Genomic DNA, 121,896 nt, shown 5'->3' with positions numbered 1-121,896 from the left:
CCGCCGCGCGGGCGCAGGCGTCGGCAGGAGGGTGCGCGCGCACGGCGCCTAACGGGCGACGGGGAGGGGCGGGGTCCGGCGGCCGGGGGCGCGCCGCCCGCGCTGACGTCAGGGTGAGCCGAGGGGCGCGGAGGGGCGTGGGGAGGCGGCCCGGCGCCCTTCACCCGGGCATGCGCGGTGGGACTGCGCGCGCCGGCCCTCCCACCGCGGGCCGGGCCGGGCGCGGCCGGGCGGGGCGGGCGGGGCGGGGGCGGGGCGGGGCGGCGCGGCTGGCGGCCGGCACCTGAGGGCGCAGAGCGCCGCGGCCCTGCCCGAGGAGGGGACAGCGCCGGCCTGCGCCCGTCCCGGCGGTGAGTGTGGCGGGGGCGGGCGCGGGGAGGGCGCCGGCAGGGCGCTCCCCCCTTCCTCTCACGCTGGGCCGCTCTGCTGGGGGTCTCCTTGCCGGCGGCGAGGCGGGGGGGGGGGGGGGAGAGAGGGCTGCGGGGGGGGGGCGGGGATGGGGTCGCCGCTCGGGAGGGGGGGGGATTGCGGTATGGCGGGCCGCGGGAGGCTGGGGGAGGGCGGCGGAGGGCCGGGCGGGCGGGCGGGGCGGGCCGGTCAGCCTCCTGCGTGTCCCTGCCCGGGCGCAGCCTTCGCCTTTGGGGCGGCCTGAATGTCAGCTGAGGCTCCCGCGGTGCGGCTGGCTGCGAGCCGTGCCACAGGTGCGGCCGTCCCCGGCTGGCGGGGCGCTGGCAGCGCTGCCGGCTTGGCCGGCGGTGTCCGGGGCTTGCCCTCGGCTTGGTCCGCCGCGCCGCTCCCCCAGGCGAAGGGCGATCTGGCGCGGCAGGCCTGCCGCTGCCTTCCTCCGTCGGCTCCTGCTTTGCGGTGGTTTATGCGTCTTCTCGCTCTCTGCTGGTTGAGACGTACCGGCAGGTATATCGGGAAACAGCTGCTGAGGGCCCTGGTCGCAAAGATCCCTTTGTAGCCCCCAAAAGGGGAAGAAGCAAAAGCACCCAGTATGTGGTTGTTCAAAAACAACAGTTAAAAAAAAAAAAAAAAAAAAAAAAAAGGTGGAATATCTGCTTTGTCTATAATCTGTTCAGATTTTGCTTATAACAACAAGGGAATGTTATGTACGTTATGGTGATTTCGCGTTAATGACACTAAGAGTTTGCTTTCATCATCCAGAGCCCGCTGTTAACATCGTGTTCTGTCAAATGTACTTTGACACACAATGAAACGTAGGCAGCTTCAGCCTTTAACTTTGAGTTGGAGGAAGTCGAGCTGTTTATCTTCAGTTAAAGAAAGCAAAACCGAATGGGAACTTTATGCTGTAGCAGAGCATTAGTGTCCAGGCCAGACAACAAATTAAGGTAAGGATTGTAGATCTGGGACTCCATCTGGTACGTTGTATAAAGATGTCTACCACTTTTCAGGGGAATTAGTTCAACTGGTAGGATTGGTGCTTCATCTTCGTAGCAGGTTTGTTCCTGGTGTTTGTGGACTTTGAGCCTCAATTTGATGCAGAACAGAATTTTTCGTTACAAAGGTATTAAAATGGAAATGGAGTTGGATCTAAGGTCTCATATTGTTATGTTCTTACAGTTGAGAACCACTTTAAATATTCTCTGAAACCTTAAAAATATGTCTTCTGGAGTAGTCGAAAATACAAAACTCTTCATCATATTAGTGGGAGGCAGTAAATATTTACATTTTTTTGGTGATACTGGATGACATTTGGCAGATATTTTCTCATGCATATAATGATCGCATAACTCTAAATTCTGTGGGCCTATTTTGAATTTAATGCCTCCAAGCTGAAGAGGTGCATGCCTAACAAATGGAACTTTAGTAATAACAGCTATCTAAATGTTAACCAAGGATCTACGTGAATGTACAAATTGCAGTAGAAAAAATGTTTTTAAGGTCAAAGTTTAATCTTTGCTCACAGTTAGTACTTTTCATTACAGAAATATCAATGTACGAACTCCCAAGAACGGCTGAGTATCATCTTCTAATTGTAAAGCTATTTAAACAGTAGAAATGTTTCAGGTTTAGAAGATTTCTGTATTTGATATTTTTGACCACTATAACACCTTGTGGTTTTGAACTGAAGTAATAATATATATGAATATAGAAAAAAGGAATAGTAATGATCTCAATTAACATAATGATCACATTTAATGTATTGTCATGCTAATGAGTAATCCCATTTAATAGAACTGTTCATGTAAAAGCTCCGTGGAGTAAAACCTATTTCTTTTGGACCTGATCATCCTTTAAGAGGGATTGATTATTTGGAATAAACCAGTGACAAATAAGTGTTGGCACTGGCTCTCTAGATAAAAAGCCATCATGCCACCAGTCTTCAGGTGAACGTTGCTTGCCTAAAATTGTTAGAAAGTGCAGATCTCTGAAAACAGAAGAGAGACGAAGGAATAAAAGGTAGCCAGTTGCAGCAGTGGTTGTGGTGGTCTGTTTTAGCCACTGTTTGGAAGTTTAAACAGCAGCACTGTCATCTTAATTAGAAGCTTTCAGGCAGGGTCAAATTCCGTGCCAACAGCGATACTAAGAAGATCAAAATACTAATGGTGCTTTTGATAATTAGGTTTAAAATCCTGTATTGTGTTTCAATTGGAGCGATAAAAAAGCTTATGTAAATCTCTGGATACCCGAACACGTATGTTACAATAAAATCCCAACAGCGTTAAAATAATTATTCCAAAGTTGAAGTTTAGCTAGTCAGTGTAGGTCTCTGCATTTCTTCGTACCTCTGGGACACACACTCCAGCTTGCTCTTAAACTTCAATCAGATAGGTGCATTTTGGGAGACATTCTGAGAATATTGTTTCTTCCTTGATCAAAAGTATCTTGATTTGCAGAGATCTGGACTTTGCTCACTGGCTATTCTCTGTTCTAAAGGGAGGATTCAGCTGGAGCAGTTCTAATAATATTCTATAGTAAGTGAAGCAAGAAAGTCCTAGGGTGGGGGATGCTTATCCCTGGTCACATGGGGAACTGGTGTCACAAGTTCTCAGTAAAATGACTTTTTCAATACAGATTATTGGGATTTTTGTGAGCACTTAGTCTGTGATGAGTTGAGGTAGTCTTCTGCAGAGTGCATTTTAATGGCTTTGATTGAAGCAGAAGTATCGTTAATGTTGGCAAGGTTCTCACTGCAAGGAGGCTTGGCTTCTTAGCCAGAGGAAAATGGCTGATAAGGTTTTACTTTTATGTGGTGGTGTTGAACAAGTTATAGATCTGGAATAACCCTTAAATTGCAAACAATTTCTGAATTTGTTCCCTGAAGCAAAAGAACTCCTATGCTTTTAGCCTAATTAGCCCAGGTGGCTTGTGACACACACAGCGCAAGTGAAGCGAAGTGTCAAGGGAGGGCTGAATATCCTGGGTTCTCTTGACTCAAAAATACCATGTGTACTTTGAGCTGGAGATTCAAGAATGTTTTCTAGATAGATACAGAGATGCTCACTACTCTTCTAGATAGACACAGAGATTCTCACTACCATCTGAATTTGTATGATACTTCAACTCATGTTCTTTTCATGAATCATATTAAAGATAGGTTTTACCTAAATGCATTTTTTTCTCGTCTTATATGAGGAAATTATTACATAGGTCTGTTGATCAGTATTTTTGATTATTTGGGGGAAGCTATGACTTTTAACTAACCTTCATCTCAGTATGGCAAACTTGCATAGGTGGAAACTTGGCAATGCCAAAGCTACTGCTGATAGCAGGAGACTTGAGGAAAGGAGCAGAATCTTTCATCCTGTATAGCCTTGTCCATCAGTAAACAGAGTTTAAAAAAAAAACCACCAAACCTAATCCCTGTCTGTGTAAATCTTTTCAGACACGAAAGCTCTCTGAAATGATAGTTTATAAAAATAACACTTGACCATGACTAAATTTGAGATCTTGATTAAACAAAACAAATTATATGTATCAGCTTCCTTTCAGTTCAAGTAAAATATAAGCATAGATGACTATCTCTGTGTAACTCCGTAAGCTAACCTGGGAGAAACTGATCCTGTGGACAGACTGTCACTAGTAAGTGAAGTTACACACATCAGTTTCTTTGAGAATCTTTTTTTCTTTTTTTTTTTTTTTTTTTTTTACAATTGCAAATGTATGAGGATATAACAAGTGTTTTCTATGTTGTAGAAAACTGACCTTGATGGGTACATTTGGATATAACTGTGTTTGTTTATCAGAAAATCAGTATGAAAATACAAAACACACTTTAAAATACTTACAGAGGGCTGCCAGTCTGTGGTTAAAAACATGTTCATATTTGTTATGCTGTGGCAAACTTGCAAAGTTGCTTGGTACTGGAATACTTTTAGAGAGTTTGGGAACTGATTAATAGCAATCAGTTATTGTAGACAGAACTGTAGACAGAAGCTGTAGGTGTCCAGCACTAATGAAATGAAATTCAATAGCAAGGAAGTGATACTTTGAAGATGTGATTCAAAAATAAGTAAGTTTTGACTGAAAGCTATAATATGCCAGTATGTGACTGCAGTATTTTTGGTTAAGGGTGGATGTTGAAGAGAAGTCAAACTTCACTTCAAAGAATACAAGTGATCCAGTATCTTCTTGAAAGCACATAGATATGAAACAAACTGATCGATATAACTGTTATGTTTGGTAGCAAGGAGAGCAGAAATCAGTGGCCAGTTCTTGCAATGAAGGGAGTTTACAAGTAGTTCTCCTCAGGAATCTGTGTAAGGCACTGAAATAACCTTTTAAAGTATTATTAGTAGGGCTCTGGAACTCCTTGCTTAAGGCAGTCATGGATGGAAAAAGTTTAGGGACTCAAGGACAGGTTGGACAGGATTGTGGAGGGTTCCTAAACAAACTACATCAAATTCAAGAAATCTTATGAATTGGAAGTAGTTGAAAGTTGAGAAAGTCACATTATATGCTTGCCCTGTTCATTCTCTTCCCAGTGCATTTTCTTAAGGCTACCGCAGGAGACAGTGTGACTTTTTATTCATTGCCTTTAAAATAAGATTGACTGCTGGAACTCTACAGCTGAGCTGGAGAATTGAATCTGGACATTGAATTGCCATGTTCCAAACCCAAACAAATATTATGATTTATATAATATTTCAAGCTTATCCAGGGTTCACTTGCTCTCTTTCATGACAGAAGTTTTAAAGGTTTTCTTTGTCAGTCCTTTTTCTAGTTTTTTTTGGGTTTTTTTGTTTTTTTTAATTCAGCAGTGGCTGACTTAACAGTATGATTTTTTAAAAATTCTGTAGCAATGGTTTGACATGTTCTTGTCTCAAGGTCTTGATCTTCTGAAAAAAACCTAAACTATGTTGAAATAGCATTGGCAATATGTAGAAAAGAAATTCCTAAAACTATTTTGTTCTATCATCCTTCTGCTTCATCTTGTCTAGTCTTGCTCAATTATCACCTGTGAACCTCTTCAGGCTTACTGAAGATATCTCAGTACCAGCGAGTCTATGAATTACGTGCAGTCTCCTTCAATTATCTCTGCATGTCATTCAGCTTAACCTATAGCTAGAATTCTTAGGCAGCAGTAGAAAGAATGAGCATGTGCATCTGGAGGGAAAAAAAAAGATCTTATGTATTGGTGGTAAGCAGATCCTCACTGCAGATTTAAACTAATGGGAATTAATCTTAAGATACCTACATAGATAAACTGTTCAGTAGTGGTTCAGATGGGTTTCTGTCATTAGTTATTATATAATCAGTACAAAAATATATTGAACAATATCTGTTTGTACCCCTGTAAGAGGGTTTTAGCTCAAGACAGCTCAGTGTTCTTACATGGAGAAGATGCATCAGTTGAATAAACAAACTAGAGGAGTAGGATGGACAAGGTGGCAGTCTAAAAAGGGATATCTCCATTTATAATCAGTTGTATTCAAAGTTTCACTTGGCTTCCAGCCTGCCTGTTCTTATCAGCAAGAAAATCCTGCTCCAGGTAGCATGTATTACTAAATAAGTAGCAGAAAACGGTAACTGGAAGCTGACTCTCTAGTTCATTACTGAATTAATGGTGAAGTAAGTCTTTCCTAGTAGAGTTAGAGATGGGAGTGGTGTGTTTGAATCATTTGGTGACAGTGGGTAGTTCTGAGGGAAAAGGGAGGCTCCTCTATTTTTAAGTGAAATATTTGCCAGACAACAGCAGGTAATTCCTACTTGTTCGCAGAATGACATTGCTTTTATGTCTGAACTCGGAGACAGATTAATCTGTCTTGTAAGAGTAAATTCAGAAAGATTGAAATTACCAACATGAAATGCTGTTGCTGAAGGAATAATACCATCAGCAAAAGCAGTGGCCTGTTTCTGCTATCAGTTGCTTTGATGCTGACATAATCACAAAATTTTTGAAAGGAGACTGAGATCCACCATTTCGCTTCTAGAAAGCTTGGATTCTAGACTGCAGTTGATGTTTGGCATTATTCAGTCAATATTAACTACAGCATAAAATTTAATTTGCCTTTATGATCTAGACAGTGATGTCAGCTTTAAAACTTTTCTGAAAGGCAGCTATCATCATCAAATGGGAAAGATCAGAGTCTTTCAAATATGTATGTACGCATGCACATACATACACACAATTACGGGTATCTTCCAGGATAGAAATCTTGCCAAATACAAGCAAGCGTTAAGACAGCATGGGAGGGTAACCTAGATATAGATGCGCTTTATAGTCACAGTACTTCTGTGTGGTGTGTGTGTGTGAATAACGCTCGAGTAATATGATGGTTTAGTTCTTTTCTTCTCTGTAGTGTACAACTTTGTCTTTAGGTTGCAGAGCGTTAGATCTGTAAGGCAGACAGACAGTGTCTTTTCTTAGTTTGGTTTTCCCCTTTCTGTTTATTATCCTTGCAAATTTGGTAATAATTTAAACTGAATAATGTCATCAAAGAATTGAAGCAAATAAAGGCTCTTTATCTCTTCACCAACAAAGATTTTGAGAACAGTACATCTTCTGCAGTTTAAGAGCTGTTAAGCTACCCTACTGAAGAAGCTTGGTCTACATGACTTGCTAAGGTTGAATCTGTTGCAATGGTTCTGTTCACAGAAGGCTGTTTGCTGTGTAACATAACAAAATGAAGTAATCCACATAATTTAATTCCTTGTAGCAGGAGTGTTTCTGCATCAGAGCTAGGTGTATCAGTCATGATTATGTCAGTTGTTTCTGCTTCTGATTTATTACAATGTATCCCATCCGCCTCTCGCAATGCTTGCAAAGCTGTTCTTGGGGTCAGCAAGCTTAATGTAGTGTTTTTATCAGCTGCGCTTTATGTTCTTTGGATTTCCAGTGAAAGCCTTACTATGTTCTGTATCTTGTGTTCTGAAGGAAGTGTATGGTGTTTATATCTGCAGGTACAGAGTTGACATCGCTAGTTCAGATCTAACAAGCTATGGCTCTGCTACATTTGGATGGGTGATTGGGAGAGTGCGCAAAAGCCAACTTAAGGAAAACCCAATGTCCAATAGTGTCTGAGCCACCTTTACTTCTTACTGAAGGCATTTTCCAGAATTTTGACCAAGTCAGAGTAGACCTATGTTTTGCCTCTGCTGTGGCAAGAAGAGTAGATCTTTTTGAAGAAGGGAACTGATGGTTTCCTCCAAGAGGATTCATCAGATGATTGGCGGCTTCAGAGAGGAGTTGTGCCTCTGCAATGCTTTATTCCCATTGCTAGCTGACTTCTGTCCCTGAGAACAGTTAGGCTGTCAGGACTAATGCAGAAAAGAGTAAGTGTTGTTGCATTTCATGTCTCATTTATGAATGAACTATAATAACCTGTATTAACATTTAAGAGGAGTGTGAAAGTGCACTGTTTCAAGTCTATTTCTTCCTTTTTGCAGGCCCTGAGATTCTCTTTTATTGGGAGTAATATATCCCTACCCCCAAGTATCTTCTTCCATCTTCTTTTCTTTGTCCTGAAGCTGCTCCCTTGCTGCAGCTGGATAAGCACCTGGACCTTGACTGCCTTCTGTCTTATCAGTCGTGTAAGAATGCCAAAAATCAGGGCAAATTTACCTATTTCAGAAGCCTTAGCAAAGATCTTACTTGTAGTTAATATTTGCATGACTTTTTTTCTCAATATAATCTTAAGGGTTTTATGATAACTCAAATCCTGTTTTGTTTTAACCTTTTGGTAAGGTTTGATGTAAAAATTTGGGGTTTAAAATGTACAGTCTCTATTTTACTAATATGTAGAGCACAAGTGGGCAAACTATGACAAAGCTTACATTTCTGGGCAAGATAGCACTTAGCCCTTTTTTTCTTCCTTGAGATGCCTGATACTCGGTGTAAATAGCATTAATGGGAGAGTGAATTGAGAGTGTGGCCCTAAGCGATGTGAATGGAGTTTTTGATTCTGGAAGTATTCTAGTAGCTTTGTTCTACAAAATAGAGCTGCATTTCCCTATTTCTTTTTCTCCAGTAAGTGCGTGTGTCCTGTAGCCTTACAAAGCATTAAGAAACCATATTCTGATGAATAACAACAATGCTTTTAAAGATTGCAAGGAACGTCACATCTTTTTGTTGTATTGACTAAAGATACTGTTCAATATTAGAAATACAGAAGCCCTAATCTCTTCATGATGTCTTTCTTGTTCTCTCCTCCCTTTATCATGCTTTGCTTATATTCCTTGACCTAGTGCTTTCTGACCAGCAGTAAATGAAATTCAGCGCAACAGCAGCTTGGATAACTGGTTTGCTTAATGTTTGATAGATCAAACTTTACAAATGGGTAGGACATCAGCATACCAAAATGTGGGGGAGGAAGAATAGAGAAGGACTTACCTCTAAGCTTTCTGAGATCTGGGAACAGAATCTCACAACTTTGAACACAGAAGAACAAAATTATTTCAGAGAAACAGAAAAATAAGCATTAAGTGTCTTGGAATTTCTTACCATACTTTATGGCTATGGTACCTTCAAAAGGCAGACTGTCAAGGATGCTAGTATTAATCACTGTGCAGTTTGGACATAGGAAAGGGAGAGACACTTAAATTCATGGATGCCTTCATAAAGCATGGGAATTGATTCAAGAACAGAGGTGTTTTGGAGACACTGAAGACAGGAGAAGGAAGGCAGGCAGGCTTGGAGGATTTTACTGCAGAGCTGATAAATCTTACTGGATCTTGGAGTTGAGAGAAGGTGGCTTTTTTCACTGAACTGTAGCCAGTCTGTGCAGGGCAAATAACACAAGAGAATATGAGACAGTTGTGAATACTCAGAAGTTCAATCTTGGAGCCGTCAGAATTTCTAGTTGTATTCTGATTCAATTTCATTTATACAACATGTGGAATTTCCTCAGTATTCATCATCCTCAGTTCCTCAGGGCTTGTCCTGCTCAGAGCAGGTGTTTGCTAGCTACATCTCCTGCCAGTTTCTTTGATTCTGTTAAGCTCTCATGGTCCTCTTAAAGCTGAAAATTGACTTGCAGTCATGCTACCCATCTTGCAGTGTTCCGAAGTATTTCTAAAGAAGACTTTTTCTGCATCTGTTGCAGGGCCCTCCCTGATTTTTCCCTTATGTCATTCAGTATGTCCATATGCTGGTGGAAATAAGATATTTTCACATAACTGTCCTAATGCATTTTTTTAAATTACATTTTTAAGAAAAATAGTTCTTAATGCTTAAGTTTCACCACAAATCAGTGGTGAAAAGATCTGTATTCTATGTGTCCTGAATAGAAAAATAAATAAAGAAATAGAAGTTGTGGTGTTAAAACGCAGAGGTATACAGAGGTGGTTTTTGTAAGCCATGCACAGTGGACAGATTTGAAATACTACATGTGCACTTGAATTCACAAAGGCCATGAGGTGTATCTAGATTCAGCAGATTATAATTAGAAGTAAACTACAATCTTTTTTCAGGTTGGCAAATTTGTATCTTTTTTCTGTGTGGAGGGCATCTTGGTTATCATGAAAGCCCATGGGAAGTTAGGAGCAGCTATCTTGAAGCATGTCCATAGCACCTTGAAGAGCTGGTCTTGTGTCTCAGATTTCAGCAGGGCCCTCCTGTTAGAAGTGTGGTGCAGAAAACAGGATGTAATTGTTACTTAAGGTAGTAGATTGTGCCTGCCTCAAGCCATCCACTCGTGGCCTGCCATTTGCTCTTCAGTTCCCAAGGGCAGGCTTCACTCATTTTCTGCACTGGTTGGACAGTAGTTAACAGTTGTTTTCTCTACCCTAATGTAATGCTGTGGCCAAGTAAGCTTTTCACTAGAGGAGATAATTTAGTTTACCATTGGACGAATGTTGTCACTTTCCTGTCCATGCTTTTTATATACTAGAAACATGCTTTTGTTTTCTAGGAAAAAGAATTAAGGTCCCTGGAAATTCTAGCACTGTAGAGTTGGCAAGATAAATATGCATGAATATTGGTAAACTGCTGCTTCAGATCACCTGTCACTGAGCCAAACAAGTAGAATTAGATAGTATCTTAATTCTTAGGCCTTCTGCGGAAGGCAAATAATAGGAGTATAAGGTCTGGCTTGGCAAATGTGGTCATTAAACTTCATTGGCTTCAGTAATATCCGGCACATGATGGCAGAAATATGAATAATTTATTTATTCACAGGCTTCATAGCAGTTGTTCTGTCAGTCTGCCCACACCAAATACCAAAAAAAATGACTGATTAATAATTGGTGTTTGCTGATATATGGACACTGACGGACATAATGTTTCTGGATAGGTAAGGAAGCTTGTGTACCACTGTAGCTGCGAGCTTCTTGCAGACCTACAGGAAAGTATCATTTTTGTTACCCAGAAGCAGCAAGGAGGTGTTGACTATCTTGATTTTCCAGCACAATCCTGTTACACAAACTTATGTTTGTCTGCCTCAAAGAAATTCTTCACACTGGGAGGAAGTTGCTCTAAGAAATGGAACTTTAGTTAGCTACACAGTATTTCTGTTTAGGTGGTCTTAAAATTGCTAAGAATAATGAAACGTACATCTGAAACTGTTGGCATAGCAATAGTTCTGCAGAATTGCTCTTGACTGTCACCAGTCTGTCAGGTACGTTTCATCTGCGAGCTGTTTATTCCACACTGCTACGGCAATAGGAGGGGAATTTGGTCCCACTCATAGTAATCTCTTTGGAACTTGAAAATGCTGTTAGCTCTCTAGCATGGATCATAGGGATTGCGATATTTTAAGGTGCCCAAATATTGAAATGTATTAACCTTAAGCTGTCTTCTGCTGTAATAATCATTCCACAACACGTAGGGCGGAGTCTCAGATGCAAAACTAAACTTTGCCGAGAAGTTAATATATAGGAAAGGGCCTCCCTGATGTTGCTGAGACAGACTGTGAATGAAGTAAAAGTGAATGTTGTGTTTGCTAGTTGAAACTAACATTGGAGGATCTTGTCGAGGTGTAAATAATCCTATACAGAAAGCACAAAAGAGAGCGAGAATGAATATCCTTTTGCTTATCACCAGGATCTTGAATATCCTTGAAGGTAAGGGTATAGCAGCTTTTCAGTTAATTCAGATTGTACTTCAGAGAGGGTCTGTGAGTTTTAATTCCTTTTCCCTGGATCATTATAAAAGACTAGGCTCTTTATAATTAGCTAATTCCCGATTAGGCTTGTGTGCACTAGATAATCTATTTCCCAAGGCAAAGCATATAAGACTTGTTTGCTCAAATGTCTTTTTTAAAAAAATCCATAAATTGCTGATGTCTAAAAATACTTTGAATTTCTTTATAATACAGCAGAAAGCGACTTAAATTTTATTGAACCTCAGTTTTGTGGGATGCAGAAATCATACTGTAATTTGCAGGTACTGTGCTTCTTGATAAGGGAATTTCATTGTTAGGGTAGTGTAATTTCTAGTAGTAAATGTATGTCAAGATTGAGGATGTTTAAGGGAACTTAAGAAAATGTCCCATTTTCTGGGAAAAGTAACATGATACAAGATATGATACTGTTAAGTTTTGGGGGTTTTTTTGATGGCATTGTATTTCAGTGAAACAAATGCAACCTAGAATTGAAAAGGTGACACAGTAGTTACAGTTATGTAGCTAATCAAACACAGACAAGTATTGCTTGTCTTTTAATTTAATTATCTGAAGTGTTTTAAGCAATCAGTACAGTTTTCTTGAAGATAATGTTTTGTCTTTTCCTAATTAAGGATAAATGAGCAGGCACCCTTCCTAGAGAACTGAAAGGTCTTCTTTTCAAGTTTAATTTGCAGCACTTGGTGGAGGATTAAAGCAATCTAACTAAATGGCCTCATTTAAATTTTGCAGCCACCTGAGAGATGGTAGACAGATGTGAAAAGGGAATTATCCGTAAAGCATGAAAGTTAAATTAGCAGCTTTCTAATTTAACTTTTTTAATTCGGAAGATTTCTTTATGAGACTTGAGCCTTTTTATTAGAGTTGGGATATCTTTTGATGGATCTGCAGTACGATGCTTGCTGTGAATGAATATATCATAATGTTAAAGACCATTTTTTATGCATGGAGTTATTAAAAAAAAAAAGTGTACTTTATTGCCTTTACCGTATATATTTGGCATAAAATAAATATCTTTGATGTTGACATTTGATACTAAAGCATAATGTTTTTTTCATTTGCAAGGTATACAGGTACACTGTTTGCAAGTTTCTTTTTTATGGGTACAGATACATGAATGAGATGCTGTGAATGCTTTTCTTAGTAAATGATGTTGGTCATAGTGTTTTTGAGATGTCTAACATTAGACACCTAAATCTACATATGGGCATGTATTATACACAATGAGTTAAATGTTTTGCTGTCACCAGGGTGAAATACTTGTGTGCTTCTTTGTACACCTAGGTGAGGGTTATGTCTCTGGTGTGCAAGAATTAACAGTATTTGAAAACTCTGGATTTGTGTGGTTCTGAATGGAGATGCACTCTGCCAGTTGTAGGATGTGAATTCTGATATTGTCACTACACTAGAAGCCCCTAAAAAGCCATGTCTCTGAGTATGTATCTTTTTGTATCGTTTTAATGTAGATCCACTTCCAGAAGTACAGCTCTGGGGCATCCTATTCATTTACAAAATCCTAAGGGCACTTCTGTTTGCATGAATTTAATGCTAGTTTGATTTTATCTTAAGTGTTTCTTAGTGAGGTTTTGCAGCTTGGGGAGTGACTCCCTTTAAGGTAATGCTTGCTGTGGTTACACAAGATATTTTCTGTACCTTGAATAAGTATGTTACTTGTTGTGTGTGTGTTGATTCTCACCAGGATTGCTGTGGGTTAAAAATGTTCATGGGTTTTTTAGTCCTGCCAGCTGTGTATAGGTCTGTGAAAAGAGAAACGGGGATCATAGTTTCAGGGAATAACATGAATGACTGAAATTCTGTGTCTTTACACCATTGTAAGACCAGCGGGTGGAACTGACGAAAACATAAAATCGCGGCTAGCAAAAGCAAGATATTCTTTTACAACTGTCTTGGAAAAAAAAGAAACCTGGTCTTGCAAATACAGAATTTAACACAAGAGTAAAACTTGTCTTAAGATGAAACATTGAAACTTGGAGACTTCGCAAGGCCTTATTGTCTGAATTGCAAGTCTTTAATAATAACATGTAGACAAGTTGTTCATATTGTATAGCCAGGCAAAACAGACTAAGTGCTGTACAAAAAGGTGATACAGACACAGTTAGTTGTCCAAATAGTAGGATGGGTATGTGGATGAGCGTGGAAGAAACAAAAAGCAGTATATCAAAGCAAGGATATCGGAATTCTCAAGGCAAAAACTTTTGAGGCAAAGATGTGTCTGTAAAGCAGATATGGCTTTATAAAATAAGTGTTATATAAAATAGACTAAAATGACATGACTGTAAGTTGAGATACAACAAAGCTTCATTAAAGACTGTAGTGGAATACCTGTATTCCAAACCAGGTGGATGGAAGCGAAATTCAAGATACGAGGGAATGCATGAATGCTATAATTATCTTTTTATCTTGTACTTTTGTAGCTACTGTTATGTGTTCATGTGTCGCTGCACAGAAGTGAAACTTTTGAGTTCACTTACTAGCACTGACCTTACATAACTGTTGGGCTGTACCTCAAGTCTTGTACATGAATAAGATGATGACAAAAATAGACTACAGTTTTCATTCAAAGAGGAAAAAACAGCTAGGAATTCTCATATTGAATTGGGGATATCAGTAAGATCTGGAAAAAAAATGCTGTGGTGAAGGTGGATGATGAGTGATTATTTTGTATCTTGTAACATAGACATTGGGGAAACTAAAGAAAATAATTTTCAAAAAACTAGCTTTTAGTTGGACTTTACATTATAATTTTTGCAGTTTTACATTGCTGACTACAGGTTTGTGCCATGTTCTATTTGTGGGTTTTTTTAAATATCAAGTCTTAAGTATGTGATTTAATAATTGTAACAGTTGAAAAATTCAGTTTGCTGCTCAAAATCGATAAATGGAAAAAAACCCCAAGTCCTTTTTAAGCTTATTTTATAGATTTCAAAAGGAAGGAAAAAAAAAAAAAAAGGCCATTTATCTAGAGAATGAAAGTTGGGGGAGGAAGGTGTGACCTGAATAACACCTTACTGCCAAGTAACTACTGGTGACAGGTATTTCTCTGGAGTTCACAAAAGTTGTATGGGTTACTTTGTATCACCATGGTATAGTTATGCACAGGAATGTAGTAAACATATAGATGCAAATGTATATAAAATTATGTTTAATGTGTGGTTGATTCAGGTCTAATTTTTTTTTTTTCCTCAGATTCAAGCACTCTTTAAGGACCAATGTACCCAATAGCTCATGGAAGAAAAAAATCAAATCAGGACATCCTTGGTTTCCAGGCTACCGAAATATGGAACGAAAACTTTAGGAAGTGTTTTGCAACCTATGCCGAATGGGACGGCTATTAGTTTAGCAGGCAATAATGGTGGCAAAAATTTTGGCAAGCACAATGGCACTGTTCGCATGTCTTCCTTTTCTTTCAATTGGAAAAAATCAAATAAATATCAACTTCATGATCAAAATGGGAGAGACACAAACTCTAAGCATAACTGTAACGAAAAATTAATTGATTCTGAGAAGTATTCTCAATCTCAAGGAGCATTGGGTAATGATGTGCTCAGGGTGGGTTTGAACAGTACTGCTTCAGTTGCATCAAAAGCAGCAAAGCAAACCAATATGTTTGTATCTTCTACTGAGGAATTAAACCCAAAGTCTTTGCCTGGACTCTCTAGTTCAGCAAAATTTGCCAAAGGTACCCTGTCAGGAAGGACCTCATATTCTGGACTCAGTGCTCCAAAATCGCATTTAAATGGATTTTACGGAAATAGACCAGTGGTAGGTTTGCAGAGACCTAGAGCTAATTCCAGTGCCACAAGGACAAGTTCAGGAGAAAGCCTGGCACAATCTACAGACAATAGCAAGGCTTTTTCGTGTGAAAAAATGGTAAGATCACAAAGTTTTTCACATTCCATTCAGAATTCTTTCCTTCCCACTGCATCTTTAACCAGGTCACATTCCTTTAATAAAGCTGTGGATCTTACAAGGCCTTATCATAGTCAAAATCTAGCTGCCAGGACATCTCAGAGGTCGACTTTGTTGTCAAGAAATGCACGTCAGTTGGATGTACCCAATGGAAATGAACCTATGAAGTACGGATTTACCAGGCCCTACTCCAGTATGTCAGCTCCTTGTTCAAAGAAGCCCCCACTGTCGAATGGATCTGGGTCAGCACCTTCTTTTGGATACAGATTAAGTCGGCCTTCTCTGCTGAAGCCTACCAGGCAGCGATTTGCTGGAAATATCGTGAATGGCAGCAAAAGTACAACTCCTGACACGTGCATTGTGGAGAACTCTGAAATTTCAACAAATATTAATAGAGCAATTGAGAAAAACAGTATTATAGAGAGCAATGCTCAAAGAACAGATTCTGATGAGGGCCTGCATGAAAGTATGGGAAAACATGGGTCAAAAGTCATGTGTATGAGCGATGATGGAGATGAAATATCTATATCTTCTTTGTCATCCTCTGAAAAAAATGATTTGAGTGAAGACTTCAGTGATGATTTCATAGATATAGAAGACCCAAACAGAACTATGCAAATACAGCAAAAGGAGAGCTGCCTTCAAGAATTAGAGCATGGGAGTATAACGTCGATCGAGCCGTTCACTTCTCTCAAGGAAAGTGGCTGTAATGCTGATGACTGGCTTGATATAAACGTGTCTGGTAAATACTTTGTTCTGTTTGAAATTTTAGGTACTAAATGAAGAGTCTGTAACTGTAATTAAGTTGTTTTATATAATTGCCCATTGCTTGTGAATTGTTTCTGAATGCCACTTAGCTCTATGTTGGCCCATTTGTTTTCTTCCAGTGCTTTTTCTGCATGATAGTTATCTTTTCCAAGCATGATTTTGAAGAGCTCTTTTTCTTTGGGATAAGGATGAATGATACCTCCTTTAACCACACTTGCATTATGGTTGTGGGGTTCTTTATATCCTTGCTTTGCTATTCATTTCTCTGGACTGGTGATCTTTTAAGAAAATTTCTCCGCCCCCCTCGCCTCCTCCACCTCTGTAGGCAGAGAACAGCTGTAACTGCTTCTAAGTAGTGGGAATAAGTGTAGGGTGTCTAATTAAATCAGTTAATTTATAAATAGGAATATCACTGGTTTTTTGGTTTTTTTCCTGACGCGTGCTATATTAATTCTTTAAGAATTCATGGAAGAGACAGAAGATGTTTTTAAAAGCCGTATTTTCAAGTCTCTGATGGGCTTCTCATAGTACATGCTTGTTTTGAGAGACTTTAGAGTCGAAAGATTGGATACAAAGGATATACTTTTAGACCCACTTACTAATATCTTGAAAAGATACAGATTTCTAGAAAGTAGCTTTTATGATGGGTGAATTAGTGCAGTGTAAAAGGCTAGCAAAGATGTAAGTTGGAAGGATGTTTAGTTGTAGCTACCAAACCAGCCTGAGCTGTTTTCTGCTCTAGGATAAATGAACAATACTGTAGAACACTTTCAGATATTTCTGTTACAGTACAGTTTGAGAAGTTAAAACACCAATAGTACACATCTTAATATTTGTACATCTTAATATTTATTTTTTGAATATTAGATTGTTTCTGGAATCTTAACTATTCTTGTTTTCTTTAAGCAGTGGATGACAACAGTGAAAGCACAAAGCATACTGCTGAGAATGTGATTTCTCCAGAGATGAATTACAGAGCTGGGTCCTCTTTTGAGCTTTCTCCATCTGACAGCTCTGATGGCACGTATATGTGGGATGAAGAAGGGTTGGAACCTATTGGAAGTGTACATCCGTGTGGAAGTTACGAATCTTCAGAAATGAACAGCATAGTATGTATTTATATGCATAACTTGCATAATTATAGTGCTTTGAGTTTTTTGCTTATTAAGTGTATTTTAAAAGCAGAATTACTGTATTTTTTTACTTGATAATTGTTTCCTCTTTCCTCTGTAGTTGATAGCTTTTTGAAACTTCTTGTTTAGGAGCTCCTGTTTCTGGATAGGTGACTTTGGATAGGCTATTTACATACTTTTTTTTCCTTATTCTCAAGTTAGGGCAGAACAGGTCCATCCTCATGCAATCTCATGGTAGTGCTCACAAAGAGTAAAAGAATTAACTTGTGCAAATGATAGGTTAAATATCTCCTACCAACTCTAAACCTAGGAGTGAAAAAAACAAGAAAAGAGCTATTCCTATCTGACTTCTTCCATTGTTTTGGTTCTGTACTGTACACTTATAGGACCCACTGTAATAGGACCCTTTTGAACTGAAGCTTATTTTGATTTCTCAGTTTGTTCAAGCGTAGAATCTTGAAGGTAGATACCTGGCTGTAGCTCACTGTAGCAGGACTCTTTGTGTGTCTCAAATGTGATACACAATATACATAACAAACTTTTTCTTACTGCTAAACTTACAACTGATCTGCAAGAAACATCATTCAGTCTGAAGAACGGATGGAGAGTTGTTGCAGTACTGTGACCCTCCAGCTGAGGTCAGGGAGCCAACCTTGGGATTTCAGTGGGTGTGAGGAAAATACTGTCTTTCCTTCATCACTTTTCACTGTTCATATTCCTTTATCTGAACAGACTTTTTAGTTAAGCAACTCAGAGTTTATTAACATGATTCTAACAATCAGAACTTCTAACAAAAAGAATTTTGTATATTCAATTTGTCATGCTTCGTGTGTTTCAGGTGTGTTAGATACTGTGTCACCACTGCCAATTTAGTAATGTAGATACCAGTTTCAGACTTGGACAGGGTTTGTGGAACCTACTCAGACTTTGATTTGTAATTTTAGTAGGGTTGTCTGCTGTAGCCCAAGAGCAGAACAACAGAGATTTCTCCTGAAAGTTGGGCATAGCTTTGTAATTATATTTTCATGTGTAACTACATACAAAGTCCTGATATATTTTCAGCTGCTTGTGGTATTGTTTGCTTTCTGTCTTAAATTATGATGTTGGGATGTAGTGCGTAAAAGAGTTTAGAAATGGTTATTAACTTTTTGTGGTAATTGTGGCCAGCTTGGAAAAGCAGTTTGAGACTTTTCCAGTATGAGCTTTGTAGCTTTATTGATCTTTATAGGGGACAAAAAAGTGTAATGTAGGCCACTGCAAAACCAAACACTTTTTTTCCCAGACACATGCATGCACATGCCAGGAAAAAAGGGAAGTTTTTAAACTTTGTCCATGATAAATTTTAAATATAAATATTTTTGATACATACAGTGTAATTTAGCAAATAAATGAAAGATGCTACTCTCCCATGCTTTTGGACTATGTATCTAGGTTTTTTTTGATACATGTGACCTCCATGCATTAATCTGTGTGTATATATGAATTGATAGTCAATCAATGTCCTGATTGACAGAAGCTGTTGTAAGCCTTGTGGAGCAGAGGTACATTAGAAGCTTTTGATATTTTTGTTCACTATTTTGGTTTATTTCTTCCTTTACTGAAAGTAAATAGCTTTTAGAGAGGCCTTAAAAATGGAAAAATGAACTTAATAGGTTTAAGGAAGTGGAGAAAGGAAGAGGTTGTAAGTAAGACTTACTGTTGAATCTAGAAAGTCATGTGTTTTTTCCACTTATTTTGATTTTTATATTGTCAGTGCTGTTCCAGAATTACAGTGCTTGCTGTACTGTGAATTTTTATCTTAAATGAGAGAAGCATCAATAATATATCTTCTATTTTTGCAAGGCAGAAATGTATTTTCAGTTGGCTTTGGTTTTGAGGGGAAATTGTAGCTCTGAAATGTTTGTTGAATTGCCTTTTAGTGGTGTTTTTTTTCCCCTGTGCTTGTTTTTGGTAGAAAGCATGATACATTTGATTTCTTTAGCTTAAAGATTAAACACTGATTGCTTTTAATTTGAAGATGCAGAATAATTTCTGATACAGTTTTTCATTATTTCTGAAGGATTATGTTCTTGGGTAGGTTAATGTAAGCTTTTGTTCCATGTTTTTCCTTTTCTCTGCAGGCATTGAGTATAAAGACAGGTTAAAAAAAAAAAACAACTGAAGGCGTTGAGAATAATTATTGTGATTAGTCAGCACATCAGATGTCTTGACTGCTGGGCGTTATGTGATCAAGTTACATGGTTTCTGTCCTCTAGTATGGTGTGGATAAAAGTAGTTAATATCTGTGTGTCAAAATCCAATTGATAAGAGTCAGATATAAGAATTTTGCGTGCTTGAGCTAATGCCAGCCTGACTACCCCTTGGAATTAATATTTCCAGGGAAATCTCCAAAGCAAACGGTTGGTTCTGGAGTTTCCGTGGCATCAGGCTGGAGTGAGTAGAAGCAACGTAGCTGAATAACAATTCAGGTAATTAGATGGTGAGTAATTGGTAGCGTTTAGTGCAAAATTCACCTTTTAAAATTTCCATCCTGCTGTTGTATTGTTAGTCTTTAAGCTGTGTCATCCTTAGTATCAGCAAATATTAAATGCTTGTCCTAAATTTTTCTATAGATGGTAGTGCAGCTCTTATTGGGTAATCTCAGATTAGAAGTGTTTTGACCGTCTTTGAAAAGGCAGCTTTTGCAGAGATGATTTTAACTAGGCTTCTGGAACGGCAACCAGAATAGGAAGACAATGGAAGGAGCTTGCTGGCTACTCAGTCTTTTTATCTTTGCTTTTCTCAGTAGAGGTTGGCTTTAAGGACATGGGCGGGGGGGAGGGGGGGGGGGATAAAATAAATTTGGCCACTTTTAGGACAGTCCTTCTGTTCTTCACTAACTGAGCCAACAGCTGTGGAGAAAATGTGCAATCCAGTGTTGGAAGTTTAGAAGTTATACAAATCTAAACCTCTCATAAAACAGTGCCATGGGGACTTACAGCTAAGTAGGACATGCGTGGGTTTCTTTGAGACCTTGTCAGGATGAAAATGTTTTTATTCTCTAATTGTGTAACAGAAAATAACTTCTTCCACTATCCCTACTTTTGTTTCATTCCAGTTTGGAAAGCAACAAATCAATTGGTTAACATTCTAAGAATTGAACTCCTTTCAAGTTTTTAAGCATTCATTTCATTGGTATTCCTTATACTCCTTTCAACAACTGGTCTTTGCTGCTGAGCAACAAATCGCTGATAGTATTTCTGCTCAATTCTGTGCAAGAAGACTGAAGCTTAGGAAGACAGTTGTGATGGCTCTGTAAATTAGCAACATAGACAATATTTGTCTATATGTATTCTCACTTAATGTTTAGCCTGTACTGTTTGCTCATGTCCCGTGTTTCAGCTACCTACTTTAACACCTAGCTGCTTTACTGTTTCATGACAAAGCTGCTCAACAACATGAGGTACACTTTCTGCTGTGTTTTGTTTGCGGTTTTTTTTGTTTGTTTGGTTTGGGGTTTTTTGTTTTGTGGTTTTTTGTTTTTTGTTTTTTTTTGTTGGGGTGGGTTTTTTTGGTTTTGGTTTTGTTTGTTTTTTTTTTTTTTCTTTTCAAGCAATTTAATTTGGGCAAATAGGTTTAGACAGGAAACTTACGAGAGTTCTCTGTTTTATCAGGTCATATCAAGTCCCTATCTTAGAAAAAGACAAAAGAGATCAGTCCTCTGACCCCTTTTTTCTGTAGGATCTAGTAATTTTACAATGTTTGTGCTATGTTAATTTTTGGTGAAATAAATAAAGCCAGTATTTTGGGTATATACAGAGTGAGCATCAATGTAATTATAAGGATATAGGATTATAGAATAATACTTGAAATCTGGCTTGAAGAGACAGATGGGTTTTAGGTGCTTTGCTGAGAATTTAATTGCTCTTGGGATGAAATCTGGATCTCATTGGAATGAATCTGTTTTGTCATTTATTGACATGTGGCCAGAATTTTAGCCGGAGTGTGAGATAGTTACATTTTTCTATTTTTCTCTTCTTCCTAGGTAATTTTTGAAGTCTCATAAGATTTCTTTTTTGCTTTGTTTTTTTTTTTTTTTTTTTTTTTTTCCCTTTGTGATTGAAGCTTGGGAAAGGGCAATTCTGAATTACTTTTTGAGACTGGGCAGAATGCTTTCTGGTTCGAGAGGCATAGGTACTCACAGTGAAATATGCTGAAATATGCTCTACTTGGAGAAAGAGAAAATAAGCTTGCTAAAATAGCATTGTTTAGTTCAGTCACTAATGTCTTACAGTAATTTAGTTATTTACAAATAATTTAGTGTTAATTACCTTAATTTTTTAATAATTTACTTCTCAAAATGACTTTACAGTAAGCTTTAAATTGACAGTTTGATTTCTCAAGTGAGTAATTTATTATGTGAATTCAAACTTGTAATGTGTGTATTTCTAATACATTTACTTCTGTAGAGTGAAGTGTTCTAGGTATTGTCTTCTACCCATCTTCCTTTCTTTAGTTGTACGTTCTCTTCAGGAGCTTGATGCCAAAGCCATAGTTCTTGTTCTATGAGAAGCTGAGCTTTTTAAATTTTGGACTGTTTTGTTACATCTGTAGTAAAAATACAAGTGCAGGTATGCTTAAGATAATGTAAAAGTATAGAATAAAACAGCTATTCAGATAGGATTGTTTTTAACTTAGTATTCGGGAGACTTTTATGAATTGTGAATCCCTTAGAGGTTACCATTTGAGATAAGATTCCTGCTGCCCCCTGTGTTTCTTTGATGGAACTATGTACTACTATGATAGAAATGCTGAAATTATTTTGGAAACGGTACAATGCTAATTCCAAACAGGTAAATATTGAGTCTTCATACTGTACTAGCAGCACTATGTAATAGCCATTGGAAGCATTTTCAGCACAAAAGCTTTCTGAATTAAAAGCAAAGTTTACAGACTTGAACACAATTTAAGTAGTATACTGAAAATGAGTTGCATTCTTATGAAGTTTTTCATAAGAAGCGATGGTTGATTTATTGAGGCATTCAGTATAGAGTATTCAGAAGGTCTTGTGCTTCATTTTCATCCATTTAAGAAGGTGTAGTGAAATTAAGTATGTATATTTTCTTGACACAAACATTTCTTTTTTTGCTATAACTTTCTAAAAAGAGCAGCGTTGAAATGAGCCCTTTAGGTGCAAGCTAGTTACGAGAAGCACACATAAAAAGCAGTTTCTATCTAATGAGCTAGCTGAAATATGATTCTTTTTTCTGCTTTTCATGTTGTAAGTGAAGTGTCTTAAGCTTTTAAGATGCTGAAGATAAATGTAAAAGAAAAGTTAAAAAAACTGCTTTGATGTAAAATCTGCATTTTCATATGAAAGAATATATACACATATAATTTTATTATTGAAACAAAGACTCTTAAACTTACTTGGATTTTCATGGTATCTTTAAGTAAGCCATAACTGAAACACCTCGATTTCCAACATTTCAGGCTTTTTTCTCATCATTCTTATATTTGCATTTCTGTCTGCAAGTTGATATTAAAATCCTCCATTAGCAAAGATGTTCCAGTCAGCAAAGACTTGTACACCATTCAGCTTTCTTTTTTTTCCCCAATAAAAGACAGAATTAACTGAATATTTTAGTTCACTGAAAGACTGAGTGTACTAGCTATTAGTTTAGAAAATAGTTCAATGATCTATGAGTAAAGATATCCCAACTGCTGATATGCCACACTTTGTGACCTTGAGTGAGTCTTATGGAGTCTATTTTTAGAATGATGGATGAATTAAAAATGAATAGTAATACTTGGTGTTATCATCAGTATGTATTACATTATTGATATATTTGTGGCTCAGCAAAGAACAATAAAGATCTTTCTCAAAGCAGAGGACAGCATTAAAAAAAGACACTTGTATTTTTTTGACAGTCTGTACTCAGCCAGAGTTGACTAATTACATTTCCTCCTTTGTTAGAATACATGTCTTTTGGCTAGCAAAAGGTTAAGCTAATACAGAGAATTAATTGCATTGTGTGCTCCTATGATGCTTCCTTGAAGTAGTTTCTGTACTTCAACTGGGCAGTTCCTTAAGAAAGGTCTGAATTTGTTCTGTGCCTGAAACCAAAGGATGGTTTCACCTCAGTCAGTGCCATTCTGACTTGAATTCATTATGACATTAATAAATACACACTTCTAATCTTGTGGTTAGACTTTTTTTTTAAATTTATTTCTTTGCTAGAGAATTTGGTACAGTGACAACTAATTACATGAGTAGGTGTCCAGTACTTCAGTGAGAGAGTGAGGTTGAAAGGAAGGAGAAGGCATTATTCTTGTGGTATAACAATAATTAAGTATAATGGCTCTAGTCTTGGGGAATCTTGTCATACATATATTAGACTAATTTGGATTTTGAAGTAGCTGGTCCATTTTTGGCACCTGAAGATGCTGCCTAACAAGCCTGTGAGACCCCAGACATTTGTCTGTCTTGCTGCTGCCTAGTTTAACTGGCCGCTGCTGTGACATAACTGGACCACAGAGGAGGAAACTAGGCAATCTCTCCCTATAGGTATATGAATCGATACTAGAATTCATTAGTATGTCAGTGTAATGAGACTGTTTGTGAGACTGTAGTACCAGTGTAGGGGGAGATAGTTTTATCTACCTATAACCTAGAAAGTATTCAAACAAAGCAATGATAAAGGCACTTCAGAAATCAACTGATGCAGACATGTAAATCTGTATAGGCAATAATTGAAATTCTCAGTGGCATATGTCTAATCGGGTGTGGACACACTGCAGAAAACAAAAGTATCTGTGAACCTCCTGGGAAGTGACTAAGAGCAAACCCAGAGGGTATCAGATACTTTGCAATTTGTATTGGTACCTTCTACATTTCCCTCTGTGCCCAGCATACTGGAGACCATTTTTATGGGCAGAGCTATATAGCATATAGCATCACTAATGTGGAATGGCAGCATGGAGTTCTATATTTTCTGCTTTTGCTCAGAGAATTTTCATTTGTCACATTCATCACCAAAGAAATCCTGTCCTGCAGGATAGATTCAATAATTCATTGGTCCTTCACACTCCTTTACCTGGAAGCCTGACTTTTGGGTTTGTAGGCCAATATTTTTCCTGGCAAGAGACATCGGAGTAGCCCAGGAAGTCTTCTGTGAGACTTTAGGTTTTACAAATGCATTCTAGAAAATGGCAAACACCATGTCTGAATTTTACTTGTGATATAAAAGGATTTCTTGGAAATATATTATCTTGGTAAGCTGCCATTTCTGCTTAGGATGTCTATGTGAAAGAGCTTTGTCTTACTCTGTTTTCTATTATAAAGTGGTTCAAACTTCCTGCTCAGAAATATAGTGATTCTGGGATTGGAATCTAATACAGATGACAGCCTTGAAAGACGTTATTCATTGGCATGCATCTGTGTGTCACTTCTCTGAAGCTGGTGTTGCTGGTAACAACCTCTGTTTAAGCTCATAAGGTCATGTCCAACTTCTGCGCTCTTTTGTGCTGACATCTTCATGCCATGTTCCACCATCTGACAAAAATGACGCTGACTCACTTGAATTGTACTTTTCTAACTTCATAGTTTTCATTAGGTCAATATAATTGCTCTCACTTTTCCAATATTACAAGTATAGAAATCTCTGGCATTTGTTTTTCATATCCTCAGTATCTAAAAAGCTTTCAGTTATGCCTGAAAATTTATATTTGGAAAACATTAGACTGCTTGTTTCTGATTTCAGAGCCTGAAAAGTCAGTGTCACCTTTTTGTGTTTAGTCTCCATTATGAACAGATAAGATTTTGTCAACATAGTAAATTAGTGGGAGAGCATCCTTGATTAACATGTCTACACTTAAGCTTTTAGTAGAAAACTGTGCAACTGCTACGTAAAACTCCATCTGTATTATTACTTAATACAGAACTAAGAGTACAAACTTGTTTTAGTATGTTCTGTTAGCACGGTTTCTCAACCATTCTTTTGGCAGAGTTTGCTGGCAGATGGTTTTCTGCTCATGGCAGGGGAAGGAAGTCCCATGAAAGTAGAGACTGATTTTAGAGGTGCTGCCTTCAGAGTGAAAATAGCCATCATCTAGCCTCCCACCACTGCTCTAGTCTTCAACTTCAGAGCTTAACTATTACAGCAATGGGAGGTAGTGAGAAAGTGAATTACTTAATGAGATGGCGTTTCTGTCTGTGTCTTGTGTGATGTACATGTCCCTGCTGTCAAATATTATTAGGAGGTTATATGACTATATTACAGGGCAGAAACCTCTTGTGATGTTGGTTTGAGAGGCATGACATTTTCTGAACAAGCTTTTACGGCAAATTACCTTTTTTCCTTTGGGATGGGAAAGCATATGTGCCTTTGAGAGCTGCTTGATTCAGAACTGACATAGTAAATCTTATCATGCTGTTTTGGCTGGTAAAATCAAGTAAGGCAACTTCACTTGTACTCCTGTGTTTCATTTGTGGTAGCCGTTAATGACAGATTTGAATTTTTATGGTGGAGAGAGGGAGAGAGAGCAGCAGCTGATGTGTTGTTGTGTGAAATATGAGAATAAATACTGGTAGAAATTAGCACTTCTTTTATTTCATAAGCCTGTAAATGATGTTTCCTGTATGAGTTGGTAACTGCATATCTGGTGTTACATTTTAACGTGGTTTTATAGCTATTCCTTTTCATTTTTTTTCTTTATTCTATCAAGTAGCATCACTTTTCAATAACAGAAGGCCTTCAGAATTACTCTAGTGTACTATATCTAACTGTATTGCTGAATTTCTAAAAGTCTCACATTTTGTTTTCTTACTCCTAAGAAATCTTCAAACCATTATGAGCAGGTAAACGTGCCCAAAGAGAACAGTAGTCTTAAAGTTGGAGTATTTATAGTTATCAGTATGAACAAGAAAAGCATTTTTTTAAAAAATCTGTAAAACAGACACACATCTAACCCATCTAATCAGGTTTCTGAACATTTTATAGATAACTTGATTAAAACCGCCTAGATTGGCACACAGTTTCCTTTTACTTTTCCTTTTTACTTAAAACTGTGTCCTAATAAGTTATAGGAACATTGGTGTTGAATCTTTCTGAATTATCTTCTGTTGCGAACCATCAGAAATTTAGAGGAGGGGCAGTGTCTTATACATGCTGGGGTCAGTTGTTTTTGTAGTACACACAGGCTTGGTCTCTCTGGATGAAATGTGTACACCCAATTTCAGTCTTGCTGTCCTCACAGTTCTAAATGTGTGATGCGCTTTAACTTCTTTTCAAGAACACTTAACATTGCATTCAGGCCCTATTGATACCAACTGCAATCTGATATCACCTTATAATTCCTAATTGTCATCTTCCTTGAGACTGGAAATTTAACAAAGCACCTTTTTTCCACGTATGAGGTGGTGAAACAGTAGTTCAGTGTTTCTGTGTTCTTTGTTCACAATGTTGAAATGTATCAGGATACTGTAGTGAGACTTTACTTTTGTAACAGTGCAAGTGAGAGGACGCTTCCAGTGTTGTTAGTTCATTTAGAGATTGGTCAAAATAGAATTACTCAAAAATAGTTAGGACGTATTTGAGGATTGTTTTGTTTTTAATTAGAAACAAGTATATTAAGTTGACTATATAAGAATAGAACACATTAATGCTGTGTGACAAGTTGTATTCAGATTACCCCCCAAATCTAGGTAGGGTATAATTAAAAATTACTACAAAGAGGAAACTTAATTGATCTCCGGGTAGCAGCCTGGCCAATGGTGTTCCTTTGAATTTTGAGGTTATGGTTTGGTGCCTTTCTCAGCTGGGAGTTATTGGAAGCCTCCCTATTTTCCTTTAAGCTGAACCTCACACTATTAATACAAGTGCAAGTCAGTGGAGTGAGAATCATTCACAATTATTTTTGCCAGTTAAGAGTGTCTGTAGCAATTACATATTCTTTATAGGTTAAAATGCTCCATTATTTGTAGGTAAACTGTAAAAGTAATGCTGAACTTCTGATATCGGTAGACTTTTTCTGAAAACAGACTGGAAGCAATGAGTAGAAAGGACTGGTCTTTTCCTCAGCCTCTGCTACTTCTATGTTACTATTTATGCTTACTGCTGATGGCTTTCTATCATTGTGCTTGATAGTAAAATGGAAACTTTGTACTTAAAAGCTTCTGCCTATTTAAAAAACAAATTAGAAAATGTTCTTAAATTTTTCTGGAGTTCTGTAGGAAGATGATCAAAATACTTCCCACCCTCCCTGTTCAGTTTCTTTTTTGTAGGCTCATTATTGGGTGCTAGATGGCAGTCAAGGAATGCTTTTTGTGTCTGCGGGATTTAACTTGTGCTGTATGTTTGAAAAGTGCTGTTGCTTATGAATTGGTGAAGTCTCCACAGAATGGTTAATATTTCTATTTTTCCGCTTTCTCTCCCTTCATCATGCTATTGAATTTCAGTTTGCTTACACAGTCTAACATCTGATTTTTTTAAAAAAAAAAAAATTTAAAAAATAAGGCAGCAAGCACAGCTGCTTCTTGAGATATAGTGGGTCATAACTCAACCTAACAATTATTTCCTGTTTACTTTTGGTAAACCTAGGTAGAACATACAATGCTTCTGTAAAAATGTTTTCAAGAATAGTAAATCTTTATTTAAGACCGTTACATCTACTAGTTAAACATAAAATGTCTTGGATTTTCAGAACAAAGTTCTTGTTGTATTAGTGTACACAGCAACCTTCTGTTACAGAGCATGAATACTTGTTTGGATGTTGGTCTTAATTATTTTTAATGTGACTTGCAATGTACAGCATTTAAAATAACTCCCTTCCTATCCTGTTTTTGGTATCCTGCAGAGTTCTATCCTTTCTTTTCCCTGTGTGGTTTCCTTTGTTCTTATGACTTTGTTTACAGTGGGTTTTTCTTTTCAGCCCTGTAGTATGGTGTATGCCTTCCTGTGTCTTTATCTTCTGTCTCTGTTTTTTGCCTTCACTTAACGGTTCTGTTCAGTTCTTATTTAACGTTGCCTTTTTGGAGACCTGTATTGAATTCCTATTTCTTTCTTTATCTCTTCTTTATCTGGGGTGTTGTCAAATGCTGAAAATAGCATTGAGAAAGACCCTGGAAGTCTCCCTCTTCTCTACTGTCAGCCTTGAATCATATTTGACTTTTGCAGTTATCCTTTAGCTGCCCTCCAGATGACTGATTTACGCAGTCTGTTTAGTGTTTGTTTTTAAAAGCTACTTCCTTTTTTCATTCTTCAGGTACCTGAAATGATACTTTGTTAGTTTCTGTGCTAGTCTCAAACTCTTCACTTCCCTTGAGTTTTTTGGACAGATTCTTCTGTAGTTCTCTCCCTTTGCTCATGTTTATCTTCTGCTTGTTGAACTTTTTTTCATCTTTTTTTAATGGAAAATCCACAATGTTTAATTTTTAGCATCTTGCCAGAAGAGATGCAGCATATGCAACTGCACTGAAAACGACTGTGAAAATGTCTGTGTAATTTCATGCATCCAAAGCTGCTAATTTTTCAGAGCATAAAGCACATCTAGGTTTTATTTGCAAAAGAATGTTTGAAATAAGAAACAGTGTCCTTCTTTTAGTATAGCATAAGACTTGTAATACACTTTGACACTATAGAGACATGAATCACTTTCAGATGCAAAATAGTACAGTTTCTTCTCATTTCAAATATTAAAGGACAGAGAATCATATAAACACTGTATATTTTTGTTGGTCTTCCAAAACTATGCCAACTCACTGCAGTGATCCCTACTTTCAGTCAGGTAAATGAACTCTTGTAGACAATAAAAGGCATTCTGTTTTGAAAGTACAACCACATGTGACATTCGAACACTACAATCAACACCAGAAGCATCCAGCAGGTAGATCTTAACAACTGCAGAGACATGACTACTAATGAAAAAGTAGTAGTAAGTTTCATCTGGGATACTCTGATGCCTTAATACTTTTTTTATGTTAGCTGCAGATCATACAAAGAGAATCAATATGAGTAACTGATATAAAGGTTTAAAATAGTGTTGCTTATGTTAATGTAATATTTCTTTGTGGGTATTTTTGTCATACTGGCAGGATTATTGATGGATTTTTTTAAAAATAAAATTATTTAGATATACCATTTTATGTAATGAAAATGTAATGGAAGAAAAGCTGTTGTACTGTAAAAGAAAAGAAGTCTAGTCTATATTTTTATGTATGTGGAAAAGAGAACTTTTCACAATTTCCAGTGACGCTTTTTGTCAACAAGAATTCAAATTGTGGAGGAATGATTGCAAAGGCTTTAGTTCTCCTCAGTTAGATTTTTGGAGTACTTGCCCTTCTGATGTGTCACAACTAAACCCTCCAGTTTATGCAAAACAAAGCATATAAGGTAGGTTCAGTTTGAGAGTAAGTATTTTTTGATGTTCTAAGGAGACATACCCAGGTTTCTCTTCACAAAACTAGTTTGAAAGCGGTCCATTATTTTGTGGGGGTTTTTTTGTTGTCCAGAACTAGTGTCCTATGAATCAATTTCTAGTTGATGTTTTTGTAATCTTCATGCTCTTTTTAATAGTTTTTCCCAGTAGATCCTGGAAGCTAGGTATCTTGTAGCTGGCCTCCTATTCAGCTCCATCTTTGATGCTTCATGTAATGATAGGACTTCACTGTGCAGTTGGGCTGCTGAGATATGTATCAAGGCTGTATTGTGATGTTTTTCTTAACTTCAGAAATAATAAAGTAGATGAAGCTTTGCTTACTCTGTAATTCTTAAGACTGTTGGACTTGAGGAAATTTTTGGCAAAAGGTACAATGTCTGTTTAGCTGTCTTATCAACGGTTTTGTGAATAACATGATCTCAGAAAGCTTTGGCTTTTTGTTGCTAAGTGATAGGATGGGGAATTTCTGGAAATGATTTGTTGCAATAAAAAAATACAACTAGCGGTACAATGTACTACCATAGTCCTGTTCTAAAGGTCCTCTTGTGCATGAGACAGGTGTGTTGAATTATCCCTCTGTACAGGGGTTATTCTGTCCTTTTGGTGCTGCAAACATGAAGACTCCTACTGCTGGGTGAATGAACTGAATAACTGCCTTGAAACTGTCAGGTACTTGTTAGAGCCTTAACCATTGGACTAGAAATTGAGCTTTTGATCCCAGCGTCAACGCCTACATCCTCTGTTGTTTCAAGAGGCTTTTTTTTTTAATAGGAGGACTTGCTTTATGATTACTCTTTTCTCCTGTGCGGTATTAGGCAAAATCAATATTGCTAAATTTGTAGTAATATATTCATTGTCATAGCATCAGACTCATATTAAACACAGTATCATGGCTTCATTGTCATGCTAACATAGACATCAAACATTTTATTTAAAGAGGGTCTCTTTCATAGTAGAAAATGAATGAACGTGACATCTGACCAGGATGTTTGACTTTTTTTCTTTCTTTTTTTTTTTTTTTTTTGATGGAATGTCATAGGGACATGTGTCTGCTTTAAATGATTTAGTGACTTTGACAACTGCTTTTTTAACTTTACAGAGAAGTATGTTGTAACACAGAGATGCTAGTTTTAATAAGACTTGGGGTTTTTCATGTAAAATTGTATTTTAAAAAATGTTTTTCTTGTAGTAATTATCCAAATGACCTATAGAAGTAATTCTGGTATTTTGGAGATTCTGACAGAATTCTATTCAGAGGGCATTTTATTTATGCTCTTTTTCTTTTTTTTTTTTTTTTTTTTTTACTTTTAGGATGATTTCAATGTAATTCTTTAAGCCATTGCTTACATTGCTCTGATATGTTAATTAGTTTATCAGTAGCTTCTGAGTTTGTTATCCATGTCCAAATTTGGCCCAAACTGAGATCTCGATTTCAGAGAACTGTCAGAGAAATTTAAATGTCAAGCTTTCTTCCAGTATGTGTCCATGAGATCTTACTAACTTAAAAACTGAAGAAAAAGTTTTAAGTGGACAAATGACTTTGCTTCATCTTTCAACAATTTCTGAGAAACTGTTTACTCTTACTGAAAACCAGAAATCAGCTTGAGTTAGACGTAGAAAAACTGAGCCTAAAATTTGGCCATAAAGAGTAACAACATTCAAAATAAGTAAAGCACCTTTAACTAATGGAAGTCATAAAATAACCTTGATTTCATAGTGGTCATTACTGATACTTGCTATAATAAATTTTCATCAAAAGGAATACAGCATGGTACTGTAAGAATATCTAACTACAAGTCTGAAGTCTGATTCTAACCTACTGGTCATTTGTGTGTACAAAGAGATTAAAGTATAACTAAATAAGTGGAATGTGCTATAACGTGCTGTCATTCCACAAAGTGACCTGTAATTACTGCTGTGTTTTTTTAAGTAAACAACTTTGAAAATATATACTGGAAATAGCCTAGCATGTTTACCTTTCATAATATCCAACCAGATTTAACAGTAAAGTTTTTACTAAATTAGATTACCTTAATGTCACGTAAAGCTTCTATAAATGCATTGTCAGTAACCTGGGCAAGTATTATGTGAATACTAACATCAGAACTAGGCATGCCAGAATGGTATTTATATACTGATGCTGTAGATGACACATGATCTTTTGCTGCCAAATTTTGAGCTTGTAGACGTACTTTCTCTAGTTCCATTTTTCTCCCCAAAGCAGTGATATCTATCCTTTAATATTTTTGTTGTTTGAAGTTTTCAAGGAGTTGTAATCTTTTGTATTAAATGATCTACGCGCATTGCTCATGGTCTTTTTTGAGCAAGAAAGTAAAGGATCAAAGAAATTGTGCATATAGGCTTAAAATATAAGGATGTTGAGCAAATCAAACTGAAGAAATTTGTATGTGTATTCAATTTAAGTAATCACTATGGAATACTTAAATTGTATGTGAGTTTTTACTTCCATTTTCCACTGACTTCAGAAGTGCATGGTTATTATTGGAAGCAAGACCTAACTCACTAAACCAGTAACAAAAATAGTTCTTTTCCTTTAGCAGCCTACTTTTTAAAGGTAAAACAAGCGAATGAGGTCTGAGATCTTGAATTGTGGAAAAAGGTAAAAAGTTGTTCCTAATATTCACCAACAGTTCATGACTACCTCAATGCAGTTGCTTTTCAAGCAAGATAGCATACCTTGGCATGAAAAGAAGGGTACTAAATTGGTATTTTGACCTCAGGCTCTTCTCAGTTCTGTGAATGCTCTCTGAAATTACGTGTTTGAGGGTTACTTGTCTGGAATTGCCTTGTATTTCTGCACTAGCCCCAATGCCCCACTTCTTCCTTTTTTGAATCACAGTGTAATATACCTTGTGTCATAAGCTTTCGCTGGTCTGCATCTTTCATGTTTAATAGGGAGGAAATGTAGACATCTATCTTTCTAATTTGGGCACATTGTTATTTATTTTTAGTTGCATTATATACTTAGCTTGAGAAATGGGAAAGCTGAAAATCAGGCTTCTTGCCTAGGTCTAACTGTTAAGCTAAATTGAACTTAGGTTGGTGGGCTGAAAAAATACTGCTCTTCAGTGGACGAGAGAGCTTATGATGTATGTAGCATGAGGAATTTTTAGAAACTGAACTTTTCAAAAAGAGTATTTTACTATCCAGTTAATTATGAGGGACATGAATTTATATTGAACTTTAAACTTGTTCAGCTTCAGCAAAAATAGCTTCTCTACAGTACCCCAATCTTCAAAGCATTGGTCTTAACCTAATATTGTTATGCCTCTTGAGAAAGAGATTCTGAACTCTATGTAGCCAACAGATTAGGCAAAACTCCCAAGCTGTTTTAGGTGAGCTGTTGGTGTGTGCTTGATTAACCTTTGGTAAGACATAGCACCTGAGAGCAATCGCTATGGAAAGAATTTGTAAAACTTGAAGTAAACTTGCTAAATAGGGTGTAATTGTTTGCCAGCCTTACCCTTGCCTCCCTGCTTAGTTTTCTCCCGTCTCCTTATGCAATATGAATGTTCTCAGCTTACTTGGTTCTTACACCAGTAGTCGTAGATCATCTGTTTCTCACCTAATGCTTTTCCTGTTCTATTGCAGTAAGAGATCAAAGTACTACTGCCTGTGTTCAGCTGAAAACCTTTCTGGAGGGAGAGCTTGGGGACAGCATTGTAGTTTGACTTGGGATTTCGCAATCCCCAACTTAATCTCTTTCTCAGTTTTACCATCCTGAAAATCTAGTGCTAAATCAGCCTTGTGGAGTTACGTGCCCTTTTTAATATGTGTTATTCTTTTCAATTATACAAATAAAATAGAATTATTCTCCTACTATAACTTCTAATAATTGCTCAAACATGTAATATTCTGTAGGGTTGGAGCTGATGCACTTTTGAAGAATTTTTTATTTCCTGTTCTGTTTGAGCTCATTGCCCAGGATCACTTAATGATGATAATCGCTGTTAAGCACACATTATTAACAATGTTACTGCCATGTAGTTAACTTCAGTTCATTATACAGTAGTAGGAATAACAATGGAAGTCTGTAAATATAGTTTTCATACGTACTAATGTGTTGATGAAACCTGCACTTTATCTTCTAGCTATTTCAAGATGACATTGCTGACATCTACTTTTATATTGTGTTTCCCAAGTAGATAACATTGGGAAATACTCAAAGTGAATTCATATATGGCCCAACTATTACAAAGACTTCATATTCACAGTTGTGTTTTCTAGCATGGAGTGGCCTCAGTGTAGTGCAGGAATGTATAATTAGGGAAGCATAATGAAATGTGCTGTTGACAGAAAAGTATGTTTGGCATCTCAGATGCTGACCTTCTCTGACATCATTAGACTTCTGAAGTTCTGATACAAAGACAGTAAAGTGGCTTATCGAGGTTTATTAGTTAACATTCTGACATACTATGTTTTTATATTTTGCCTTTTTTAATGCTTTTGCACAGCAATGGCAAATGTTTTTTCAAATTCCTTGTATGTTTGTGGCCACTGTAATTTATTTGTCATGCTCATTAAGGTTCCTGCAGTAGAAGAAAATAATGCTTGTTCATACTAATTTGGAAGATCAAAGCATGGCACAGAAACAATTTATCAACTAGCAAGCCAAAGCTGCCTCTCAAACACACCTACATTCTGTGGAATTGTTTGCAAAATACATGTTAGTTAAAAATCTTCTAGTTCCTGGAAAAAAGTAAATTATTGGAAACAAAAAGAAGTAAATATATACAAGTAGTTTGTTCTCCCAAATGTTAAATCCCCATTTCCTTTAAATGGCTTCCATTTCTCTGTGAAGCTTTTCCATAGGTGGTTTTATTATTATTCACAAAGCCCTGATATGTAGGTTTTTTCTATTTTTTTCCTGTAAATACTTAGAATACTATATGTAAACAAAATCAGGTAGGAGTTTGAAATATAAAAAAACCAAGTGCTTTTGTCTCAAGTATTTCCATCTTTCCTTTATATTGCTCATGTTTTACAAAGTGCATATTAAATATTTTCATCTCGTACTCTCCCTCCTAAGTCAATAAATAACTTTCCCTGCAGAAATGTAGAATGTTTAATGTTCTGTGTCACAACCCCCACCCCAACCTACTTAAAAATCTACTTAGCTGTTTTCACTATTTATAATAAAATATGGTAGTCCTTTGTGAACACTATAGGAAGACTGCTGAAGAACAGGTGGAGCAACAGTTTGGACAAATGCCTATTAATCTTCTTCCCTTTCATCTATACATCTCTGACAAAGTGAATCTAATAAATGGTAGCCAGCAAAGGGATACCTTTTCAAGTGAATATTGTTTTGCAGTGTATTGGTAGTCTGTATGCAAGTATTCAGTTAAGTATTTAATGATCACTTTATTATCCAGTGAGAAATAATTAGTAAAACACTTATTTTACTTAATATTTGGTAAATTTTTTTCAATATTGATCCCATGAATCATCTTTAGGTGTAGCTGTTAAACCTAAGAAAAATCTGCATTTCTACTCTTAGAAAAGAGGCAGATGTGAAGTGCCTGAGTCTCATCTTGGGCCTTAAAGCTATAGCTTTTATTTGTGGGATATGGGAAAATAGAGCTCAAGAGTCAGAGCTTTATAACTGTTAACAGTTTCCTTAGACCTACTTTGTTATAATCACTTGGTATTAATAAGTTTAGCTTTCTTTGAATAATGAAGTAAAATGGAGTCTGGGTTCTCTGATGAAGTACTGCACTTTGTTGCTTGATGCGGCTTTTCAGTAGCACGGTGCTAGCAGCATCTGACTGCTCAATAAACTGAATATTCTACAGCCTTGACCTCTTGAGTTTTTCCTACTGTTGGCATCCTTAAAGGAAGAGGGGTCAGTTTCTGTCTCTTTAACACTGACTTGACTTGCCCTCACTACAGTCCTTTTTCTTTAATATACCTGATTGACTAGATGTAGTATGTATAATTTCATTTAGTCCTAACACTTCATTGCATTTTTCTTGTACTATTAAGACAGCCATGCAAGAGGACAGTTTGTTAGTCCCTTTAGAAACAGCTTTATATTAACCAACAATCTTAAAGACAAAAGGCAGCAGAGCTTAGTGCTGATAATAGCATATTTTAAGTTTTGTTGGCCCAAAAAGTCAAGATAACATAGGTTCCCCCCTTCTTCCTTTCCATGACATTATGATAGTATGATATGAGAGCTGAAATAAGGTCATTTATCATCTTCTCTTCACAAAGCTGCTTTTGAATTCTAAGTGAGCAAAGTAATTTAGTTTTAAAATGCTTCCAACTGGGGAGAAGGCAGGATATTAATGAAAAGAAAAATCTTTGGAGTGTTCCGTAGACATCAGGCGGAAAAATGTTTTAATCCATCTTTGTTTCATCTGGCACTGTTATTGTGTCATATTACTAGAGGTGTGATGATTTCTGTTTGTATAGATGGTCTCAAGTAAGGTTGATCTTGGCCTCTAAAGACAGGAGGCTGCTGAGACCATTGGATATGTGTACAATACAAATGTAACAAAGCTTTGAAATAAACTTTTTATGACAGGGAAAATGAAATACCATGAAAGCAGCTGTATCTCACATTCTCTTTCTTGCAGGATATCTTGAATAATCTTGATTCATGTGATCTTGAAGATGATGATCTCATGCTTGATGTGGACCTGCCTGAGGATCCACCTCATGACAAAGGTTAGTAAATTAGCCAAGCAATCTTATTGTGAAACTGCATTACGGGCTTAAGAGATTTTTTTTTTTTAGTTGCATTGTTCTGACTTCTGCTTTAATAAGCCAATGCACTCTTCAAATTTTTTTTTAAGTAACAACTCATTCTTTTCTGAAATGTAGGAAGTGTGATATTTCTGTTCCCCCAAATACAACTCTTGCATTTGAAGAATTCTAAAGTTAGAAATTTACTGCCTTTTATATAAAATACCACCTTGTTGCACGCAGTTTGTTTCTTTAAATTATTTTAGTAGAATAAATTTCAAACTTTTAAGTTAGTTCTTCAGTCTCATGCTTCAGCTATGTTGGAAAAATGTTGGAACAGCATTTTTTCAGCTTTGGTGAATGTCAATGGTAATTCTTTTTGAGATAATTATTTGTTTTCTTCTACAAAATGACAATATCTCCTAATATATTTTATACAATTCAGGGTAACAGAAGCCTTAAGATTTAAGATACATTTTTTCAAGATGTCTTGTGCATTCTTGTTGTCAGTGAGGATGCTGGCAAACTTTTCACAGGGAGGATAGTGGTACCTAGATGCCACTAAAATAATACAAATCCAGACTAGAATGAACTAGGGAAGGCAAATTATTGCCATGCTTTCTCAAATTCTGGCCCGGAAAAGTTTTGAGGCGTTTGCTTTTGGTCATTCCTGACCTACTCATAAGAATTGTCACTGTCATGTGAATATGGGTATTAACTTTACCTCGAAGTTCAGTGGAGGCTAATATATCTTCAAATGAACAGAAACACTGAATGTGGAGCATTGTAATGCCCTACACTCTATAAACAGGCACTGAAAGAGAAAAGGCTTTCCTTACTTTCTGTACTGTTCAGCTGCCTGCTGCAGTTTGGGGAAATTCAGGTTTTTTGAGAGTACCTGTGAGTTCTTCAGGTGAAGACTCCTGCGTGTATGTTAGATATGAAGCCATATTAACAGTAAATAAATGCACAGTCTTCCATCTACCACAATGATGGCACATCATGTTTTAATATATGAAGTGCAGTACTTAAACATCTAAATCTCAGAATAAGTTTTCCAAAGTACTTGTGTGAAAGGCACTTATTGACAAGAGTGGCAGTATTCAACTCTTCAGCCCGTATAGGTGTACAATTTTTATTTTTTACTATTTTAATTTTCCAGAATGGATAACAACCCAAGCCTAGGGGATATTCTTTCAATAAGGGTAATTCTAATTCTGTTGGGAAAAACTAAGAAACGATTTTAAAGGGTAGATCAATTTCTCATAAGTTTCCTTGTTTATAAAACATGCACTGCATCTGCATCAGTAATTCCATTTCAAATTACTAATTTAAAACCAGTTAAAAATACATGCATTTTAAAGGTGAATGTTTGCCATTTAATCTAGACACAAATGAAATATGATTTTTAATTCACTGCTTTCTTGATTGCATCAATATAATAAACTTAAATCTACTCCCACTTCTGCAGCCAAGTATCAATAGTGTTTGTGTAGCTGGAATATGTTTTGTAACTATGACAGTCTGCTGTGTAAGCTGCTGATTTAGGAGAAGAAACTTACTGTTTGAAATCAATATTAGCTAGTTACTGTTGTTTTTGGCATTTTTTAGAAGTTGGGTTTCCATATAAAATTGATGTGGCATAAACTGGGTATCTCTGCTATAATCGCTTCTTATCTTGAAATCACCGAATTTTTAGCAAAGAGGATCTGAAAAGAAGAATTCAAAAGCGACCTCCAGGCTTTCCCTTAAGTAAATATGACCACCTGAAAAAGTGAAATTTACTCTTTAATATCCATGTGTCTTTACTCAGTGTCTCAATTTCATTTTCCAAAGCTGAAAATATCATAATAAAATTACTTATAAACTTATTGAGGGCTTATTTTGAATAGACCCACTTGAATTATCATGTTATAAGCTGTAGAAGGATGCTTCTAAGGGAAAATAAATCTTCTGTTACTTTAGGTGAACAAGTTCATTTTCTTACCTAATTTTTTGGTTACTGAACTAGGTGATAAAAACTGAATTCTAGATAAGTGTAGTTGTTATAATAATATTTAACAGCACTTTTTGTCAACGCTTTTTTTGTAACTATGTGCGACTTCACTGACGTCAGCCTCTTAAGACTTTCCAGGTCCTCAGAAACTCCCCTTGTTTCACTTTGGAGTCTGGGATGCTGCTTGGGCGCTATTTATAGAAACAGTTCTAGCTCAACAAGTATGCAGTGAGTGAGGATGGCAGTTTTAAATCACAGGGTAAAACTGGGCTCACTTCCCAGCAACACGCAGGCTGGGAACTAAGCAGGAAGGAAGGCCCTGTTTATGAGCGTCTTATGCGCAACTATGTCTGAGTAGGCAGCCGAATAAAACAGTGCTCTCTTGTGTAGAGTTATTCTCCTAGCAAAGGACTGACAATGTGAGGAAAAACTCCTTGGGTAAGTGAAGGAGAAAGTGCGATGGCAGAATAGCAGTTTATGACTTCTTTTGCTGTGTCTGACTGCATGGATAGCAGTTGTTTTGGCTTTGTTTCTAGTGGTTTACAAGCTGTTGCCAAATATAGCTTTTGTTCCCTTAAGAAGTTGGTGGAATCTGCTTTGCTTTGCAGAAGTTACTGTTTTTGGAGATTTTTTTTTTTTTTTTTTTTTTTGCTTTGTTTGCTTTGTTGCCCAGGTGAATGAAGATTAAGTGTCTCTCGAGTTGAAAAACAAACAAGATGAATAGGTTGAGAGATACATGTATTTTAAGTAAGGAAGCTGTTCTGTTTTGGAATGAAGTACTGGCCTTTTACTAAAACTTTGTCTTTCTGTGTGTGTGTGTTGTTTGAACTTTTTAAAGGCCTGAAAATACTGTCAGTAAGAAAGACAGGAAAATGTTACTTTTGGAATTTTTTTTTCTTCCCCATAGCTCTACCTCCTCTAAATGATTTTCTACTTAAACCGGAAATACTGTTAAGGCTGAACTCTGTAGTTTCTGCTACAGGTTACTCTTATTCTTGTAACAAGTTTATATGCTAGTAAAAATGTGACATCATTACAGAATTCTGCTTGACAGTTCTAAAGTGCATACTTTTTTGGATCAGTTTAAAAAAAAATAAAAACCTACAGATTTTACACTGTATCTGGTACCAGCACATAGTAACTATTTTATTTATAAGGTCTTAGGTAAAAAAATTTTTTTTTTTTTTTTTTTTTTTTTACTTTATGCACTCTGTAGAGGAATGTGAAAATATGAGCCGTTATGATAGACAAGACAGAAATGCTAGGCAACATCAGGAAGGATTCTGGAAAAGAGCACCACAACAGCGATGGAATACACAGGATCACTATCATCTTGGCCATACTGATCACTATATCCATGGCAAAAATGATTTGAACAGGTAAAGGACTTCTCTCTTTTCTCCCAAACAATTAAAATACTGTGATGAGAAATCTCTTTTGGCGCTGAAGGGTCTCAAGTGATATTGAGTACAAGACATTTTCAGAATAGTTGTATGTCTATAAATAACATGTCTGAGTGGGAGCATCACTGAGATTTATAACAATTTCTTTTCAAAACTTTTGTTTCTGTCATGGTTCTTAATCCAAATATTTACTTGTGTTCATATGATATTATAAATGCTTGACTAAATTACCATACATGTTCCATGGAAAAACATTACACTGTCTAATTGCTTGCATTTTGTAACTTTGGACATCTTTTTACTTATCAATTTTTTTTAAATTAAATGTAATCCTATAGTTCTTACAGCCTAGCTTGAATGACAGTTTATAGAAATCCTGGTGAGCAAACTGGTTTTAGGGTATTGTAGTTAGTCTGCGAGATATTAATGCAAGTGGGAAGGAAAGCCCAGCATTTAAGTGAAATAGCATTGACATTTTCTGATTTGTTTTCTGCTGTATGCCACAGTATGTGAACATAGCCCATGTTACACAACACTTTCTTTTTTACTAAATGCTCTCTAGCTCTAGTTTGTCATCACTGTGTTTTTTATTTTTTAAAATTTTTTTTAGGGGATCAAACTACCTAGAATCTCCTATTGGTCATTTTGAAAGCTATGGAGCACCAAATTTTTACCAGGCTCCTAGACAGCTGGTGGGCTTACCGGAGAATACTGTGATGCTTGATGAAATGACCCTTCGGCACATGGTCCAAGACTGCACAGCTGTAAAAACTCAGTTACTGAAACTGAAGAGATTACTGCACCAGGTGAGCTGTTTAAATGGAAAAAAAGCACTAAAGCAGATTGGAGAGTGAGCCTAGATGGGCTAATGTTCTGTTTGGCCTTATTAGGCTATTGTCATTTCCTTTTATACATTGAATTACAGTATTCAAGAAAGTGTGCAATTTCTATTGCTGTTTAAAATAGTACTTTTTCCTGCTTTTTCAGCCCTTTACTGACTGCAAAAAATATTAAAAATTGTTATTCTGCTTCTCTGAGGAAACAATGCTAAATTAAAAAAAAAATCATTGGATGTGAGGACAAGCTTTTATTTAATAAGATACTAAAAAGCTGGGCTTAAAAAAAAATTAAAAAATATTAATATTGATACCATTGATCAAACTTGGATTCAGCAAGTCAATGCTAATAGCTTTTTCTTAAGGCTTTGTCTTCCTCGTTCTTTTCATCTTTTCTGTGTGTTTTGTCAAGAAGCTTAACAAATCCTACTGGGTCATCTGTATTGGAAGTGCTCAAATTTAACCTTTCTAGTGTATGAAATCACTGAATTGTCATAAGCTTTTAAGGAGCTCTTTCATTTCACCTCAAAACTTGGCAAATTGTGGGAGTTGGTAAACTGCTGGATGACTTGGCAGAAGTACAGCATTTCAGCTACAAAAATTCCTTTGCTACCTTAAAAAAAGTCCAGGAGACTTCCTTTGGTGGCATATACAGATTAGCATTGAAAAGTATCTGTATGATGTTCCCTTTAATACTAGATTTACTGCTGTTCTTTTCTAACAGGATAATGTAATGGAAATAAGTTTGTGCCCTAAAAGTAAGACACTAAACCAAAACACAGCAAAACAAAAAGCAAATCAACCTTGAGGCTAATTCAAGGGTATGACTGTGCCTTTTAGAAATGTGAGCATTTGCTTCCTATAGTAACTGAGAATACTGGAGATGTTTTTCTGCCAACAAAATCAGAAAGACAATTGTAACAAAACTAATGTAGTGTCAGATAGGGAAGGTATGTGTTCTTAGAACCTAATGTCTGAGTAGTGGACTGCATGAACTGTGCCTCCCAAGTCTCATGCATCAGATAGAAGGGAACTTTTTATCCAGAGCTTTTAATGCCTTTAACACAAGGACAATTAAACAACTAGATAGATGATCTGTGTATGTGTAGTTTTGTGTAAAGGCATGTGTGTTATAGCCAAATAGTGTGTGGCTCTGCAGAATATTGTATTATAAATCTTGATCTAGTTTATCTAGCCAGACTTTTCTAAAAGGTTACAGAACACAAACCTTGCCTCAAGTAGCTCAGATTAAGTTTTTTTTAAAAAAACTTAAACTCACAGAAGAAATAGTTACTCCTAATATGTATGATGTTCAAAATTTGCTGCTTCTCTTACCAAAAGCTTGATCATTTCCACTTCCCTCCCTGTAATAGCGAGTTTTGTAATGATGAGTATTTTTGTTCCCTTCAAACTTTCTCAAGCATACTTTGCTATTTTCTTGACCTAACTGCCCCATTTTGACTTGCTGCTTCCAAAACTCATCACTGAACTTCTGAATGTTTATTTTACTCTCCTGTGTATTATCCAGCCTTTTAATCAAACAATATGAATAGTAATGTAAAAGTAAATTAACCTGCTACAGAGGGACCTTTACTACTACTTTAGATGTTTACTACCTTTATTTACTAAACAATTAGAGTAGAACTTGTATGAAATACCATTTCATTTTTTTTTGTGTTAAACCTTTCCTGACAATATTGAGCTTTATACTAACAGAAATGAGTAAAAATATTGCAATTCTTTTTTACTTGTTTTAAAGAACAGAAATACAATTTTGAAAACAATTACATGAACTTCATCAGTCTAAACACTGAACTAGGACTTGATCTCAGTCCAGGTCATATGACAAACCACTTCTTACAAAATGTAAAAAGCAAGATACAAAGTCAGCTCCTTTCAAACACTAACTTTAGTAAAGGAAGCAGAAGTTCTTACATTTGCTTCACCTGTGTTATGCATTTAAATGTGTAAGTGTTACCTTTTTCCAGTTATGACTTTTAGCAATATTATTTAATTTGGATAAGTAGAAACAGAGCTGTAGTCAGGTCTTTAGGCATGAGATCTCACAGGAACAGTTATGGTAAGATAGTAAGATATAGTAATTAAATTCAATTTTATACAATTACCTAATCAACTCTAGTGTGGCTTACTGTAGAGCATAGCATGTAATGAAAGTATACCTAGCAGATTCCAAGGGAGACTTAATGTGCTATACTGGATTCATTGCTGTGACTGTAGCTCGCATAACTGTGTGTAAATTATCTTGAATATTACTAGCAACATAGCTGCAACAGCATGGGTTTGGTGTTGTGTTCCCAGTTCTGCTTGGAAAAATAAGTAGTTACTTGAGTAGTCTAGCCTTTTCTGAACTCCGTGTGACTAGGATAACAATGCCAGCAGTACACATGCTGTCTGCTTACTCCTCATATACTGACATCTTTCTGTGTCTTCACACAGTGAAATCAGGAATAGGAGTTTATCTCATGGAGAGTTGCGGGTTTTTTTAGTTTTTTGGGGTTTTTTTGTTTTTGTTTTTTTTTTAGTTTTCACTGTAGTAACTAAAACCTTCTCTGATTTTGCAGTAATGTTACACTAGCTTATATGGGTGAAAAACATACATTCTTCTTGCACTACATGCAGTTGTAATTATTTACAGGGAGATGTTGAACTACTGGTGAATGTTCTTACTTAATGCTTAACTGGAGCACTAACTTTGTATTGCAAGAATAAAATGCTTTGGAAGTCTAACTCTAGTAATAATTGACATATAAATGTCAATGCCTCTTAAACACTGACTAAGGTACTTCATTTGCATGCTTAATAGTAAATAGGTTTTCTTTTGTTCTTAAAAATTTCTTCTTTCCTCCTCCTCCACCTCAGTTAATTTCTTAAACTTGCTGCTCTAGGTTGAGGCTACAGAGCTAATGTGTTAGAACACCCTTATTTAAATAAGAATTGTACTGTTTCTGATGCCCTGGAGCCTTTATCTAGGCAAGGATTGACCATGGTCTGTAGTAACTTGTCTCAAGACTGGCAGCAATGATTCACCAGCACCCTGTCTTTGAGATCTCAGACAAGCACTTACTGATACTTTAAGGAGGACTGAAGCATGAAGCAGTTCACAGAATTGTGAGAACTGTGAAGCCGTTTTTTCTGGGGGAGGCAAGTTTTATAAAAAAAGTTTCTTTTCAACTCACCTTTCATGAATGGAAAAGAAATTCTATTTTTTAAGCACAAACCTTCATTGTAGCTTATCAGATATGATTAGCCCATTTGTATTAAGAGGTATGAATGAAAAAATGAAGTCTGTAGTGCAAAATTGTTAAATGCACCAATATATTTTTTCTGAGGCTTTAGACTAGTAACTCACTTGCATACATTTGAAGTATGTATTTGTTCTGTTCTTCTTGCATCTGGTGAGATCTGTAAGAGATATTTATCTTTGTTATAAGAAGCCTGAAGACAAGGAAGAAACGGATTTAATTAATGAAATACAAAGGTTTCTTTGTGTCATGTATTAAGTTGCATCAATTGCACTTAAAATTGTTATTCTTTCTTAGCCACAAAATAGTTCACCTCAGTGACTTAACTGTGCTTGCATGAAACAGAACCAAAGAAATTGACAAACAATAGCAAATAAAATTAGCAAATTTTAAGTTTAAACGTTAGGTTAGCTGTTGGACTGCCATTATAATGGCATTTGTGGGCAATGGAAACCGTATGACACTCGTTTGTAGTGATATTTGAATGAAACTACACTCAAAATGCCAGTCAGCAGGTGAATAGCACCCTCTACGTGATGGACACTTAGTGAATTTTCTGTTTGCATCTTTATAAAAATACTGTTAGCAAAGACTATTCAAATGAGTAATTTGTACTGAAAAAAACTTTGACTTGGGAATCAAAGGCTAGACCTTGATAAAACTTTAATAAATCTTGATAAACTTTAGAAACATTTGTTTACCTTTTTCCAACTTCTTCATGAACTGTAGATGCTGGAATGTTGCAAGAATTCTCAAGATGAAATTATTAGTATACTACTAGTAGTATACTCTTTTAAAATCCTGTGTGTTAAAAGACAGCTTATGCTATTAGGGAACCACAAGATAATTGCTGAAAATGCATTTGCTCCTAATGGGTTGATTTTTGTAACAGAAGAATTTAAAATCTATTAGTATAATGAAAACAACTGTTGTCTTTAAGCTTTGAGCTTTGTATCTTCCTCTGAGACTATATGGGAGATTTCTTCTGAGAGAGAATACCTGTTACTTTGTCTCTTCTGATTTTCCAGAAGTTCTACAACTTCTCTTTATTTTACATGTGCTTTTAACTAAAGCCTGCAAGTAGTATCACCCAAAGCAAGCAAGGGGAAAAGGGAAGATGGAAAGGACAGGCCGTGAGAACAGCTGCAGCGTCTGTATGCTGTATAGATGGTGCATGTTAATAATGTTGAAATAATAGTCCCTGGAACATATGATGTATTTAGTCATGGAGCTTGACTTTTCTTTTGGCTGTATTTTTTTCTTTTTTAAAAGGGGCACATAAAATGAGAACATGTAACTGCTGACAGCATAGAAGAAAATACAAGCAAATTTTTGAGCTGCTGAACTGTTTATCAGCAGAAATACTGCAGTGCTTAAAGCCCAACAATCTATAGTAGGTAAACTGCTGTTGTATATAATCAGCATTATATAGGTTAGGAAGGTAGTGAGGATTTTTTATTACTGATATATTTCTTCATAAATAATAATAATCTGTCACTAAGTAAAAACTAATATTTAGTATTCTGTTTACCAAAAGCACTAAGTCAGTTCTTTGGGAATTTGTAAGGTGAAGCAAGCACAGGGATTTGTGTGTCATTCATACTGAAGATTTCACACTTGTAAAATATTGGCATGAGAGTATGTTAAGTACAGTCACTCAAAAATATGGGTTTCAACTTGTGGCTCTTTGTATTTGGGTGAGTCGTGGTGTACCTGTGACAGCCATGATGGAGGGTTATTCCCATAGCCTTTAGTTCATGTTCTTGTGATGGATTAAAAATGACAGATGCAGACTTGAGAATATAATCAAGTGCTTCAGTTAGACCACAACATTTGGGAGTGGGTATGTAAACATGTTTGACATGTGGAAGATTAATTGCCCCAGAGAAATAAGGTGCATGACAATATTAACACTCGGGCAAGAAAGGATTGTTACCTACATGTACACTTAAAAATTGTATCTGTAACTCTCACTGAATCTGTCCTAAAACAATAAAATCAATTGGTTTGTAGAAAACTAAAACGGTATTAATTTTCTCAGCAGATACCTTTTGCAAAGGAATATGAAGCTGAAATAATATTCAGTATGAAATCAGGCTACTTTGATAGTCATGGTTGTAAAGCTTTAGAGATTCCTCTGGATTTGTTGTGTAGGCACTATGCTGATAAGTACTAAAATGTTGTTAGAGAGGTGGTGAATTATATCTCTTCACACTTGTCTTCAAAAAGTTGGTGTAAAGTGGTTAATTCAGAGCAGCCTTTTAGTCTTTGAGTATTCTAAAAGTGTTTGAAAGGAATTTGTGTGGATTTTTTTTTTCCCACCACCACCACCTGTTCCCTTTATGTAGCTATTGGTAAATTTAGGATAATTTTCTAAGTCTTGCTAGGGTATTTTGTAATGGTTTCTCACTCCAGGTTTGCTGTAATTTTATAAGCTACTTTAAAACATATCTTGCGTCATGTGATTACCTCAGTTTATTACACAGGGACCGCCCAAAACTGGCCAAAAGCTGAAGTGTATGCTGTTGACTTAAGTCCAGCAAAAACTTTCCAGTAAATATGAATGAGTTGAAAATCACTGTAGACAGGTAGCGATTCAAATGGATTGCTGATACTCATAGAAACAAAAGGACTGTTAAATGATCAGTCACTGCCATATTACTTGACTGTTTTTTAAATGAGCATATTCTTGATTAAACATTGCATGCAAATATATATATATATATATGAATTTATATCAGGTTAAAAAAAATCTATAACTGAAAACTATCCCCACATAACTAATTAAATGTGAATGTCTGCAAGATTAGTCCTCTGCAGTTTACATACTGCAGGTTATTTTCATGCCTAAACTGGCAGTAATGTTTAAAAATAACTGTACCAGAATTGCCAGAATGTATGAGGTTTTAGTTGTTTGTTGCAATGCTTTAAATTTTGGAAATAGTTACAAATACAACTATTTTTTCCTTTTAATGTTGCTATTTTTCAAAAGCAATCTTCTGCTAAGGAAATTAAATTAAAATGTTTTGTTGCTGCTTATGTTTATAAGTAGAAGTGGTTTTTCAACGCATTTGAGAAGTATTTGGTTTTTATATGGCTAACAAACTATCCTGAGTTCTTGTTTTTGCAAGCATCTCTTACATTTGGCACAAATGAGGCTAGTGCAACTGCTCTGAAGAGGTGATTATACTATAATAAATAACGTATTCTACTATCATGAAAATGTTAGTAGGGTAAAAATCAAGACGTAGCAACTTTTTATATTGCCTATTGCAATGTGATTATACCTTTATAAAGTTTATTGTAACTTTACCTAAAGGTTAAAAGTATACATTCTCTCCAAGTTTCTGAAATTTGATGGTATTTTAGCATATAAATTCTAGGCTACAAAAAAAGAGCATGTGCATATAACCAGTTGCATTTGTTTTGCTAATTCTAATCTCTTTTTTCTACATGGATAGCCTTATTCTGCTGATTTCCCCTTTCCCAATCTCATTTTAGCAATATGATGAGCAAGAAAGAAAAAGCAAAACAAGAAAAATTTTATAGATTAATCCTAGCATATGTTCACAATGGGATGCTTCAGTTGCTGCTGATAGTGTTAAAACTGATTTTTTTTTTTTTTTTTTTCAGTTACCCTGTGTTCATTATGTGTATTAAGATAATTAAGACAATGGTAAGGGAATTGATGCAAATTAACTTAGTTCTTGCTTTGCTAGTGAATGTTAGTCAGGTATAGCATAGGACTGGAGTACTTGATTTAAACCACCAAAGAATATGTGACATACTAACTTTGGTTGCAATTAGGTCTTAATCTGTTGTTGTAGAATGTTTTATTGCTCCACTTACATGCATTTTAATGGGAATAGAAGGTATACCAGAGGCATCAGTGATAGAGCTTTTAAAAGCCATGCAAGATACTTTTGCTTGAAATAGTTTGTCTTGTTTTGCGTTTTTTCCATTCCATGATTACTCCTTCACAAATATGACTGTGACAGTCTGAAGGAGCTTTTCTTCTGAGTGCATGTGTTTATTTGAATAGTTGTTTAAAGTAACAAAAGTTGATGAAATCTGTTAATTTTAGAATATAAGATAAATATAAAATATAATCTGTTAATCTGTAAATGATTCTGTGATTCTAATTGCTGCTTGTTTTCCCTAGCATTTTAGAAATGTTTTGGATTAAATAATGTTTGGGGGTTTTATTATATTATTGTGCAAATTACTTCAAAACACCCTCTTAGAACTTGTTCATAACATAGACTGTAAACTGGTGCTTCATCAGCCTGTCACTTCCTGGTGATCTGCCTAGAAGGGACAAGCAGCTACTTGTGAATTGAATACAACTGTGTGTGGGACAGTGTAAGTTGAAAATTTGCTATGTTAAAGGAGTCAGAAGCCTTGAAATTTGACTGCTTTCACAATTAATAGTCTTTAAAAAAAAAAAAAAAAAAGCCAGAAGTTTAAAACCAAACAAAAACTCCCCACCAAAACACCACCAAAAACCTGCAAGATATAAAATTACATTTAAGTGATGGAAATTAAATTTAACTGTCTGTAATATGGTGAAAGCAATTCGGAATTTTATTATATTTCCTAGTATTTTTATCTTTTAAGTCTGGTGATGGTTGTGCATGTCTTGGCTGCAAGTAATTGGTGACTATAGGAAAAAGTAAAAATTTAAGAGTTAAAAGTTCATCAATTTTAATTGTTTTTCTCTGCAGTTTAGTTAAATGTATAAGAAATATTTCTTATGGATTAAAAAGCAAAAAAGATACCTCACAGACATAAATGGGTCTATTGTGGGTTTTTCCCTTAATTGATCTTTAGCATTTGAGCTGCTGTTTTACTCTTGTGGTTTTGGGGACTTGCTGGCTCAGCCTCAGAGTGGTTTTAGACAGGTTTTGGGACATGCTGCTCTTATATTCTACAAATGCAATCTTAGGCAGTGAGGTCATTGGGTGAAGAAACTCCTCTCTAAGAACCCTAAAAAATAAAGGAGAATACTGTAAGGTATGAGATTAATTTATTTTTTCTTTAAGAAGGTAGCAGATGGAGGAGAGGGACAGAAGGGGGGGCAGGGATAAATCTTTTTACACCAAGGAGATGGGGTTTATGATCTTCCATGACCATAAAATAACTATACTGTAATTGTACTGTAGTTCTGTGTCACACTAAGATTGGATATAACGTCATGGTACAAACCTCAGAACATATCACGAGAATACAGTGTCAGTTGTTCAGTCTGTTACTTGACTCTGTAACCTAACTGAACCTTTTCAGGGTTGAGTGCCACAGGTTTAGGGTACTGCACATAATGGCTGCATGTGTTTTTGTCATTGAGAGTGTAAGTGCTTCAGGACATATCTAGGCAATCATCTTGTGGCATCTTTGATGGTTACTTCTGTTTCTACTCACTATGGTTAATTTCAGAATTCATGGCTGTCATGGTGGGGGAAAGAATACTTTTGTGTGGTTCCAGTTTTTATGATTGATATTTAGTTCTGATCGCTGTGAATTAATTTTGTATTAGTCTACCCAGTAGCAAATGTTGCTTTTTTAGTTGGGAATTCCTAGCTGAAATATTTTGGCTGCATATTTTGATGTTGCTCAGACATTATTTGAATGGATACTGAAGGAAATGAAGCTTTTAAAATCACATAACATCACCATTCCTTCCTGATATAACACATTTGAACGCAATGGCCATCTTTTACCAGATTTTTGTGCAAAATCAACGCACTTTGACGTAGCTGCAGCTGTTCTGACAGCTTTGTGAGGAGAAGGAAGCTGTTCATGGCCCTTATTCAGGCACTGTACACATGCTGCAGCAAGGGAGGCTTTCCTATCAGGGAAAAAAAGGAAGATTCATGGTGAGAGGTCAGACATTGTAACAGGTTCCACAGAGAGATGATGCATCTCCATCCTTGAAAGCAAGTTTGCAAGGGAGTGGTTTTGGCAAGTAATTGGAGCTTTTCGTTTGGTTTTGTCCTCTGATAGAATGATGAAAACGTGTCACTCCAGGACATCCCACTCTCAGTTCCATCAAGTCCAGAACCTCAAGAACCCGAGTCAACTTTTAAGGTAAATGACACTGATTTACTCTACAGAATAAGGGATACAAAACTGTTCGTGTTTAAAAAATACAACCCCAAAACTTCTGTGTCACTATGAAGTCGTGCTGCTTGCTTATTTCTTCTATTGAAATGCAAACCTAGCAAATGTTTATATACTTCATCTTTTCAGTTTTGTTAAAATAGAAGGGTTTATTTGACCTTTTAAAATACATACTTATAAATGCTAGCACAGTTTAAATAATTAAAATAACTTTGCCTTTTGGTATTTGTAGCAGTCGTGGGAATTCACAGCTGTAGAGTAACTTCTTTCAAAAATTTTTTGCCTGCTTGATAAGCATTAGAATTTGAAAAGACCATTTTTGTTTTGAAGTGTAATCATACTATACTTAATCACTCGCTGTTTTATTACATTTGTTGTTGACTTCACTTTAAAATATCTTTCATCTAAAGTAAGTTTTCCCTGAGATAATGGAGGTATTGCACATGTAACTTAAAAACAATGTGAACCCCACAAAGTCAAAGATGAGTTTATTGTTTTAGAGTGAGTACTAAAGGAAGAAGCAATTGCAATGGATATTCCAAAAAAGGATCATCTTTTATGGTCACAGACTTGTAATGTTGTGCTTTCTACAGTGGTAAGGTTTTATAGCATTGCTTGGCTCTTATTGCAAAATCAGTATGGAAAGATCGCTAACCCTGCACTTACGGGAGGGGAACAATGCTTGCTGAAGATACAATGAAATAATAAATACTTCTTGAAAGGGAAGAACGCTTAACGATCTTACTCCTGTTTGAAGGTTGTCTAAATCCTGGTTTCAGGGTTTAAGAGGTTTCCCAAAGCTGTAGAACCATATGCATCACCCTTTAGCAACCCTAGTTTCTACATTGTTAACATTTAGGCCTTCTTTTCTCTTTAAATGTTGTCTGATGTATTTGTTGTGCTTGTCCCAACAGTCACCTCCCTCAAAATGTTAGAATCTTAGTCTTAATTCCTAGGGGAAAAAGTATTGCTTTTTAACTTACTAACAAAAAAATGCTAGGTTTAACTGATATTTTGAATTGTCACTTCTTGAATTGATACTGGCATATGGTTTGAAAAATTGCACAACAAATCAGTCTGAGTGTTGTCCTAAAGCAGTAACTAATAATATCCTCAGTGAAACTGAAGTAGTAGATGTATGCTACTAAAGGGAAGTATGCCCCTTAATTTATAGCCTAGCTGGAATGACACAGTTATAAAATACATTAAAATTACCTTGTGATGAAAAATTATCTTTAAAAAATTCACTCTTGCATATTTACCAATTTTTTTTAGTCTCTGAGCTTTGCATAATTATTTTAGGCCTTCAGTTTTTAGTAAGATGTATTCAAATCAGTTGTGCTGTTTGCATTTAGTAAATGTAGTTATGCTTATGTTTCTAAATTTTTTTTTTCCTGTTTCTATCATTCTATGTTAATGCTTTTTAAATAGCAGTTCAGTTAACCTTTAAGCTTCAGTATTTTTTGTTGTTGGATAAAGAGGAGTATAGGTAGTGTTTGATGGCTAGGCATGTTCATCTACATCAGTTGCTTGTACAACAGGTGAATTACTGCATCAAAAATGCAGCTGATTACTTACCCTGAAAATCTAGTGGGTCAGCTCAACTCAGTGTTTTAAAGAGACTTCTAGTCCAGTTTCTTCACTCTTTAGGTTGTATGCCTACAGCCTGTCTCAGTGCGCGAATAAGAGGAGGAAAGCATGCGCTAGTGTTACTGCCAGTCCTCCATGAACGTCTGATGTAATATGGCCTGTAGAGGTGTTGATTTAGGTTGTGTAGCCCTTACAGAAAACCTTGTATTGCCCACTGTTCTATTGCAGATGGATGATCTGCTGAATGAGATCAGGCAGCTTAAAGATGAACTGAAGAAAAAGAATGAAACAATCAACCAATTAGAGCATCAACTTGTAAGTATAATGCTAAATGTTTAACAAAATCCCAAGTGTGCACTGCAGAGTGTAACTTCAGTAGGTAATTCTTATGAAAGCTTTGAGGGCTAGATGTCTGACTTTTTTTTTTTTTTTTTTTTTTTTTTTCTTTTTCCCCACACACTTTCATTATAACAATGGTAGATTTGGGTTCTGTTTAGACCCACCTGACTCATGGGTCTGTAAAAGTTCAGTTAGCAGACCGATTCTACATGTTCTAGTGTGTTTGCAGCTGTACACTTGGGATCTGTAATTCTGTAGGCCAGTCATGATTTGTATGTGTGGCACTAAGCAAGGATGTTTATACGATTGTTAACTATATTTCATTTCCAAAACAAACACTTTGAACATAAAATTCTAGAAGGTGTTCAGAAATAACAATGAACAAAGATAAGGGACTTTGAGCATTAAGTATTTTAAAAATTAACAAGTATTGGGCTTACCATTCTGCTTGAAGTTTTTTTTGTTCTTTTTTTCTCCCTTTCCTTTCCCTTACTGTCCATTAGTTTAATAAAGAATTCCACTATAGAATTTAAAGCTGAGCAAGGTAGTATTCAAAGTTTATTCTTTTTTAAAAAAACAAATCAAAACAAAGCATGTTGAATAGTGAGATTAAATTGGCCAAATAAATAAAACTTATGGGAGTACTTTCATCATAAGTCAGGTTCAGGCAGACACATAAGTCCTCAAGCAAAAGTAACATATGCCTTTTTGCTTTTTGCTCATGTTCTAAGTTAACTTTGGATTTTGCCATGCCTATGTCTGCTTTGGTTCTGGTAAACTCACCTGCTGTGACAATTCTTACAAAATAGCCCCATGTTTTCAAGCCATTTCAAGCCACAGCAAGATCTTAAAGGTAGGGTAGATGAGATGCCAAGAGGTGCACACCATACTTACCGTGGCTGGAGACAGTCTTGTGTGACTATAATATCTAATGAAATGTTTAGCATGTGCTTTTGTACATATGTGCACTGAAACTAACCTGTGGTCTTCATCCTCTTCCTGTCTAGCATGTGATCATTCCCTTGAAAACAAAAATGGAAGGTTAAGATTTGGCTTTCTGCTCTGCTTCTTAAACAGAATTCCAGATCATAGCATACCAAAAGAAACTGTCTTGTCTATTAGTATTTTGCAATAAGTGTTGATTTTTCAGTACACTGTCTCTCTCTTACCATCAGCCTTCACAGATTTCTTGAAGTAAATCTTTCCTTCCCTGCTAGGTCATATACCTTATTACTGTAGTAACTGAAAACTTTGTTGCAGCTAAGGAGCTCTGCCGTAAAGATGGGTAAAACATATATTTCTAATTGTTGAAAGGTGACTTAAAGAATGTGGTGCTTCAGAAATTTAAGTGAATCAAAAACCCTTTCCAAAAGTCAACATTTATTCTAGATTATTTCTAAGTATACTCTGGGAAAAGAAGTGGTTGTGCAGCACTGTAAATACCAGTTTCTACAGTTTAATAGTATTGTGCTATACAGCCAAGTAATGCATGATGTTTGAACGCTGGGCCTTGACTGTCCTTTTCAAGAGGCTTAGTTAGTTATTTTCTAACAAATTCTCCTTTCTTTTTCTCTTTTTGGGGGTGATTAAGGCCACTAGATGTAACTGCCAGAAAGACAGTCAAAAACCTACAGGGGCAACGTGCACGTATGCTGATAAATTTACACAAACCTCCTGGAGGAGGAGTTCTGTGAGTAAAATGTGCCATTCCTTCTTGGTTATCACTTTCTGCATTTCATTCCCCAGTTTTATTACTTTTGCTGTCACATGAGTTGGCCTTGTTTAAGAGATCCTGTGCTGTATGTAGTGGTATCCTTCCTGCTGTGCAACCCTTGCATTCTTTTGCAACCCTTTTATTTCAACATTTATTACAAACTTTTCTTTTAAAATAAGTAATTGAACTTTAGAAGTCTTCTCTTAAAATAATCACCCTTTGCACTATTTAAGTTAGTCAATTCAAGATGTATACCTAACCATACATAAGATGCTTTCCTTTATCCTGACTCTAAAGTCATAGGTATCTGTATTTGGTTTTCTTCCTGGTTAAAGTTTCATTGTTGATGTCCTCACATTTGTTGAGGAAAAGCAACAGTGTATCCTCAGTTTCAGTCCATAAGTGTAAAAACAGAAGTTAATATTTTTTATAATTTTTTAAAAAATTTTTATCATTTTGAATGAGTCAAGTTATTCACATAAAAATTATTGGGTGAAAATCACTTTGACAAAGGAAATCTTCTTTCCCATGTGTTGTGGCATGGATCAAATTTGCTTCCATTATATAAAACTTACATTCTTCATAGAACACTAATAGAATATTTAGGATGGAGGAGGGACAACACATTTGATATTATATAATAATAAGGAATTACCTTTGATAAATAAGGCTTTTGTCAGTCACCAGCAAATAGTCTTTGGATCTTGAAGCTACTGCTCTAGCTAGAGAATCCAAAGAGATTTCTTTAAAAGGTTAAAAATGGGTTAGATTTTTTCTTTCTTTGTTTTCACCCTGCCTTGAGTTACTTGATGGAAGATTGTAGTAAAGATAAATCACCCCAGCTATCCTAAAATTACTCTTTTAAATATATGGTGCTAGGATAGAAATACCACCATGCTGTATGTTCACCAGTTGCTAGCAAACAGCTTTATCCTGTTGAGACCATGCTTTCCAACCATCTTCTGTCTGATAAGGACTCAATGTAAGAAGATCATAACCTTAAGTAGCTTTTAGTTTGCTCTGATACTTCTGTTCCAGAATGTATGTGTAATGTCTTTGTTTATCCCATTTGCTTCTCTTTTCCGGTTACTTTGGAACTCTTGTATTCTTTCTTTTTCCCAAGTTTTAATTTCATATGTGATGTTCACCTGATGTTTTTCTGCATTGATACTATTACTAGGTTAGTGGCTGTTGTTGTTTCCATGTTCCTTTTTTTCCTATCTCATTTTCCACATAAATTCAGAAACAGATTAGTAACCATTGGAAGTTAGTTGCTAACTACAGAAGCTTTAGTTTGAGCAACCTGTGGTATTAATTGATAAGACAAAGATATTGGAGAAGATGGGCAATGTGAGTTGATATTTTAGGTAAACAGAGTCATTTAGCCCAATTGTCTGTTTTGGTTAGGTTGGTCGGTATGTTTCTTTTAAGTTATTCACTAGTTTTGTTCAAAAAGACACTTTATTGTCATGAGGAAGTTCAGGTTAAGGGAGAGTATCTTTTTTTAAAAGAAAAAAAAAAAGATCTCTGCAGATCTCTGCTGTATTCATGGTTGGATGTGTGTATGTGTGTGGATATATGTATACATATACATACATGATACACATATATATGTGTGTAGGCATATGAACATTAGATGCGCATTATAAACATCTCTGTTTTTATCTACATGTGAAGTTTCTCATGAAAATTGATAGAGGAATTAGGAATATTCATGAAGTCTTGTCAAATTTTCAAAATATACTGCTTTTCAGGAGCTTTTATTCGTAAACGATAGCTGAAGAGTTTTGGGCAGAATGTGTGAGGTTTTTTTAAATGTCTTCTCATTTGCATATTTGTAAGTTATAGGCTTTCTGTAAACAAACAGAAATTGATAGGAGCTCCTTAATGTGGGTTTTCTTAAAGGAAGACAATAGTCTTGGTGTTGTAGCCAAGTTTCAGTTCTAATGATAAGACCTCAACTTTCTGGTTTAATAGTTCCTCTGCTCACATGCATTTGTATGCTTCCTTGCGTGACTTAATAGAAGTATAAATGTAGAAAAAAACCTTGGCATGAAATCATTGTTGAACTGGAACCCAAGGACATAAAATGTCGCTTGCAATAGAAAGGAAAGACAGTTGACTCTATTTTCTTGAGGTAGGAGTACAATAAATGGAAACAGCAGGAGACACCTGAGTAAAATATATTCTTACTAAAAAAAATAAAAGTCTTAAGGAAAATAATTGTTTTGCTCTATTAACATTCCTGTTCAATTTAATATAAAGGTCTTGAACTGAGAGTGCAGGCTGGGAGAAATCAGGTTTATTGGTCCTAAATGTGGTATGAATCATGAAATGTAGTCAAAGTGTATGAAATTATGAAGTTTTATATAGACTATATTTTTTTAAAACCAAATTATAATTGAAGTCTTGGCAATGAGAGAATAGCTCCTTTGAGGTATATAAGCTTTTTTGTTTCTTTAAGCTTGGTAATAGTTATCAAAGTTGATGAATATTGAACTATGTAATTTTTTCCATAAGTGTTGACCTGCCAGTCACTTTAAATGATGGTGAATATCAGGAAGTTACTGTAGTTTGGTTATCGTAACTTTCAAGATTATTCTGACAGTTTACAAATTCTAGCAGAACTGATACTATGTGTTGATTCCTGAAGTGTAAATAATAGTGTAGGAATGCACAGTAATTTACTGTTTCAAGAAATACTTCAAATGCTTCCAGAAACATGCTTAACAATCATTGTTAATGCAGTGTTTCATAAAGAATAGATGCTAGAATTAACTAGGAAACAGTGAGAGTGGAAATCAGCTATTAAAAGATTTCAGTTAGGAATTTAAGACCATATGAATTGCAGCAATTTATTGTGGTTCTACTGTCCATTTGAAATAGCTAGTATTTCTGATTACTTCATGGTTCTCCCAGTAAGTAGACAACTGGATATCATTACACATACTCTTTTTAAAAATTCATGTTCTTATCTGTTTCTTTCTTTCATTATTACCAGATATTTCTAGAAAATGGCCTATCCTGATGTGATTATAAATTTGTCTGGTGTTATTCTCTTCAGGGACCACAGTTTTTGAAAATACTTTTAGGGTTTTTTTCCTATTTAGAGGTAAATATGTACATAAATGGAAGCTATGTAACTTTTAGGTTAATCCTTGGAACTTAATACTCATGTAATGAAACCTAGTGGCTGAAAATAAATGTTTTGAAAATTGGGCATATTGAGATTTAATAGGTGTCTTGCTACTGTGTCTGTTACATGGTATTTCTTGTAAGTAGTGTTCTAACAATATGTTCAAAACTTTAAGTAATTTCTGACTGTTTGTATAAACAATGATAACTTAGAGGGAAACATTATTTTTGGTTAGCCATCCTCAGGATAAAGGCTTGTACAAGTATTCACTGACAGGGTAGACCATGACGTTTCTAGAAGTATTTCTTATAGATCTCTTACACAGAATTCAGTTCCAGTTAATTTATGTCTATCATGTAATTATCATGGAAGAAAAAACCAAAACCTGGGAGAAGATATTGAACGTAAAATTACCTGAAGAAATTAATGTTGATGGACACAGCTTACAAAGAAGAAAAACATGAACATCCATTGCCACAGTTGTCTTGCAGGCTTTGCAGCATTGTTTCTGTAAAACTAAATATTTATATTATTTTTAAGATTTTGAGGGTAGAGGGGTTAAATGTCAAGTTTATGTTGACAAATTATTTGGCTTCTTGAACTGGAAAGGATGTTTGCACATGCTGAGAAGTAAAAGACAAGTAAGCAAACTACAAAATCCTGAATTTGAAGATGTTTGTAAAAGATTCTGACCCCTGAGGTCCAGTTCCTTAGCGTAACACAATTCCTCCTGGTTCTTGATGCCCTGCAACAGTAGGTAGCGTACAGTAAAAGCTGATTTTTCTCCTTGGTATCAGAGCAGTACACAGTGTTGAGAATAAGCTTTGCATCCTAAATCTGTATACAAGTTCATTCTTGTCTCTGGTAAAATGACACCAAAACCCCTCATTTTGCATGGGAGCATGCATATTCTTGTTCTTTGCTACATCTCTTCTCTACTTCTGCACTGAGATAATCTTTGCCTTCCATCTGAGTATTGTTCCAGTTTGTCATTCCAAAGCCTTTCACATAAATCGTTTTGATGAACCTTTGTAATACTTCAGCTGTCTTTGTGTACTGTCATCTTTTTTTTTTTTTTTTTTTAAATCTCCTTCCATCTTAGCCTTAAACTTCCTATATGCTTTGCTTCTGCAACTATGAATTTAAACTTCCAAGTTTTGAAGCCTAGTCACTATATTAGTGTTTATCTTCGCTTTCAGCTTAGGTTTTTCTTGTTGTCCACTACTCTGCTGTTTGCTTGCTGATCTGTTATAACGTACATTCTTGGTGAGACAGACTGTAGCTGGACTAGATAGTCGTGTTGTGCATCTGTTTCTTGCACTGTTACAGTGACGGTAAATAATATGTAGGCAGATATGCAGAAGAGAGGTCCTTTAAACCTTTCACAGGCAATTCTTGTTGCTTTACTGTAAACCAGCACATAAGATTGGGTTTTTTTTTTTTGACGTGAATACTTTCAAAAAGACTATTGCATGTCAGAACAGCTTGGTCATAATCTCTTTCTGGGTGCTAGGCTAGTAAGAGGAGACTGCTGCAACAAGGTTTTGTTTGCACTGATACTTGAAGTATGTCATTCTAATTTTGTTCATGATGTGGAGCTCTGAATTTGTGCGATACAACTAGCAATGCTAGGTGAGACGCAGGAAAAATCATCTCTTCTTGGAAGTGCGCAAAGGCTCCAGCTTTATGGATAAAAATGGATCTTTTCTGTATTTGTGTTTCTGCAGCAGAAAAGACTCTTTAAAGCAGTAGCAGTTTTGGATGTTGGTGTATCCTTGGGAAAAGAGCCAGAATATTTGGCTGTTGGCCTAAAATTACTGTGCAGCAATAGCTTACAGATATTTCTCTTGTCCTTTTCTGGCAGAAGCAATTGCTTTTGTTCATGTGATTGCTTATTCTAAGGTTAAGGTCTCTTCATAGCAATGGAAAGCTTGGGCCTTAATATCTTCATAGTAGCTTTTCTAAAAAAAAAAAAAGGAAAGAAAGAAAAAAAACCAACAAAAAAACCCCAAACCAAACAAAAAACAGGTTTTCCAGTGCAGTTAGGGTCAGAACTTCATGAAGTGTTTAGCAGCAATTGTACAATTCATCAGGATCTCTGAAGAACATTTATCATTTTGTTCTGGTTTGTAGGCTGCTTTATTTTTTTATTTCAGCTGCTCTTATTTTTCCATTCCTGAGTCTTCTGTTTTGCCTGGCGTTTAAAAGTCTGCGTCACTTCTCTTTTGGGATACTTTTGCTATTTCACAATACCAATATCTGGGAAATGAGAGGAATGGGATTTAAGTTTAGTGACTGGATGCACATAACAGCTGGGGCGAGGAACTGTTCTGACTGGTGTCTAATGTTAAAGTGCAAGTGGAAAGACTTGCATCAGACTAGGCTTCAGAACCCAGAAGAATCCCATCCAATGTATGTTTGTTTGTTTTATAGAAGCTGAGGTAAGTCACATTCTCATCTTTCAATTCTAGCATTGCTTGCTTGTGAGTTTTATAGACTTTTTAATGATCAAGCATAAAATAAATTGTGATTCAGGTTCTTATTCTTCCCTATATTCAGTATGAAACTGCCACATTTTCTGTATATTTTGAGTATGTACCATAATCTGAGGAGATGTGCTTATTAGTGTGTGTTTCTTTTTTCCTCTTTGGATTTCTTGGAAACTCAAGCACACATTTGACTGATAGAAGGGGGTGGATGTGAGTTGCTGTTTAAAGGAGAAAGCTTTTTAAATTTGCTGGAGTTTTGTAAAGTGCTATTAAAAGTAATCTTTTTCATAAGCCAGGGTTATTTGCAGATACTTATCTCTTAAGGTGCTACGTATACAGGCTCGGTACAGCCTTTATCATTTGTAAAATCAATGTAAGTCATAACACCTATCTTAAATTCCCAGTGCTGTATTTCCTGGTCCTTAATTGGATCAATTGATGTTGATTTTAATTACTTATTTGATGTACAATTAAACAATGCTTGTTATGATTTTTTTACAAGTAAGAAGTCTGGCATTTATTTGACATTTGCCTATATGGAGCAGAGTGTCTATATGGAGCAGTGTAAACCCTCAAGAGTGCTGCCAGAGGAAGAGCTAGCTCTTCTGCTTCTCAGATAATAGAATGTACTCCAGCCTTCAGGAGAAGGGGACTGAACTGTGCCTGGAGAGCAGTTCAGTTTAGCAGGCAAAACATTGAAGGAAGTTACTTGTACTTTCTTCATTTACTTCTGTAGTCAGAGTAATGATTAAATACTGTGAAGAATTATTGAGAAGACTGTACTTAGTGCTGTGCTTTGAAGTGCTAATGTGGATGCTTAAAAATTACTGGAATGTATTAAGACATCTAAATACTCCTTTGCTTTTACAATAGTATCATAACTGTTATGTAGCTCATCTGGCTTGTACTTGCCTTAATCTCTCTTTTTTGAGAGAGGAGGGGACGGGATATAAAATTTTTACCTCCCTTCTTCATTTAATGTGTTAAAAATTTCAAAGTCTGGAAAAAGCCCATTGCCAACTCAAGTCTCTACAAGATGAGACCTATGCCTGATGATACTATGCTTTTTACTATCTGGAGATTCAGTTACGTTTAGAGAATGGAAAGAATTTGTTGTTGCACCATCTTTACACAATTTAGGTTGAAATGTGAACAAGCTTGAAAAATGAAGTGTTCTTCTTTAAAGTGCTGTGAAAATCCAAAGCTTTTGTTAATGTCTCATCAATCATTGATTGATTAATCTTGCTCCCAGGAATATTTCTGTGTTTAATACCTACTCAGCTGATGCAACATATTAAATTATTTTGTCATATTGCTTGACTAAAGCAAGTGCTGTTGTTGTTTCATGTAGCAGTCTACAAATTGTGTTGACATTAATGTCTACTGATGGAGGACTGTAAGAACATGTTAGGTAATCAATATCTCCATCTAGAGATAATCAGATGAAGGAATTTGTTTCATTTTTTCCTTGGATTTTGCTCCAATAACTGTTTTATCTCAGCTTCTGAAGAAGAATAAAGAAGTTTGTCAGATTTTTTTCTTTATTTCCTGTTCTAGTTTAAAAGTGTTCTGGCTAGCAAATTCTAAGACTAGATTAAATGCATGTGTTATTAAGTTACATCTTAGGAGTACTGAAACTTGGCATAGTGGTGGGTAAAAGCTAACTAGGTTAGGGTAACTGGAAGGTCAGGGAAGTGTCTAAAATTCTGCTAGGATAAATAAAAGGAGAATATTTCTTTATAGAAATAATGTGATGCTTAACGTTCTTTAAAAAGGAGCATGGAAATAAAATACTTCTCTATTTTTTGTCCAGCCCTAGGCAGTATGATCTGCAGCAGATGTGCCAGCAGAGAAACTAGAGAGGAGGGGCAAACTGTATTCCAGTTTTCTTTGATACAGAAGTTTGTTCAGATATCTTATGCCTGCTGTCTGAAAGAGTAGCTACAACTGATTGCTGTTGATATCTGCTAGTTACTGGTAGCCAGGAGGCAATGGCAGTCACTATCGTTAGCACCAATATTCCAGAACTCATAAAAGCAGAAGTTTTCAGCTGCTAAATGGTGAAGGGGTTGTAAAGACTCAAACCTGTCTTGCTGAAATAGGAAATCAAGTTCATGAGATTTAAGAAGGCAGATTCAGTTTGGATAGATTTCTTCTAAAGGTAGGGGTATGGAGAAAATGATAGACTGCATAAAATTACTTTTTCTTGCTTTGAGAATGCAGCAACCACAATGTGTCTCTTGTGGTGATCTGAAACATCTGACAGGCAAACCCTGCATGGCATTGATGTGCACAGTTCTTTGAACCTGTAATGGAAGACTTAAGCTCCCAGAGCAAAGTGCAAGGAAAACAGTTATATGTCACCTCTCCTCTTTCACATTCAATAATACTATCAAAATATGAGTGAAGTGGACTCTAAAGCACCAGGATTTGCTAGAAAATCTGTCTCTATGCATTAGAAATTTTTTGTTGTAAACTAAAGCTGACTGGTTTTTCAGTAGATTAGTATTAAGCAACTTACTGCTTGGTGAGGCATTTTTAAAACGCTTTTGAAAGCTGTAAAAATACAATTTTTAGCATGTATTTTTAATGTGAAAAGCTCAGCTCCTGTACTTTTCCCTTAAAAACATCTCTAAAAGAAATGTGTGCATACATATTGAATAAAAGCGGAGGTATTGTGTAAGATTTCTGACTGGTTTAGGGAATCATAATGTGGTTTTTCCTCTGAGCTTTTTAGTAGCATGTAGCGTTTGCTTTTACAAAGTAGAACAACTGGGAAATATAATGATACCTTTCTGGGGGAAAAAGAATGGTGTGGCTTTTTGGTGTCTTGTTTTTCCCTGTTCTCTTTTTTTATTATACTTCTCCCCCTCTCTCTTTCTGCACAGGGTGGGTATTCTGCTCCCTCCTTCTCTCCCTGGCAGGGCTCATTCCAGGGCATCCCTCGGACTGTTCCACCGCACCGCAGACAGAGTGAGTCTGTACCTCTCACTCATCTCCCTCACCGTGTTCCAGTAGAAGCTTCCCCTTTGCACGCACTGTTCATCTCGTAGTATCCTCCTTTCTCAGGCAGATTTACAGGCATACACAATAGTCTGTGGCTAACCAAAATGCTTCCTTCAGCCAGTGTATAAGCTACAACTTACAGCTCTATAACAGTTATTAAACGCTGATTTAATTCAGCAGTTCTTCAGGCAAACCTGAGTAGGCCCTTTTTTCCAGTCTTGTCTTAACATAAATCTTGCTTGCTGCATTTTCCCTTTCCTTTTTCATGGCTGTAATATACCATCCTGTTTGTGTATGTGTTCTGTTTGCTCCTAAGTCTGCATGTGTACAAATGTGGATGTATTTACATAAATACATTGTGGATGTACATAATATTGGTGAGAAGGTGTCATTTTGATTGCCTCTTATGAGTTTTCTTAACTTTTCAGAATGGCTTCCCTGAAACTTAATTTTATTCTGCCCCCGCCCCCCCAGAGTATTTGTTGTAAAAAGGCTTCTAATACATTGAAGTGGCTGTTGCAAAACTTGCATGATTTATTAACATTCCTTATGTGCTAGCTACAATGTGGGCTGATATTAGATGCATTTGTTATCTTGGCTTGGATCTGCAAAACAAAAGACAATTGCTGATTTTAAAACTGTATGCTTACGTAGACATAGAGAAATGGTAAGTCTTATTTTGTGCTTTGGTATTGCATTATAAACAGATAACTGTTCAAAGAAATATAACTAGTTCATAAAGCTAAAGTTATATTTTTAAAATGTACTGTAATTTGAGAATTACAGTGTGTTTGACTGCCTAGCAGAGCCCAAGAGTGTATTTGGACAAGAAATAAAGGAAAAAGTAGAATAATTTAAATGAAGTAAGATTTCCAGGGCCAATGGAGATCTGAAGAGTAAGCTGCACCTGGAAAACTAAGTTTATGTATATTTCAGATTGCAATAATCCTAACTTATTTCGATTACAAGAAAAAAAAATCTTGTGAAGTATTTTGTAAATTGTGTTTCAAATACTCTCTTGACGTTTCTGTGACAATGTTCATCTTAAAAACTCATCAGGAATGCACAGCCTGTTTCATAGGCTTTTTTCTCTATGCAATGGAGGGATGTGCTTCATTTTCCTGTTGTGTTTGATGTGGGACTCTGTGTGTGTGTGTAATGAACATAGAACCCCTAAAGCTGATCATCATGTCTTCTGTTTCTGGGTAGAGGGCCAGCAGTAGCACAGCCTGGCTTATTTTGCTGTCCTGTCAGGAGAGAGTCTGAGTTTAAAAAGATCAGTTTTAGACCTGAGAAGCATATAAATATCACAGTTTTGGGGCTTACTGATTGGAGACTCCGAATGGGAGGATGGTGTCTGAGCTGCCAGGTGTGTGCCTCTGCTGTCACATCATTCACATTGACTGCTTAACTGAAGATGACAACTTTGCTAATCACTTACTAGTTCTCTGAGCCCTCACCTCATTCCTCCACTAATGGCAGGGGCTTCTTATTCAGGGATTCTGTCGTAAGCTTCCATTCCTAAAGCAGGTTGGATTTTTTTTAGTGTATATCTTGTACATTAAATTCTATGAATTACTAGTAAAGGAAATGAAGTAGATGAAAACTGGCCTTTGGCTAATGAACCTAAACTATAATTAACCTATTGCTTAGGAAAATAGATGTTTCCTATAACGTGGTGTTCCTCGCCTTTTTCTTTAAGTCTCAGGTTTGCTCAAAAGATAAATACTGAGAATAAAAATACAGTGTAAATTACGAGGTTTCTTGGACATTTTTACTGACACTCTTGAAAAATCAATGATTCATTGCTGTGTGAAGAGTCCAATAAAGTAGAACATTACTGGAATTATCACTAGCATCCTTCTTTCCCCACATTACCTTTTCCCTTGGTCCAGTGGTTTTTGGTCTGCTGGTTTTTGAGCTAGTACACAACGCCAAATGTGGGGTTTTGAGGGAAGTGGTGAGCTGGGTATCACCACCAAGAATAGGAAAATAGCCTTGAAGTCAATGTTAAGTGTTCTTTTGAAATAATACAGAGAAGGTGATGGGAACACGAAGTAGTCTCGATTTCTGTTTGGCTGTGTTTTATGTCTGGAGATCTTGAAATTCAAGCATTTCTTCTGTAGCTTCTGGATCCTGAACCTAAAATAGCATCTGCGCTTGTGAATACTGCAAGTTTCATAACTATGTTGTTGATAGCTGATGGATACATAGATCACATACAAGCACTGTAGATTCCAAGGGTATAAATCTGTAAACTGTTCATATTTAGTTGTTTATATACTGTATAATGTTACTGTTGCTGTACAGGACAGGTAATATATCCCTGCTACATAATACCACAATACTATATCATATGCTTACAGTTCTTCTCTATTAGCACCAGTTACAATGTTAGCATACCTACTGCTTAACTTGTCCTATGAACTTACCGTATCACTGCAGTTTGTTAACACACTTCAGAATTGGATGTATGTTTTGGACTTTTAATGAGAATTAATTTTTAATACTTTCACATTTATTAACTTCATGTTGTTTCAACAGCCTTGGAAACAATTCAGCTTTTTGTATTTCATAAACATTTTCATAATAGTACATTGATTTTTGTCATTTTATGAACAAAATTACATGGGTTTTATTCCTATAATTTCTATATGTGACTTAAACTCAACTCTTATGTAATGGTCCTTTATTTTTTCTCTTGGTTATCGGATATAATTTGATGACATAGCAAACTTTCTTCAATATAGTTTAAAACTTTTGCATTTGTATTCTGGAGCTTTAATAAGGCAGCTCTAGAAACACAGCATTTAGAATACACATTGTCAATGAACCAATTATGAACTCTTGTTTTAATACAAGAATATTATACCACTTTTTCTAGGCCCCTAGCCCCAAGTGCTTCTCCACACAGAAATGCTGATGAAAACTGTTTTGTTACTCAAGCATTGCAGTTGTTCGCATCTCTGCTTACTGTGCACTTCATGAAAAAAGTATTTAGACGTTTTGTATGTAAACATTACAAATAAAGATAACGTAAGCAATTCTTGCAGGTGACACATAGCTTTTTATCACTAGCAAGAAAGCTGCTGTATGCACATTGACTATAAATCAGGTCCAGGTGTTGCTTTTTCATATTTTTTGGTTTTGTTTTTTGGTTGGTTGGTTTGTTTTTTTTAAACAAAGGTGTGTTGCTTAAGACTATGAAATGTTTCCAAACCTTTATTGACTGATTCAGGTTCTTTGTAGGGAGTACAAAGTGTTGGTGTTAGCAGCACAAAGTTGCTTTAGAACATTATCTTGGAAGTTCTGTGACTCATGTTAAGAGAGTGACAAATATTAAAAATGTCCTGGAATCATTACATTACTGTCCTTTATATGTAATTATTTTTGCTGTGAGAAATGAGTGTTCAGCTATATTAAGAAAGTCTTTTAAGAAAAACTCCTCCCAAGTTGGGTAGGTGCAGATTGGACTACAAGAGAAATGTCTCTTGTACCTAACTAAGTATATATTTGCAAACAAAACTTAATTTTACATATGGTCATATTTGTCTGTTTGTTGCACTTGTATCGGTATTTATGGATTAAATGCTTGCTTTGATGTAGTTATATATTACTTTCAGTAACTTTTCTTTGAGAAAGACAGTGTTTTTTCTTTAAGTTGGGGTTTCTATACAGACTATGCAGAAAAAAAATAATGCTATGCCATATTACTGATTATTTTACTACCCTCATGTGGTAATGAATGGTGGTTTAAAAAAAAAAAAAAAAGGGTTGTTTAGTATCATTACTTGAAGTCATACTCCATACTGTGGAATCCTATTTTACAATGTTGAAATATGGGTATAATATAGCTAGCTAAAAGGGAGAAGACAAAAAATCCAAAATGAAGGTATTGGTAAATGCTACAGATTTAAGGTGTGAAATCTTGATGTTTTCCAGAGGTAGAGAGAGCTTTCCAGTGTAGCCTTTCAATAAGGCTGTGTCTTCAAATGAAGACCTGTGAAATGACAGCTTATCCTGTGCCAAGGCAGTGAGATAAGGGATGTCAGAACTGATCAGAAAATGAACAATTTATGTAGCAGTTTGTGTCCCTTTCCACTTGCCCCCACCTCCAAAAAGAAACCATGGTAGTTTGGAGTCTCTTCAAGCTCATGAACGAGCTGCTAGGAAGATGGGTTATTAAACAGTATGGACAACACGATCAAAACATGTAATGCAGTGTATCCTATGACGTTGTTCATTGTTAGATATCTAACATGTATGTGCATGGATGAAAGTATTTTTTGATGTACGCAGTTGTAATCATACACGCAAATTGTAGTTACAGCTCTAAACCGTATTTGAAGTGTAAGGATTAACTGTGTTACAAGACTTGAAATTGCAAGAGCAAAGGTATTCTGTGCAGGTCTTGCGGTAAATATTATTTGTACTGCATTACTTAAACACTATTACTACCTTTGTTTCTGGAAGGTGGATTAAAAACTAGTAGGGGACATGGTAATTGCAATTTAAATGGTGAAAAGTTGCAGTTCTGTCATGGCAATTGCTCATTGTTTTGTCTTGGTCCTCTGACATCATTGTCCTTGTCTTTTTCTTGTCTCTGCTTTCCCATTATGCCATTGGCAAGGAGTTGAGAAGTTAGTCCATTACTTCTGTGATAAAGCGTGGTACAGTACAACTTCAGATTTCTTCCCATCTCCTCCTCACGCATTTTCACTGTTGTGTTGGGGTTTTTTTGTTTTGTTTGGTGGTTTTTTTCCTTATGCATGATGCATGTCTATCGGAGATGTGCATGCAGTTTTCGGATTTCTCATTGCTTCACTTCCCTTGTTCCTCAAAATACTGCAGGGATAAAATGCCTTTATTTCATTCTACAGAGGTATTAGGGTATCAAGATGGGGACTGAGGTTAGAGATACAGAATAACCAAAGCAAAACTGAAGGGAATTTTAAAGTAGTGATATTGCAATGAATGTCACTGTCATGACCACATTGATTTAACTTCTTTATCAGTATAACATACTCGTCTCAGTTTTCCAACATAAAGCTAGTACAATCTCAGTGGTTCAATAACTGTGTAATCCTCTTTGTGGATATGTTGTCATTTTTCTCTGGATGAGGTAACAGCCAGTTTTAGTTGAGATAAATAAGAAAAATCTCTTAAGCTGATGTGGTAGGGACCGTAATTTAGTAATTTTGATTGGTGCATCAATACATGCAAGTCTCTGAAGCTCTTTCTAGTACAGAAAAGTCTGTTTCTTTGTCGTGCAAAAAAGAGCATGTGCACAAAGCGTTTTGTCTAATGTACTTTCAATTTGGGGAGAACTAATTCAGTTACATTGTACTCAAAATGTTTTAGAGTCGAACTTTACATTTTAAGAGCATCCCAAAGGAATGCAGGTGTTTGTCCACCTGTATATTTTCCTTATGGGACAAAAATAGAAGTCTGGTTAGCATGACAGTCTGCACCAAGTCATGGTCTGTCCCACCCTGAAATATCAAAAGTGCACTCAAAGCAATGCAGATGACAAGCTTTTTTTTTTTTTTTTTTTTTTTTTTTTTTTTTTTTTTTTTTTAAGACTTCCATGAAATAAAATACTAGGCCTAGAAGGTGGAATGCTTCTTTATCTTTCTATTCCCCCTCCTTCTTGTGATAGAATTCACCAAGTACTAGTCCTTCTGCTGGCTGGGTTTTTTTTTTTTTTTTTTTGACTAATAACATGTCCATCATTTATTAAGACTTCCCTATTAAAATGAAAACTTGTGCATAAGGCAAAGATGTGAGCTGTGGAAGAAGATAATGCAGTTTTCAGTGTTAAATACCTTGTCAACTGTTACTTGCATAATTTGGAAGTGGTGTTTTTCTTTCTGTGTCATCTTGAATGTTAATACATGTAGCAACTTGAAGAGATTAAAAACTGTAATCGTGATAATTGGACAGACTTTGACTAAGTAGAAATACAAAATTAGAAAACAGTACAGTATTTAAAACAACTTAGCAAAGGTGGTACCAGAGCTTTAGTGTCCTCATAATTCTGAGCACGTAGCTGTTTTCTACCTTTGAATTGCTAACTTTCTGCATATTAAGCTGCTTAGACCTTTTTTGGTTATGAAGGATAACGAGGAAAATGTGTATTTGGCTATTTTTATATATAAAAATGCAAAATTGCCCAAATGGAAAAGCTCAAATATTACCTAGTTTTTGTCAAAAAGAACTCAAAATAGCATTATTAAAAGCTTGCTGCTTTGCTGTATTTCAGATGTTTTTGTGTTTAACTCAACTTTCCATACAAATTTAATTTCTTCTGTAATTTACAAATTTTTCATTTTGCTGATTAGTGTAACTAGGATTATTTGATATAAGGATAGGATTTGTAATGCTTAGATTCGATATTTATCTGTGTTTTTGAAGACTGGCATTTAGAAACCCTTTCTAGGTGAGGGGGAAAACTTTTGTGACAATTATTTTTACATATTAGAATCTGACACAATACTTTGCTATAAATGTACTGATTTTTGAATTCAAGTAGGATTAGAAAATTGGAATTATTTGTCGAAGTATTTTTATGGGAATCAGGTATATATGGCTTTGGTTTCTGCACTCATTTTTAGCAGTTTTGTTTTTGCAGGTGAGGTCGCAAACCAGTAAATCATTTTGGGTAACATCTGTCTGTAAGCTGGAAGGATAATGACTTCTGTAACCCATTACATAAACACTGAAAAAATGACAAAAATATCTGGAGGATTCTTTTTTTTTTTAAACCTGTAACTCTCTTAATATTGAAGTATTAATTGTGTTTAGTACTTCCTTCCTGTAGGATTGCTTGGTTAAGAAGGATTCACAAAGTTAAGCTAGTTTTGGTCACGTAAGGAATAATGTTTTGATACTCATTTGACACTGTTTTGAATGCTTTTTTTTTTTTTTTTTTTTTTCCTCCCTCTGTCCAAAACAATTGTGTTTAGACTGCTCAACATATTTGCACTTACCTGTATATCACTTGCTGATGTCACTGGTCCAGCTTAGATGTTGCCTTTACTTACAGGTAGAATCAGTATATTCTAAATGGAAAAACTGCTAGGAAATCAAAATTAGATTGAGAAACCTTGATATTTCTCTCATTACCTTTAAAATTTTTCTTGATGAGGAATTTTGAGGATTCAGTTTTCAGTTGTAATCCTGCCAGGGAAAAGATGAAAACCTTAAAGAATCCCAAGACATGCTATCGTCCCAGAAATGTAACAGGACTTTGGCATGCACAGCTATTATTACGTTCTTCCTGCTGATTCTGAGAGGAGCTAAAAAGACCAGACAAATAAACTTCATTCAGCAGTTATGAATAATTCAAGAGAGTGACTGAAGTGACATTTTTAGTCAAATCTCTTAAAGACAAACATTGCTTCTTTTTTACTGACTATATTTCACTCGTAAACAAATAAAAACCTGTTTACTATGTACATGCAATCTGTCAATTGGTAAGAACTTAAGTAGTTTAGGGATAAGACTAGCTTGTGGTAGTTCAGTTCCCCTCCTTCACAAAGAAAAGGAGAAAATTGTCCAAACCTGAAACTTGCTAAAACTATAGTTTAAGTTTTAATCTGTTTGGGGGTTTGCCATCAATTACAGAATTTTTAATAAATCTTCCAAGATCTGTATACAAGTTGCAGGTCTAGGATGTGTTTGTGAAGCTAGTGCACACATTAATCTTTAAAGTCTTTTTACAGGGAAGAGCAAAGAGAAAATAAAAATGACCCAGAAGAGGTACTGGCAATTCTCTTGTCTGATACATGTCTGATTAGATTGTATCTTCTGATAAAATGTAAAATCTTCATTAAGTTATCTTTGTCCCTTGGTTATCAGTGTAGTAGTATATGATCTCTAGCTTCACATGTACTCTGTTGTACTGCTTTGTAGGAAGACGGTTTCTTTATCAGCCCATTTGGAATCCATTCAAGAAAAACAGTTACCTAAGACTAATCAGTAGCCTAATTACAACATATCTGTATCAGATTTTCTGACCTCTGTAAGGCAAGGAAAATGCACTGTAAATTCATGTGGTCCATTAAACTCCTTTCCTGCCTGTACAGTATGGAACATTGATAAAAGGTTTGGGATAGCTAACTTGAGTGTGCAGTGATTAGAAATTAAAAGATGGATACAGTCTGGTAGCCATTGCATTTGTTTATTCAGCACTTCAGAGTTGATCAGTACTTGTGTGCAATTCTTACGCTGTCCTGCAGATTTAGGTGAAACCATCAATCATGCCTTTTTCATGATTCTTTTTTTAAGCTAATGGGTTTCTTTTTTGTCTTTGTGTTGTTATGTATTTCAGTGCTGGTATAATTTTTTCCACTTAAGTTACATGTCCCATGAACCATTCTGTTTTGCCAAAGTCAAAGTTTTGATTTTAAAAAAAAACAGATATACAGCCCTTATCAAGCATCCAGTCAGCGCACGTTGGATTCAGAGTGTTATTTGGTGCTTTCTTTGCTTAATATATTATTGTATTATTTTCTCTTTAACAGCCTCAAGTACTACAGCCTTCCAGCAGCCTTCCCAGTTCCACAGACCTCGCCCAGGGAAAACTAATAAAAATGCCACATATCGAGGCCCACAGTGAATATCCTAAACATGGTCTGCATGAAAATAGCAATCATCAGAATCAAAATGCTGCAGATGTGTCTCTCACAAATAGCCTGAATGATGTAAACTCTTTAATGAGCATACAGTTAAACATAAAAGATGAGAATGCATCATATTTGGAAAATTTGAAAAATCAAAATACTGAAGACCCTGGAGAGGTGGCTATTAATAAAGAAGGTACATTACCATCTCGTTCCTGTTTTCAGACCTCTACACGAGCTGATGCTAGAGGGGTGCAGACTGAATTAGCTGTGAAAGGTCAACCTTCATTCACAAATCAGGCTTCTCGGCCAAAGACTTTAAGAATCGCAAAGCCCCCAAATGCTTTAGTGCCTCCTACAATGGCCGTTCTCGCACGATCTGCAAATCATTCCGCTGCTTCCAAGGAACGTGAGCTACCATTAAGTAGTTCGACTCGGCTACAGCCAACATCTGGTCAGGATAACCTAAAGGGTAAACAGAGTCAGAAAGTGTCTAAACTTCGTCCACCAACTATGTCCTTTGCTAAATATAAGCAAGTGAGCAGTCAAAAACCCACACCAGTATCTCCAGAGCCTCAAAACACCTGTTTGAAGACTAACATCCCAAAGCCACCATTACAGAGAAAGGAAAATGTGCAGACACAGAATACCGGTTTGCATTCTGGGGATAGTTTGCCCTCTAATCGGCATTCCCGCCTCCCTAAACCAAAGACACACTGAGAACGTACCTACATCTCATTGAATGATGCCATACATTAAACTACTTCCTATGTTTTGACTGCCTTTGAGGCTGCTTTATCTACAGCCTGCAAATCCTGAGTGAATTATTAAAATAGCATCTTTCTTTAGTCTTTGCATACTCCATCCTGTGATGTTCTGAGGCTCATGTTATGAGCTGTGCAGCTTCTCTTGAGAGTGTTTTATTATATCGTAGGTCTGTATTAAAGATTGTATTGCCTGGTGGTCTTGGTAATTAAGCAAATACTGAAGTCTGTGGTGACCACGAATACCAGAATGCTGCACTATGTATTTCAGGATTGCAGAAATCATTTCTTACCTCTGTTTATTTGAGTTATTAGACAATGAAATTACTATTCGGTTTAACTTCTTGGTTCTGAGTACTCGTTAGGTTAGAGTGGTGGAAAATTAGACTTACTAGCAGATGTTTTATTGGCCATAATTCTGACTCTGTATTCCAGAGGCCTATGCAAAAATCCTTGTATTTATCATTATCTCAAGACTGACATATTTAATGTTATTTAATCTGATGGGTTGGGTGGGTTGTGTTGTTTTGTTTTGCTGTAATCTGAAGTTGCTCTGTTCTTTCTTTATCCCATTTTCACTGTTCACAGACAATAAGCAGATTTCACAGGGTGAAACGAATCTTCTCTCTTAAGCATCATCATTTGTTAAAAGATTGTGGTATGTTTTTATTGTGTTGAATAGACACATTACCGGGTAGAGTCTTGAAACGCAGTGCTAAGGATACTTGTGCAAAACCTTCTAATATAGGCTCTTATGAATTGGTAAGTAGGGAGCCTCTGGGAATAAGGGGTCCATAACACCTATGTCAAGGTTGCACAACATGCATTTTAATTAATATTTTTAAACTTTTATTGTACTACTTGTATTTATTGATTTATGTTTAATATTGAAGGACTCTGAAGTACCTGGCTTGAAATTTTGCACAAACTTTGCCATATATATAAGGATTTGAAACTATTTTACGGAATAAAACTTGTATAACAAAAGCAACTATTAAAAAACAGAAAAAAAAAAAAAAAAAAAGATAATTAACCCCACTACTTGCTTTGAGCAATCCTATTATGTCCTAATCCAGAGCTGGTACTCTTAAGAGTTTTTCAGAGATGTGTATTTTGGTTTTGTTTTTTTTGTAAATTTTTTTCTTTTTGTAATTTCTACAGAAGTGCACGATAACTGGGAAGGAGCTTTTTGGGGAAATAAAGCAAAAAAAACATTTTTCTGCTCTCTAGGAGAAGTATTTTTTCTGAAAGTGGTCTGGAAATATATGCCCATCATAGTGCAACTATGGGACTGTGACACGTGCTGTGAGTTAAATATATGCATATCCAGTGAAGCTTTCCAGAAACTTAATGTTATGTCGTATCTCCAATTCTTCCCTACTTTCCCATCACTGTCTTTTGGATGTTACGGATTGGGGTTTTTTTCCTGTTCTTTATTTCGTTTTAAAATCAGCAGCAAAAGGTTGTTACAATAACTTTGCTCAAAATCTGTTCCTGAACAGCATATAATGCCAGTAAAATGAAACATAGTAATAGTTTGTTCTAGGCTTTGGCCATAGGATATTGACATACTACCGTATTTTCTTTGAGAGAATTAAAGTAAATAGGTACAGACGCTTCATAAGTAAGTTCAATAATCAACTTCTATAACATAAGCCCTTTAACTAGGGATATCCTGATGGATACCTTAGTTGGATGGGAGAAGGAAAAAAATATAATAATTTCACCTGAATTTCTCAGTAACTAATTAACATCCAAGAAAGTTTTGGATTTGTCGCACTGTAAATTCTTTTAACTGACAATGAAGTAGAAAAATGAAAAGCTTGGGGTGGGAAATGGGTAGGGGGGTTCTATTTCAGAACTGCTATATCAATCTGAAATAAGAGACCTGCAGGACTTCCTGTTAACTGGGGCGAAGACAATGTAAGCAAGAAGTAACAAGGATAACGTTAATTGTTACAGTTGATATAGGATCAAAATAACTGCAATTCAAGATTGCTGTAACAATTATTCTCCAGGAAAAATTCTTTCCTTGAAAAGCGTTGAATTAGATGGCCTTCAGTGTAAAGCATTTACTTTTGATAAGAGAATAAAACTGAATTTTTATATTCCCCAAAACTAGCTCCTGGCAGCTAACTGTTTCTCAGGAGTTTAAAAACTGCTGAGGGAATGATCAGATTCCTGGTTCGTTTTCCGGTCCATATAGATTTCTATGGAAGGTGGTTTTTTAAGTTTACTTTCCTTGAAGAGAAGCTGATTTTATTTTCAGTTGTATATGATTTTGTGTAAAAAGATGATTTTCACTTAATGTTATTGACAGAGATATTTCACCGTGAGTTCTTTTGCTTCTTACTCTGGAGGTATCACCAGCCTGACTTAGTCATGTTAAAATTTTTATGTTTACATTTAAAAGTATAGATAGATAGATATCTGCACCTTTACTGAAAATTAAGGAATGAAGCAGAGATGATCAGGGTTTTCATAAAAAAGAAGATAGTTCTTAATTTTTTTTTTCCCCAGAAGAACAAAAATATATTTATTCTGTGGGGTTTTTTCTGTGTTAAAGGAGCATAAGTAGATTACATTCTTTGTTACAGCATTTCCCCATTTTGTTCTGACAGATTAGTGAGACATTGAGCTGGAGACAGCAGGATTTAATCACGGATGAGACAGATGCTAGTCTGAATTGTATTTTTATTCAGCTGCTAGCCTCGCATCCCTCTAAAGCCAACTACGTATTTTGGCTCTTCAGACTTTACCAGGGAAGGCTCTGTTGCATGTATAGTAAGTCCAGAGTATGAGCAAAGCCTGTCAGTAGATGGGCAACTGGAAGAGAAGTAGTGAAGTTTGAAGCTTCACTTCAGTGAAGGATGGGGGTTGAGGGGAGACAGATAAGAGGGCGCTGTGTAGAGCTTGTCAAATGGGATTAAGTAAGTATTTTCAGGTAATGTATCTACCTTATGGAAGGTGCAGATATATCATCAGTACTGGTGCGGATTATCCTAAATGCGTAAATTAAAGGATGCGATACCTTCAGGGTATTTTTAGGTTTCTAAAACTGGTTTATTGCCATTTTTTTGTTTTTGATTTCTCATTCTTTTGTGCAATATTCACAAAAGTATTAAACTACTGTTCAGTATGTGTGTACAGAGGCAATTACGCATTTTAACAAGTGAATAAACACAAAAGAAAAAACAGAATTGCACTTTAAATGAGCTTTATTGCTTGGAGTTGTGCCTAAAATAATCTAGATGCCTCCCGCTGTGTGTGGCTTTTGTTTGAAACCAATTTCCCTGCTAGTGTTGCTGTTTCCAAGGTATCTTCACATCACTTTCACAGAATCGATATGCACTCTAGCATGTTTAAAAATATTCATATAGTGTACTGAGTTTTTGTTGTGCAATGACTTTAATTTTACTGTGGAATTTTAACACTGATGATGCAGCCAGATGATTACCTTCCCCTTCCCTGAAGCTAGCACTTCCTACTGCCAATCTAGGCCGATGGCAAATCTTCCCTAGGACTAGCATAGCCCTTAAAGAATAATGTTCCCAGCATATGTTTTTGTTTGAGAAAAGAAGTGCAATATTATCTCTTAGACTTTCTCAAAATAATCACAAAGGCCCTGAAAATCCAAAACACACTGAATTGTTCATATAGTTCCGAAAAGAGTGGGTTCCTCGACTTCTCATAGCAGTGAGACTAGACATACCAACTAGACTGCATCATAGGTCAGTAAAGTTCATTTCATCCTTGATCTAAACGCTGATTTGTTGTAACGATGCTAGAAAACTGAATACCATGTGCGTGATTTACTTTGTTTGCATGTCACAACCATATGCACATTCTAAAATGTCATACTTGGGTAGGTTGCATGTTGGGGGGGGGAAGTATTTCTGGTTTTGCACAGTACATAATCCTCTTAGTATGGACATTTTCTTGCCATACAAATGGAAATCCATTCTTGAATTGGGCTTCTGTAGCTACTCCTTATCTCGTTATAGTGGCTTTTTCTGCGCAGAGTGGATTTAATACATGATCCTGGTGGTAGGTCTCAGTATAGTCATCGTACAACTACGCTATCAAGGAAATTCAGTCACTGTTGTGGTAAAGCTGCTCACTGCCTACTTAATTGTAAAAGCACCACAATAAAACCAATATAATTCCAGTGTCAGTGAAATTTTAAATTCAATACTAACTAAAACAAGAGGTACCCTTACTATCTGCTTTGTTGTTTTGGGGTTTTGACCCAGGCCAGAGTAAATACTGTATATTGGAATTTGCTTGTAAAGTTGATTAAAAAACCTGTATGTAAAAATTATTTCCTCAATGTTGCTCTAGTGAATAAAAATAAAAGTCATAATTCTAATAAGTGTCTGTTTCTCCTGACTGTTCACTTGTATGTTTTTTAAGTCATTGACTGTGTAGAATTATAGGATTGTAGACAGGAAATTTTGGGAGAGGGCGAGATTATGCTTATACCATGAGACTTTTTTATTAAAGAAAAAAGGGGAAAAAAAAAAATCATAGAAAAGCTAAACATTTTAATGTATTGTTTCCAGATGAACAAGGACTGATGTGGCTAGTTTTTAAAGGTGTGTTATTTCACCTATAGTGTGCAGTTGAGAAGAGTATTTCATAGAGTTTTCTTACGTAATCACTAGTTAAAATTATTATCATAAGAGAATACTTTGAGAAAGTTATTTCCCCACGGGAGTCCAAATCAATACAATGTATGCATACATGTAAACATTCATAAAAAGCTCCTAATTGTATACCAGTATTCTCCCCGTGGTTTATTATTCTTGAGAGAAAAGGAAATCTGCTCCACTAATTTCATCTGACCTGTTTCAGTAAATGGTAGTTCAAGGTTGAAATTTCAATCAAAATTGGAGGATTGGTAAAAGGAGAATCCTGTAGTTTGAAGTAAGAACACTTAAAAAATGCTGCAGACACTTGAAATCCTTAACCTAAGATCTTATTTTGAGCTTCAAGATGATCTTTGAAGACTTTCACAGGTTTTGGGGCTGGGGGGGAACTGCTGCATAGGGTTTCCAAGTTCAAACACGTTTTGGATACCTTCCTCAACTGAGGCCCAAAAAGGTATTGCATATTGTAGATCCTCCTGCCTTGTAGTTCTGCTGGATAAGTGTGCTCTTTGTTACTTGGTGGACCAGGCTGTGTTACAGTGATGTCTAATCCTATTGGTGTGATCATCAGATGTTAAACAGCTGATGCAATGACTACGTAAATAATGTTCCTAAAAGCTGTAATTCGCAGCTTCCCTGTCTTCCCTGCTCTCTCCCATCCAGAGGCAAAGGCCTTGTGGCAGTGATGAGCAATGTTCTGCTGACTGGACTGAGAGCAGTGGTCTCCTAACACTAGAGCAGATTGGCTTTATTGTCATTGGGCAGAATATTACATGTGAGGAGAAAGTGTTAGATTCTGAGAAATTTCTGACGTTTCCTCTTTTGCAACCCAGAATCAACATCCTTGGTACCTCTCCTTGTACAGAAAATGGTTTATTTCTATGACCACTTTTGAATGCAGCTGATCCACAAGACTAGTTAATATCGAAGCATACGTAACATCAACCAGATCTATGTGGTTGCTGCTTTCCCTGGGTTATGAATATTAGCTGCCATTTCAAATAAGAATTGGCTTTTAGCAGAGGGTGCTGAACGTAAATGCCACAGCTCTAAAAATGAGTTACTCAAGTATTTAGAGCTAATCAGTCAATCTGAAAGGTAAGAGGGGGGTTTTCTGTTAGGAGTTCTAGGTGTTTTCTGTGAAACCACATGCAGTAAGAGTCCTCCGGTCCAGTACAATACGTGAGGTAGTTCTGCATGCTTGCTCGAAGTCCTCACTGAATATAGTGGGAATTCTTAGTTTGAAGCTAAAGGCAGAAGTAATTGCCTTACATAACAGACCAGGAACTCTCTTTTAAGAATGATTTTGAATTTGTTATTCCAAAGCAGAGCAAAATCTGAAAATTTCAAAGCTGTTTAAAATGCTTCCCTCCATCACAGCCTCTGAAAATCACTTCAGTTGTTGAAAGCATTTCATGACAGAGCTTGGCTTTTAAAGCCTATTAGAATGCAAGCCTCTGAAATAACCCAAGCTGTCAGGCATTTAAAAACAGTTGTAGAGATGAGACAGTCCAACAGTTACTTCACTTGGGTTTTTTTTTTTTTTTTTTTTTTTTTTTTCAGAAAATTCCATAGAAATGCAGCAATTTGGGAGAAACATTTAGATTTCAATGGAGCTTCAGATTCTGACAGAATGTGGTTCACTTAATACCTCTCCAATCAAAACAATTGTTTAGATTTTACTCTGGAGAGATCTGATACATCATTATCTTGGGTGCTACAGTTAGAGAGTCACCCTTGAAAATCAGCCTGTGTAAATTTCCTTGATTTCCTTATGATCATCAGTAGAGAACAGCTTTTGTGCACACACAGTGATAAGTCTAGGGATGGTAAATACCACTAATTTAGCTGTATCAGACATGTATGCATATAAAACCTATGAGCCTTTAAAGACTTGGATCATTTAGTCTGATAGATTTCAGTGCTTAGTAATATAAAAGTCCAGTGATTCCTACAATTCTTTACTCCATTTTAATTGCTACTCAGTTTGACAAACTGTACTAATTATCCCCTGCTACTTTTAATCTCTGTGCCTTAGTTTCCTTATATATAAAATGAAAATAATACCAGTGTCAGCAAAGTCAAGACTTGTAAGATTCTATGCTGATGAAAATTCCCTGAGGAAACAAATCCTCCCTTATTTTCTTGAACATTATATTAATCTCCCTGCATTTGCCTGCTTAGGAGTCTTCAAAACCCTGAGCTATATACAAAGCTCAGATTTAAAATAAAATAAATAAAAATTAAAAAAAATATTAATGTAATTCCTTGCAAGGCAAGTTTTGTGGACCTTATTGGAACTATTTTATTACTACCAGATCCAGTGAATTTCCATCTTATTAGGGTTCCACAGCAGTTATTTGCAGGAATTCATTAAGTGTAAAAGAGGGAATAGTTTCTCTATGTGAGTTAAATGCAGCACAGTGGACAAGTTCTCTGAAGCCCTGTAAGGAAGTTCTCATGGGAATATGTATCCCAAATAGTACACTGACAGTATCGTGGGGTAGTAGGAGCCCATGTCCCCATCTTCCTGGAGGATTCCAAAGGTTCATATTATGTTTATGCAAAAAGTTGTGAGTTTATTGATGCTTTTAAATTCCACTCACCTTTGGCAAAGTGATTTGAGCAACCAGCTTCTGTGTTACTCGGACTACTACAGGCAACTCAGAGTTCAGTCCTGGTTTATAAACCCTCTCAAATCCTGCTCTGTAATTTCTGTGGGTTGTTGCTGTGTTATTTTTTTGTACTACGGTAGCAACCTAGAAGCCCCCAGTCACAGGTGAGAGCCCTTTGTGTGAAATGTTGTATCCAACAGTAGTAGTGAAGCAGTTATTGCTGTAAGATACACAGCAGAAGGTTGTCAAGCTGAGTTGATCCTGCCAGGATATGAACTTATGTTTCTAGAAAGTCTATGATGTTCAAACCATATGTTTATAAGCTGTTGCAGATTTGGTATTACCATGCAGGGAAGCTTAATGATACACAACCTCTCTCCTAATAATACTCCTGTGCATTCAATTTCTTACTTCAAAAGAGTTAGTTAAGGTCTATGTGTGTCTATTATATTAATGACTGTTGAAAGCTCTGTGTGTGGCATTTCTCGGATGTGCAGCGTACTGGAAAAATACTGCGTATTTGTACTTTGTATTTATACATGCAAAATAGGTATTTCCTTTAAAATATGCTTCTAATGACACTTATTTTTGAGCTGCTTTGAGGGTGTTAATTTTCTCAAGGGATTATTTTTGACACTTATTATTCTGTTATGTAATATTATCTAACTTCATACAAATTTTTTTTTTTTTTTTAAAGGGGGAAAAAGGGTCATGGAGGCTATTTTCAGACTTCAGTATTACACCTCTTACACCGCTGACACAGAACACTGCATCACCTGTTTTTTGTATGTTTTCTGGAGTGTTATCCTGGAATGTGACTAGTGTAGGTACAAACTAAAGAAACTAAGAAATTTGAGGAGGGGCATTAGAAATATACTAATGGTCACAGGATAATTGTTACAGAAGGGCTTTTCAGCTGTTACTGTAAGAGCATGGGTCTCTACATTGTGCTAACTGCTCTATACAGACTACCAATTGCAGAAGTCTTAGCAAACCTGTTTTTGGCAGTGTCTACGGGGAAAATAACAAGGTCTAATAGTATGCATTTTCTTGGTAAAGCACTTGGAGCTCTACTGACAGAAAAGGACAAGAATTAAGTGTTATTTTAATTGTGAATGCATAGAAAGCAGGTGGATAAGAGCAAGCAAGATGACATGCTTTGATGGGCAAAAATCCCATGGAGAAATAGTTCCATCTACTCCCTTTCCCTCTACAGATCAGCTTAAGAGAGAACTCATATTTTCATCCGTCTCGATAGCGAAAACTTCTGTTCTTGCCCTTCCTCCACTCCATTTTAATACAGACAGAAGGCTGGACTTCTGCTCCAGTAGACAGCAGAGGGCAGTGCAATGCAAGCAGCCGAAAGACGGCGTGTTTATAACCATGTCATTTCTGTATATGTAACTTCTGTACGTGCCAAAACACCTTCCTAGGCATAGGTGGGGCTATGTCTTTTTGACTAGCATACAGACTATTCGTCTCCTCACCCTGTCCTGTTTGCTTTGATGGGCCAGCCCCAAACTAAGCAATACTAATTTATTATTTTCAGTGAGCGGGAGCAACGTTCCTCAGTGGAAGGAAGCAATCATCTGTTTGGAGGTGGAGGAAGTAAAACAGATATTGATAACCTCAGCTGAAGAATCTCTATAACTTGAACTGGAATAATTTAGTTGTTTTCCCTTCTTGGTCTCTGTGACAGGCTTGTCTTGTTTCAGCCAGCTGTATTTATCGTTCAGCTCACTTACTGCTCAGGTCAGAAATCCACAAGCGATATGACAGATAAAGACTAAAAGCGCAAATGTGTTTGCAACTCCAAGCCCTTGTAGAAATCTTTAACTGCTCTTTCTGTGCACAAACATACCCCACAGAGAAAAGCCTGCCTGCCTGGGAAGAGTGTTCTCTTCACTACGCTGCAACAGTTTGCTGTGCTGGTGGTCACTTTTGGAAAATTACTCAAGAAGAACGTATGTGTATTTTCTTTCCTGTCTAATTGTGCATAAACTTTACTGTATGTAGCATAGATTAATCAGAAATCGCTATTGCTATTGGGTCCTCAGTTTTCAGTGCACTTTAAATGAGCCTGATTTCTTGAGCATACTTTTGTTGCATATGTAAAAAAAAAAAACCAAACAATTACTCACTCATAAGGTTCCTTGAATTTAGTATCTAGTAGGTAACACTTTCTCCTCAGACCTTCAGCAATGGAAGCTACCACTTGTGTTGCCTGCTTATACTACCATATTTCATTTCCTAGAAGTCTTGGTTGTCTGTTAGTTTGTTAGGATTTGCACTTTGATATGCAGAGGTTATAGCAGTGAGCAGCTCCGCTGCAGTAAGCCTTCCATTTTGCATAGGAGGAGGTTTTTCCACATGAACATGTTTGAGAACTTGGTTTAATTTGCTTACCACTGAGAATGCACTGAAATCTTGTAAAGGTATTTGATGTGGAACAAACTGGGGAAAAAACGTAATTATTTGGGTTTTATTTTTATGAAATATGAGGCCTGTTGTGATCACATTAAATTAAAGATAACATTTCTACAAGTTGGGTGAGTATGAATTAAGGTTAGAAGAATTTATGAATTAAATGTTACTGCCCTGAATTAGGATAGATACAAGCAAGAAATTTTTCAGTGAATTAAATTAATTATGTACTAGACCTGGGGCTTTACATTGTGACTCGCTTGTTTGTTTGATTTGTAGCTCAGGCAAACCTTGGACTCAACCGTTTTTTCTAGCAGTTCTGTTCTAGTACACAAGGAAAAGATTCTTAATGACCCCTAAAATGCATTAAAAAAATGCAACTGTTTGAAAATTTGCCTTTGAACCTTCAAGTAAATTGAGTCCATGTTAGCCTGTTACCATGTTCTCATACAACTTTTGCTTTTTAGTACTTATTCAGAAAATTTTTCCTGGCCCCTCTTCTCTGAAAAACTGGTATTCTTATTTTGACTTGTAGCAAACAAATCACTCTTAAATGACAATTTACGTTCATTTTAACAGTAAGCAATCAGGGCTTTATACCTGTAGAAATACAACACGGTACTTGGCAAACATGGTGGCTATTGCTAGATCTGTGTGATCGTCTTAGGATAGTAGTGCTTTGCACCATCACTGAAGAATAATTCATTTTTTCAGACTGCATCCAGTAGAGGGAGTTTTTTGGTCTTTCTTTTTTTAAAGTAATGGCTTTTTCTCCTATGTTCCACAGATGCTATAATATGAGTTATCATTGGTATGTACCATTTAAGCATGAAGAACAGGAAGGCAGTGCTGACTTATGCCATTATAAAAGGTTTGCCAGTAGCTCTTGCAGGCTGGAAGGAAGCTGCATTACTGGAGCTGTGTGAGAAAGCTGTAACATCAAATCTTGTAAAATCTCTTGAAGGAAGGACTGGCCATGCAATCAGCATGTTTGCCATGCAGCAGAATACAGTGCAGACTTGCCTGAGACTGCAGTAACTTCAAGACAACAAGGAGAACAACTATGTTAATAACTATGTCTGTCCCATCTAAATGATAATGCATGGTAGCCGAAAAAGTAAATCGGCTAGGGTTGGTGCTAGTTTAGGCACCTGTTAACCACATCATGTTCCAGCATATATGTGTCTCTTGTTTCTATTTCCCTTTTCTGCCCTTGCAAAATGAATCACAGACAACAGGGCAGAGTTCACAAAGGCAATTCTTTTTGAACTTCTAAAGGAAACATGGATGCAGAAGGTACCTAGCCAAGCTGGAACATCATCGTATGTATGTGTATGTATTTTTTTAACAAAAAAGAAAATGGAGCAGTAGAAGGTTCATTTTACTATTTTCTGTCTTGCCAGCTATATGGTACTCAAGGTGATACTGGTGCAGGGTCTGGAAGAAAAGATTCAGTTCTATCTACTGAAGTATTTTGACCCCATTTCCAGAAGGCTGTCGCTTCTCCTCTGACATCTCCAGTTCCACTACGGACCTGATCTGTCCTGTCCAAGTTGGGAGAATAGAGGAGTGAAACGGCTGGGATTCTACAGCTCTGCAGACATGACCATACCACTTTTATCCTTTGTCTTTTTTTTTTTTTTTTTTTCCCCCTAGGATGTCTTCATATATGGACACAGACTTTTGCCTGCCATGCATCTCCACAGTCCCCCTAGCTGTTTACAGATGTGGATTTCTTTTACTTGTAATTATATAGAAGTGTATCAGCCCAGTAACTTAAAGCATTCTGGATCTTTTCCCTTCCTCCCTTTTTTTAAAAGCTATCTGCAGACAATTTACTTAGCCCAACTTTTCATATCCACACTATTTTACCTGCTTTTCCTGCCGGTCCTAGATTACATTTGGTCTTGGCACTTAGTTATTTGATTATTGGTAACTACTTCCTTGTTCCTCTCTTCCGTAGTGAGCCATGGGCATTACTGAGTTTGTCTTCTCACCGTGTAACTACAGAGGACACAAGCCTTTCAACAGCAGAGTGCAGACTGACAATGAATTAGCCTCTTCCTAGTGGAACCAAGGCAATCACTTTTCAGTCCTGAGTCTGCTCCTCAGAGATGCTTCCTTGCTGTCTAAAGCCATATTGTCAGCCTCTGTGCTATCAAAGGTATGGGAATAACTAGTTCCCCTCAGCTTTGGGGTTAGGGTTGTTTTGTGGAGAAATAACACGAACACTGTCTGAGTTAAGTGAGCTATTGGTAAGTCTCTTTAAAACTGTAGCTTTGATAAGGATTCCACCTCTGTTTTCTTCCTTTAATTTGCTCCGTTAAAACATGCATGATCTCTCATCACACCTTTGGCGCTTGCCTGTGTTCTGAGTAGCTCCAGCTTAGCCTGCTGCCGTGGCGGGGAACCTCAGTGAGCTCTGCTGGAAACATGCAGCCCTGAATCTAATAGCAGCTGCCCCAGCTGCTGATAGCTGTGTGCAGTGCTGTGGTGCTTTTTTTATGCCTTTTTTTTTTTTTTTTTTTTGAGGGGGGGGAGATAATAGCCATGGGTCAAAGAGGCCATTTCCCAGAATGGACCATTTATTCAGACGGGTTTAGTTGGTTTGTTGAGTTCCGTGAGTTCTTTTGCTGTTCTGTTTGTTTTGTGGGATTTTTTCTGCACAAAGCTAAGGTGCCTTCCTACCGTGACGGAAGGTACGTGGAAATCTCTGGCTGTTTACCCAGGTGTTGAATGTCCTGCAGACTTTCTTATTTGCCTGTTCAGCAGTTGTTAAGTTGAGGCTGGGTGCACGCTAGCGCTTTGGCTTTCTGTTGGTTGCAACGACCACCTGTCACAATTGACCTGAGGAATCTCGTGCTGCTGAGCGCGACCAGCAGGACCAGTGCCAGCGAGTACAGGAGACTCACTCCCACAGCCCAGGGGTCTCTCTCAATTTGATGCTTCTGCGATCTTTGTTGGGGCGGTCTGTGGGCTGATGCTTTTGCAGAGGCTGTGGCTTTGCCTAAGGCAACCCTGAGACTTCTGTGATCCCTAGGAGCGTGTCGGGCCTTGTTAGACCAGGAGGGAACTGCGCATCAGAGCGAGGTCAAGGCGGCACCGTTCCGGTGCAAATTTCCACATCTCTGAAGGCTTCTGGAAGGTGAATTGTCCTCGGTAGGCATTACGCGGGGGGGGGGGGGGGGGGACGGGCCCCAGCCACCTCCCCCTCGGCGCGGAGGGAGTTTGGGGGGTGCGGGGGGCCGGCGGGATGGCCGCTCGCGGGTCAGCGGAGCTTGTGCTTCTCCCGCCGGGCCGGGCCGGGCCGGGCTCCGCCACCGGGCGGGGAGGGACCGGGGGAGCCGGCCGGGCCCCTGGCGCGCCCTCCCCGCGCGGCGGCGTAACGGTCGGTACGGGCCGCCGCCCCCGTGGCCATTTTGCGTGTGCGCCTGTGGAGACGGGAGCTGGGCGGCGCGCTGGGGCCGCGGCGGGGCGGGCGGCGGGGGGAGCCCAGCCGCGCTGTGGAAGGGGCTGTAGATAAGCGGCTGCTGGTGGTCCCAGGGCTTCCTGGAAGAGCTGCTGCAGGCCCACGGTCTCAAGGTGCGCGGTGCTTTGCGCAGTTTTTAAGCTAAAACGTACGGCTGACGCACCTGGTGCTGAACCAGGCTACGACAACCCGATTCTTGGAAAGGAATAGCAGCGCGTGTTACTGTACGCGGGTGTGATTCATGCGGGGTTTGAAAGGTGCAAAGGGTTTCTTGGCGCTTTTAAGTGGCTGTTACTGTTCTCCTCTAAATAATGGAAATGGGGGGGGGGGGGGGAAGTTGCTCAGTTCTGAAAAAGAAAATGGTTTTCCTTTTCTTTTCCTGGTGCTTCAGATGCTCTGTGGAAGCCAGTTCAGTTTCCTTTTAACAGCATCAGTCATTCAGGTGACATTTGTATTTATTTCACCACCAGCTAAACAGGACCTTACGGGCTCTTGAAGAGCTTACCAACGTGAGTGCCCTGATCAAAAGATGACGCTTTTCCCCTGTTTGGGTGCCACCGCTTTGTTTGAGCCAAGTAGACTGCTGAACGTCAGACATGGTGGCAGACTTGGAGTTTTTGCTGGTGTATCTCTGGGGATGGAGCTGGAGACAAAATTCTGACCCGGCATCAGCCACCTGTGCTTTAGTGGATTCAGTTCTGCAAACAAGTGATCTGGTGTATGCAATATAGCTGATGTTGGGTGTCCTAAACCAGAAGGCAGAATAATTCCTACCTAATGTGGGCGTTCAATGGACTTTCACTCTGTATTTGCATGTAAATGTTTTTGTGTCATCTTATTTGCTCATGCAGTGGCCTCATTTTTTCCTCCTTTCCACAAGATTCTGCCACAGAAAACCAAATGCATTTTATTTCTCAGCTACAGCAAACTTGCTTACTACTGTCTGATAGCTTATTACCAAGTTATGTCTGTTAAACTTATGGATGCAGTCGCTTTCAGGTAGTTCCATGGGCTGTGGTACCAAATGCTTTGCTAAAACCCCAAAAGGTGTTATTTTTGATAGTGCTGGTGGTCTTATGAACGAACATCAAGGGTGATTAATGCATCTTTTGTAAACACTATCTCTTACTAATCTCTTTGTGCTTCTGCTTCTGGCAGAATAAAAGTTGCCCACTGAGATTCCTGCTGGAGCTGGTGCTCCTTTGGGGTCTGATAAGTGTGAGGCTCCTGAGCTAGTGCTCGTTATTATTAATTAAGGAGCAGCTCTATTCTTGGCAACCTGAGGCACAGCTTCATGAATCAAATGCTAACTGTGCTGAGATGATCAATGAGGAGAGGGGTCTGTTGCTTTGTAAAACCAGAACCTATGGTTTATAATATAGTGACTTTTGAGTTATCTTATTTGTAAGTTAATTGCTATATGGTCAGCCATAAAAAGTGGTCCAGGAACTTCCGCTTTCTCTTGACAACTTTTGCCCTATGATTGTCCTTCACCTCCCATTTGAATGATTGGGAGACAGATGCATGGTTTTTAATTGGTTTTTAATTCTCCTCGGCTGTGGGAGGTGGTGACTGAACAGATCTCCAGTTTATTTACTGATCTCTGTTCACAGCTCTGAATGATTATTTTAGCAACCTTTATTGCTGGTTCTTCTCCTCTCTTATGCAGGAGGCTAACATTAATTTTTATTTTTTTCTTTTAAGAATTAATAGAAAACAGTAAGTAAAACAGCAGCCGAGAATTTTGAGTTGGCGCTCAGCTGAGTTCCCTTCTGTCTTTTCTAAAAGCTGTACTCAGGAATGAGCACAGCTTGTATGAAGAAGCCAAGGGCTAGTCACTTCTGGAGCAGAGAACCGAAGGATCAGATTGTAAACTCAAGCTGACTAAGCATTTGCTGAAGTTCCTCTACCAGAAGGTCTTAACGTTCTTCCTAATAGACTGTAGTGGCTTCTGTACATGCTGTTTATCCTGTTGCAATTTGAGACCCATAAAGCTGATACCTGAAGCTCATTTTGAACGTTTGCAGAGCAGTATTTTCTCAACAGAACTGCAGTTAGACTGGATGCACTGTTCAGAGGGGCTGAGCAGTGTTGGCTTGCTTTTTCAATCCATATTATTCCCTGCCTTTTGTTGGGGGATTGTTATTGCTGGCTGGTCTTGCAGAGTGCAGGGTGTGCAAGAGCATGCTGTAAAGATGAAAATGAAATTATTTGCATTGTTTCTGGATGCATTCCTATGTTTGACACAGACTGAGTTAGTCCCCCTTCTCCACTACTTAGCAGTTTTATAGGCTGTGTGTTGAGTCAGGGCAGCTGGATCTGCCAGGGCTACTAATTCTAACTCAGACCTCTGGACCTGATCACCTATAGCAAAATGGCTGCTGACCTGGAGATGGCATGGGTTCCTGTGTGCCACCCTTCCAATTATAACCGGTTTCAGGGTGCTGAGTTGCCATCAGTGTCTCTGTTCTTGCCCAAGTCCACTTTAGACACCAGTCATGGGTATATTTCAGGAGGGAAAAAGCATGCTGTTGGAAGTCAGGCTTGTACAAGTGTCATTGAGAGTCTTTTGAACATTGTACCCTACCTTTTGGGGGAGTTGTAAGGAAAGAATCTGAGAAGTGGGGGGAAGAGAATCAATATGGACTTTGCCCATCCAGAAAGTTGCAAAGATTTTCCTTGCCATCAATAGCACTCTAGTTGTGTGGGTGACCAGCTGTACCTACCTCTTGCTTGAATGGGAAGAGGAAAAGGCAGATAGGAGATCTTCTCCCCACTTTCACCAGTAATTGTTTTCTTGGGTTGAGAGCAGCAGGAACATGCTGCTGTGTTGGAGACCGGCTGTGTTAGTGAACAGAATTTAGTGAAAGCGAGCAGCTCCTGCTGTACTGGGCCAAGCTGGGTCACTGTTGGCACGAGCTTGGTAATTAAATCTTGGAGGAGCAGCAAAGTTGTTTCCACCCCTCGTGCATGTAGTAATTAAAAGACCTTGTAATTAATGGAAACTGGGGAGGGAAATCAACTGGAACCTGTCAATTTGAGCTCTGTTTTGATGGTGAAGATTTACACAGCGAAGCAGCTTGTTTCCTTTTACAGCTTCCATAGGTCAAAGCTTTACATGACCCTATGAATAACGCGTGAGGCTTTGCAGCCATATTAGACATACTCTCCTTGTTTAACCAGGGGGAAAAAACCTGAACTCATTAAGTATGGTGAACGATCCTAGATCTTTCATTTTACCTGTAAGTATCCGAGACTGCCACTCTAGTGATATAAGAACCTATGTGTTTGTGGAGGGGAGGGAATCCTTGATTTAAGTACATATATATATTTCCTTGGCAATGAGAAAAGCCTACTAAAATAATAATTAAAATAAACCCAGTAACTTCCTCCCTTCATTAAGACTGCAATGCAGATCACTCAGAATTAGGAAGCTGTCGCAGTTAGTTGCCTGTGTATCTGTTAAGTGATGTCACACATTTTTTTCTCTGTTGTGGAGATACTGCAAGGCTAGTCTCACTGAACAAAATTCAGCACTTCTTTAATACTGAGAGTTCAGGTCTCTCTTACCTCACACTTTTAACCCCTGTGCAGAATATGAAATTACTGGCTGCCTCCTGGGCTTTCTATGGAGCTTGTTGCCAGGGTCTCATCTTGGAACATATTTAGGGAGCTTCAGAATCAAGTATAAGGAGGGTTGCAGAATCAGTGCTACAGTTATTTTTCTGTACAGTCTGGCCAACATTATCCTTCCTCTTTTTCTGATTGTGTGAAGTGTACCTGCTCTGAGAGAACTTACATCTGAGACAGAGCCAAAGTCCCCTTTTTTCACTGTTAGATTGTAGTGAGTGAGAAAATTGGAAGGAGTTCAGAGAATGGAAACAAAGTTGAGCAGGCCTCCAAGGAGAGAGCCATAGCAGAGACTGGGAGCCAGGATTCTGCAAGCACTTCTGGGAAGCTACTTTATGTCTGCGAAAGCATACAGCTTAAATAGATTTAAGGGCACAGGAGTCTGAAGTCTGTGCAAGTGTATGCATGGGTGCATTCTCAAAGGGATATAAACATATGTGACACTGAAAGGAGCCGGGGTAAAGCCGTACAAATATGTGGAAAGTGTTATCATCAGACAAAGAGAAGAGGTTTTTTGAAGTGACATAAGGATACTGAAATTAAGAAAAACTAGCAGGAACATCAGGCAAGATAGTGATTTGACTGTGAATTGGAATAATATGCAAAGTGAAATTCTCTTTAGGAATACCTGTTTCTACCTGTATCTTCAACAGCAGCTTAACTGCCAGGTGACCAGGTAGTTGTTGGTTGACCTCTACTAGTTGTCAGTAGAATTTTTATGCTCAAAGCTGATAATACGCTAACAAGCAGGTACACCTACTGTCTTTTAGTCCCCTGGCCAAGTCCCCTGGTCAGCACTGGTGCATGTGCATTGGGCAAAAGCTGAAGATTGTGCAGAGCATTGTGTTGTCCCTTGTCTTGCAATATCTGCAGGAGCTACAAACTGGGAGGAGCAGCTACTGTGGTTAGTCATTGTGGCGGACAGAAATTCCAGATGCTGCTCCTTCCTGACTTTTGCAGAAAAGGCTGTGCAGTAGTAAACCTGGAGAGAGATCAAATGTAGCTTACAAGTGCCCTACACCTTACATTTCTTTGTGAGTAGCCGACTGCACTGTGAAGGAAAATTACTGTCATCTGATACCTGAGGAAGTGATGGGAGGAATCATCCCTTACCTACAGCCCATCAGCTCGTGCTGAGCCAGGCTCACTTAATGAGATACATCAGCAAATCCTCAGACTGTCTCATAAACTGGCTTGGTCTAGTTACTGTGTGTATTGTGCTGGCTGGTAATAGTATGGGAGTGGGATGTGATTTTTGTTTATTCCTGTTCAAACAGGGATTTGCTTTTAGTTGCACAGTTTGTGTTTAACAAAAACATGTATAAACAGGTTCTGATCAGTGACATCTGCACCAGCAGTATTAGGGCAAAGTGAGTGCTTTTTATATTTATTGAGGCAATGCTGCTTGGGAGAATTAGAGATCTAAGACCTCTTTTTGACTGGATTTCCTTTATCTGTACTCTAAGCAAAACTCTGATACTGTACTTCTTTGGCTTGCATAGCCGTTATATCAACAGGTATGAGTTTGTTTCCTGTTCTTCAGGCAAATCTGTTCTTTCACAGGAACAGTAATTGCATTAACCAGAGATCCTCCTTTTCATAAAGCACACAAATGTTTACTTTTTTGTGATAAAAGCATTGAAGTGAAAATGCTTTTTGAGGTTACTAATCATGATCTATGTATATATTTTCACAGGCACGTGTTCTCTGTTGTATGGCTGGGAGAATGTGTTCTGTCAGGCCTCTTTCCGTTTGTGGTTTGGATAGTCTCTTCCTGTCCAGTCCTCTTCAACCAGAGTGGAGTAATTTGAACTGGTTTTTCAGAGGAGGCCAGACTTGTTGCCATTAGCGATTTGTGTTGATTACTGTGCCACTGACCTTCATTTAGACAGAAAGCTCACCATTTGAATCAGAAATGCAGATGTGTTTTAAACTGTTGCTGCCCTGATTAAATTGCTTCTACAGGTCCATAGTGTCTGTCATACCTCAGAGTGATTTGCTTTCAAACACCTGTTACAATTCTGCTGACAAGGTTGGCAGAAAAACTGCCTGGAGTCCTTATCCCAGAATTTTTCTGCCATCGAAGATGTCTGTCCCCTTCCACTCATGGTTGAACTAGACTTTAGAAATCACTGTAAAAAAAACCCTAAGAGTTTTTTTGCTATAAAATGACCGTGAAACTTGTGTCTTATTTTGCATATTTTGGTGGTTTTCTTCCTTTCTTGCAACAGAGGCAAACAAATTCCGCATGTCTGTAGGACCTGTAGCTTGCTGGTTCAAATTGCTTCTGTGTTGTTGGGAATCATTACTGGCCTTCTCAGCAGGTCCTTGAACAACTGATAGAATAACCAACCATCTTTGCCAGAGTGGCCGTGGTGAGACCTCTGTTATGACCTTTCCAGGAACCTGCTTCTGTAAAAATGAACCTGAATTTGCCCTTCAATGCAAATTTTTAAAGTTTGTTCTCAGCACCCAGAAGTCTACATCAATCAGGAGAATTGATCTACAAACAGGTTAAGAAAATAATTGAACTGTACCGACCAGAGGCAAATGAGGCTCCAAGGCAATGAGAGGAAGAATGTAGGCATTGCCCAGGAGCGTATAGACATGTCTATATCTGAGATAATGACCTTGTTAAAATGGCATGTCACTTCTCCGGGATTTAAAAAGTGTTGTATTAGAAGCTCTTAAGTGTCTCTGAAGCAAGATCCCAGAATGGTCTTAGCCAAGACATGCATTGCAGGACTTCCAGCTGCTGATTTGCTGCCAGAGGTGTTTGGAAGATCCACCCTCTTTTGGCAGCTGCTTAGGCAGTTTCACAGGCCAAGTGTAAAAATGCATGATGCAGTGGGCAAAAAGCTGGCAAAAAACCCAAATCAATCTGTCTTTGAAGAACAGAATAAACTGGTGCTTTGGAAGTTTCAGTACCTTTTCCCACATCTGGGAAGCTTAGCAGAAGAATAGGGCCCTGTGTAATGAAGCATGAAGGGGAGCTGCCAGACTCTTCCTCAGGGTCTTTTTTTTGAGCTGCTGGGTGACAGCCAAACTTTGCTCTTGTATTCCTCCTGTCCCCTTTCCTGCTCTAACTGCTCCCCCATTCCTCAGGCTCCCCTCCCTCCTGCCAGTTGCTGAATTGCAGACAGGCACTGGAACATTTCACAAGTAGCTTTCAAAGCCTTTTTAGGGATTGTAACTGCTCACTTCCTGCTGTTCCTAATGGAGCCAAGCAGCTAAATCCTGAACTTGAAAACCTGAAAAGGTCAAGGGAAGTTAAATTCCAGGTATGTGGTGTTCCAGGATTGTGTCTGTGCACAGTAGGAGCAACTGTGACAGTGTGTTTAGTACACAAACTGCCTGTCTACTGAGCCTTTCCTTAAGCATCTCTGTGGTACTAATGTATTAGCATGGCCATCATTCATCGTGGTACTGAAAATAGCAAATTTGCAGGGCCAACATTGGTGCAGTCGCTGTGGGAAGAGGTTGCATGACACAAGTTTATGCAGGTAGACGTAGTCCTAGCAACTACTTGTTGGGCAATCTTTGATCTCCACTTTTGAAAACAACTGAATATGGATTTGCTTTCAGCTTGGTTTTCTAACTGCAAAGTGTCTTAGCCAAATATGAAGTGAACCAGAGAGACCTCAGCTACTGGATGAATGGCAGAGACTGTTTCTTGGTATAAGCTGGAAGAAAAGTTTTCTAAGGGGAAGAACGTTTAGAGGCTAAATCCGTACCTCATTAGGATGGAGTAACTTGATTGGAGCAGCACTTGAATAGATCCACTAGGATTTTATGTGAAAGGGTCAAGTAAGACAGATGACTTCACTGAAGAATTTGTATCTCTACATATTTTAATTTGCTAAGTGTTTTTAAAAGAATTACCTTAAAATTGCAGGTTGAAATGATTCCTATGGGTTTTCTCTCCAAGTTGTTAAAAAAAAAGTAATGCCATCTGTTTCAGCCAGCTACTGCTTTTAGCTAAAATATTACATTGTGATGTATGCCTCATTTTGCAATCCTAATTAGACTACTGAAAGGGTTAATAGACATCTATTTCAGAGGCTGCTTTTGACATTTTAATTGCAATATAACTAAGTTAAACCTGTGTGAGGTGAGGTGTACTTATCACCATAAGGTAACCAAAGCAGTCTGCAAAGTGCTAGTAAATGTTTATAGGATTTTCCCTGTGCTTGATACTACGAATCTTTTCATGTTTGTGTGCAATTCATCAGTGGTCAGTTCCATTTTGACAGTTCAGATCTTGTGATTGACACTGTATGACCTCATCTCTGAAAGCTACTCACTGATTTTCTTTTGGATTTTGAATACTCGGGTGCTTCCAGTGATGTCTGTGTTTGATTTTGTTATTGTTCTCAGTCCTGAATTAAAAACAAGTGCTAGAAGCTTATTCCATCTTGATGGTGTATTTTTATGCGTATACAGTTTGTTCTGTTCATGGACTTCACAGAACTTAATGGAAGTAAGTTGTTATATTCTCTCAAAGAGGGGGACAATTAAAGGAGCAGGATGCTGAAGCACTTTAGTTACTACCAGATATAAAGTCAGCAGTATTTCTGGACCACAACTCAGACATTTTCAGATATATTACTAGTGGAGTACGTTGTATATTTGTTGCCATTCTGATACCATGAGGAGGACTTTTATAAAGAATGATAAGGCAGAAGATAGTAGCTTTATTTAGTCTATCAGCCATGCACTTAAAAGAAAAAAATGTGTTGCTGCTGTTCTTAGGTTTCACATAGCTTGATTGCAGGTACAAACAAGATAGAGATTTAATAATGTGTCAAAGTAATATGCCTGAACAAGGTCAAAGTGTCAAAATAGGAAATGTTCATTTTTAGTATTCAACTAATCGCCCCTTAACAGCAAGCTGCTGATGATATGCTGTTCCATTCATAAGAAGAAATTGTTATTCAGTCTCCATGGGAGGCAGTTGAGGGACTTGGAGCTGAGCACCCAACCAAACAAAGAGGTCAGGGCTTTACAACTCTGCCATTATCACTGCATCACCTTGTGGAACAATAGTTATAACTTAGTCTCTGTGTGAGCTGCATACATATGCTTCTAATTTGCCTCTGCTATTTAGTCCTGGATGTGGTGCAAGATATTGACTATGGCATAAACTGGCTGTTCTCCAGTCCAGGAAGTACCTGTTACCATGCTTTTAGCTGCTGCCACCACTGTCATGGCTCATCCATGTGTCAGGGCTGACAGCACATATGGGCATTGTCAGACACATCTCTGAAATGGCTTCAGATGCATGAGTCTACTTTCCCTTCTCCAGAGGTTATTTTACTGTTCTTCAACCAGTGCTCTCTGTTTTCCCTGAGTTTCGTTTCCATAAACTAAACTGACCAAATTATGCTCAGGGATCCAGGCTTGCTGATTAATTTTAGATTGTGAAAAGCTGCCAACTGAATAAAAGCCCTAACAGCATTTTGGACTATTCCCTTGAATTTAAATCTTAACTGTGGAGTGGCTGCCTTAGAGGATTAGGACTGTGATACACCAAACTTACCACCTTTAGATTACTGTCTTAAGTGATTAAGAATTGAGCCTTGGTCAGTAATGAATCTGCTTTGCTGTATGAGACCTGGGTCCATCTGCTGCTTTGACCTGTGACCTGTGCCAATCCTTTCATGGACAGTTGTTTGCAGCTTAAACCTGTCTTTCTGATCAGTGCAAATGCTGCCTAATGCACAATTTCTCTCATACTTCAGCATTTATGCTGCTGTGATGAACAATGTCCTTAATTCCAAGTTAATGAATCGACATTAATGAGTACTCATTGTCCACAGATGCCCACACTCCTACGGCAGGTGGAGAGAACAGTCACTTAGCATCCCAGTGGCCACAGGAGGCACAAGGGAGTTTTGCTTGTCTACAGCTTGTTGTTGGAAGCTTCCCAGAATATTCTCTTTCCTTGCCTTGAGTTGACTCTCCAGTATTTCTTTGTTGTGTCTTTCTTGAAACAGCTTTCAGCTTGCATGTGCTGTTAAAGCACGTGGGCATCTAACACACATTCAGCGGTGGCCCCTGTTTGCTTTGTGAGGTTTTTTTGGCTCTTAAGCTGCGATGTGCCTGAGGTTGGCTTTCTGTCTCTTACTGTAGTCTGGTGATCTTGGTAGGGAACTGCTGCAAGGGAATTCTGGGTTTGCAGGAGTGTGTGTGAGAGCTTAACGCTACTTTCGTAGCTTTGGAAATGGGACTGTGTGGGAGATACTGCCAAGAAAGATGAGAAGTCTGCACCTAGAGCTATGTCTAAAGGATTGGAGGGAGTGCCCCAGCAAGACATGGGCTTGTGGGACTGAAGGCTTAGGTGCAATATGAGACAGTGTGGCAAGGAGAGATCCTTAGCATGTTCGAAACAACCTTTTACAGCCTAATAGATGTTATAGGAAGGCACTTTGGCGAAATTAAAAGCACAGTATATAAAAACAGAGAGCACTTGTGCTGGTTTTGGCTGGGACAGAGTTAATTTTCTTCATAGTAGCTAGTGTGGGGCTATGTTTTGGATTTGTGCTGAAAACAGTATTGATACACAGGAATGTTTTAGTTCTCACTGAGCAGTGCTTGCACAGAGCCCAGGCCTTTTCTGCTTCTTACCCCACCCCACCAGTGAGTAGGCTGGGGGGGCACAAGGAGTTGGGAGGGGACACAGCTGGGACAGCTGACCCCAACTGACCAAAGGGACGTTCCACACCATATGATGTCATGCTCAGCATGTAAAACTGGGGGAAAAAGGAGGAAGGAGGGGTGGATGTTCAGAGTGATGGCGTTTTGTCTTCCCGAGGTAACAGTTACATGTGATGGAGCCCTGCTTTCCCAGAGATGGCTGAACACCTGCCTGCCGATGGGAAGTCCTGAATGACTTTTTTTGCTTTGCTTGGGCGTGCGGCTTTTGCTTTATGTATGCAGCCTCCAAGGAGGCCCTCAAAAATTGCCTATGCAATTGCCAACCTATTGAACTGTCTTTATCTCAACTCACAAGTTTTTCTCTTTTTTACTTTTCCAATTCTCTCCCCCATCCCGCTGCAGGGGGGAGTGAGCGAGCGGCTGGTGGTGCTTAGTTGCCGTCTGGGGTTAAACCATGACAGCACTCTAGTTCTCATTAGTATGAAACACCATTCACAATCTTTGTCTCATGCTTGGCATGAAGGTTTAGTACACGTCTCAGTCTGTGGTGCTAGGTCTAACAGTGACAACAGTGTTTTAAACACTTGCCTCTCCTCGTTTTAGCAGTGACCACTTCCTGGAGTAAGGGGTCATTTCCCTCTACAGAAACAACACTTTTTGCAACAACACTAAACAATACTTTAGAATTCTGGGTGCCCGTTGAGAAAAGGTAAATCTCTCTGGGTTTTATTTTGAGAGATTTCTGTTTGTGTGCTTTTCTGTCCTAACAACCTGGGCTGGGCTTGAAGAATGAATGTTCATGATCCAGTCCCACTGACTTGCAAAGAAAGACCAATTTACCAGGTTTAAAAAGCGTAGAGCTGTGAAGCTTTTGCTGTCCTTACTGAGCTGTATTAGCAATTATCTGAGTAATTCTGCAGTTTTTGCCTCATCTTCTGTGCCCCCAGATCTGAAATCAGCTTAGAGGAGACTTCAGAGAGGCAATGTTAAGAACTGCCTTGTAAGTGAAAGTGTGTAGTCAAAGGATGCCTTAGTCTGTTCACTCCTCCTTCCCTTTTGGGGAAAGAGAATGGAGCTGAGCAGCAGCAGTGGTGGAAGTGAACACTTCTAAATGAAGAGCAGTTACGAAACTCAGTGTTTAAAGGAAGATGGACAGTGGGACTTGACTGACTACCTCTTACATATCACAGTTTTGTAGGTCATTCAGTGTGTATTGATTGCCAAGAAGTAGTCTCTGAGCTGAGTGGATTTTTTTCTTTTTTCATTTTCAGGTTTGTATTTATTATTGCAATAACAAAGATTGTGAGAACAACTTATAGACGTCACTCTATCAGAGTGAAGCCGGAAAGGGTCTTTATTACTCTGTTTTTCTATGTGTTAATGTGGCCGGGAGACTGTTTCAGGCTCCTGAAGGCTCCTTGCAGTTGTGCAGCAGCTGGGACTGGACCCAGTGTCCTCAGCTTCTAAATCAGCCGTGCAGCAAGGGAGCTGGAGGAATGGCCCTGTCAGCTGTATGACTGTCAGGGACTGCATGGCACTGCCTACCTCTGATTGCACAGAGGACTGACAGCAGGGTCAAATGAGCCAAAAGCGCTGTTCCCTGGGCTGTCATTCTTGTTTGCTAGCAAACACAGACTAGCCATAACAGTCTTTTCCTAAATGCTGCCCCCTCAATGTTTTTCAAGATGTTTATTTACTTATTTTGGCCTACAGTGCATAAGAAACTGTATTGTCTTCCAGAGAGAAATGCATCACAGAAGGCTCTATTGGTTGGTAAATCAGAAACCTTTCTCTACCAGTTGCTTTAGATTTGTCTTTTTTTTTTACTGGCAGTTTTAGAAAGTGTTATTTGGAAATAATTTGGTCCTTTGAAAGTGGGATGAGAAGTCCTGCGTGGTTAGGAGTTGTTTTAAAAGACTTTCTGGGCTCTGCTGCTCTAATGTAACTTTCCTTGTTTAGTAGTGCTCTTTTTCCATGTGACTTATCTTTGAAATGCATTGTCAATACTAGTGGTATTGGTGTTGTGTTGGGATGCTGTGAAAGACTCTGGCTGTTAGATATCCTGAAAACACCCTTACTTGTGATTTGAACTAAAGTTGATACTAAGAGGAACGGATGAAAACCTTTCACTTCTGCATATTTATTTAGATTTTCATGGTGGGGGTACACACTGTAATAGCATTTGCTTCATGTTCTCTCTAGGCTCTTCTTGTGCAAATATGTGAATGACAATTTGTATTTTAGACTTATCAAACTATAATTTTTTTATTTGCTGTGGGAAGTGGAATGAGAACCACACATGATTTTAAACTTTACTTGATACTTTTTAACCACGCTGGCAGTTTATCATCAGGCAATGGCAAATAAATAAAAAGTTATCTTTGTATGGGGCAGCAGGGATGGGTGTGTAGAGCGGTATTTTTCATCTGTTTTTCAGGCTTCTCAGCACTTAGTCACACTCAGTGTTTTGGAATGCTGCTCAGTATTGGGTTTTGCCCCCCCCCCCCCATCATTTCATAGCAACATCTAACATTGTTTGACAACAGCATTTATCTTCAAGCATCCTGCTTTTGTCCCATCATTGTGCTGATAGGCTCAACCCATGTTGAAGTCCCCTCTGCTAATATTAATGACAGGTTTCATTTCTGTGGAACTGCTCTGGATGCTGGAAGAAATGAGGGTGGAAAATGGCAAAACTGACGTTCCCAGCTACGTTTTGCTGAGATGTGCTCAAATTGCTTCTGTAGCACTCAGAACCAGGACTCAGTAGAAGAGAAAAAGAGGTGTGCACACATGTAGGTATGAGAGTGGGCCAGAATCTGAGGACACCTCGAGTTAACAAACATCATATCTGCAGTCTTTGCTTCTAGATGTACCTTTTTTGACCTTTGCCTTAAGGAGTGATGGAAGACAGAATTCTTGTTACTTGAGAGGATTTATTTTTGTCTTAATTTTATCACTTAAAAGGACAGGAGCAAGTTCACAATTGTTTTTGCACCATAACTGTCTTGTCTCCCTGTCAACAAAATTCCCGTGTCTTATTTTGGCCCTTCCTTTGTTGTATCTCTGTTCTACTGTTCCTCTGCTGGGGAAAAGAGAAACCTTGGACTTGTGTTTATATTAAAGGTTTTGTTTTACATTTGCACTGGCCTTTCTGTATGGAATTCTCTACTCTTTCTGCTCTAAAATGCCAGCATTTTCCTTTCCTTGAAATTGTCTCTTCTGAAGAGCATTTTGCAATGTTACATATAAGAATGCTACATAAAATTAAATGGTATTGTATTGTCTCAGTCTATTGTTTGTCTTGCAGCTCAGGCCAGGTTATATTCTGACTAGGAACAAGGCAATTACATGAGAATCTAGTGCTGACTGTATAGTGTTATATTTTATTGTAGGCAGAATAATAGGCTCAACCTTCTGCCAAATGCCCTTTCTTTACCACACCCTTCTTCCCTCCTTCTGTTTGTGTAAGATTAGTGAAGTATAGAGAATGTTTAATTAAGTTTAATTGCATGACAGCTTAAAAGTGGGAAGGTAATTACTCATTTAATTATTGTGCTGCTTCATGCTTAAACTGTGTGTATAATTGCTCTTTTTATAAGGACACTCAACTTTGCAAGCTTGCATGAAATTATAACAGCCGCATACCTTTTGCTCCTGTTTAAAGTGAAACTAAGCAAGTAACATCTGTAAAACAAGAGAAGTGCATTCTGTTACTCCAGGCATTCTCTGTTCAGTTTTGATGGTGTCATCCTCCTTCCATGACATTTTTGTACTGGGAAGGGCTGTAACATTAATCATATTTAAACACATAACCCATTGTCTTTTGCATATTTTTCATTAACAGTTGTAGAACACGTTGAGAACTTGGGATTGCAGACGTGCCAGTGTAAATTATTATTTCCTACACTATCTGCCTTAATTTCTACAGTGTCAACCCAATAAATCACAGAATTTGATTGTGTGAAACAGTCAAAGGTGAAGTGACTCCTAGTTATGAGTGCTGATAGAAGGAGACTTTTCTGGCATGCATAAGGGCTCTCAAAGGTATCTAAACAGTTGCCCTCCTTTGCAATAGTCCGTTTCTCTTCTGCCCTTACTAGTACTAGCAGTAAGGCTGAGATACTGAGTTTTTCACAATCCAATAACTCCTGGAGCAGCTGACCATGATATCCAAAAGATGATTTCCCTGTAGAAGTCACCAGAGTGGAGTGAAGCAGAGCAGTGAAGGAGAAAGCCAGCTATTCAAACACAATCATTTTTGTAATTGCAAGGGGACTCAGTCTGAGGTAGTTTCAGGCTCTATAAGATTATTTTTTGTTTAAATAGCAAACAGTTAGATTATGTGAAATCCCAGTGCAAAAAGTCCCTCTGTAGTCATTAGGCAAGCAAAAGAATTTCCTTAACTCTCTCAAGGTTACTGTCAAATTAATTTCTGTATGGATGAGTTCTCTTACCTTTCCCAAGTGAGACGAATAGGTGTGTGTGTATTGGCAGGGGGTCATTATGGTAAGTTAGTGCTTTTCTTTGGTAACCCTGATGTGACACATCTGAATTAAGCCAATGCCAGTACTGTGTGATACCTCCCTGCCAGAGAACTAAAAGGCTCAAACGGCACAGGCCCAGAGGACTGCATGTGTCTGGGTTGGGGCCTCTCTCCAGTCTATAGCTATCCTGGTTACTGCCTGTGTGCCTCCAGGCGCTCTTCCTCCTCTTCAGGGTAAGGACACCTAGAGTAATTCAGGCCTGTCCTCTTGGGGTAGCCCAGGTAGCCCCTGTGGGATCTCTCTCCTGTGCAAGGGAGATTATTCCTTGTCACTGTGAGTGGCTTTCAGCCTTCCCTTCCTCTCAGTATCTATGCCCCTGTTACCTCTCCGCATGTCCTCCGAGCCTTGGATACTTACTCCCACAGCTTCTCCACCTTTTCAGCATTCCTCCCGCAGTTCAGGCTTTTGTTTCCAAGTCGGTACTTGAAAGAGATGATTTGGCCTTTCAGTAACCCTGTTACCATTCAGACCATATACTTCCCGTTGTGTATCCTATGGCTGTTATGGAAACTTTTGTCAGCAAGGTGTTTTGGCTTTGTGTGGCAAGGTTTTGGTAGTGGGGGGGGTTACAGGGGTGGCTTCTGTAAGAAGCTGCTGGAAGCTTCCCCTGGGTCTGAGAGAGCCAATACCAGCCGGCTCTAAGACGGACCCACTGCCAGCCAAGGCCGAGCCAATCAGTGATAGTGGTAACGCCTCTGGGATAACATTTTTAAGAAGGAAAAAAAAGTTGGGACGGACGGAAATGGCAGCCGGAGAGAGGAGTGAGAATATGTGAGAGAAACAACCCTGCGGACCCCCAGGTCAGTGAAGAAGGAGGGGGAGGAGATGCTCCAGGCGCCGGAGCAGAGATTCCCCTGCAGCCCGTGGGGAAGACCCTGGTGAGGCAGGCTGTCCCCCTGCAGCCCAGGGAGGTCCACGGTGGAGCAGATCTCCACCTGCAGCCCGTGGAGGACCCCACGCCGGAGCAGGTGGGTGCCCGAAGGAGGCTGTGACCCCGTGGGAAGCCCGCGCTGGAGCAGGCTCCTGGCAGGACCTGCGGATCTGTGGAGAGAGGAGCCCGCGCTGGAGCAGGTTTTCTCGCAGGACTTGTGATCCCATAGGGGACCCACGCTGGAGCAGTGTGCTCCTGAGGGACTGCTCCCCATAGAAGGGACCCATGCTGGAGCAGTTTGTGAAGAACTGCAGCCCGTGGGAAGGGCCCACGTTGGAGAAGTTCGTGGAGGACTGTCTCCGTGGGAGGGACCCCATGCTGGAGCAGGGGAAGAGTGTGGGGAGTCCTGCCCCTGAGGAGGATGAAGCGGCAGAAAATAACGTCTGATGAACTGACCGTAAACCCCATTCCCCGTCCCCCTGCACCCCTGGTGGGGTTGGTAGAGAATCCGGGAGTGAAGTTGTGCCCGGGAGGAAGGGAGGGGTGGAGGGAAGGTGTTCTGAGATTTGGTTTTATTTCTCATTACCCTACTCTGGCTGATTTGTAATAAATTGAGTTACTTTTCCCCAAGCTGAGTCTGTTTTGCCTGTGACAATAATTGGTGAGTGATCTCTCCTGTCCTTATCTCAACCCACAAGCCCTTTGTTATATTTTTCTCTCCCCTGTCCAGCTGAGGAGGGGGAGTGATAGAACGGCTTTGGTGGGCACCTGGTGTCCAGCCAGGGTCAACCCACCACACAAGGTAAGGTTTAGCCATAAGGCAGTAAGCACATTTGTGGCTAGAGCACTGGAGTAAGAATTTTAGTCAAAATATGTGACGTTCTTTCTTGCCTAGTCTTTTTACTACTGTCAGTGTCAGTGGGGAAAAAATATATGCTGTTTCCACTCAGGAAAACAAAAGAGAGCCAAAATTCATGTTTGGATATTTCAGCTTTTGTCAGAAACTTGAAAGACCCGCGGTTACGTATTGCCCAGTGGTAACTAATTCTTACCAGTGGGTCTGCCAAAGGGGTGAAGTGGTAGGATTTAGAGGGTGGTGACCTGAGAAAACAAGTTGCTTTGCATGGTCTGGAAAAGAGAGTGAGAAGTTAGTGTTAAAAATGGGATGGGGAAAGAGTTCAAAGCTCAGCAAGACTCCTGATGCTCAGGCAAGGAAACTACTGCTTTGCACTGGGCCATGCCAGCCTCTGATGAGCTCCAGAGCTCCTGGGAGAAGCATTCTTGCTAGGGCAGCTCCATTTAAGCACTGACTCCTGGTGCCACATGATATAGCCAGTTCTCTGCTCCCTGCAAGTCAGCATCTCCCAGCTCACGATGGGGTTCTAGAGAGCTTTGTGGAGAGAGCTGCTTTGTGCAATGAAGCAAGTACCCTGTCTTCTCTAAGTCTGTCAGCTTCTGAGCCAGCAGAGCCTGAGCATAAAGGTAGGGCCTAGCAGAGCATAATGTTTACAGCCTAGTACTGCTGTTTAATCCATGTTACACTTTTACTAAGAGAAACTACAAGGAGGAATAGACTGGAGCAGGACAGAGAGACTCAGCTGTGGCAAAATTAATTTTTTACTTTATTTTTAATCACCTGGAAAAAGCATAGCCACAAGGCATGCAGATGTGTGGGAGCAAGAGAAGCTGTGCTTAGCTGATGTTGAGGTAGTGATATGTATCAGGCAGAATTGACCAAAATGAGTGAAATATGAATGTGTTGACATTAATGCAGAATTAACCTTATATGAAGACTGTTTTGGGAATAATGGAGTCTTCATTTGATGAGTGCCAGATGAGCTTGGTTTTCTTCTACTAGCTGCCACCTGAACTTCCTCTGCTGTGATTTGGTTGTTGATTTGGAAAAGCAGATAAGGAAATGCTGATTTCATTAGCTGTGTGGCCTGGGGATTCATAGTGTCTGGAAAGTTCTGTTGACCATCCTGAGGCTGCAGTTCTCAGAATTTGGACGTTTCATTGGTACTTAAGTGCTCTCTGCTGTATTTAAAAGGAGCTTCTTTCTCAGGGTACAGCCATTTATCTAAAAAGTAGCTATGGGAAATAGACATTGCCTGATATGGGCTGATACAAAAACAATTATAGGTAAAGAGCAGTAGTTGGAAATGTGCTTGAATGCTTTGCTAAAGAAAGACCCGAATCCTCAATTTGACTTGTTTGAACAAATGGATTTTATTTTTTTTACAGAGGGAAAAATAATTAAAATCTTTCTTAATTGGTGTTTTTGCAGATAATAATAATGTCACAGTGTCAATAAAGCTAATAAGGGTGTTATACTCCCCAGATACTTTTTGATCAGAAGTTCTGTTGGCAATTGTGTTTTTTTGATAAAATGTGCTAATCTTACAGGCTTTTTCTCCCCATTCAGGTTTTTTTGTTGTTGTTGTTTAGTGCAAAGAACAAATGCTCACCTCAGTCTTGAGTAGCAACAGGGCAACAGTAATTTTTATTTCTTTTCCCAAGGAAATTAAAATCTTGTCTTATGCTTCATGTTGAAAGTACAAAAAGAAGTTGATAAATACAGTGCCAGTGATTTTCTTCCTTGGAAATGTCACACAGCCTTACTAAAAATCTCAAGTTGAAATACCTACAGAAGTAGGTGTTAATAGATGTTTTTACCATGATTATACGTGGTTTCTTAAAAAATGTAGAAATAGCGTGTTGGAAAAGGAGAGGTCAAGGGAAAATGGTTCTGTGTAATTTTGGTCTTGGAAAGCATGAAGCGTAACTGAAACTTCTAGCACTCTTCTGGAGGTAGCTCCAGTTACCTATGGGTCTGAAAGAGCGTAAGAAATAGGATGTATGTGATGACAGGCTTACTTTCCTGGAGAAAATGGATTAATCTTGCACAACTAAACAAGACTGTTATTTCTAAGAAGTGAATTAGCTTTATCATTTCTGTTCTTATTTTACTTTTTATTCTGAAAAATTTCAGGGGCACCTGATGCTCTGAAATTTTCTGTTGAACAACTCTCGTATATTTGTGTGATTCTCCCGTACATAAGAAGCTGAAAAAAAAGCAATTTATCCTAAAACTTACTGGATACAGTAGCTTGGCAAAATTGAATGTGAAGAGGTATTAGCCTTCTCAGATGTTGCTAGCCTAAAGGACAGACATTGTTCCAGTGTGGTCATTGGTGCTTGCCATCTGATAAAGTGTAGGTCTATTAAAGCAAGGTGGTGCTAACTTTGCCTTTATCTAGGAACAAGGTAGCTTTAGATCTCCTGGAGTGGCTTTTGTGCTTCTAGGCTGGTCCACGTGTTGTTTTGATCTCAACAGCTCTTTGGGCACTGCACTTAGTCTTTAATGACAGTTATACAATTCTGTTGGGCAAATTCTTGTTGTTTTTCCAGACACAGCGCCCACCACTAGGAGTGTGTCCGTGACTGCCCTAGCCTCCCAGGGTTCTGGTTTGTCAGGGTAAGGATAATATCCCCAACACTGGTGTGGGACCTCTGGAAGGAAAAGCTACAAAGCAGGGAGAGATGTTAGGAAGGAGAGCTCCCCAGGTCTCTTTGTGGGGGACTAGTCAGGGAGACGCTGGCAGAAACTGCTGTGCAGTATGAGCAGAGGAGGTGATTTGTTGAGAGAAAGGTGAGGGAAATCAAGGTTTTCAAAGGGCAAGTACTTACAAAGATTAAATGTTACAGAGCTTGATCTGCAGCTGGTAAACAGGAAAATGCCAGGGTGATATTTCTGATGTGAATGTCTCTGCAGATTAACAGTAATTAAAGCTAGGCTTAGTCTGCTTGAGGCTTTCTTTTCCCTCAGTGTCCACATGCTTACCCATTAGTGTTAAGAATCAATTATAATAATACCATTTTTAAATGTCTAATTTTTTTTTTTCTAATATAAAAGCTCTAGTAGATTATGGACAAAGTCTGTACTGCGTAATCCCAATTGCTCCAGAGTGACCCTGTGTGTTTCTCTGTATGTTATGGTAGTTCTTTTTAACTGCATCTCTCATTTATAATCACATATATCATGTTTAAACTTCCCCACACAAACCACTCCAGAGTCACTAACATCAGTTAAAGTGGTAACATGAGTTGCAGACAAGTTGGGCATCTGTTGACAAAATTGTCTTTTGCTGTAGACCTGCTTTGGAGCAGATTCTTTTCTGTTTTGTTGTTTGTTTGGGTTTTTTCCCTTCTCCTGCTTCCTCCTTTTTTTTTTTTTTTTTTCCTTCCAAGAATATTTGCATTGAGAAAGAACACAATGGTGTCTGGAAGATGTTCTTTTTATGCAGGGTGGGTTGCATTTAGGAATACAGAATTCATACGGTTGCATGCTTGCTTTATGTGTGTGTAGAATTGTGACCTGCACACTCTCACTGGGTAGCATACAGGTCAGCTCATCTCCTTGACCTGGGCCCTGATATGATTACAGCTGAGTCTTTGTGTGCACTTCCCCCCCTGCCCGGGTATGAGGAAATAAGACTCAGCTGTCCTGGACACAGCTTTCTGGCTTATATACAACAAGCAGTCACAAGGCGATTGCATCAGAAGACTAAATCTAGGGATGAGGATTGTAGCCTAAACCACTGTATTAGCGTAGTGTTGTATATGTATATATTCTAGCACCATCTAGCAGTTTTCCAAGGTAATGTCTATAATAATAAAACATAAAATGTGATTTTCATGTAACAAGAGGTAAAGCAATGAGTGAAAAGGAAGAAGAGAAAAAAAGAGCAGTACAGAAGGAAGAAAATTGTCCTGGTGGTAGCCTGACTTTACTTGGAAGAGTAAACTATTTTGGAATGGTTTCCTGAAGTGGCAACCATTCAGCGATTCATAAGAGCAGGGAGAAAAGCAAACTCTATAAAACACTACCTAGTGCTTTCATTGTGCAAATGGCTTTAAGAAATGTTTTATGATGACACCCTCAGTCACCTGTGCTTTGTCTGCTAATGCCTTAGTAACAATGACTCTATTGGTGGGTCCTCATGTCAACCATTTCCCAGTTTGCTCTTAGAGAAGCTTAGATTTAAGATTTTCATTTGCTTAATCAAAGTTCATATGTAGTTTAGAAAGAAAATCCCACTGAGTTATCTCTCATGCCAAGCCTTATGTGTATATGTAATCTTATGAGGCTGTTAGATCCCATTTATTTCCCATTACTGCTAGTACAAGTGGCATTTGGAATCAGGCAGTTACAGTCTGTCTATTAAATTCTATTGATAAGCAAGGTCATTCTACCAAAGTATTCATACTTTTCAAAGCATCTCTTTGGCCACTTTGCTGTTTTCCATGTGATGACTGTGACACATCAAACAGAAGGAAGGTGGCATTCTGAGTCGCAACAGTGCAAAGCTAAAGTTTCAATGACCAGGTCCCTTCAGGAGGTGGAGTCTTCCTGAAACCTTGTGTCTCTAGTAGAGCTGTTGTGAGAGATGCTGATTGATGACATACCTGGTCTAATGAATAGCTACCTGCTTCTTCCCACCTTCCCCCAGGTGATATCCTGTCCTACATGTGCAGTGGTGCTTGGTTCCAAGAGCACTAACATCATAGAAACCATTTCTCCCTGTGAAGAACATCAATGTGTTTAGCAGGTATGCTCTGTGTCTCAGACCCATTAGACTGTAATTATCTGGTGGTGAGGAGGAACATCAGTGGATTGACTTTAGGCAGTTTTGAATCAAAAAATAAGAAATACACAAATCATTGCACATGACATGAGATGTGAAATGAGACCTATGACAAATAAAAGGCTGTGATTTTTATTTTTTTTTTACTGAGCCTATAATACCTCTGGGATCCACCCCATTCTCTCTGCATGGAATACAGTCAGGTAAAGGGTAAAAAGATAGCTCAACAGTTGCTGGTATAAAAGGTTAGGATATAAATGCTGTAAATGTTAGGTTGCAAGACAAGGCTGTGTAAAGTATAAGGTATGGCTGTGATTGTTCTGGAGGCAAGAGATATACACAATCAAAGAAGCAAACAAAAAACCCCAGTCACATAGTATCAGATTAAAATAAAAGCCCAAAACATTATTTTATCATAACTAATAAAACTAATTTCCTACTAGCTTTAACAAAACAAAAAAAACCGTGAAAAAAACAACAACCAAAAACCATCCCAAAACCCCAAAGAAAAAAACCCCAACCCAAAATAGCAAACCACCAAAACAAAAAATCAAACCCCAAACAGGCAAGTTTTGGGATCTCTGTAAATCACAGCTTCCTCAGCTTATTTTCAAACAAGCAATTCAAGACCTCAGTGGTTGTCCTTCTGATGAGCATTTAAATCACTAAGCCCTTATCAGCGTGGAGTAGAATAAGTTTTCTTTCAGCAGATTTATCCTGCCATTTCATTTGAATTCAGCAAAACCCATTAGCACAGTGTCACTTTCCCCAGAGTTAGTGTAGCTGCTGTATATTCTCTGTGTCTTCTTGGGGTGGGAAAGGCGTCGCTCTGGGGCAGTCCTCCATAAAACTTAACTTAATTGTTTCGCAGTAGATGTAGCCTGTCACTTAGTTGTGCTGTTGGCCAGGGGCCAGAGTGCCTAGCACTCTGCTTTTAATGATATCTGTAATGTTGCCCTCATTCTTATGGGCTTATCCAAGAAAGCACATGATATAGCTACTGTGCTCTGATTTTGGTTGTCTATTGACCATTTTTCATGAGTGTTAATAGGATTTTTGGTTTTGAAGGAAACTATTATTTTAGGCGTTTTTCTGTATTCTCCCCGTCAGTGTCTTGGATGAGGCTGCAAGCTCAGAAAAAATATGTCAATGTGTGTTTTGACAAAAGGTGGGTGTTAGGTAGAGGGTATTAGGTTTTACTTATCTATGTATCTATGTTCCTTGGTAGTTTGGGACATCTTGTCATTGTCATTTGTAGTGATTTCTGTTGTTTCTGTAAGTGAACAGAGATGGGGTATGTTCTTTTCTTGCACAGTGCCAGAAAATGTAGCAGCACACAAAGGAACTGCATTGGTCTGCTTTGTGTTTTGGGCCAGGGTAGGAGCACCTGAGTGATGTCTCTGAGCTTTTCTCAGGCTGAATTCTGGTAACTTTTGGGACATGGACTTTAGAGCCTTGAGCCTATCCCAAAACAAGGGCTGCAATCCCATTCATCACTCCAGAAAAGGAGAGAACTTGTCACTTGACCTGATATGCAACTCTCTGTGTTCCTGTAGTCCCTACAGATATCCGAGTTGCCTTTTCTAACACATTGTCTGTCATAAAGCAGTATCTTACCACCAGTGGGGAATGAAAGTCAAAACCTTCAGCTTCAAAACATGATCGTATGCTCCCAGACTCTCATGTCTGACCAAAGTCCAAAGATCTCCTTACCCACTGCATCTCCCAAAATTGCTCAAACATGCTAGATGTTATCTCGCTGTTACTTCTCTTAGTGCAAATTAAAATGTGGCAAGCTTCCAATTCCTAAATTCAAATAGGGTGTGAGAGACACTTACTTTTCCTGTGGCATCTTACTCCACATAGGAAAATGAAAAATGTGTGTGTTAAATCTGAACAGGAATTGGAAACAGATTTAAGGTGTTCTTGCATTTGAGAGTAGCTGGTTCTGTCACACCTGTAGTTAAATTCTGACATCAGGTATAGTTGGTTATTTGGACCATACAAGAGTACAAGAGGAAGAAAATACATTTCTTTCCATGAATTGTGAAATGACGTCATGATGCCTTTCTAGATATTCTTGACTGGAAAGGGAGTAGACTCAAGGGTCTTCTGGTATCCAGGAGAGCCAAAGTGTCTTGGCCAATGAACCTGTACTCAGGCATTGGATTAACCCAGAATCTACAGTCAGCACTAAATATTCCTCTGCTATCTTAGTCTGAGGAAAACAAACGCAATTTACTTGGCATGTTCTGATTCACTGTACACATTTGTGCTCTCTCTTATGGAAAAGATTTATTAGGTTAAGGGAAGTTACCTGAGTCTGCATTGTTTATGTAGTCTTGAGTTCAGTTCCAAGTGACTTCCAAAAACCTAATGACTCTTCCCGATACATCATTTACACATGCTCTGCCCCCTGTGTGGAATTGCAGTGACTTGCTGTAATTTACAGGCCAGAGCTTGTTGTGAGGGAAAAGGGGTCCCGTGCCGTGGGGCACTGAATTGGGGCCCCCAGAAATCTGGAATGAGTTTCCACATCTCTTGTGGACTCTGTGTGATGTGATGGTGATACATTACATCACTTTGCCTGGCCCTCATTCCTATAGTGAGTATAACTTTTCTTTTTTTGTCTTGACTACTTAATTTATCAAAAAGTTTGGAGCATGAAAGAAGTATTGGAGTAAGTTACCCCAATATTAAGTAATGTCATGCCTGTGAATGGCTACTAGTTATCTAGAGTGACAGTGTGTGCTCGCAGCCCAGAAAGCTAACCGTATCCTGGGCTGCATCAAAAGAAGTGTGGCCAGCAGGTTGAGGGAGGTGATTCTGTCCCTCTACCCCGCTCCACTGAGACCCCACCTTGAAGTACTGCATCCAGCTCTGGAGTCCTCAGTACAGGAAAGACAGGGACCTGTTGGAGCGAGTCCAGAGGAGGGCCACAAAGATGGTCAGAGGGCTGGAGCAGCTCTCCTATGAAGACAGGCTGAGAGAGTTGAGGTTGTTCAGCCTGGAGAAGAGAAGGCTCCAGGGAGACCTTATTGCAGCCTTCCAGTACCTAAAGGGGGCTTATAAAAATGATGGGGACAGACTTTTTAGTAAGGCCGGTTGCGATAGGACAAGGGGTAATGGTTTTAAACTAAAAGAGTGTAGATGCAGACTAGATATAAGGAAGAAATTTTTTACGATGAGTGTGGTGAAACACTGGAACAGGTTGCCCAGAGAGGTGGTAGGTGCCCCATCTCTGGAAACATTCAAGGTCAGGTTGGACGGGGCTCTGAGCAACCTGATCTAGTTGAAGATGTCCCTGCTCGTTGCAGGGGGGTTGGACTAGATGATCTTTGGAGGTCCCTGCCAACCCAAACTATTCTATGATTCTATATGGCCAGAACAGTTAAAGGTGACCAGATATGACTGACAGCCACTTTGCTCCCTTGCATACCGCCTGGCTTGAGTAGCTGGCATACCTTAACCTCTCTGATTGGGTGAACCATTCCTGCTGAGGGGTATCATGCTTGACTGGCACATCTTTCTAGGTATTTTCACGTTATTGAGCACATATAGGCTCTGGTGTTAGCTGGGACCTTTAGACCTGATAAGAAACAAGCTCTGGGTATTAATTAAACAGGTCATCTGAACAGAAAGTGAGGATCAGTGGAGCATACTGTAAGTTCCAGTCCTCCTTTTGCAACTCTGATGATGTGGTTACCAGAAATGGATCCATGTGTGGATTTTTAGCCTTTCACTGCTACAGGTTATTACTCTCCAGATGGAAGAGTGAATAATGAGGGACTGGGAAAGTGTTTGGAACTGTGTTGCTGAGGAAGAATGCTGTTTATTTCTCCTCATGGTGTGACTTCTTGTATCCACAGGATAGCAGAGAGATTTAAGACTAGTGTTTGGAGATTTTAATTACAAATTTGTTTTTGTAATGCTGTTCATTTTACCTCCTGTCCTCTTTCTTGAGCTTTTGAGTGTAGGACAGTCCTGTGTCTAACTTCAGTGCAGGTCAAGGAATTCCTTGATTTTTGTCAGAAAGCACTGGCTTTCATCTGCAGAGGGAATTCCTTGGAATCCTTTGAAAGAAAGACTCCTGAGGTGGTCAAGAATAAAAAAAAACAAACAAAAAAGCCTCTAATGCTCTGCCTCTGCTCTCTTCATCCCCCTCTGGCGGGGGAGTGCAGGAAGGCCTGTCTAAACAGGTTGATTGCAAAAAGAGGTGTTTCTTCAGCTAGCTGGATGGGTTGTTCTTATCTGCAACAGGTAGTTGCCATTAAGTGTTGCAGTTTAACCTCAGCCAGCAGCTAAGCACCACGCAGCCGCTCGCTCACTTTCTCCCCACCCAGTTGGATGGGGGAGAGAATCGGGACGGGGGGGGGAGTAAAACTCTTGGGTTGAGGTAAGAACAGTTTAATAGAACAGAAAGGAAGAAAATAATAATTATAATAATAACAATAATAAAATGACAGTAATAATAATAAAAGGATTGGAATATATAAAACAAGTGACGCACAATGCAATTGCTCACCACTTGCTGACTGATGGCCAGTTAGTTCCTGAGCAGCAATCCTCCCCCAGGTCAACTCCCCCCAGTTTATATACTGGGCATGACGTCACATGGCATGGAATACCGCTTTGGCCAGTTCGGGTCAGCTGCCCTGGCTGTGTCCCCTCCCAACTTCTTGTGCCCCTCCAGCCTTCTTGCTGGCAGGGCATGAGAAGCTGAAAAAAAATCCTTGACTTAGTATAAACACTACTTAGCAACAACTGAAAACATCAGTGTGTTATCAACATTCTTCTCATACTAAATCCAAAGCATAACACTATACCAGCTACTACAAAGAAAATTAATTCTATCCCAGACAAAAACAGGACACTACCTTTCAGTCTGTGCACTGGCATATGGTTGTTCCTCTCTGCACCGAAAATTACCTCTGTTGTTGGAGCCATGACACTGGCTGTTTCTAAGCTCCATGAGGTGTTGGTAAACATCATGTAAACGAGGTAAATGCTCCCTGGAGACTTTTCACATGCCACTGAACTCTACAAACTTGCTATTCCTCATGCCCCTGTAGCCCAATTTTCTTGGTTTTATAGCCCAACTCCTACAAAACACTCCTCTGGAGCCTCTACTGTCTTTCTAGCTAAAGAAGTAAATCTGAAACTATACATAGCATCCTTTTGCTGGTGCTTAAACTGCAAATTTCTAGTGTTCAGGTAGATAACCCATTTATCTTTAGTTGCACAAACAATGTACTGCTTTCTCACCTTCTACTCCACAATTAAAAGGAAAACCAAAGCAGCAGAGCAAACTGAGGTTTAGAGTAAGTAGGAACAGTAAGTGGAGTGAAAATGAATGAATAAAATATTTCATAAAAGAGTCTCACTGTGCAACCAATCACCTGCTTGTGATGATGTGAACTGCTTTGCCAGCCTTCCCAGCTCTTTTTGCTCTCTATAGGTTCTGGTTTAGTTGCTGCCTGGTTTACCTTTGGTGTCCTCCAGCTTAACAGTCTCTAGGGTGAATTTATAACAATCAGCTCAGTGAAGAGGAAGAATAGGAGAGCCACTGACCTGTATCACTGGAATAACTTTGACAGGCTGGAAATTGGCATCATTACACTTGCATTAACCACTTAGATAGACACACAATTACATGCAATAGGAAGATAAGTATGTACATGAGAATAAAATTGTTCAGGCAATATCAGGAGAGAACGGAGATGTCAGTTCGTGAAACAGTGACTTCATGTGAAAGCTTTCTTTTTTCCAGGTAACACATTAACAAAGGTCAGCTTTGGAAGGTGGGAGGGACAGAGAGAAAGAGGGAAGAGGAGGTAGCAGGAACAGTACAGGCATTTTCCAGTGCAGAAAGAAAATTCACTCTTAAAATAAGCCAAGTGACCTGTGGCCTGAAGATGCCTTGAAGGTTTATGAATGACCCTGTAGTAGCTTAGCGTCAGGGAGTAACTGGAAGGAGCCACACAGCAAATGCCATGGCAGCTAACAGATAGGTGAGCTGATGCATTGCGGAGGGTGGTTTTTATTCTCACTCTAGAATGAAATAAAAATAAAAGTAATGCATTTAGTGTCCAATACATCTGGGCCACAGCTTGGGGTAAAATGCTCTCTTATCACCTACTGAGCAGAAATGAAAAGTCCCATCAGTGTTGCATTTTGAAGACATTTAGATGAACAGTTGCTGTGAGACTGCACAGATGGTTTCACAGTATACTAGTGTTACAGCGGCAACTGCAGCCTGTGCCTTCAGACACTCAGGCTCCAGGGGAGTCTGAGGGCTGACAGTGTGGGATGAGCACCAATCCAGTCAGAGGGACTGGTGATTAAAAGCTTAGGAAGTCAGGCTGATTGGACACACGGGCAACTGGAAGATCCATTAGAGTATTACCATGTGCCACAGAACTGTTAAAAACAGCGTCTTCCAGTAGGGTTTGGTCAGATTGATCTCTCTTTCATTAAAAAACTGATCTTTGGCATTTAGAGTTTTTTCTGGGTTCATGCTCCTTATGGAGTAGATACATTTTAAAGGTATGAGTATTGGACAAACTTTGCTCTCCAGCTTTGCAAAAGCAAAAACAAAAGGAGCTGAAGACATCTTGGTACTTTTAATTTAATGTTGCACAAAATGCATATGCTTGCTTCTTCTGGATTCTAAGAGATTTTAATTGAAGAGTTTAAGGAAGGCTAGATCCTTACTAGACAGCAGCTGCCATAAGTTTGGCTGGTTATTTAAATTGAAATTTGTGATTAAAACAACAACTGCTTTCCAGCAATTTCCTGGAGATTTGAGGCTGGAAGGGAAGGCCACAATGGTCTGATCAGACTGCCTCACAGCACAGGCCAAAGGAAATCTCTTGGTAATCTCTGCGTGAAACCATAATTTCCATTTTGACTAAAGCATTTCTCTTAAAAGAGGTTTTTGAGTATGCTGGTAGTAATATAAGATGTGAATAGTGTTCCCTAGAGTGGAACACTTAAATAAACAGTTACCTTACTCTAGTTTCTCTGAATACTAATGTAGAAGTTCCTGTTGCCAAGGGGAGGAGAAAGGTATGCAAAATAAGCGTAAGGCCTAATTTAGTTCATTTAGAGGTGAACACCTTTAAGGACATAGGTGGGGTTATTGGAGTTGATGGAATTATTTGTGTTTCTAAACCAATTATTCTTAAAAGTCCAGCTGAGTGGGGGATAGGGTGATTGATCTATAATTGGCTTCTTCATGTGGGGAGGACACAAGCAAAAGGGAATAATCTGAATTACCTTCTGGAGTGGAATAGTCACTTCACATTAATCCTTATGTGGAGGCTCTCATGCATAATTAACTGAACTTTAATTAAAGTTTGTCTCGATTCACTTCCAAAGCCAGTTAAGCTAAGCTAGAGACATACTTTTACTAATGACTGTAGCTCAGGCATATGTTAGTTTAGCAAATGCCTGTGTTGTGCTGTTGCCAAAGGCTACCATTCCTATCCTGGTACAGAGACGATAAGTGCCTTGCAGCCGTATCAGTCCAGCAGCCCAAACTATAAGATGGGGTGATTTGACTAACCTGGTAAGGTATGCTGAAATCTCAGCCTAAACTCCAAGCCATTGAAATAACACCATTATCAGTGGCTCACTTGCTCTCCAGCATCTATTTTACAAAGACTCTTCTGCAACAGTTTATATGAATCTTTCAGTTGGTGCTATTAAAAAGATGAGTGTTGCATTTTAAACATTGAAGGAATTATTCAGAAGTGGGGGAAAAAAGTGAGAGAGACAACATTTACAGGAAATTGGAAAACTTTACTGGGACTTCAGATGCTTTCTCTGGTATTTGGGAGAAAGAAGAACAATCAATTTTTCATAGAGTTCCTTATCTGGCTGCTATTGTACCCCAGAAAAAACCAAAAAAACGATGTATCTTGTCTGGCACTGTCTAATTCTCTGAATTTTGATATGCAGGCATGAATATTTTGAGTTATGTATTGAGGTAAAAATCTAAGCAGTAATTAAATGGAGACACAAACAATCTGTTCTGTGCATTCTCTGTTGCATCTTGAAGTAGATGTAATCTACTTTTTATGTAGATTTATGTAATCTTTAACTGGGTTTGTATTGCTGGGGGGAGATAATAAGGTGCATCATCCTTAACCAGTTAAATAATTTAATAGCAAAATAAATAAAATTATCTACTTAGGCAATTCTACTTCTATGCCACTACACTAGTTAGGAGAAGAATAACCTCTCTGAACATTCTTTGAACAGCTGTTCATCAAAGACTTGTGAGCAAGTACTAGCAAACTGAGGCTACTTAATCATGTCATAAAAATATAGAGATAATTTCTAGATGTGTTTGAGAAACATGCATTTGCAGATAAACATATAATTTTGACTGTGCTCATTAAAGTATCAGTCTCAGAAGAGTGAACTGCTCCAACCTCTAGTTCCTGTGAAATTGTCCAGCATAATGGTCATTGTCAGATATTTTGCAAATACTGATTGTTGATTGCATACAGTGTATTTGGGTGAGATATTATTTGCAAGTACTATTATTGTTGACTTAGTAGCTATGGTAATAGAAGGACAAATGTCATCACCACTACTACAGGGAAGCCAGCTGGATCCTTTAAATACTCTGCTGTTCTCTGCCTTTGTCTATTAGTTAAGATCAAAGACTTGTCGTGACTAATGAATGTGTAGTACACAAAAGTGGAGCTGGGTTTAAGCTATAGTAGAAAGAGAAAACATTATTGATTTACCTTTTTTTTTTCCCCTTACTTGTATCTCATTTGGAGGATTCTGTAATTGCTGTTTGTTTTTTCCCTTTAACTGCTTGAAGTGTTTTCTCTTTGCTGGTTTTGTGGCTCTTTAGTTGAGGTCTCACGAGCAAACTGAACCTGTATCAGTGCACATCAATCATTGACCCTGTGACCAGGACAAGCACTGACAAGGCTCTAAAGGAGATCACTCTGCAAAAATGGGTTCAAAAGGAGGAAGAATTAGCGTAATTTTTGTGAAGGGAAGTTATGTCTCACAAATTTGTCAGATTTTTTTTGAGTAGGCAAAAAGCAAGTGGGTAAGGGCAATTCCAATGATGTAGATTACCTTAATATAGAGAAGGTTCTTGACAGTTAACCTTCACTAAAGGGGCTTCAGGGGATGAAGATGCCCACTGAGTTGCTATAAGTTGCATATCCTTGTCCTTGCATGGATAAATAATTGGTTAAAAAGTGGAAAGAATATAGAAATGTATGATCAGTTTTCAAAGTGGAAAAGTACTGGTGTCGTTAGAGAGAAGTTTGTATTTCAGTCAGTGCTGACCAACATATAACCTTGAAAATTATCATGTCAAAATAATCTTGAAAATGGAGTGAATAGACAAGTGACAGTTTATTGACAGTCCTAAGAATGTCAAGATATTAATGACAAAGGCCAGCTTCAAAGAATTGCAGAGAAGTCTTATGAGCTGAAGTCACTGAGTGAAAGAAATGGCAGATGAAACTCTGTGTAGGTAAATGTAAAGTGATGCACGTAAGAGAAAAAATAATCCTATCTGTACATACAAAATGATGGCTTCTGAGCTGTCTGTTTCCAATTAGGAATCAAATTTTAGCATCCTGATGGATGGTGTGGTGAAAATATTAGCTCAATTCTCAGTACTATCCTAAAAAGCAAATAATGTGCTAGGTATATTATGGAAGAAATAGAGCAATTCAAAACCATTCAGAAACTGTGCCTACTTCTGGTTCTTTTTCCTCAACATTGAAACAGGTTTCTGGGTATAACTGGCAAAGATACATAGGATGGTGTTAAGGAGGTCCTGGAACTTCTGCACGATCAATGATACAGAGAAAAATTCTTCAGGTTAGGAAAGAGGTGGCTGAGAGAGAATATAATGGAGAGGCAGAAACAGGGAACAGTTTGTTCACTTTTTTCCTCCTCCAATACATGAATTAAGGCATATCAAATGAAATCAGCAGGTGGTCAGTTCAGCGCTGCTAAAAAGCAGTAATTGATCACACAACATGCAGAATGTTCTGAATGCTGAAGGTTTACATGAGTTCAAAAAAGCAATGGGACAAATCCACTGAGGACTTATAAATATCAAGACAATGCTTCTGGCTCCAGAAGTGTCTGAACTGCAATTTGCTGGAGACTGAAAGGGTATTTTTTGGAAATAACACTACATTTGTCCTGTCTATGTAGTTGTTCTTCTGTGACGTACTCTGCTATCAGACAGGCTGGGTTGGGCTACTGGATGTGGTAGGTCTTTGATCTGATCTATGGTTATATCTGGATGTATATTAAAAAAAAAAAAAAAAAAAAAAAAGAAAAGAAGCAAAGTGCTCTGACTTCTACTTTGTCCCTTCCCCTTGCAAAAAATCCCTATATACCAAAGAATAAGAAAAAAGCAAAATCTCTGGCTGATTTAAGGAGAACAGATTGTACAGTTTCTTATGCCTGTTCCTTTTTGGAGTGTTGCCAAATGGAGAACTATGTGAACAATGGAAAAGGCTGACTCCAGTGATTTTTCTCCTTTAAAAAATACGCTTCTGAAAGCTCATAAACATTCCTGCTTTGCTGGCTATACTGGCAAATGCTATCTTTAATGGAGCATGGATTACTGTTTCATAAATTTAAGCTTAAAATTAAAACCCGAAAAGGTAATTTCTCCTATCTAACCCACAAGGGAATGGTGTTTTGTTCAGCATGCTGGAGCAGTCTTTTTGTGAAAGCATAGCTAATCTGAAATACAATAAGCTGTATTATTTCCCATTCCCTTTGCTAACCATTTTGTTAGGTTGTCCATCCTTTTACATTAGCATGCTAAGGAAAAAAAAAAAGTTTAATTGTACAAGGGAGATCATTTACACACAATTGGTTCCCCCAGGGAAAGAAATGTCTATTCTTACTGATGTTCACTTCTTCAAGCCCGTTTCTCCTTTGTATAAAAAGCCTTGTGTATGTGTTGAATTTGAATTTACCAGTGATTTCAGAGGTAACAGTCTGCTTGACCATTGACCTCGTATATGAGCAAAGCATATTTGACCCTCACTGCCATCTGATGCTGTTCCCTCTGCTGAGCTCATAGCTCTGTGCTGTTGGCATTTCTATGGGACAAAACTAAATTCTCTATCTATCTCCTCAGTTTATATTTTGTGATTTGGCTGGAGGAATCACTGCAGATGAATTAATGAAGAGCTAAACGTTTGTTTTCTCCAGCATTTCTAAGTTTGCAGAGCAAGAGAATAAAACCAAGAAAACCTGGGAATGATTATTATTTATTACTATTATTATTGCTTTTGCTTTCCAGACTGTGCAAACATTTGTCCTACTGCAGGGACAGCCTGTCTTTGTCTTCTCTGAACTGCTCAGTGGAATTTGTGAATTTCCTTAGAATTAATCCCATGTTTAAGGGAGTTTCTTGTTTCTGTGAACAAGCAGGGATGCTTTCCAAGCTACCCAGCAATGAACTGTTTTATAGAAAGTGCTGTGGAGAGGCTTCTTTCAGAAGATTTCACACTTTAAGTTTCCCTCTATTTTCTCTGTTTTTCTAGCTTCCTTTTGTGTTTTCCTTTACCTGTCTCTGACTCATAAAAGATACAGAGAGTCAGCTTTTAAAATGCCTGTATGCACTTATAAGACCTTGCTTCTTCACAGAAATTTTAGCTATGTTTTACCAAAGAATGAATAAAATGAAAGAAATAGAGGGAGCGAGAAAAAGGATTGTCAAGTTGTGTTGCTAAAGTTGACTATACCTTAAGTTTCAGGAATTTGTTGCAGTCTAAGTAGGCTGAAATGGATACTCTTCTTTCTAGTTGTTTTTTTTATTGTGTGCACATCGTTGATTCCAATGACTGCAAGGGTAATTATTTCTTTGTTTGCCAGGAATGTTAGAATTGCTATGGTTTCTAAAGAAAATGTGCTCAGTCTTCCTGAAAGTAAGTAGACAATAGGCTATTACAGCTGCCTTTTCTACTGGAATTATTTTAAGTAATAGTGGTACACAGTAGTTAACCCTTTGTGCTTGAGGATGCACATCATAGTCTCAATCAATGGGCACTTAAAGAATAAAGGGGCAGGGGATGAGCAGTTTCAAGATTCATTTCTGAAAAGTGTCTAGTTTAGTGTCTGGGATCGTCAATAATAGTCATCTTTCAATAGCATATTAGATTTTGCAGACCATTATCTCATGTATTACGTCAATAAAATACTTGGTTTTACTCACTTTGAAAAATGTGTGGGTGAAGTTATAACTTGGAAGAGTGAGATACCACATATGCTGCTGGAGATGACTGTTATAAGGGACAGGTGCTGTGTAGACATTCCTGATTTACAGCCTTGCCTGAAACCTGGCCAAATCGCAGGCCTCCATGTAACTGTGCTAACATCGCCCCCTCCTTAAATTGCCGCACAGGTAATTTCCTATTTCTGTTCCCCTGAGCCACCTTTCAATTATTATTTTTTAGCTGAAAAAAATGAGACTGAGGTATTTCAATCCGAAGCTGAAAATGGTTTTGAAAATTTCCGAGTGTATTAGCTTGCTTCAGCAGTCCTGAATTGGAGAGCATGCAAAACTGATGCTGAAATGCTCATCTTCAGGGCTTCAAGACAGGCAGAGAATCCTGTGCTCTACACAGAAACATATCCAACATTGTTTAAGTTTTAAGCCCAAGTTAACTGAAGTAAATGGAGAAACTTCCATGATTCGTTTCATGGAGATGTATGCAATATTTTCTCTGCTTCTGGTACTGGTAAATAAGCAATTATCTGAAAGGTAACACAGACTTCTGGAAAACTCACCCATCTTTAGTGCAGAAGTATGGGATCCTAATTTAAAAATAAAAGGAATTTATAAAGATGCTTTCCATTACATTTTAATCAAACTCCCAAACCCAGGTACTTTTCTGTGGGTTTTTTTTTTCATCAGTTTATGATGCAAGACCCTGTAGTCAGACCTCTCTGTCATTGCACCTGATCTATTAAGAGCACAACAGGTTGTTTCTTATCTGGTTAAGTCTGCTGGATGCAAATGTGGAGAGAACCTCTTATTTTTGCTATTTATTGTAAATCACTACTGGTGTTTGTAGTTGCACATCCTTATTTACACTTCAATTTTCTGGAGCACCTTTTTTACAGAGAAAGAATGAGTAAAGAAATATAAAGCCTTGTGGCTTGGGTGAACTTTCGTAATGCATTGTGTACACGGTGTTTAATATATTGACAAGACACATTTACATGTCTGGCAACTGTAGACTTTAGGACTATGTTTGCAGTGACAGAATTTCTATTTTGATAAAATGAGAGCAATAAGCTTAATAAGTAGGGGGGAAAAATGGACAGGAAATGCAGTTGCTTTTGACAAGCAGTTACCTTTTACCTGGGGGTATTAGTTGACAGCCGGCTGAATATGAGCCACCAGTGTGCCCAGGTGGCCAAGAAGGCCCCTAGCATCCTGGCTTGTATCAGAAATAGTGTGGCCAGCAGGAGCAGGGAAGTGATCGTCCCCCTGTTCTCGGCACTGGTGAGGCCGCACCTCGAGTACTGTGTTCGGTTTTGGGCCCCTCACTACAGGAAAGACATGGAGGTGCTGGAGCGTGTCCAGAGAAGGGCAACCAAGTTGGTGAGGGGCCTGGAGCACAAGTCTTATGAGGAGCGGCTGAGGGAGCTGGGGCTGTTTAGTCTACAGAAGAGGAGGCTGAGGGGAGACCTTATCGCTCTCTACAACTACCTGAAGGGGGGTTGTAGTGAGGTGGGTGATGGTCTCTTCTGTCAGGTGGCTGGAGATAGGACGAGAAGAAATGGCCTCAGGTTGTGCCAGGGGAGGTTTAGATTGGGTATTAGGAAAAATTTCTACACCAAAAGGGTTGTCAGGCATTGGAACAGGCTGCCCAGGGAAGTGGTTGAGTCACCATCCCTGGAGGTATTTAAAAGACATGTAGATGTGGTGTTTAGGGACATGGTTTAGTGGTGGACTTGGCAGTGCTAGGTTGATGGTTGGACTCGATGATCTCAAAGGTCTTTTCCAACCTAAATGATTCGATGATTCTGTATTTTCCTCTGTGCATCTCAGTGCTTCATAAAGCTCTCCAGTGAAATCTGGCACTGCTTTGAATGGCAAAGGAGAGAATAGGAACTATACATTCATGAGGGTTACATTTATGGGGCTTGTCAAAATTAAATTATTAAATTATTACATTACTTGATTGAATTTAGTGTAATGAAAAAACTCTTTGAAAAGTCTTCTGTGCTATTAAGAGGCAGAAAAACGGTTAGGTTAGAGTCTGATGCATTAAGTAATCCTGCCTCTTCGGATTTAACTAATTGTTGGCAAGATGTTTACTTGGGATCTGAGATTCTTCTGCATTGGGATTTAAATTGCAAGACTCTTCCTGCTGATGCTGTTTTCTTAAAGACTTGAAATCCTGCTGGATAAACAAATTTCTTTTACAGATCAGATGCGTCTTGCACTTGACTGCATCAGTGGTTCAGATAATGACTTTGAAAGGGGATTTTATTATGTTTTAATGTAATTTGCAGTTGGGGATTCTTTTCCCTTTATTGGGTCATTTATAGTGTGTAGTTATGGTAAATAATAAAATGTTGATTATCTAGCAGGCAGGATCTTAGATGATGCTGATTAGAGTGGGTTAGGAGAGCTTCCGTAAGAATGCATTGGATTTTGGGGACCTTTGAGTGGATTCCTTGTGTTTGGTGCAGTTTATGAGAAGGTGTGTGCTTGTGTTGGGGGGAAAAGATCAGGCAGAACAGTGAGGACTCCTGTGCTCAGGGCTTTCACCTGGACAGTAAGCAATCCAAAAGGTCAAAAGTCTGTGGTAAGGACTATAGAGACTTGAACCTGGATTCTAAATAATACTGCCTATTTTTATTAACTCTTCTAGAGTGCATATGCTTCTCTACTTATGAAACTCTACAAAAGGTCTTGGTTTTACATGGAAAATTCAATTTGCACAGAAAAGCTCCAAAAACATTACACCTTTTCTGTCAGATCTAATACTTAGCACTCTGAAAGTTGACTTGAATTTTAAACAGTAGTAATAACCTCCAGGCAAATCCTGAGAAGTGTTACTTTCAGTTTCAGTATGTGCTCTTAAAGGTGTGGTTGCTCTTCTCAAAGGCAAAAGGCTACTCTAAGCAGCACTTGTAAATGTTGGTGGGCATTCCCCCCCCCCCCCTTTTTTTTTTCTTTCTTCTTTTCATTAATGTTAGATGGGAAAAAGACAACTATAGCAGTGCAGCTGAACATTGCCATTTCCAGAAAAGTTAATATCCTGAGAATTACTGTCATACAGCAGTAACATAACGACTAAAACAAGCTCATGAGACCTGAATATTTTGAACCAGCTCTGCGAGCACTGTGTTGTGGGTCATATATGGTGTAAAGCCCTAGGACAAGGTAAAGGATTAAGCTACTGATTCATTCCGTCTGGGACTGACAGTTGCCAGTGTGAGAATCTGAATAATTTCTGTCATTAGGCTTTGAAGAATTGATTAGCTGATGGTTGTTGTAGCCTTGATAACCTAAAGATATGAAGGAGAAGCAGCATAGAGAGAGTGTCATTAACCAAATCGGCAGAGTGGTAATGGTTGTGTTAACTGTGTC

At 38.1% G+C, this 121,896-nt stretch overlaps 1 protein-coding gene across 7 annotated transcripts; it reads left to right on the top strand.

Annotated features, from left to right (window-relative positions):
• The first annotated feature begins 219 nt into the window (after positions 1 to 219).
• Positions 220 to 76,133, top strand: CCSER2 (coiled-coil serine rich protein 2). Of its 7 annotated transcripts, none has more exons than XM_030030025.1 (12): positions 220 to 350; positions 14,733 to 16,197; positions 17,130 to 17,332; positions 36,376 to 36,466; positions 39,697 to 39,859; positions 40,494 to 40,689; positions 49,983 to 50,066; positions 51,918 to 52,004; positions 53,620 to 53,718; positions 62,256 to 62,340; positions 67,004 to 67,043; positions 70,899 to 71,196. In XM_030030025.1, exons 2-12 carry the CDS (start codon positions 14,772 to 14,774, stop codon positions 70,960 to 70,962), a joined length of 2,538 nt encoding a protein of 845 aa, XP_029885885.1. In that variant the 5' UTR covers positions 220 to 350; positions 14,733 to 14,771; the 3' UTR covers positions 70,963 to 71,196. The 7 variants fall into 7 exon arrangements, with proteins under 7 accessions (XP_029885885.1, XP_029885886.1, XP_029885888.1 ...); XM_030030026.1 differs by having other exon boundaries at positions 221 to 350; positions 17,133 to 17,332; XM_030030028.1 differs by lacking the exon at positions 67,004 to 67,043 and having other exon boundaries at positions 221 to 350; positions 17,133 to 17,332.
• The last annotated feature ends 45,763 nt before the right edge of the window (positions 76,134 to 121,896 follow it).

This window comes from Aquila chrysaetos, chromosome 11 (genome assembly GCF_900496995.4).
Source record: "Aquila chrysaetos chrysaetos chromosome 11, bAquChr1.4, whole genome shotgun sequence".
Lineage (NCBI taxonomy): Eukaryota > Metazoa > Chordata > Aves > Accipitriformes > Accipitridae > Aquila > Aquila chrysaetos.
Note: the sequence above shows the minus strand (reverse complement) of the source record. Positions and strands in the feature narration are given on the sequence as shown.

Excerpts from the sequence above, each read along its gene's own strand:
- CCSER2 (XM_030030022.2), top strand. The coding sequence starts at position 14,772 with ATGGAAGAAAAAAATCAAATCAGGACATCCTTGGTTTCCAGGCTACCG. Across the intron at positions 16,198-17,129 it reads GCTTGATATAAACGTGTCTG|CAGTGGATGACAACAGTGAA; the intron begins GTAAATACTTTG and ends GTTTTCTTTAAG. Across the intron at positions 39,860-40,493 it reads GGCAAAAATGATTTGAACAG|GGGATCAAACTACCTAGAAT; the intron begins GTAAAGGACTTC and ends AATTTTTTTTAG.